This window comes from Cavia porcellus, unplaced genomic scaffold (genome assembly GCF_034190915.1).
Source record: "Cavia porcellus strain 051 isolate PalLab524CR breed Dunkin Hartley unplaced genomic scaffold, mCavPor4.1 scaffold_6, whole genome shotgun sequence".
Taxonomy (NCBI): Eukaryota; Metazoa; Chordata; class Mammalia; order Rodentia; family Caviidae; genus Cavia; species Cavia porcellus.
This window is the reverse complement of record NW_026947489.1, coordinates 76,871,964-77,015,581: the sequence shown is the minus strand read 5'-3', so window position 1 is coordinate 77,015,581 and position 143,618 is coordinate 76,871,964. Positions and strand designations below refer to the sequence as shown.

Here is a 143,618-nt window from a genome sequence, read left to right as displayed (position 1 = left end):
AAAGGCCACAATAATACAGGGTGATCGTATGCCCCAGGTTATGTCTATAGTTCTCGGTGAATTAATAGTACCTCTTTTGCTCTTAGAAGTGTCACTGGCTGCTCAGTTATATGTTACTGCTATCTGTTGGGCATCCATGTGGCTGGGGTAGGGATGGAACTGCTGAACTGAGGATTTTGGTTTACCTATCTTGACTGTTAAGCAGAAACTAGGGGGTATTTTGATCAGGGATAAAAATGTAAATTTCAGAACACAGAGATGTATATAAAGCTATGGAACTAGGGGCTGGGGAGCTTATGTTTAGTATATGAGGTTCTGGGTTTAATCTCTAGCATTAAAAAACCATGGAACTGGAGGAAGTCACTTAAGCAGGGGAATAAAGGGCAAAAATGTTCTAGGATCAAATCAGCAGAGAAGCAGGGAAGACACACTAGCTGAGGTGGGAGAAACCCGAAGAGTGTAGAGGGTAAATTTTTAAGGAGGAGTCGCACAGGCTGGAGTTGTAGTTCAGAGGCACAGTGCTTGCCCAGCATGAGTGAAGCACCCCTGGCCTAGTTCAGTGGATTTCTGCCATCTAATCTCACCAGTACTGGAACAGTGGGCCTGGGGCAATGAGGCTTCCTCACCCACCCAGTAGAGGGCGCACTCCCACCAGTGTCTCTGGTAGGCAGCTGCTTTCTTTTTTTTTTTTTTTTTTTGTCTTTTTCGTTTTTTTGTCTTTTTCGTTTTTATCGGTACCAGGGATCGAACTCACGACTGCCTACTTTCAAGGCAGGGGCTTATGCCGCTGAGCTAAATCCCCAGCCCCAGCAGCTGCTTTCTGAGTGTTTCACTGCCATTAATTTGAGCCCGGCTTGCTTACTGCTCTTCTCCTCTGGCCAGGCCCCCACGTGCAGCTGGTATTAGAGAGATGCTGTCTACAGCATTAGATTTTTTCAATCTAGTCTCCTGTCAGAAACTCAGGGGGCTTCCAATCTTTGGCCTGGCAAGCAATGGCGTTGTAACATTCTTGTACATCCTTCCAAATGCCCCACTTCTAATCCCAGGAGGCTCTTGGGGGACATCTAGCTATAAACCATAATGGGAAGGCTCCCCCACCACCCTGCCTGGAGCTGGGAATCAAACTCATGACCTCTATTATGCTAGAGCAAATATTCTATCACAAAGCTACGGCACCAAGAATCTTTTTAGCTTACATGTTTAGCAACTGCTAAATTGTAGTTTTGAATTTGCCCATCTTTGTTTTGTTTTGTTTTTGAGACAGTGTGTTACTATGCAGATCAAGGCTGGTTTTGAATGCATGATTCTCCTGCCTCAGCCTCCCAAGTGTTGGAATTATGTTTGTACACACCCACCACACCCAGTTTGAGTTTGTCTGTCTTTAACTTTCTGAGCTGCTACATAGGGTTATGCACAGTTTTGACACTGATTGACAGGTAGTTCTTTGAAGTGGCCCTGTTAACACACACAGGCAGAGAAGAGAGTCTAGTTGCCTACATAGTCATCAACATTTGATATTATCAGATGTGTAGATTTTGCCAGTCTAATGAGTGATGAGTGAAGTTCTTTGTGGCTGCCAATCAGTTCAGGGTTCTTTTCCTGGAGTCAGATGGAAATGGTGACTCAGCAACGTGCAGCTGTGCCAGCAGCCTGATTTCACGAGATGACCTCAGGTAATGCAGGATTCCAGCAGTCAGCAGGATGGGCTTAAGGTCAAGCCAGCCTGGCCAATTGAGTTATTTAGCAAGACCCTGCCTCAAAACATAAAATCCCCAGTACCAAAAATAAAAAATGAAAAGGCACATAAGCAACAGGGAAAATTTTAACTGCTTAATTTAACTGCTTAACAGGGTTTCACTATGTAGTTCAGGTTGGCCTTGAATTTACTATGTACCTCAGGCTGGCCTCAAACTTTTGTGGCGATCCTCCTGCCTCAGCCTCCTAGATGCTTCTGAGCTACACCATCACACTCAGCTAGTAGGTTTTCTTTTCTTTTTCTTTTTCTATTTTGTTTTTTGGAGACAGTGTTCTGCTGTGCAGTTCAGGCTGTCCTTGAACTCATTTTCTTTATTTTTTGTTTTTTTTCAAAACACAATAATTAGGAAGTAACAATGGTATATAGATTGCATATTGTTATATTCCAATCAGTTACTTGGAGTTTAAGATAGTTACATTTAATTGTCTGAACAATATTAGCACAATACTTCTCTTCAATGAACTCAGAGAAATCAACAGTAAACTATTTTAATTTGAACTCACTTTGTAGCCCAGGCTATCCACAAACTCAGTGATCCTTCTGCCTCAACCTCCCAAATGCAAGGATTACAGGCATGCACCACCACGCCTGGCTAGTTTTTCTTTTTTAACAAGACCAAAAGAAACACAAAGTAGAAAAGGTTGACAATTTTGTAACATGAAAATTAAACACACAGACGTGAAAACAGAAAACACACAGAAAAGATAAGCCTCTTGCTGGAAGAAAATATTCATAGCACAGATAAATGACAAAAAGATTATATACTACCTATAACATAAAAACTCTATAGTTCAATGAGAAAATAAAAAGCAATTTGACAGAAAAACAGGCCCAGGAAATTCACAGTAGGAGAATTCCAAGTGGCCAATAAGCTCATGGGAAGAAGTTTTAGCAGTCAGGTGGTGCACACCCAGCTACCCCAGAGGCTGAGACAGGAAGCTCACAGTTCAAGACCAGGCTGGGCAATTTAGAGACCTTAGCTTACAAAATGACAATGAAAAGGGTGGGTGGGGGCACACCACAGCTCAGGGATACAGCATTGTCCTCAGTTCAGTCCCCAGTACTGGACAAAAAAAGAAAATAAAGTCTTGCCCTCCTTGGTAACCAGGGGAATGCAAATTAAGCCCTAGTGCTGCCAGCCTAAGCTGAGGGTTCTTCTGCTTGACTCAGCTGGAAATCGTGAATCAGTAGAGTGCAGCTCTGCTAGCAGTCCTGTGTCACCAGATGACACCAGGTAATGCTGGATGTCACAGCTGACACAGCCAGCTGCCGCTCACTGCTGCTGCTGGCTGTCACCGTCCCATGCCAGCTTGTGCCGGACACCGCAGGCCAGCTAGGTGCTGGTCCTTATCAGCTGCTGGGGTCTGGAGCGCTTTGGGCTCACAGCTCTGAAAGTGTGCTTCTCTTTCTTTGGAAACCACTGCTCAAGGGCAGGCTACCTGGGATAAAAATCCCATCTAGATTTACAGGACTTCCGGAGCCCAGACTGCTGGAGAAATAGATCACAAGCAGGGTTACAGGAACAGCAAAGCGAGTCTTCATTGGAACAGGGCCTGGGCCACTGCACAGCAGGTCTATGTACAGTAAGTGGCTGAGGAGTGGGCTTCTGTAACAGTGAAAGGCCTGTTTCCATGGGGGCCAGGGTTAAGAGCTCACTAAGAACACTGGATGTGCAAGTAAGGGGCCTAGGTCTCTCTTCCTGATCTTAGCCACTCCAAGGTGTTCTCTCTTCTTCAAAAGGGCTCAGAACCAAACACTTTGGAGCTTGTAAAAGGTCCTGCACGCAGACCTGAGGCCCTGCCTTCCCCATCTGCTAAGCCACATGTGCCAGCACCTGGGCCCTGAGACATTCCACATGGCTGCCAGGATGTATCTGCAGAAAGGTAAGTGCTGCCAGCAGGAAACACCTACAGGGTGGTCTGTGGTGGACCAAGGGGGCAGGAGATGGGCTTGGCAGGTTTCTTACTTTGTAAATATCCTCATCCTGTGCAAATGAGGACAGGGAGATTTTGTGAGTGCTACACCTGCCCTGAAGGCAGCAGGTGGCCTGTGTATAGTATAAGGCAGGAGAAGAGGCTTGTTTTGCTTCCTGGCTATCCTTTTCTGCTCTAGCTGCTGCCTTGAAGTGTTGCCCCTGTGCTGTGCCACCCTGCCTTGGAGCCAGTTGATTATGGACTGAAACCTCCACAAACAGAGAGCTAAATAAGCCTTTCCTTCCTTCATTTTGGGTGTCTGGTATTTTGTCCCAGCAATGAGAGAAAAGTAAAAGTAACCAAACACTCTTTCATTTTTCCCCATATGAGCTGGAGGGGGTCAACTGGTTGGCTCCAATCCAAAGGTTTCTTTGGAGGTGAGTGGTAGAACTAAGGAACTCTGGGTGTGGTGGATTAGCTAGTGGTCAATTTGTGACACCCAATTGAACTGAATCAGTGTAAGAGGAGAACTGGAGGAGAAGAGGTGGTGCTGTTGATTCTCCTGAAAAAGCTTGTCATGCTGGTTTTCCTGATATAAACACAGCTGTTCTCATCATCAGAGGAGTTCAGGTTCTTGCTGTTGCTGAGGATGGCTGTGGTTCTTTAGGGGAGCTCTGGTTGATCTGGCAGCCTGCTGGCACAGATCCTTCATCCTGCCAGTGCAGACTTTCTAGCTTCCACCACTGACTTTTGGGTCTTCTCAGTGTAGATTCTTGATACAGACTAGCATGAGACATTGTTGTGGGCTCTTTTCCTCCATCTGGACTTGTGCAGGACATTGCCATAGGATCCGGGCCCTCAGCTGGACTCTTTGGGTCTCCAGTGTGGGGATAGATCTCCTCCACTCTTCTGCATTTGACTCTTCTGGTGAATATTATACAATGATCCTATAAATTATGTGTCCTGTGTTCAATCTATTCCACTGTAAACCCTGACTGCAACATAGGAAGTCTGAAGCTTTTGAGAATGTACATAGCAAGTAGGAACAGGCTGCAAGGTTGACTTCTTACTGCCCCAGGGAAGGATGGATTGCAGTCTCATGGAGCTTGATTCCTCTGTCTTTGGCTGCCAGACACAAATAGGGTGTGAGTGCATGCTGTGGGACAGAAGAGCTCCTTTCCTCAGCAGTAGGAAGGAGCTGCCAGCTCTCCTACAGGGGTGAAACTCTGTTTCGGGTGATGCCCTTGTACATATGCACATGATCACGTGTTATAGGTACTCATAATCTAGGACTAGAACTTCTGCCATCAGGATAAGGATAAGATCTTGTCCTGCTGCCATCAGTCAGGACTTGAAATAGAGCCTTGTCGAGAATTACAGTGGCTGCTCTTTCAAAGGCTGGCACCTGGTAGTGAACATTATACATTGTTCTCTATGCACAGCCAGCAGTCTGCTGGCCCCAGCTGTCCATTCATAAGCTCTGGGTTGTCCACAAAGCCCATTTCAGCTTTGACTTCTGTAGTTCCATAGACCTCGAGGGGGGAGTCAAATATTCTGTCCTCCTCTATCTCCCTCTGGTTCCCAGTTGTCACTTTTGGTGTGGAAGATGGTTTACAGCCAGGGAACAAATGGCACTGGCAGATAAGGAAGGTTTGATTCTGAGGTGCTCCTGCTCTGGACCTGCTAATGCACTGCAGGAAGGTGTCTAGACTGAATGTGTTTCCAAGCTTAAGCACAACTACTGTGGGTCCCATTTGCAAAGACAATAAAAATGGCTGTCAACTGTGTGGCTTCAATCCAAAGATCACTGGGGCTTAGAACTGCACTGGTGATTAATGGGTTGGGTAGGGCAGTCAAGAATCTCCACAATGGCTAGAGGGGTGATTTTTTTTTTTTTTTTTTTTTTTTTTTTTGGTACCTGGGATCGAGGTCTATGCTGCTGAGCTAAATCCCTGGCCCCTAGAGGGGCGATTTTTCTCTGGATAAAAAATCCCCTGGAGAATGGCCATAGTGGCATCTGAGGTTGAGTTTTTGCTCCCACAAAATATGAACCAGCTAAAGAGGATGGTGGTGAAAGATATCAATATATGGTAGATATTGGTAATAGTTTATTCTTGTGAAGAAGGCCAGAAGCAATTTTTTTAAAGCCAGGTATCAAACTCAGGACCTTGCACTTGACAGGCAGGAGTGGTGTGGCTGAGCTACATCCCCAGCCCCAGAAACAGTATTGAAGGCAGTTTCTAGACCAACAGCACTCAAGGTGACATTTGCTTTGCAGAGGTGAAGTTGTGGTGTACCAGCTGAAAGGACATTCCTCTGGTAACCTTCGGTATAGTGTAATTACACTGCCGGCATCTTTGAACTCTTGTAAAGTTCCTATCTTCCAGACTGAAGAAATTGTGCATCAAACTGATGATGATGCAAGGCTTCCAACCAAATTCCAGAGAAGGAACTGGAACCCCACATATGCCTGGGGCAATCAGCAAGAGAGTCTGGTAGGCAGGGTCAGCTGGCCCAGATTTATTTATCTTTCTTTCTTTCTTTCTTTCTTTCTTTCTTTCTTTCTTTCTTTCTTTCTTCCTTCCTTCCTTCCTTCCTTCCTTTCTTTCTTTCTCTCTCTCTCTCTCTCTCTCTCTCTCTCTCTCTCTCTCTCTTTTTTTTTTCTTTTGAGACAGGGTATCACTCCACAGTTCAGGCTGGCCTTGAACTCACTTTCTAGTCTGTGCTGGCCTAAGACTCACAGTGATCCCCCTGCCTCAGCCTCTCAAGGGCTGTGATTACAGGCGTGTGCACAATTACTGTTGTGAACATGCCCAGCTTTCCTAGATTACTTTCAAAGCAGTCAGAGAAGATGGACCTTTGATTTTCAGCTTCTTGTAAGATTAAAGAGCATAAAATCTCTCAGAGGGGGCCTGGAGATGTAGCTTAACAGCACAAGCACATGTCTGGCAACAGCAAGGAGGGGGCTGTGCTTTGCCCAGCAGCTGTCTGCCCCTCTTTGGCTTCCTCTTGCTCCCCATTGCACACCAATAGAGTGGGACAGTTTGCTCCAGTGTCCTCCCTGACTATCAGCAGGAAGGGTCCTCTGTGGCTCCCAAAGCACCATTCTCCATCCCAACAGGAGTGCAGCTGGACAGGCAATGCGGTGCCTCTCCCTCACTGCTGCCAAATGATCCTATGGCCTTTTTTTTTTTTGTCTTTCTCTTTTATCAGTGCCAGGGATCGAACTCAGGACCGCCTGCTTGCAAGGCAGGTGCTTATGCCGCTGAGCTAAATCCCCAGCCCTGGCCTTTTAAAAAAGTTTGTATTGGTACTATATATATATATATATATATATATAAAGATATTATATATAGGATTAGATATATGATATATATATGATATTATATATATGTGATATATATATGATATTATATATATATGATATATATATATGATATTATATATATATATGATATATATATAATGACCACAACCATCATAGGAAATTTGACCTGATATGTTCTGTTTCCTCTCTTTTCTTTTTCCTATTTCCTTTTTGAAGAAGGAAGAGGGCGCCGTGCAGAGGTTAAAATCAGGAAGGGCGGGATCTGGGCCCCTACTTGCATATCCTGTATCCATGGCAAGCTTTTAGCTCCTCCCCTCACTTGATCCAGTCTGCTGCTGCTATACAGCAGGCCTGCAGAGGAGCCCTGTTTCTTTTCTTTTCTTTATTTTTTTTTAGGAGCCCTGTTCCAATGAAGACTCACTTTGCTGTTCCTGTAACCCTGCTTGTGATCTATTTCTCCAGCAGTCTGGGCTCCGGAAGTCCTGTAAATCTAGATGGGATTTTTATCCCCAGTAGTCTGCCCTTGAGCAGTGGTTTCCAAAGAAAGAGCAGCACACATTCAGAGCTGTGAGCCCAAAGCGCTCCAGACCCCAGCAGCTGATAAGGACCAGCACCTAGCTGGCCTGCGGTGTCTGGCACAAGCTGGCATGGGACGGTGACAGCCAGCAGCAGCAGTGAGCGGCAGCTGGCTGTGTCAGCTGTGACATCCAGCATTACCTGGTGTCATCTGGTGACACAGGACTGCTAGCAGAGCTGCACTCTGCTGACTCACGATTTCCAGCTGAGTCAAGCAGAAGAACCCTCAGCTTAGGCTGGCAGCACTAGGGCTTAATTTGCATTCCCCTGGTTACCAAGGAGGGCAAGACTTTATTTTCTTTTTTTGTCCAGTACTGGGGACTGAACTGAGAACAATGCTGTATCCCTGAGCTGTGGTGTGCCCCCACCCACCCTTTTCATTGTCATTTTGTAAGCTAAGGTCTCTAAATTGCCCAGCCTGGTCTCGAACTGTGAGCTTCCTGTCTCAGCCTCTGGGGTAGCTGGGTGCGCACCACCTGACTTCGCTAAAACTTCTTCTCATGAGCTTATTGGCCACTTAGAATTCTCTACTGTGAATTTCCTGGGCCTGTTTTTCTGTCAAATTGCTTTTTATTTTCTCATTGAACTATAGAGTTTTTATGTTATAGGTAGTACATAATCTTTTTGTCATTTATCTGTGCTATGAATATTTTCTTCCAGCGAGAGGCTTGTCTTTTCTGTGTGTTTTCTGTTTTCGTGTCTGTGTGTTTAATTTTCGTGTTACAAAATTGTCAACCTTTTCTACTTTGTGTTTCTTTTGGTGCCTTGTTTAAAAAGAGAAAACAAAAAGCAAACCAACCTTCTTTCACAGAGATCACCTGTTTAACTATTTTATTTTATTTTTTGTCTTTTTCCTTTTTATTGGTACCAGGGATCGAACTCACGACTGCGTGCTTTTAAGGCAGGTGCTTATTCCGCTGAGCTAAATCCCCAGCCCTACCTTTATTTTTAAAATATTCAAAAGTTTGTTACAACAAAGTTTTGTTTATTTTTTATGTTTGATTTTGGATTCAACCCCAGGCCTTTACAATGAGACAATGACCTAGTTCTTCTGGTTTCTAGTTTGAGATAGGGCCTTGCTAAATTGTCTGGTTGCCTAGGCTGGTATAACTTTGAGCTCCTCCTGTCTCAGTGTCCCAGAGTGCTGGGGTGCTAGGTGTGTGCCACCAGGCCTGGCTTGTATTTGCTTTTTTAAACAAAATTGTTTTGCACTAATAGGGTCAGAGCCCAAGGCCATTTTTTACTCCACCTCTGAGTTGCATTTCCAGCCAACCCACCTGTTTTTTGTCTTTCGAGACAGGGTTTCACCGTGCAGTTTAAGCTGGCTGGAGCTCACTTTGAGCTTCCTGCCTCAGTCACCCAAGTGCTGGGATTGCAGGCGTGCATGACCATGCCTGGCTTATTTTTTGAGACAAAGTCCAGCTAAACTGACCAAAGTGGCCATGAATTTATGATCCTCCTGCCTCAGTTTTCTGGGTCATTGGGATTACAGGCATGTAGCACCTTTCTTCCATATTTGGTCTTAGAAAAGGGTCTAACTGAACTGCCCATGCTGGGTTTGCCATTGGATTCTTTTTTTTTTTTTTTAATGGGTACCAGGGATTGAACTCACGACCGCCTGCTTGCAAGGCAGGTGCTTATGCTGCTGAGCTAAATCCCCAGCCCCCCAGGCTGGGTTTGAATTCACAGTCCTCTTGCCTCAGCCACTGGAGTGCTCAAATTAAGCCATGAGCTACCATGCTCAACAGTATATGCTTTTTATTTACATGATATTATATTACTTGTTTCTTTTTCTTTTTTTAACTTTTTATTGGTACTGGGGATCGAACTCACGACCGCCTGCTTGCAAGGCAGGTGCTTATGCTGCTGAGCCCCAGCCCCCTTTGTTTATTTTTCTGAGACAGGTGCTACTATGTAGTTTAGGCTGGCCTTGAACTCACTATGTAGCATAGTCTAGCCTTGAACTCCTAGGAATTCTCCTGCCTCAGCCTCCGAGTGCTAGGTAGGATTATAGCTGAACCACACCCAGCCTACATTCTGTTTTTGTACCCAAGTATTCAAAATCTGATGTTCATTTTATACTTCCCAGTATGTGCTTTGTAGCCACACAAGGCTCATGGCGACCCTGGTGGACCATAGTCAATGGAGACAGTTATGGTGCCTCACTGTACTGGACTGATCCACCCTTATGCACCAGTAAGTTCCTGGAGGGTGACGCTGAATCTCGTTTCTATCCTGTGAGGACTCACACGACTTTTAGTTCAAAGGACCTGCACTCTGACTGATGCTCTTCTTTATTGAAAGCTGAACGTTCCTCCCTGTAAAGTTCCATCCAGGGACCCTAGTTCTGTTCCCCATGAGAAAACTTTTAGTTTCTTCCAAATTTCCTCTTTTTTGAGCTCAATATGGCAGGGCACTGCCCTTTTCTTCCCTGATCTTTTCTCTGAATGACTTTTGGGCTTTTTTCAGGCAGGACTCATACTTGCTTAGAAAAATTTCATTACACAGGTTGATTGGAAAAATCTGAAATGCTCCAAAATTTTAAACCTTTTTTTTTTTTTTTTGGTTTTTTTCCTTTTTATCGTTATTGGATTGGGGACTGAACTCACGACTGCCTGCTTGCAAGGCAGGCGCTTATGCCGCTGAGCTAAATCCCCAACCGCAAAATTTTAAACTTTTTGAGCACTGATATGATGCCACAAGTCTGATGGTTTAATGCAAAAAAAAAAAAAAAATCAACCCAAAACCAAACTCCCCCCCAAACCTTTGTTGCATGCACAAAATTAGTAAAAACATAGTATAAAATTGCTTTTAGGGGCCAGGTATGTAGCTCAGAGGCATGAGCACTTGTCTGGCAAATGCAGGGTCTTGAGTCTGATTCCTGGTACAAAAAAAAACTTGCTTTCAGACTATGTGTATCAGGTGTATTAAAAACATAAATGAAAGGAAAGAATGGTTGGGAAGTCATTTACAAATAAAGTAAAATATTTAATAATGTTTAAAAAGCGAATTTTGTGTTTAGATTTGAGTCTCATTCCCAACATCTCTCATTATATGGACACACATATTCCACATCTGAAAGAAGTCTAAAACCAGGTGTGATGGCGCATGCCTACAATGCCAGCATTGGAGAGGCTGAGACAGAAGCATCTCTGTGAGTTCGAGGCCAGCTTAGACTACATAGTGAGTTCAAGGTCACTCTGAACTATCCAGAACTTGTCTCAGGGGAAAAAAAGGTCTGAAATTTAAAATTGAGTCCTAAGCATTTTATATATATATATATATTTTTTTTTTGGTCTTTTTTTTTGTCGATACAGGGGATCAAACTCACGACTGCCTGCTTGCAAGGCAGGCGCTTATGCCACTGAACTAAATCCCCAGCCCGTCCTAAGCATTTTAAATAAAGAATATTTGTGTTTGCTTCGGCAGCACATATATTAAAACAAAGAATACTCAATCTTTAATTACTTCTTAGGTAATGTCTTCCTTCTCGTGTTTTTGAGGCAGGGTATCAGGATGCTGGCACTTAGGGCATCCTCGCGGGCTGGTTACAGGCGTGTGCCGCAGTGCGCGGCTGGTGTTCTTTCTACTTTCACAGTTATGCTGTAAGTTCCTGAACTTCCCAAGGAGAGCTGGGCCCAGGGTTTCCCTGCAGGTAACTTTGTCATAGGCCTCCTTTGGGCCCTGCTGCCCATTCTAGCCTTTGGAAATCACAGAATTTCAGAGCTGAAAAAGCATGTGGACAATTTCAGTTTATTTTTATTTTTCAGTCAAAGAAAGGGAACAGCCAGGAGGTTAACTTGCCCAAACCCCAGTTTGTGCCAGCGCCGGGGACCAAGAAGAACCCAAAGTCTGTCAGATATGATTGTGCATTGTGCATGCTTATAATCCCAGGATTCAGGAAGCTGAGGCAAGAGGACTGCTGCAAATTAAGGCCAGCTAGGACTACATAGGAGATAGTCTCAACAAATAAATAAAAATAAAAAAGAACCCAAAGTTTCCATATTGGGCTGATGTTTTCTCTACTTGCCTATCTCTCTAGCTCATCATGCAAGACACCAGGCTGGGCAAGGTACTTTCAGCTGACCATGTCGCAGAAGTCCACAAAGGCCTGGACCCCAGGACCTGGTGAAGGTGGAGGTCATGCAAACAGGTAGGGGTTGGGGCTTTGGGGTGGAAAGACCACAACAGGTTAAAGTTAATACCAGGCAATGATGCAACAGCAGAATCTAAATTGAATGCAGGTCGCTTTAAGAAAAGAATAGTTGTTTAAAAAGAAAAGGAAAAAAAAAAAAAAAAAAAAAGGAAAGAGTAGTTGTAATCTGAAGCCTGCTGGAGGCTGGTTGGGAAGCAGCTATAAAAGCCTTGGAGCTGGCTGCAGCCCCTCAGTGCAGACTGAGCAGGACCTGAACTGGAGTACGGCTGGGAGCAGAGCTGCAGGGAACCACAGGTAAAGCAGCCCGGGTCTGCTCCAGGAGTCAGGGGCACCCCGGAACCAGCAAAAAGGGAGTGTGGGGAAGAGGTGTGTGTGGGGGGAGTAGCCCTAGCAGTGTGGGCACTAGCATGAGTAGAAAGAGAGGTAGAAGGAGTGGGGGGCAAGTTCCAGGGATCCCCAAGCCCCACGGCAACAAAGGACACCCAAGGACTTTGAATGAAGGGGTTGGGAAACACAGGGCTGTGGGAGCAGGGAGCTAACTCTGGGTCAGGTCTGAGCAGCTACTTCAAAGGACTGCGGCCCCAAGAGGAGGGCCCTCTCAGAGGTGTCCCCAGGGGTGTCTGGAAGGTGGCCGGCCTGCAGCCCAGCCTGACCTTCTTCCACTCACTGCTGCTTTTTCAAAATCAACTGATGCAGATTTCAAAGGTTCTTTCCCAACACCACCCAGCAGCTGGCTGGCTGCTAAGCCCTGCCTGAGGGCCGAGCTGGACTGTAGTGGGGTCTTCTGTTCAGGACCCCCAGTGAGTAAAAGCTGGAAGACAGGGCAGGCTGGCCTACCCCTTGTGAATAATGACCATCCTTTATTTAGTTCAGTCGGTGTTTGGGGCTGGGGGCTTGGCAGCCTGGGCACCCTTTTACACCCTGAGGCAAGCCACCGGAGGGCATCTGAGGCAAAGAAAGTTGCTGGTTGGGAAACCCTCCAGTGTTTGGCCTGTGAACTTCCATACAGAGTTCAGTCCTTAATCTCAGGGGTGCTGGGTAGGGACCAGGGAGTTCCAGTCCCAGGGCTGGTGCATCTTGGGGAAGGGGATGTGAGATTCTGGAGTGTCTGGGTCTGACTCACTTAGATTCTAAGAATTCAGAAAAAATATTGCCTTGGGGTCAGTGGTGTCACCATGGGTGGGCCAGAGGGAACCCCTGGAAATGCTCTTCCAGAGCCCAGGGAGAGGGAGGTGCCCTTCCTTGCGCTGTCCACAGTTTCTGCTGCCATGTGGCTTGAAGGCTGTGTGATTCTGGGAGGAGGAGGAGCCATGGTGTTTGTCTCACAGCTGGGTTTAATCTGAAACACATGTTCTGGCTGCTCTTTCTCCCCCAGCTTGGATGCAAGCTCACAATAGCCCAGATCCTGCGCTTCCTGGTCAGTGGTAGAAAGGAAGGTTGACCTCAGCTCAGGTTATCCAGCACCACCCACGTCCTCCCCCACCTGGTAGGCCAGGAGTCTGGCTTGGATCCTGCCCTTTGGACAGGATGGCACCATTGTCCCTGTGCCCCTGGCCGCCAGTGGTTGCCCCAGCCTGCAGGATGGTCACATGGCACAGGTCCTTGCGTGTGTGCAGGGGACCCCACTACAGATCTTTCCTTTCTGCCTGGTAGGTAGGGAGTTTAGTTTCTCAGCTTCCCGCGTCCTTGTTGTTTGAAGTGGAAGATTTAAAGTCATGGCCTTTAGCACTTCTGCCTGCATCTAGCCCTGGGCCAGCTTTGGACCCTTGTCCCTTCCCCTGTCCGATTTTCTCACTTCATCTCCAGTCCTCAGTACATGTAATGACAATGATCAGTGACATCATCTGGAGTTGAGAGACGGGATTAAAGGAAGATGCCACTTTCAAATGCAGCCAAACTATTTCCTGAAGATTTTTTCCTCTTTTTTTGATAATGGGAATCTAACTCAGGACTTTGTGTTTGCCAGGCATGCACTTGTGCCACTGAGCTATATCCCAGGCCCCTGAAGTTGTTTCTTTAAATACTGTGCCAAGTTAACTGCATCTTTCCCTTTTCTCTCAATTCCCTACTCTGGTGCGAGGTCAGCTGGGGCGAGCCGACAGCTTTTCCGCTGGCCTCGCCTCCTGAGCATCACATTGGATTTTCAGTCTCCAATAAGCCAGTCCCTTGAGGCTCAGGCAAGAGAGGCTCCAGACAGCTCTGGGCAGGGCTGGCTGGGTGGAGTGCATCTGTGAGCCTGAGCGTTGAGGTCTCTATCTCTGTCCACTGGGACTGCTTTTCCTGTAGCCTGAATGGGTGTTCCCTCAGCACAGGCAGCATGTGGAAAAGCAGCTAGCGGAGAATATGGGGCCCTGGAACTCTTTGCTCAGTCAGCTCCAGGAGGGGTAGAAAGAAAGCCGGGCTGGCTTCTGCTCGCGGTACTGACTTAAGCTGAGCAAACTCAGAGGACTTTTCTTTGTTGCCTTCCCTGCACTACAATGTTGTCTGGTGGATTACTAGGTTTAAATTTAAGGACTTCAGCCAACCATCATACATTTCCCCCCTAACTTTTCTGATCCAATTTTTGGAGGAAATCAGAGCAGTTAGGGTGTTGTGTGTATAGGGGAGTGCTTTTGTGTATATAAGGGGATATGGTGGAACCCAGCAGACCCTCAGGGACACTGTGTTATGGGGCAGATGGAGAATATGGACCAGCTAAAGGTCTGGCTGCTAAGGCCTGGCCTGACTTTGTTACTGAGTGCTTGTTAGAAGATCATATCTGTAACACCCCAGCCGCCTTTGCCATTCCTCTGCTGACTCCAGACTGAACACAATGATGAGGTGAAATTTGAGTTTTTCTTCTGGTCCAGGTGCCAGACCACAAGCTAGGCAGAGGGGTCACTACTGGGCAGGTGAGGTGAAGGGAGGTAGAGACTTACAGCAGGCTGGCCAGGTGTGTCAGGTGACACAGGCCTGTAATCCAAGGAACTCCCAAGGCCAAGACTGAAGGATTGGAAGTTTGAGGCCAGCCTGAAGAATTTAGTAAGATACTGTCTAAGAATAAAAAGGGACAGAGGTATAGTTTGGTGCTTCCTGGGTTCAGTGCCCAGGAAAACAAACAAAAAAACCAAACAAACATAGTTTAAACTGAAGGAAAGAAGTCTCTAGAGGGTTCAGAGGTATTTATTTTCAGGCTGGGAGAAGGAAGAGGATGTGGCTCCACAAGGGAGGGGACTCTTGGGTTCTCCTTGATGAGAAGCATATTTGGCTGTGGGATCCTATGAGTTTACTATCAGTAAGTGCTGCTAGGATATTAGTTAATTTTTAAACCTTATCATAACAGATATTATTTTAACTACATTTTATAAGGAATTACATTTTATTTAGAGACTATTTAACACCAAGAATAAAGATGTGTTTTGGAGACATGTTTTGTTTTTTTTTTTTTTTTTTTGTACCAGGGATTGAACTCGTGACCTTGCACTTGCCAGGCAGGTGCTTACACCACTGAGCTAAATCCCCGGCCCTGGAGGCAGAGTCTTGCTATGTAGCCCAGGCTGGCCTCAAACTTACCGTGATCCTCCTGCCTCAGCTTCCCAAGTGTCCAAGTACTGGGATTACAGGTGTGTGCCACCATGCCTGGCTTTTTGAATTATTATTTTATTTTTATTTTTTGAGATAGGGTCTCGATGTGTAGTTCAGGGTGGCCTCAAACTTACTATGTACCCTAGGCTGGCCTCAAACTCATGGCTATCCTCCCGTTGCAGCCTATCAAGTGCTGGATAGGCGTGTGTGCCACCACACGCAGCCAGAATAGAGGTTTAAACTCAGAAGTAGGCCCTCCCACTAGAGGAAGAGCTCTTGAAAAGGAAATGAGAAAGGATGAGCCCCTGTATAGGCTATGGGCTTCAGGCAAAAAGAACCCAAGAAGCTGACAACCTGATGAGGATAGAGGTTTTGGGCTGGATGCTTCCTTCTTGGTATTTTTTGACTCTATGATGGGACCTGGGCTCTGTCCCCCTTCTCTTAGGAGCCAGGGCCCCAAGCCCTATCAGGTACTTCTGAGGAAAAGCGTCAGTGTGTGCTTGTGTTAGGGCATAGTCCATGCAGAGAAGCCCACTGCGGGGTCCTCACTGCTGTGGAGCTTTACGTTCCCAAATAGGTCCATGGACATGGGCCGTGGATGAAAGCACAGCCCGTGGTGTGACCGGATTGACAGGCAGGCACATGGCGGGAGCTGCTGGGAGTATGCAGCCTTTGTGCTCAGGGTCCACATCCAGGCTGGGCAGGTGGAGGAAGGTGCCATCTCCTGCTCAGTGGATGTGGCAGGGCTGGATGGGAGGGAACAGCCGGTACCTCTTGCTTCTCTCGCAGGTTCAGGATGCAGGTCCTTGTGCTACTCCTCTGGACCGGAGCCCTGCTAGGGCGTGGCAGCTGCCAGGACATCGCCAGCAACCCGGAGGTCAGTGCAGGCGGTGGCTGAGGGCATCACCCCTCAGCTGGTGGTGTAGGAGACGAGACTGGGAGAAGGTCCTGGGGTTCCAAGCTGGACCCTGGCCTTTATTCCTCCAGGGTCTTGGTGTCTCCCACGTACTTTTCAGAGGACAAAGTAGGGACTGCACTTACTTGGAAATAAGATCCAAAACCAGATATGGCGGTAAGTGCCTGTAATCCCAGGACCCAGGAGGGTGAGGCAGATGGGTCACAAGTTGCCAGTCAGCCTGGCTACGTGTGAGTTTAAGCCCACCTTGCATTACAGAGTGTGACTCTGTCTCAATCCATCCATCCATCCATCCATCCATGAAAAGCCAAAGTACTCAGACAAGTCTGCTGCTCTCCTTTCTGTGAGGACTTTCCCCACTTCCTGTACTACTTGTGGGGCTAAGTCTCTGACATTTACTCAGCTACTGACCAGTGTGCAGCAGAGGATGAATCAGTATGGAAAGAAAACTGTCCAGTGAGAGCACAGTTGGGTTGCAAAGGCAGATACAGACACTTGGAGAGAAGCCCCTGCTACGTGACAGTGTGTGTTAGGGGCCCTGGTCACAGGAGGGACACGGTGGTTGGGATATATTAGCAGGAGCCTTGGACTTGGTTGTGGGTTCTGAGTTTGAATTCTGACCCTATCTCTCACTGGCTTAGTGACCTTACACAAGTCCCTCTGAAATCACTCCCTGTGTCACTCAAGGGCACTGGGGTCATTCAGCTATTTCTCACCTCTACTGTGGAGGTGCTGGATGGATAGAAATGTAAAAGACTCAGTTCTTGCTTTAAGAAAGTTAATCCTTTTGAGATACTAATCTCTGGTGTATAGAATAAATCCATCAACAAGTATGGAGTGAAGGAAGTCAGAAAGAACTAGCAGGTACTGAGGGTGGCTCAGTGTAAAGTGCGAGGCCCAGCTGCCATGTAAAAAAAAAAGTCACAGGCCTGGGGATTTAGCTCAGTGGCTCACGTGCTTGCCTGGTTGTGAGTTCAATCCCCAGTACAAAAAAAAAAATAAAAATAAAAATAAAAAAGTCACAGGCTTGTGGCTTACAGGTCACAAGTAGTAGAATCTGGCCAGCTAATCTCTCTTCTAGGCTGCCTCTCCCCAGCAGGGACCTCATGCTAATCAGGGAGCACAAGCTCATTCTGACCTTCAGTCAAACACACCAAAATTAAGAAGGAGAGCTTCCAGGGGCCAGAACACAAGCCCACTCAGTGCCTTGAGAGGACACTTTACTCCTGTCTCTGATAGTCCCTGCAGTCTAAGCCAGATCTTCCTGTCTCCCTGCCAGGACTCCCCGTCCCCTGAAAGCACAGGGGAGCCAGTGGAGGAGGAGGACCCCTTCTTCAAGGTCCCTGTGAACAAGCTGGCTGCAGCCATCTCCAACTTTGGCTACGACCTATACCGGGTGAGATCCATCGAGAGCCCCACCACCAATGTGCTGCTGTCCCCCCTCAGCGTGGCCACCGCCCTCTCTGCCCTTTCGCTGGGTGAGTGTGGCCACAGGACCTGTGCGCATGTGGTTCTGGGAGGCAAAGAGGTGGTGGGAGCCGGATTGAGGTCCACACAGCTGGGAATCTGAGGGCAGCACACCAAGTCCTGCTAACTGACATAGTGATGTCAGGGTTCACTCTTTCCTCGAGTGAGCCCCTACTACGTGCCAGCCATGAGCCCAGGTTTAGGGATATAATCACCCACTGGCAGGTCTGGGCTCACTGTGAGTGAGGTCATGGCTGATCTCACAGGGGACACTGATAAGGGGGTAACTACACAACAGGTTAGGTGCTATAAGGAGCGGACATGGACCTGGACCCCAGCTTTGAAACCTTTATCCGACTATAGGGAAATTTCTAAGAATGAAAGCACTGTTCCTTCTGTTGCCCTTGACTTCCTTGTTGACCTAGAAGGTCTATAATATCCCTCCACTCAGGCTCCCAGCAGATAAAATGAGTGTGTCTGATTTGGTTCTAGAGGCTCCATCCTTGTCTCTCTGCAGGGGCGGAACAGCGAACAGAAGCCACCATTCATCGGGCTCTCTACTATGACATGATCAGCAACCCTGACATCCACAGCACCTACAAGGAGCTCCTGGCCACTGTCACCGCCCCGCAGAAGAACCTGAAGAGTGCTTCGAGGATTGTCTTTGAGAGGAGTCAGTCACCTTTCCAGCCCAGGCTCCCTGAGTGCCTGGGACTCCTTATATTGCACGCCTGGGGTTTCTTTTTAAACAACAGATGATGTGTGCTCAGGCCAGGCCTGGCACTGGTGGGCAGGAAGGGGCCTGTGTGCCCAAAGAGGAAGCAGGCTGTGGAGACAGCAGGAGGGTTTGGGGAGGGTAGTAACATGAAGAGGAACAGCAGTGGGCAAAATGAATTGTTCCCTGTTTGTGCCCAGGGAAGCCGGCAGATGTCCTGGTGAGTCACGGGAAGATGCTGGGCAAGAAGCGGGGGCCTGCTGAGCGGGGAACCAGCCCTAATCTGGCACATTCGCAAACACAGAGTGCTGCCTCAGCTCTCTGGCACTAACCTTGCCCCACCTCTTCACAGAGCTGCGCATAAAATCCAGCTTTGTCGCACTACTGGAAAAGTCATATTCGACCAGGCCCAGAATCCTGACTGGCAACCCTCGCATTGACCTTCAAGAGATTAGCAACTGGGTGCAGGCCCAGATGAAAGGGAAAATCACCAGGTCTACGAGGGAAGTGCCCAGTGGCATCAGCATTCTCCTTCTCGGTGTGGCTTACTTCAAGGGTGAGGGCTTCTCTACTTCCTGGGCCAATGGCAGATGACCAGCAGGTCTAGAGGGGCTGAGAAAGAGAAGTCACAGACCTTACCCCCCAGGAACCCAGGGCAAAGCGAGGTGGATCTGGGGCCTCCATGCGCTTCAGCCTTTGTGCTTATCATGTACCAAGTGTCTACAGAGTGTTTGATGAGTACCCACAAACTGTGAGCAGCTTGACTGGGGATGGGTATGGTGGTCAATTTCTGACTTTTGAGTCACACCAGGTTTTTTTTTTAACTCTGTCTTTATGAGCTGCTGGACCCTGCACAAGTTTCTTACCCTTTCTGGGCCTGTTTTCTCACCTTTAATGTGAGTCTCACTCTCCTTCATAGACACTTAGTTTTTTTTTTTTTTTTTGAGATAGGCATTCACATGCAGTTCAGGCTGGCCTTGAATTCACTATGTTGCCCGGGCTGGTCTCAAATTTACAGTGATCCTCCTGTCTCAGCCTCCTGAATGCTGGACTTACAGGTGTACACCACATACCTGGCTTGTATGTTTTCCCTTGTTTTTATAACAATCCTAGTACTGTATCTGGGATACAACAGAGCTTAGGAAGCTTTTTAGTTATATATCAACAGGCTTTTGGTAGGCAGTGGTAAGATGTCCCAGCAGTTCCACAGGCCTAACGTGAGGCCAGCCCCATTCAGATAAGGCGTTGGAATGGGGGTGGTTTGGACAACATCCCCTTTAAAATACCTTGTGACTGGGTGGGTACCCCATCATCATGAGTTCAAAGCCTGCCTGGGCTACAAAGTAAGTTCAAAGTAGCTTAAAAACTGCATAATGAGTTCTTGTCTCAAAACAAAACAAAACCTCCAAAATGAAAACAAATAAAGAATAACTCCAAAACCTCATGACATCTGTCATGTAGCAGCAATAAGGTGCCCCCTAAGCTCTGAAGAAGAAGTCACATAAATGGCTTTCTACTTCAAGACTGATGTCCAGGAGGTGAAAGAACAGTCACAGCTCTGGTGTATTAAAGCCCACATTACACCAAAAGAGCTTGATAAGCTAGAGTCAGATCAACATCATCAATGTGCTTCCTTCTGAGCTTGTTTGCAGAAGGCACGCAGGCTCCTGGGAATACTGTCCCCCGAGTCGCACACGCTGAGACAGCAGCTACTCCTCCTGTATCACAGGTTCTGAGGGCTAAGGTTTCCCTGGCTGGGTGATTTTCAACAACATGCTTTGTAGACACAGCACCATCCTCTGGGCTCTCTGGCATTTGGGCTCAGGACACTCTGTCATTTCATTCCAGGGCAGTGGGTCACAAAATTTGACTCCAGAAAGACTTCTCTCCAGGATTTCCACTTGGATGAGGAGAGGACTGTAAAAGTTCCCATGATGTCAGACCCCAAGGCCATCATACGCTATGGCCTGGATACTGATCTCAACTGCAAGGTCTGGAGGGGTGAGGTCGGCTAGGTTGGTGGGTGGTAGGAAGAGGTCAGAGGCAGGTAGAAAGGTATCCTGGCAATGCAATGACCTTTTGAGAGCTGACAGCTATGTGAATTTTGCCTACTGTGTAACTTCAAGCAAATTACTAACCTTTCTGAGCCTTTGCTTTTTTTTTTTTTAATGGGTTATGATGGAAACTTCTTAATTTTTAATTTTCTTTTTTTGGTACCAGGGATCAGACTCAGGACCTTGTGCTTGCTTAGACAGGTGCTTATGTCCCTGAGCGAACTCCCCAGCCCCTGAGCTTTTCTGCTTAAAATAGAGTGAGGGATATTATGAAAAATTATTCACACATGGTTTAAGATAATAAGAATGCATCCTCATGATTTGACACTCAGATACTGATGTCTTTTCTTAAGACTTAAGAATTGTGAGCCAAATTTTGAAAAATTGTCAGAAACTCTAATTTGCTGTTGGTGTTCTAGTCGAGAACTCTTATATGCTAGACAACTTGTAATTATTTTGCCACTGAGCTACATTCCAAGCCTGACTTCCTGTACTCTAAGGCAGTTATTTTTTTTCCTTTTTTCTTTTGGTATTGGGGATCAAACTCATGGCCTCAGCTTGCCAGGCAGGCGCTTATGCTGCTGAGGTAAATCCCCAATCCCATGCAGTTGTTCTCAACTGTCTTTGGGAATCTGATGAAAGTGCCTGAAACATTTGAGAGCACGCCACTTGTCTGTATGAACACACTCTTGCATATGATTTCAGGGGGCTCTGACAGCACTTGTTCCATGGGTCTTACACAAGGACATCTGTTCAAAGGACCCATTCTTTTGCTGCTTCTGTACTGTGCCTAACATTTCCAGTCCATCGCTCTGCACCAAAGGGATGACCCGCAGAGGTGGCCAGGTCATGGTGTGTGTCCATTCCCAGGCTCCAGGGCTCCGAAGGACTAACCCCCTTCTTCTTTGTCCATTTAGATTGCCCAGCTGCCCTTGACTGGAAGCATGAGTATCATCTTCTTCTTGCCCATGAGGGCAACCCAGAACTTGACCATGATAGAAGAGAGCCTCACCTCCGAGTTTGTTCATGACATAAACCGAGAACTGAAGGCTGTCCAAGCGGTTCTCAGCATCCCCAGGCTGAAGCTGAGTTTCGAAGGCGAACTTACCAAGTCCCTGCAGGAGATGAGTATGTCTGCAAGACTCTCTTGCTCTCTGGAGATGGGGTGGGTGGAGTCTTACAGCCTTCACCGTGCCAAGCAGAACTCAAGCTCCTGTGGCCTGGCGGGGGTTTCTGGCTGCTTGCTCCATTCTAGTAGTGCTAGAGGGAAGATGAAGTGTCTGGCTGTCAGGCTTGTGCTTAGCATCTCTGCACAGTCCTACAACGGGAGCTCAGGACAGTGCTTGCCTGGACAGGTCTGTGTCTCACTTGCTGCGTGCTCTTGGGCAGGTCACTCACCTCCCCGCCAGCTCTGGGTGCTGCCTCCTGGAAGGTTAAAAACAGTTCTTCTCTTCCAGCTTGTCCCCCACCACTTTTTCCTGTGGTACTAGGAATTGAACTCAGGCCTTTGCCCTGAGCTACATTCCCAGGCTTTTATTGTAATTATTATTTTTTATGTTGAGACAGTGTTTTGCTAAATTACCCAGGCTGAGCTTGAACTCACGATTTTCTTGCCTCGGCTTCCTCACAGTGCTGGGATTACAGGGATGCACTACCATATTTGGTTTGTTTGTCTTCTTGAGAATCAGGATTTAAGAATCAGGATTTTGTCACTGCCAGATGCCCTTTGCTGCTGCAAAGGCAGTGGGGCTGGTACTGTGTGGCAGCTCGTGGGCCAAGATCAGCCTGGGTGCTGGGCAGCTGCAGATAAAACAGATGTGGTGGCACATGCTTGTAATCTCAGAATTTAGGAAGTTGAAGCAGAGGGTTAGCACAAATTTGAGGTCATCCTGGGTCACATAGTGAGTTCGCCAGCCTGGAATATACTGAAAGACTTAAAAAACAAAAAAATTAAGAATCAGGACTGGAAGATTCTTTGTTGGGGTGTTAACAAGGCAGGGTTTCTATGAGGTTCTCGTTCAATCTTTGCAGAGCTGCATTCCTTGTTTGAGTCCCCCGACTTTAGCAAGATCACAGGCAAACCTATCAAGCTGACTCAAGTGGAACACCGGGCTGGTTTCGAGTGGAATGAGGAGGGGGCGCCAGGAACCAGCACCAACTCAGACCTCCAGCCTACTGGCTTCACATTCTCTCTGGACTATCACCTGAACCAGCCGTTCATCTTCGTCCTGAGAGACACGGACACGGGGGCCCTTCTCTTCATAGGCAAAATTCTGGACCCCAGAAGTACTTAATGCTCCAGTTTAATGTTCTACTACTCTAGAAAGAAACCCCAGAAGGATGGCAGTTTATACATTACAGGGGGGCAGCCCCCACAGTTTCAGTGTATACTTTGCAATAAAAGAGCTTTATCCTTAATTTTTGTTCCTTTTTTGAGCTTTGTTGTTACATGTGAAGATAAATAATCTTAGGAATTTGCTAATTCCATGCTTTTAGCCTTGCGTTTAAACTGCAGAAAGTCACCATTTATTAGTGTTTAGTTATCTGTGTTTATGTTGGGACTCCCATTTCTACTCTGAGGCAACTTAAGTGTTAGGATCACTGATTCCCCAGGAGGGCATCCCCGCCCCTGCTCTTGCTGCAGCAAGCTGTGGGCTTATGCTTTCTGTGCTTATAACAGGGATCTGAGATCACCAGGAGCACAATCTTGGCTCACAGTTTTAGAGGTGGTCCTATGACTGACCCCACTGCTTCGGGAAGTGTGTGGTGAGGCAGCGTACATCACTGTGGTGCTCATGGTGGAGAGCACGACTTGCCTGGTGGAGAAGAGGAGACCAGGGTCCCACTATGCCCTTAAGGGTATGGTACCCCCTCATGACTTAAAAAACCCCACCAAATAGGCCCCACCTCTTAAAGGTTCCACCACCTCATCAGAGTGCCATGCTGGGGACCAAGCATGGACCTTTAGAGGACACTTAAAATCCTAGCTCCAGAAGCTGGGCAAGGCGGCAATGCCTGTAATTGTAGCACCCAGGAGGCCAAGGTAAGAGGGAGGACTACCCTAAGCTTATGCTACAGAATGAGTTAAAGTCAGCCTGAACTATGTGTATCAAGACTGCTTCAAAACGAAACAAACAGGGGCTGGAGATTTAGCTCAACGGCATAAGCGCCTGCCTTGTAAGCAGGCAGTCGTGAGTTCGATCCCTGGTACCGATAAAAAAATGAAAAAGACAAAAAAAAAAAAAACCAAATAAACAAACAAACAAACAAACAAAACAAATAAGGAAAAAATCCTAACTACACCACATGCTCCAGATTAGACATTAGTGAAAACAGATAAGGAAAGTAATTTGTAACTTTAGGAAATAATTCCTTATAGAGTAGCATTTAAAAAAGCTTTCAAACCAAGTGTGGTGGCTCATGCCTGTAATCCCAGCATTTGGGAGGCTGAGGCAGGAGGATTGTTGCAAATTTGAGACCAGCCTGGTCTATAAAGTGAGCTCAAGGCCTGCCTGAACTGCATAGAGACCCTGTTTCAAGGGGAAAAAAACCCCAACTTTTAAGGGTCAGGGATTTAGCTCAGTGGTGTAAGCACCTGCCTGGCAAGTGACAGGTTATCAGTTCAATTCCCGGTAACAAAAACAAAAACAAAAACAAAAACAAAAACAAACAAACAAAAAAAGGCTTTTACTTATACATAAAGTGGGACCCAGTATACAAAATTCTAGTAAGATTCTTTTAAGACGTCATACTTACTTTTTTTTTGGTCTTTTTCCTTTTTATTGGTACCAGGGTGCAAGCAGGCAGTCGTGAGTTCGATCCCTGGTACCGATAAAAAGACGACCAAAAAAAAAAAAAAAAAAAAAAAAAAAAAAAAAAAAAAGAAATTGTTGTATTCCCCCCAAAAAAGGCCCCTTGAGATGAAAAATGGGGCAAGACGATGTCGTTTTTTAAAAGAAGCACTTTTGTGAGTTCGATCCCCGGTATTGATAAGAAAGAAAAAGACAAAAAAAAAAAAAAAAAGAAGCGCTTTTATTTTAGCTGGCCCAGTGACACAGTGCAGACGGAATCTGCAAAGCTGTGCAACTGAGTTAGAATTTTGACTGATTTTTATAGTTCATTTATGATTAGTTCATTGATCATTAAGTACATAGTGATGAGAAACAGAAACAAGGTGGGCCTTTGTTCCCTTTTGCTTGAGGAAGAGACATTTCCCAGTGGGTGGTGAGCCAATTCATAGCCCTTGGTCTGCCAATTCCAGGAACATTTGTCTCTCATAAAGGGAACAATGGTGGACACAGCATCATTTGTCTCTTACAAGGGGAACAAAAGTTGACACAGCAAACAGGTTTTTAAGATGATGACACATACAGAACAGTACAGCGATGCTTCAGTTAATTTATAACTAATTTATAACAATGTGGTCGGTGCTCTAGGTACATGGTTACTAGGGCGATAAGCATAGAGCATGACAGAAATCACACCTACTTTATAAAGGACAACAGAATCTTTGTTCAGGAACAGGAAACACACTAAGTGTTTGGAATGGAATAACCCTAAAACTGTCTGCAAGATTAATTTCTTTTTCCTTGAAAAAGCTCTACCAAAAAAAAATCTCCCTGGCCATTCCCTTGGGGATGAGTTGTTAGAGAACAGGAAAAATAAAATTCTGTCCACTTTCCATTTGATATATGTTTGATATACTGTATTCCAAATACTTCCTGAAAAACTGCTACCAGGCCTCTTCAGAACTATTCATTTCCTGATTATGTTGCCATGGCAACCAAGCAACTACTTCTTGGGCATGAGTGCTGGTGGGGATTCTCTAAAGCAGTGCAGATCTGGCCCTCTCTTCCACTGATTCATCTGAACCACTTGGTTACAGGGTGACGGAACAACATGGTTCCGAACTAGAGAATTCTACACCACTGTGATGAGGACGGCATCCACACTACTGCTACTGATCCTTGTGGAAGGGACAATCATCTCCACCTTCTGTATCTTCAGTTGAAAAACTCAAACAGCAACACTCACACCTTCACCTTGTTTTTCCGGTGGTGCTGGCTACAGAACCCAAAGCCTCACGCTTGCCACCACTGAGCTACATCACGAGCCCGTTCTCAGCAGTTTTTGAAGTTCTCTAACCCTATTCCCAGCCTGTACTACATTTGCCAGATTAGGGAGCTCGATCAGTAGCAGGTAATCTCTTTTCAGGTTTGCTAACAAACAGAACTGAAAAAGGAGGCACATGTGTTGTAAAATCCTTCCTGCAAGTTTTCTTTTCTTACTGTTGGGCCTGTGAGTCTACCAAAAAGACCCAACGAAAGCCAGACAGTAAGGACAAACAACAACAACAACAAAATTAGTGGAAAATAAATATAGAGTTGTTATCTCAGGAAGAAACTGTCCAACAGTAAAATGGTCCTACATTTATTTTTCTATTTACAATTTACACTCTACCCATTTTTGCTGTACTGTGGACTGAATTCATAGCCTTTGCTTTGAGGTATATTCGTAGCCTTTTTTATTTTGAGACAGGGTCTCACTAAATTGCCAGAATGTCCAGATTGGGTTGGAATCTGTGATCTTCCTGCTTCAGCCTCCATGAGTGCTGGGATTATAGGCATGTGCCATTATCCAGCAGTTTTAACAAAGGATCTGAAAAAGCTAGATACTCTAATAAGAACTGTTTCTCTAGGGGTAGGGAGTTGCACTGATTTCTTGCTTTATAATTATTTTTCAATTACAACACAACTACTAACTTCCCACTGGAGTGGTACAAACATTTTATCACTACTAGAAACTGTAGGACTGTTCTAGGGAGACCAACTCGCAGTACTTAGTGAGATGGAATCTGGCCAAACCTTAGCTAACAAACAGATGCCTACAGATCAGCTACAATCCCTTCAAAAGACCCGAACTCTCCAGATACTAGTTGTCAGGCTTTTCTGGGAACAGAATTTTTATTGGAGGGGAATTAACTAATTTGAGAAATATCCATCAAAACAGCTGTGTGTCTCTTCACAATTGCGATCTTTTCTGAGTCCTTCCTACCTAGAGCAGGGACCTTCAGATGAATATTCTTTCCCAATGTGAGCTCGGTAGCAACAGGACCTCTCTAATTCATCTGTTACAGCTCCTTTCCTAGGGGCCAGAATCCTTTTGGGAACCTCCGGGGATGGGTGGCAAGTCCAATAAACAGGACCTCATCTTCTGGAGCTCCTGGATTTCATCACTCTGAGGGTCACTGTGTATCAACAAGACGTCTTCTGCCTTCTGTATGGCATCCAGAGCTTCAGGTACTGCAAACCTGAACCAAGAGCGGGAAGAGGGGTCAGTTATTATTTTTTAAAGGAACAGAAGCTTGGGGCCAGGGATGTAACTCAGTGGCACAGCGCCCCCCTGGAAAGTATGAGTTTGAATCCTGGTACCAAAAAAAAAAAAAAAAAAAAAAAAAGAACAGATGCTTACTCTAAGAGAAAATGGATATTCACAAGCAGGAAGATCAGCAGCTGTCTGGTAACGAGTAACTGTGGGCCAGCAGAGGCAATAAGGGGACCAGCTCAGCAAGCCACATGAGGGAACCACATACAAAGTGTCTCCAATTCCAAAAACAAAATGGAATGTTTGTCTGGGTGTTGATGCTACCAGGAACTAAGGGTATCATATGAAAGGAAAAACTTAATAACTTTAGCTAGTTGGAAAATTAAATTTTTGGACAATACAACTGTGGGAAACTCCAGACTAGGATGTATCTGCCACCACACAAGAGACCACAACCATGGCTGCCAAAGGTCACTTATGATGCAAGCGTCACTGAAGTTCACTCACCAGGACAGGACACATGCTGGGAGGGTATCAGCTGCACCAGAGCCAGACCCATGAGAAGCAGAAAGGTACGAACACTGAGACAAGACCTCCCTTGAGAAGGCTGAGGTGTGGTGTGGCAGGCAGTTGGGCCCAGAGGATTCCCCTAGGCCCTGGAGTCCCTACCTGGAGCCATCTGCTGGGCAGCAGCACCAACCCAGGTGTCACTACAACAAAGTTTTGGTCAAGGTGAGAACAAGCTGCTTGTTCTCAGTGTGCTCATTGTGCAGCTGGAGACTGAGGAGGGAACCAGGGAAGAGCAAACAAGCTCCTGAGGCAGCAGATTCTGCAGGTGCACACTGACGCCCCACAGCTTGGAGGTTGAGCTCCTTGTCCACAGCAGGTCTGAAGCCCACTCCACCTGCCTCTCCTGGGAAGTCTCCTGGGAAGTTAAGAAGCATGAGCACCTCAGGCCAGAACCCTGCCTTCCTCTACAGCATGCACCAGTGTCTCAGCTCATTCTCACATCTTGGTGTCCAAATCAGGAAGGACTTACAAAGTCCCTAGAAATGAAGCTCAGGTGCACCCTGGAGTTACAGCCTGCCAGGAAACTGAAGTGGACCCAGTGTGGGCCAAGTCTAAGCCACTGGTCAGCCCTGTTCCTCCCAGTACAGAGCACAGAGGCGAGACATGGGCCCTCTCACACAGAATGGGGTTTGTGTCCTACAGAAGTCTGCTCGCATGGGGCAGGATGCACTCTCACTTCCCACTTCTTCCCAGAGATAGTTTCATCTTGCTGCATGACTGGGATGATGCTTTAGGGTGGATACCAGTGTGGGTCACAAAGTGCTTATTTGAGAGACATTCACTATCTGGTCCCAGCAGATGCTGTTGGTAAGTAAGGCCCACCCACAGCCTGCTGACTAGTGTTCTTCTTGCAGGACGAGGCTCTGGGGACAGTGCATGCTGGACAGTGGTTAGGGAAGAGCTACCCAAGCTGTTGTGGATGTTCAATACTCCTGAGAAGTTCCTGGCTTTGGTTAAACATTTTCCTGCAATGAGAACCCTAATGCTTAGCTACAGGGGTCTCAGATTTCCCCAAGGACACACCTCAGGTGTTCAGAAGGTTGTGAACACCAAGTGTTTTTCTTAACCACCTCTCTGGGCTGGGCTCACTGACTTCAGGAGCTAGTGCTGGGGGCTCCACAGCAGCAACAGCTGACAGGAAGGGAGAACTGCCACTTGGGAAATGTTGCTTTTGGCCTCCATGCACTCTTCCCGCTCTGCTGCCAAGCTGACCCGAGTGACAGCCCTTTTGAGTGCAGGTTCCTAGGAGCCTCTCTGTTGCATCTCTGCCCAAGGAGCTGCATGTAGCCACTGATTCTTTTTGCTTCTCCCTTAAATGTAGAAAAGGGGGGTGGGTGGCTGGATATGTCTTTCCTGTTGCTTTTGGGGTCCCTTCAAATGTGTGTTTCACCAGGACCTTCTTGCTGGGGTGATCTTCTCTAGCAGCCTGAGTGGAGGGCTACTGTGGGGCAGGGTCACTGCTGTGTCTGAACAGCACCCCGGGGGCAGGGTGTCTTCCATGGTGGCAGTACTCCAGCATCTATGGAGCCTGTGTCTGGTGGGACCATCCAGGTGAGTCAGTCTGCCCATCTGAGATGACAGCTAGGGCAGGGAGGACATACAATGTGGGTGACATCTTGGACAAGGCCTTGGCTAAGAACAGAAGCCAGAGAACAAACCACAGGACAATTACTGATGCCAGCTGTCCAGTGATGAGTGACAACTAGTGTCACCCACTGGGCACTTGGGTCTTTTGAGCTGGCCACAGAGTACTGTTAACCAGCTTCATAGGGTGAGGCTCAGAGACCCAGAGGGGCCACTGTCCACAGACTGAAGCCTTTAGAGGTGCCGATGGACGGGCCAAGGCAAAGCAGGAGGCACTGAGCGCTCACTACTCTTGCTGTGTCCCAGGGTTTGTGTCCATGTGTCTCAGGTCCTGAGCCTCAAGCAGCATCTCAGAAAATGATGGTAGCTGCAAGGAGCCTGGAAGCTTCTGTGCTATTTACTATGTTCTTGGGGCAGAGACTCCTGAGCCGGCTCAGGCATGCATGTGCCAGTCAGGTAGGTTTTCTTGGTGGTGACAGGTCGGGTAGCCAGAGGCACACCTAGCGCTTTGTACATGACCCTTGGGGGCTTCATGAATGAGGAAAGCTGTGGTGCACAAGAGCACCACAAGTCAGTTTCTCAGCACGTCTTCTGCAGGTGGAGCTTTGGCTGGCTGAGGAGACAGGAGCTGTGGGTGTCAATGTCCCTGCACTTCTTGCACTCATAGGGGCCCTCGTCCATGTATTTTCTGTTATTTTATGATGTTAGAGGTATAGTTAAAGGCCTTCCTGCACTCCTCCCATTGACACAGCTTCTGACTTGTGTAAATTCTCTGGTGTTCGGCAACATCAGAGTTGGGCCGAAAGGGCTTCTCTGCTGTGTGAACCCTGATGGCGAATGTATTTGCTCTTGTGCTTAGATTCATCTGCACTCAATGCACTCACAGGGCTTCTTCCTCTGAAAAGGAACAAATACAAGGACTCCCTTAAAGTCATTTTTAAATGGGACTTCAAAGGCATGGAAAAGATGTGCCTCCTTCTCAGGGCTTAGGGTCATCTCTTTGTCATACACATTCATTTGGCTTTTCCTTTCCTTTTAAGGTAGCCTCTTGCATATCAACTGCCTCCTTTGGGGCCAGGGTTATCTTTTTGCTGCCTGCAGGCTTTCCCATCACTGATTCTAGGAGGCAGGAAGCACCCTGAAAGCCAGGGAGGGCAAGCTGGAGGTCAGGGGCTTCCTGAACCCTTTGTGACTCTATTCCTGCAGAGGTGGCCTGCCAGGTCCACACGTGCAGTTGAAGCTCTGCTCCAGAAGATGGCACCTGTTCTTTTGCTAGAAGAGACCAGGGGTCAACACCTGGCCCAGCACACCCAGTACTCAGTACCACTGGGGACAGACAGGGAAGAGAAGGTTGCTGGTTGGCACAGCAGGAAGTAAGGAGTCAGCACACTCAGTTGATCATACAAATGTTTACTAAAAGCTTACTCAGACACTGTGAAGGACACAAATGTATCTAAAATAGTTTATGACTTCTAGGAACTTAAACACTTCAAGACGGAACTTGAGAACAAAATTATGAAAATAAAAAGACTCCATGATTTTGAGAAAAATAGGCAAATCTCAAAGCTTCAACGTGATATTTACGCAGGAATGTTCATCCTAGGGTAACTATGTCTTCTGTTGACCAAACTTTGAAACCTTTTGGGGTTAATTAAAAATCTACTTGTAACACCCAGCTGAACTGAATCAGTGTGGCCCTAGATTGCTGCCAATAGCATAAATGAAGAAATTGAGGAGAAGAGGTGGTGTCATTGATTCTCCTGGAGAAGACTGTCATATTGGCTTTCCTGATATGAACTCAGCTGTTTCCATGGTTGGTAGAATTTGGGTCCTCACTGTCACTGAGGATGGCTGCAGTTCTCTTTGGGAGAGCTCTAGTTCTTAACTTATGCATTACTTCCTGGCTCCAGTGTAGAATCTTCTGCCTGATGGCACAGAATCCTTTACCCTACTAGTGCACACTTTCTAGCTTCCATCACTGACCTTTGGGCCTTCCCAGTGCAGATTCTTGATACAGACTTTATGACATGTTGTGGGTTCGAGGTCTTCAGCTGGATTCGTGTAGGACATTGCTGTGGGATTCAGGCTGTCAGCTGGATTCTTTGGGTCTCTAATGTGTAGACAGCTCTATTGCACTCTTCTGCATTTGACTTTTTGGGTGAAAATTATAAAATAATCCTATAAATTATGTCATGTATTAAATCTATTCCCTTGCAAAGCCTGATCACAACATGTTTCTTCTTCCTCTGATCAAATGGTCCACTCGCTATTCAGCATCTTAGGTTTAAGAACCTTGGGACAACAAAATTGGTACCAGGAGTTAGGTCACTGCTATGATACTGCCTGGCCATGTGGCTTAAGGCTCTTGGGAACTTGGAAAGATTTTGAGATGGCCAAAGAGGCAGCCCCTGTATGTTTTTAATTATATTGGAGATTCTGGTTGAAACCTGGAAAATCAGAGTACTGATGGAAATGCTACTGATTAAGATGAATCTCTCCTGTGTTTGTTGAGCTTCTTTCCTGATACGAACTTGGCTGTTCCCATGATCAGAGGAGCATGGGACCTTGTTGTTGCTGAGGATGGCTGTAATAGCTTTCTGGGGAGCTCTGGTCCTTACTTTGAGCATTGCTTCCTGGCTCTGGAGAGGAAGATGGTATGCTGTTCAATCTCCTTTTAAAGCTTGTTGTGCTGGCTTCCTGATATGAACCTGACTGTCAGCGGGGCTCAGAATCTCATTGTCGCTGAGGATGACTGTGGTACCTTCCTGTGAGCTCTGGTCCTTACTTTGAACATTGCTTCCTTGCTCTACTACAGATCCCTCAGCCTGCTGACACAGAGTCTTCATTTCGCTGGCAGAGACTTTCTAGCTTCCACTGCTGACTTTTGGCCTTTCCAGTGTAGATCCATGAAAGATACTTTCATGAGACATTGTCATGGGCTCTAGGCCTCCAGTTGGACTTGTGGGGGGCACTGTCATAGACTCTAGCTGGATTCATGTAGATCACTGCCATGAGATCCAGGCCCTCAGCTAGATTTTTTGAGTGTTTAGTGTGTGGACAGATTTCCTGTACTTCTTTGTATTTGACTCTTGGGTGACTATTATAAAATAATCCTATAAATGTGTCTTGTACTAAATTGTTTCCCTTGCAAAGCCTGATTACAACAAATACTTTCTTATACCAATGTACACCATTAAGTTTTATCAAGACTGAGGTATTACATTTAGAAACACTAAAATTAGTCTCCCAAATGATCAACAGTGAAAGTAGGTTAGCCATAAGCTCATCAACCTACTGCTCTTTCCTTTCTTCATTTTTTATTTTTCCGAGTAGTGCTGGTGACTGAGTCCAGGGTCTCACGTATGTTAGGCAAGTCCCCAACTTCTAACTTTGTGTGTGTGTGTGTGTGTGTGTGTGTGTGTGTGTGTGTGTTGAGTCAGGGTCTCCATGTGTAGTTTAGGCTAGCCTCAAACTCATGGTGATCCTCCTGCCTCAGCTGGAATTACAGGCAAGTGCTGGAATCACAAGTGTGTACCACCACACCTGACAAGCTTCTATCCTTTAAGGAAGGATTTTTCAACTTTGACGCAATCGATGTCATGGGTCAGATACTGTGCTGCGTATTTTAGGAGGTTTAGCAGCACCTCTGGATGCTAGTAAAACCCCTGTCTCCAAGTTGTGGCTCATATAGTGCCAAATATCATCTGGGGCAAATATCATTCCTGGCTGAAAATGACTGCTTCAAGAGGAATAGGATGCAAATTGGGGAAAAGGCAGAGACCCTGGAGCTGAGGGTGCTGGGAATAAGTCACGTGAATGTGATTATCCAGTGAGGAATGAGGGAGGAAAAGGCTGTATTGCTTGGTAGGTGGGGCTGCCCGGCAAGTCTTGCCGGGGAAACTCACTTCTGATCTAAGAGCTTTCCCCAAATCTCTCAGAAGAAAATTCTAAAGCTTTAAGTTTGTCAGCAAAAACAAAAGGAAAGCATCACTCCTAAAGAGAAAATAGAAAAGCTTCAACAACCTTAAAAGCACCACAGGAAAAAAGTCATACATGAAGTGCCTAGTAAAAACAGAGCAGGACACAGCCTGGCAAAGCAGCTAGGATAAAGCAAAAACTCACCCGTTGAACAAGACTTGGGCTAGTTTGAAGAGCTCATGGCCCATTTCAACACTAGATGGCCCATGACGAGCCTCAACTACTTGGAGACTCCTCTGTAGATGGGAAGCTGATTTTTGCCAATCCCCTGTGAAGAAAGAAAAACCTTATTTCAGAAAAGAATCATAGTCCATTTTGGATGAATTGTCAGGATGACAAAAGGTGACTTGAAGGACCAGTAGCCTCAGTGTGAAGAGAGAGAACCAGAACAGGGAACAGACAAGGACGCCAACAAAACACACAAGGCAGGAGATGATGCACGTGCCATACCTAGGGCAGCGTAGGCCCGGGCCAGGTTATCCTCAATTTCCCCTACCACAGCATGCTCTGCCGACAGGAAGCTCTCAGCATCTTCCCGGCACCTCAGCAACAGCGGGATGGCTTGCTCTATTGAGTGCAAGGAAAAAAACGCCTCAGTATAGATACAAATCCAGTCCTGGAAATGAGAACCCAAGCCCCACATTCTGGGCTGATGCAGAAATTACCCACTATGTCCCTGGCTTTCATTAACCCACAGTGATCCAGGAAAGTTGTTCTCTCACAATTTTTCTTTCTACAGCAAAAGGTGCTGGGTGAGGCATTGTCACATTTACCATGGGTTCCCAACGTCCGCTTTCCCACACAACCAACTCCGTACAATCACTGTCTCTCTTGACTTGGAAATCTAAGTTAACGTTCATGAAGTTGACCAAATAAATTTCCACAGTCAAACTCTAATTTCCATGGGTAATGGGGAGTGTCATGATTTTTTAAAGACAAAATCTTGCTTTGCAGCAGCCCAGGCTGGCCTCAAACTCACGATGATCCTCCTGCTTCAGCTTCCTGAGAGCTGGGATTACAGGTATATGCCGTGCCTGGCTGACAATTTTTCTTTTTCTTTTCGGTACCAGGGATTGAACTCATGATTTTGGGCTTGCCAGGCAGGTGCTTAAGCCACTGAGCTAAATCCTCGACCCTGAAAACTTTTCTGAAAAGTAGTTTTTTGTTTTTGTTGTTTTATTTTTTGTTTTTGGTGGTATGGGGGATCAAAAGCAGGGATTCCCATCTCAACAGGGGAATTCTTTTTTTTTTTTTTTTTTTAAATGGGTACCGGGAATCGAACTCACAACCACACACTTGCAAGGCAGGTGCTTATGCCGCTGAGCTAAATCCCCAGCCCCAAGAGGGGAATTCTTAATTCGACTGTTCTGTAGCAAAAACTGGCTTTGATTAGGGGAGAACAACCTTTTCTACAAGATATGTCATTAGGCCCTGAAGTTAACCTAAATGATACAGAACTTCAGAAGTTACACAGAGCTCATGGAAGTCAAGAGACAACCCTTCAGTCACTAGGAATACTGTAACTTGGCTATCTGATGCGTATGATAACACTTTAACTTACCTGGCATTGTTTTCAAGGATATCAGATTCAGTGGTAAGGTGCATTCTTAACTGGCCTATATAGCCATCTTGTGGCAGGGATGGGGATAATTAAATTCAATTCTTCAATCATTGAATAGCTTTTTTTTCTCCTCCTTCTCTCTTTCTCCTTTTAGTGCTGGACATCAAACATAAGGTCTCACACATACTAGGCAAGTGCTCTACCACTGACCTATATACTTTCAACCTTTAATTATTGAGTGCAAGGTGATACCAGAGTATAAAAAGGGAAGGCGTGAGCAGATCAAAGTAGGGAGCCAATCTCACCGAGTTTGCCATTTCTGAGAAGCTTCCAAGCCACCCCAACCTGCTGCTGAAGCTGCTGCACTCGAGAGACCAGGTGGTTCCTGCTGATGGATTCTGGACAGGCTCTGTTCCCACAGCTCAGGACATCATCTCCCTGTAGAAGTTGGTTCTATCTTTATTTCTATACCAGAGTTGCTTATTAACATTGGCCATGCTTATGTTAAAGGATTACTGACCTGATGCTGGAAACATTTTTTCAGTAATACAGTATAACCAAAGCCTGGCTAAATTTGATTTGACAGCAGCAGTTCTAATGAAAGGGGTAGCTGAATCCATCCCAAGATTTAATTTTTGGGACAGAACTGCTAGAGATCACAGTTCTTCATTCCAACAGCTCCTCTCTATCTTTCTTTGGGGCCAGGCCTGGATAACAGACACATTTCTAGTGGTCATGAAACAAGCTCTAACAAAACCAATACAAACAGGCACCAGTGAGGCTGCCTCACAGCCGACCTTGGGCTGCAGCTTCAGCTTTCCCACACAAACAAATCCTCAGTCTTCGTAGGAGTGTCCCAAGAAAAGCACTGTGTGCCCTTATAGAGGAGAAAGTTTCTGAGGTGGCCATTTGCTTTGTTGTTGAAGATGCCAGTATCTATGTGACCATTTGACCACAGCAGCTCAATTCTTGAGGTCCCTTACCCTTCTACTGTTAGTGCTCTGTGGCTGAGCATGTAGACATGTAGTTCAAATGTGGCCTGTGCCTCTGGTCCAAATGGCTGAAGAAAATTCTGTGGCTCTGATACCCTCCAGCCATAGTCACTGGGTCAGTGCCACACAGTAAGACTTCTGCCTAGACTGTGGCTGGAGTGGCACATGTCTGCAGCCTCCTGGGCAGGGAAGACATGGGAGCTGAACTGTTGGTAGCCATCTTGGCATCATGACAGGGAAGTCTGCATGGAGATGGGGCTAACACAGAAAGAATGGAACTGATAGGTAGATGGAAAAGTGGGGTCCTGTGGCATTATCGGAGCCCCCAAGTTGTGTTTGAAATAGCCCTCACTTGGAACTTTTAATTACTTAGGCAAAAATTCCCAGTCTTTTTTTCCCCTTTTCTGTTATTTGAAAGAGAAATGTTACTAAATCCAATCCTTTCTCATGGTTTCTTCAGAGGGCCAACTGATGTGTGGGGAAGATTTTCTCAATGGAAGTGACATTACTGCTCTCGGTACCTATAAGCTCCTGATGGTGGATTCTCCTAAAGACTGATGACTTTGGGCTGGATAACTGACCTGTAGAAACAGCAGAGGGGTTAAGGGAGAGGAAACACTCACCTGCAAGAGTGTTCCGCAATTGTTACAATGGAATGCTTCCCACCTGGGCCCCACAGCTGTCCTGGGTTCCTCACAGTGACAAGCTGGACAGCAGCAGTCAAAGAAGTACTGAGACCTCAGCTTCTGCTGCCTTTCAGCAACACTCATGTGGCTCTCGTGAGGCCCTGAAGAGAGATCACCCTCAGCTAACACTGAAAGCAAGGGACAGTCAAACAGTACTTAAGAGCCCTTAGCTCAGGAGAGGTCTGGACAATTATTCATCATGACAGATAACCTTTCCTCAAATTAAACATTTGTGGAACTGGATGCTAAAATAAGCTTTCAAATTGCTGGGACAGGAAGATAAAGAAGCTGAGATGTTGCTCCTAGACCATTTTCAGAACAGAAGTTTATAGGGATTAGACAAGGACAAACATGATAGCTTAATCACAATAGGGTTTCTTACTACTGCAAGATCTTTTATTTCTCTGGCCTAGTAATGTACTGTGTTTTCCCAGTAACAAACACCAGGCAGGTCAAGGCCCAGGGGCTTGCTCTTAGCCATCCATTCTGTTCTTCGCCTGTAAAAAAAGTGAGCTAGGGAGAGGACAGCTGGCTCACCATAACAGTGGAGAATCTCTTGCCCTTTTCTAATTTGCTGTGCTGCCCGAATGGTGGCGATGGTGCCAGTGAAGGACACGCTGGTATTGGGGCTGCAGGAGTGATTCAGGAGGCTCACAACAGGGAAGATGCCTGTAGCAAGGCGTACCTGCCTGCTGTCAGTAATGATGCTCTCTTTAGATCCTGCAAATTCAACAAGCAAAAGGAAAAATATGTCAGGATGTTAGTCCTGGCTTTGCATCCATTTGTCAGAAGTGAAGCTGGGCAGCTGGGCCTGAAGCCCATCTGAGTCATGGCTCCACAGCCAGATCCAGTATAAATCAGATGGAACATGACTCACAGCAAACTCTGGTCCCTAGGAAGCAAAGTGAATGAACACAAGAAAAGTCCACCGGAATCCAGGAACCTAGCCATCATGTCTCGACACCACACACAATGCCCCAAGATCAGAATTTATAAAAAGGGGGTTATCAGTAGGGAGCTTTCCTGACAGTTTCATAATGTTCACGAGGATACAGAAACCAGAGTACCTGTTATTCCTGAGACTTTAATACTCCAAGTGATTTTGTTTAACTGGTCTCTGGGTAGTTAATAGAACAAGCAACCCAGTTATTATACCAAACTTTATATATTTAAGCAGGCTAAAGTGTACATATAAAAAAACAATACTCTTCATGCTTACTTCTTCATTACAACCTTTGTTCCACATTTATGGAAAACCACTAAGTAGTTTTCATGGAAATAAACTCTCTATAGTAACTTTACTCAAGACAATTTCCAAGCCCCCAAAGTCTCTTTGTAATACAACTTATCAGCAACTTAACTACATGACTGAACCTCAGAAAGGAAGAAAGAAGAAGGCCTCCAGGCAGCGAGGCAGGTCTGCACCAAAGCTCATACACTTATGTTCATATGTTGAGTTCTTTGTACTTATGCATAGGTCTGCATCTTAGATTTCCATCTCTGTGACAAAACGCCTGAGAAAATCAATTTAAAAAGAGCAAAAGAGAGGGAGGGGCCATGATCCCATTCCCTCAAGGGCTCCTCACCTCCTTCCACCAGGCCCTGCTTCCTAAAGATTACACCACTCCCAGTAATGCCATAGGCGGGTGACCAAGCCTTTAGCATACAGGTCTGAGAAAGACACTGAAAATCCAAATATAACAACCTATCTACTCTTATTTTAGACACAGCGCTACTGATTTGGTGAAGCAGGTTCTCAGGCCACAAACCTCCAGAAGCAGAGAACCATTATGGGGAGAATCTAAGAAGCAGGTTTTTCTAAAAATAGCAAAAGACAAGTGAAACACTGGAGGGACAGGTAAAAAGTCTTAAGGGTAACAATCTTACAGCAAACAAAACACTAAGGCTCCCTACTCAGCATTTTACCACCCTGGCAACATTTCACCCAAGCAAAAGGTCCCAGACAGACAGCATTCCCTCGTGAGTTTTGGTATGGTATGATAATCTCCTTCAACGTGTAGCAGCCTTGGTTTAAGTATTAGGAAAGTCATGTTTCCAACAAACTCACTAAATATGAAAGATATTAATACTTAAAGGGAAACATTTAGTTTTCTAGAAAGCTGGAAACTATTGGACAATTATTGTATCACTGTACATATGCCAGGAATCTCAACAGATCATTTACCAAAGAAATAAGTAGTCTACATACAAATGTAATGAATAAAGAAAATACCACGAACCATCATGTGAAAATGTTCTATAAATAAAAACATTAAATGTAGGAATTATGTTGCCTTTCTGCAGACAATTCTATTAACTGTTGCTATGGGCGACAAGAACAGAACAAGTAAATACAATTCACAAGGAATCCAAATGAATTGATTTTAGTCAATAATTCCATAAACTATATTAAACTCTTTCATCAGAGCTTTTCCTAAGTGCTTAGTTGATTTTGGTTTCCTTTCCTCCCCCTCCTCCTTTGGCCAATGGCTACCTTCTGGAGTATGTGCTAATGAGCAAAGAAAATGCTAAAAGGTAGGCAGGCGGAAGGAGCTGTGCAAGGCACGAACAATTTGTAGTCTGAATAATCAGCCTCTGCATAATTAAAAGTTGACTTGCATTCCCAACTACTGATAACTGGCAATCTATATTAGAACAGTTGCTAAAATTTTCTCAGAAAAAATGATTGCAATACGGTGAGTAATGTCAGCTTTGTGAATTATTTATAGATTATTCTCTGAGAGAAGCCGGGCTAGGAACTGACTGCAGTATTTGTGTCAAGAGTTGACTGTCTCTCTAATTACTTTAAAAAAATTAAGCATTGATTTTAAAAAATTACTCAATATTTTGCATTAATCATATATTAGCAGAGATAATAGCAAGAATATGTATGTACCTTATCAACTGAATGTAATATATGACATTTTATATTTTTAAAAAAGGAGGGGAAAGTTACGAGCTGTGGTACCACAAGCCTGCTACCCAACACTGGAGGCTGAGGTAGGAGGCTCACAAATTTGAATCCAGCCTGGGGAACTTAGTGAGACCTTATCTCAAAATAAAAAAATTAAAAAGGGCTGGGAATGTAGCTCAGTGCAAAGGCCCTGGGTTCAATCAGTACTGAGACAGAGATAGAAGACAGACAGACAGATAGACATAAGGGGAGAGACAAGAATCTTTACCAAAAGGTATTTTTTTTTTTTTTTTTGGTTCTGGAGATACCTTGTACTTGCCAGGCAGGTGCTTATGCCACTGAGCTAAATTCCTGAGCCCTATCAAAAGGTATTTTACTAATGTCTCTAGTACATTTAAAATGGGACTCATGTTTTAAAAAAAGGAAGGAAGGAAACAAGCAAGCAAGCTAGCTAGCTAGATGTGTTGCCACATGCCTGAAATCCGAACACTCAGGTGGCTGAGGCAGGATGGACGTGATTTCAAGGACAGCCTGGGCTACACAGTGAGTTCAAGGCTGGCCCAGAATACATAATGAAACCTTGTCTCAAAACAAAAAACAAAACACAAAACAAAATAAACAATAAACAAAAATAAACAAAAAACCCCATTCACATTATTTCCAGAATATACCTACCCTGATACGTATTCTGCAAACAAGAAACTCTTGTGTGTTAAACTGGAACATTGAAGAGTGAAACAGTGAGTTGACCTGAAGCTACACAGAATTTTTAAAAGACTCTTAGGACAAGAATCCAGATACAAACCAGATGCACCGTTCCCACTGAGACCAAAACACACATCTGCACCCAGGTGTAGAATGTCCCCAGTGGTTCTGTCCTTTGAGATGGACACCAGATAAGGGTTCCTGAGAATTTTGATTAAAAAGGATTTATGCAAACATAATAGCATACATTTTTACAGGTTTTGTCAAAGTCTACCCTAGTTAACACTTTAATCCTTCTGTGCTACTAATGAAACAGCTGCTAATGAAATTCAATGAGAACACTAAACTGGGAGGTGTTGGAACCCCAAAGAAATAATAAAAAGGGATATAACATGATTAGAAACATGAGTGGACTAAAGCAAAATTAGACTGAGTTAAAAAATGAAAGTGAATATTTCTGGTGGGCATCTAGCTGGTACAATTTACCTGGAGGGCAATTTTACAATATGCATCAAGCACCTTAAAAATACTCATATAAAAATGTTCTTAGCATCTGGATTTTATTATTATCAAAAAACCCCTAAAATTACAAAAGGAGAACACTATAGTCATAAAAAATTAAAAACCAAAAATTAGAGATAATGAAAGCATCTGTAATCCTACCATGTATAACATTTTGGTGTATTTTCTTGTGGTCTTCGCTTTAGGGTTATGTATGGAATCCCCCCATTTCCTTACTCCACCCTAGTACTGAGGAATGAATCCAGGGCCTCTTGGGTACTTGGCAAAAGCTCTATTAATGAGTTGCACCCTAGCCCTTTTAATTTCTTCCTGGGACAGTTGAGACAGGGTCTCACTGTGTAATACAGGGTGGCCTTGAACTTCCTATGTAGTCCAGGCTGGCCCTGAACTCATAGGAATTCTCCTGCCTCAGTCTTCCAATTGCTGGGATTCAGGTATGTGCCACCATGTCTGGCTGCTTGTAATTTTTAATTAATTAATGCAGTGCTGTGAATCAAACCCACAGCTTGCCAGTGTGAAAGTATTCTACCAGTGAGCCACCCCACCCCCCTTTTTGAGACAGGATCTTCCTAAATTGTCCAGGTTAGCCTTACATTTGGATACTTATTGGCATCCTAGGTAGCTGAGATTATGGGCATTTGCCACCATATTTGGTTTTATAGGGAACGTTTGACATAATTGGCAACAGAGTAGTCAAGATGATTTGTAATGGGGGCTGGGGATTTAGTTCAGCGGCATAAATGCCTGCCTTGCAAGCAGGCAGTCATGAGTTCAATCTCTGGTACCGATTTAAAAAAAAAAAGTTGAAAAAAAAAAAAGATGATTTTTAAGGTAGTTCCTTTCACATGATATGCTGCAGTTATTGTTTATATCCCAATTTAAATTGCATGGATTGGCATGTAATTCAGTGTTGCAGAACTTGCCTAGCACCTTCAAGGACCTGTCATTAATCTGAGCAGCACAAAAAACAAACAAAATGCATATTACAGTTTAAAAACAAATCAGTCAGGCATGGTGGGGCAGGCCTGTAATCCCAGCACTCTGGAAGACTGAGACAAGAGAAATGGAATTCAAGCCCAACAAAACAATTCTTCTAATGTCATAGACAAAAGATGGTATCTTGTTTTAAGTCCTACAATGTCAGAAACTGACCTTTTTTTGAGATAGGGTCTCACTTTGTAGTCAAGGCTGGCCTTGAACTCCTGGCAACCCCCTAGCCTCAGCCTCCCAAGTGCTGGGGTTACAGGCGTACATCACCACCCAGTTTAGAAATTGGACCATTTTTATCACCATATTATTACTCTTCCTGGAACCTGCTGCACCCTCCACCCTTTTTTGAGACAACATTTCACTGCGTCACTAAATTGGGTGGGGATCAAATTTGGATCTTTCTGCCTCAGCTTTCAGAGTAGGACCCAAACTATTTTTTATTACTACAGTACTTTGATAAAGTGCTTGATCGTGTGCATTTTTAAAAGCTTTCTTGAGATAGTCGCTATTATACAATTCAATCGTTTTGGAGGGAGAGATTTACATAGCAGTGTAACCATTACCGCAATCCAGTTTTAGAACATTTTCATCACTGTGCATATTTTACAAAGCTCATTTTAAGAATTGTATAGTTGCTAAAGATGTTTCTTCATTTTGTCATTCATATCTTAATTTTTGTTTATGGGTCTTTTTTTTGGCAGAGAGAGATTAAAATAACAATTTCATTTGTTCATAATTCTGTGCACCAGCAAACTTGGCTGAGCTTAGCTGAATGTTTATTTTCCCCCTCTGCTGGTTTTGCCCAGATTTAATCATGTGACCTCATTCATCTGGCATCTGGTCTTTTGTCCTTAGGAAAGCTGACCCAGGATTGCTCAGAGGACCCTACCATCCTTCTGGAAAGGTGACAGTAGAAGCTGCAAGGCTTCTTAGGGAATAGATTCAAGAGTTACATGATGTCACTTCTGCTACATCCCTTCGGTCAAGCAAGTCAGAGGCCAGCAGATTTAAAGGAGCTCCTCTTGGAAAGAAAATGAAACATAAAGTTGAAAATAAATGAATGTGGGGCTGGGGATTTAGCTCAGCGGCATAAGCGCCTGCCTTGCAAGCAGACAGTGATGAGTTCGATCCCCGGTACCAATAAAAAGGAAAAAGACAAAAAAAACAAAAACAAAAACAAAAACAAAAGAAATGAATGTAGCTGTGCATGGTGGCTCATGCCTGTAATCTTGGGAGGCTAAGGCAGGAGGATTGTTGGGAGTTCGAGACCAGCCTAGGCTGCGAAGTCAGCTCAAGGCCAGCCTGAACTGCATAGTGAGACCCTGTCTCAAAAAGACAATAAATAAATAAATAAATAAATAAATAAATAAATAAATAAATGTATTAGGGCTGGTAGATGTGTTCATCTGTGCATCTTCCCAAGAGACGCAGGCTTTCTCAGTCCTCTGTCTTATGAGTGTCACACAAAGGTTCTCAATAGGTCTTCGGCCCCCTCTTCCCCTGGTCCATTTTTTATTCCTACAAGGAGCTCTTGCATTTGGATCCTTTATTTTTTTTTCTTTTCTTCTAAAGGGCTCTTTTTTAAAAATGCTGGAGATTAGATCCAGGATTCCTACATGTTCAGCGCTTGTCCTTTCAGTGAGCTACATGCCCAGATCCCTAGTGTTATTATTGATAGAGCGACCAAACCCCACGCCAAGAACCAGAATAGGGCGAGGACCACACGAGGGCCTTTAATCAAAGGAAGCAGAAGTGGCACTTTACCCGGCAGACCAGGGCAAGGCGTGCTGGATGGGCTGAGTAGGGTTTTTATTGGCAGTTAAAAAGGGGGGTAGGTATCGTTTTGGTCATGGGCTGAGAGCTGTGGGTGGTCCCTGTACTATGTAAGGTGTCTTTCTCTGGAGGAGGTTGGAAGCGGAGCTCTGCATTACCGGGGCTATTTCCTTGCTCTTGTGGTTAGGCTCTTGTATCGTGGCACGGAACCTTTTGCCCCTGTTTGGGCTTTTTCAATGTTGGGGTGGGGGGCTGGCTGGTCACTGTTGGCCAGAGCTATCAATTATTATTGTTTCCTCTTTGTAGAACTGGGGATTGAACCCAGGGCCTTTATACCTAGCTACATCCCCAGTGGTTCATTTTGGGTTCTTTGAGACAGGGTCATGCTTTGTACCTCAGGTTGGCTTCAAACCTGTAGCAATCCTCCCGTCTCAGCCTTCTAATGCTGGGATTACAGGCTTGCATCACCTGCCCCTGCTATGCCTGGTGATTTTTATTAATATATATTTTTGAGACGAAATCTTGCTAAATTGCTTGAACTTGGGATGGCTCAAATTTGGGATCTTCAACCAGGTGTGCTGATACATGCTTGTAATCCCAGTATTCAAGAGGCTCAGGCAGATGGACTGCCACGAATTCAAATCCAGCCTGGGCTACACAGTGAATTCAAGACCAGTCTGAACATAGCAAGACCCTATCTCAAAAAACAAATGCAAAACAAAAAGAAATGAGATCTTTTGGTTTCAGCTTGCAAGGGTGCTGGGATTACAGGTGTGTGGATACCATACTTGATTCTATTATGGTGTTTTTGATACCCTATTTGCTGTTTAGAAAGTTAAAGCTGTCTTTTAATTGCCAAAAACTAATGTTACATACTTATAGAAGCTTGTCCCATCCTAAGACTGCATAAATGGTCACTTATCTTTTTCAAAATGTTACATAGTTTAATTTTTGTTTTTAAAACCTATGTTTTAAAATTTTAACATAATGGTGTTACACTCTGAATACTGCAAGTTGTTTTCTTTCCATTTAGAAATAGATGTAGTGTATTTTTCCCTATATAAAAAGCTACCTTGTTCTTTTTGGCATACATAGTACCTATTTATTGCTCTCCTAATTATTCAGGAGAGGCCTGTGTCCAGCGATGCCTATATCAAGTGGGCTTCTGGGGAAGAGGCCTAGAGGTGACCGAGGTACTCAGTTAAAGGGCATGTGACATTTTAGTTTTTCAGTATGGATCCTTTCAAATATGGTTACTGGTTTACTGCAAAGCATACAATAAAGGGTATATACATAGAGATGCACAGGCGTGTCGGAGGGTGGAGAACTCCATCCCCTCTCTGCATGTGCCACCTGCAAGAACCTCATGGGTTCAGCTATGCAGAGGCTCTTCATTTTTTCACCCACCCAAGTAATGGGAATTAAACCCATGGAGCACTAAGTTCCTTCTATTTTCTCATATGAATCAATGTCTTGCTAAATTGCCCAGCCTGGCCTCAAACTTGGAATCCCCCTGCTGTAGCTTCCCAAGTAACTAGAATTAAAGGTATGCACAACTATAGCTGGACAAATGGCTAGAAATCTCTAATTTTTTTTTTAACCAAGGATCAAACTCATGGCCTTGTCCTTGCTAGGCAGGCACTTGTGCAGCTGAGATACTAGAACCCCACATTTTTAATTCTTTCTTTTGTCTCCTTCTTTGCATGTGCAGTACTTGGGATTTAACCTAGAGTGCTCACACTGAGTACATTTTCAGTTGTTTTTTTGAGATAGGGTTTTACCAAATTGCTAAGTTGCCTAGGCTCTGAGATCCTCTTGCCTCAGTCTCCCAGAGTACTGGGATACCAGGTATGTGTCACCATGGCTGCCCAGAACAGCTGCCTTTTTGTGGAAGTATTTTAATAACTTGATTCCTCTACAATTATTGTTCTTTAAAAAAACTTTCCCTTTGGGGCTGGGGATTTAGCTCAGCAGCATAAGAACCTGCCTTGCAAGCAGGTGGTCGTGAGTTCGATCCCTGGTACCGATTAAAAGAAAAAAAAAAAAAAAACTTTCCCTTCTTTGGGACAATTTAGGAAATTTGTATTTCCTAAAAGTTGTCTACTTGGCACTTTCAAATTTGATAGTCTAAAACTGTGTTGCTATTTTTTAAAGGAGACAAAATCTTGCTATGTTACCAGGCTGGCCCTAAACTCCTGGCTCCAAGCAATTCTCTTGCCAAATAGCTGGGACAACAGGCTTGTACAAGAGTGCCTGGTATCACATTTTAAAAAATTTATTTATTTTAAAAAATTTTACTTAAAGAAAGACTAAACAAAACAGAAAATAGGTAGAAATGATACATAAGTTCAGAGAAAAAACAGAAATCCCTAGTTGATGTTTACATATTGTCGTTTCTCAAATAGTTGTTCAAGATACAAAAATGGAACATGTAAAGTGTGAATTCAAACAGCAAGACTGCAAATAGTTCTGTCCAACAAAAACTTAGTAACATGATTGTCAATCCTATACACCTAAACATACATGCAGTTATCAGTATCTTCATTTATGTTTAGATTAAACAAACTAAAGCAGGTTAAAATCATACAGAAAAAAGAATAGTATTGCTGGATTTCACATCATGACGCTCTGTGATCAGCACTGGGTACTGCAGTGTCTTTTTTTAAAAATTTAATTTAAAGAAAGACTAAACAAAACAGAAAATGGGTAGAAATAATACATAATTTCAAAGAGAAAATAAACAGTAAGAAATCACTAGTTGATGATTACAGATTGTCTTCTTACAAATAGTTATTCAAGATACTAAAGTGGAACATATAAAGTGAGGATTCAAACAGTGAGATTGCAACCAGTTCTGTTCAAGTATCCAACAAAAACTTAGAAATATGGTTATCAATCCTATACACTTAAATATACATGAAGTTATCCATATCTTCAACTATTGAACAAACCCAAGCAGGCTAATATCACTCTGAACAAAGAATAATACTATTGCTGGGTTTCACATTATGACACTCCAGGATCAGTACTAGGTATTTCAGTGTCTCTTTTTCTTCAGAGTATCTGTTCATTTCATCATGTGTCATAAGATCTGTTCTCATAAACTGTTCATAGATTCTACATATGCGTGAGTCTTAACATGCATTTTTATCCTTTCTATATTAGAGGGAGAAACAAATCAAAGCATGGCGAAACAAAACATATTTCTATAAACACATGAAACCAAAAAAACATATAGGACTGTTGTACAAAAAGAGTTCTACCATGGTTCCTGTGTTGTCTCTTGTTATCTCCAATAGAATTGGCTATATCATCAGACATAGTATAACTGAATATATCAGTACATAACAGTATTAATAAAAACACAACTTTGTATATAGAACTTCAAAAACCAGCAGTTATCAAACCAGAATGTGTATTGTAGAGTCTTTTCATCTTCAATGTTGTTGCCTATACTCTCAGGCTTGATACTATCAATCATATCAGTTTTGAATAAAACCAGTCTGTGTTATGTTGCATTCTAAATTGACTATCTCAGGGAGCCCCTGTAGCCAGTTGTTATCTATCCACCATCTTTGCTCCTCCTCCACATTTTTAAAATTTAAAAGTCAGTTTAATGGGTACAAAGGTGCAAGTGGCTAATCCTAACATTTAGGGGGTGAGAAGGGTTGTTTGAGGCCATGCTGGGGTATATATTGAGTTCATAGCTAGTGTAGACACTGTCTCAAAAAGCAAACAACCCCCACCCCAAACAAACAAAACTGTAAGAGATAAAAGGAAAGAAAAACTTACATAACATCCCCTTCATTGTTCTAACTATGTGGATCTCCTGATGGAAACAGGATTCCTAGACTGGCCAGGTCTCTGTCTACCTCAGAGTCTATAAACTGCAGCTACAGGCTGAAGCTTGTCTGTAAAGCCTATGGTCTAAGAATGGTTTGTTCATTTTTCCCTTAAGAATAATTCTGATGTGAAAAATTATGCATTTAAACTTTAGTGTCTATAACAAACTTCTGTGGAAACCCAGCCATGCCCGCTTGTCTGCGTACTGTCTGGTAGCTCTCATGCTAACAGCGGAAGTGAACAGCTGCTGCAGAGACCATACAGCTTGCAAACCCTAAAATATTTACTACTGGTCCTTCATACAAAAGTCTGTGATTTATGATCTGTGGGACACAAGCTTTGTCAGACCAGTATTCCTACAAATCCCCGGGTTTATTATGTTATCTTGGTTTCTAGATTCTTGTATGTTTGCTCCAAGACAGAATGCTACATTAAATTTTGTCACAACAATGGAGTTTTTGCCAAACTTCTCTTGCATATTTAACTGTTTTTGTTTTATAGATTCAATCTCTATGTTTCTGTGAGCTGAGGTTGATGATATATTTCTCCTTTACAAAAATGAATTATTTACTTTTTTTCAAACTAGATACCTTACTGAGTTCTACAGTTTCTTATTAATGCCAGAATCTTGATTTCCTAATGTAACTTGCCAAACATTTTGCTATAGGAGTCTCTTGTAATTGCAGAATAGTCGGATTTTAATTTACTATGCTAGTTAACTCTTTTTTTTGTCTTTTTCCTTTTTATCGGTACCAGGGATCGAACTCACGACTGCCTGCTTGCAAGGCAGGCGCTTAAATGCTAGTTAACTCTTCAAAAAGAGGAAACCAAATGTTAGCTAAACCTGAGATTCATAGGCAGAATAATGGAGTTTAAACCACACATGCTTAGCTCTTCTGATCTTTCACACTGGGTAATACAGAACTTTTCAAGCTTTTCATGTCTATATCTTTATGTTTAGCTTTAATGAAGGGGTATACAAGTATGTAGGTGTCAAATCTCATGAGGGATATTTTAGACATTAAGACTCTCTTCCTCATCCTAAAGCACACGGAGCATTAAGAAATAACACCAGCCTGGTCTTGTAGTACTACTAAATCACATTTCCATTTAGTCTCTGTTTGCTCTTTTACCTCTTTTTACTTCTTTGAGCCATGGCTACCAGCAGGTCTAAAAATATCAAAAACCTTTACAGTCATTAATGTTGAAATAGAAATATGAGTGAGTCCTTTCTTTTTTGGAGTTTTCTGTATTTTTTAAGTTAAGAACACTAATTATATAAAAATAACAATATTCCAGTAAATTTTAAGATGAATTATATACCTTTCCCAGCATTCTAGGGGGAAAGGGCTAGGAATATAGCTCAGTGGCACAGCACCTGCCTGGCAAGTACAAGGTCCTGAGTTCGATTCCTGATACCCCCCCAAAAAAAACTCTGGGGGGAAAAAACAGTAAAAGATAATAAAGAGTCTATAACAGTAAATATAAGTCAGTTAAACTCTCCTACTAAAGGAGTCTTTCAGAATGGATCAAAAATTATTTTATTTTATTGGACAAATCTTTCAGAATGGATCAAATTTTTAAATTTTATTTTATTGGGGGGAGTTTCTCACTATGCTGTGCAGGATGTCCTTGCATAATAATCCTCCTTGACTCAGCCTCCCGAGGGCTGAGTTTAAAAGCATGCTCCACCATACTTGGCTTCCTACCTAGTTTAAATAGTCCTGTTACAGAACCCCATTCAGAACCACGGTTAGCTAGGCTAACTGGTCTGTGTCTAGGGGTGGCCCTTTGATGGCTGCCCAGACCAAAGGACAGGCAATATGCAGAGTGGCCAGCAGCTCATGGTGTAGGTCAGTGTGAAAACCTGTACTGGGCCGACTTCTCTTTGAAATTTAGAAGAATGGGAAAAAAGTTGACTGGATAGAGAAGACAGCAAGTAGCTGATTTAAGCATTTGATGCCTTACTCAACTGCAGAACCTATTCTTTCTATAGTCTGTTTTGAGTATTTTCTGAGGTAAAAAAATATTTAGCTTTCTCTGGATTCCTGAACATATATATCCTTATGATGAACTTGCTATTATAACTTATTTGGAATTTTCCTTCATAATAAAAAAAACTGTATATACACTTTAACTTTTTATTTTTATTTTTTGCATTTTACCTTTTAAAATAATTTTTACCAACATATAATTCTGTAAAGTTATATGAAATGAAACTGTGTATTTCACAGGTGAGAAAACTAAGAAAGAATAGAGAAAAGAAAGAACAGCTTTTCACACTGCCCTACACCATAAGCTGCTGGCCCCTTTACATAACAATGATAATAGAACATAGCTTTTTCCTCATGCAGTCACTAATTTGTTTGAATGCTACTGTTTTCCATTATAGCTTTTTCTTCTTAAAACAGCAGCCACACCAAAAAGTGTTTAAGGCAAAAAAAAAAACAAAAACAAAAACAAAAAACAACAACAACAACAAAACAAAAACAAAAACAAAAAAACAGGTCTCCTGAGTTGGGCGCAGTGGCACATGCCTGTAATTCCATTCCTTGGGAGGCAGACGCAGAGGATCTCTGAGAGTTCTAAGGCTGACCCGGGCTACATAGTAAGTCAATACCAACCTGAACTACACAGCAAGACCCTATCTCAAAAAAACCCAAACCAAACCAAACCAGCTAAAAAACAAAAGTAGGTCTTCTTACCTGTGTGTTGTATGGCAGTTATTGCCTGAGCGTTACACTGCAGCTGTAACAGGTGCCGCAGCATGGCCACTGCCCATATGTTCCAGTCTGCATGCAGTTCAGGAGTCACTGCTGCCTTCAGACCTGTGGTAAGGGCAGGCAGGCTGGCTGCTTCAAGCTGCCTACACAGCGCAGAGATACTGAGAGCACACAGAAACTTATGCTCTGGGCTGTGGTTTTCAGTATGGGGCAGAAGGTTGAAGACAGCATTATAATTATTTTCATACTTCCCCTTAAGGTTACACCCAGGAATTTGGGTCTCAACTGTTTTGCCAATTTCTTCACTTTTTCCCTGGTTGTAGTTGAATGTCTTGACCAGAGTCTTGCTTTCAGATAAACGCATGTCCTTGTTATTAATCTCATCACAAATCCTCCTTAAAACTTTGTCCACATCTTCGAATCTAGCCAAAAGAGTCAACCTCAGGGCAACATGGCAAAATACCCCGAGTGTAAGCAGCAGCTCCCCCAGAGAACACTCTACGCTGTGGTACAGTTCCCAGGCCTGCTGAATGCACTCCTGGCTGCAATACTTGGCATAGCTACATCCATGGCAGGGAACCATGGCCAAAGTATGCTTCAAACATCTGTGACAGTAGAGATCCCCAAGGGTAACCCTGGTATCCCACCTACTCTCTAGGCCCTGATGCGGGGGTGGCATTTCTCCTGGGTTGAGGACACTCACAAAAGCATCCTCCTTTACTAGGAGTTCTCCTGGGATAATGTCTTTTGTGGCAATCAGGTAGCGGCCTTTTAAAGGATCTGTGCATAAGCGGACAGAGGACGATGCACTAGAAATATGTTCATTCTCTTCCCTTAGGTCCATATCCTCAGAGTCTTTGGCTAAAGCAGTAGGGAAGATTTCTGGGAGGTTCTCCTTTTCTTGTATCTTCATTTTCAGAATGCAGAGGTTTTTCTGTAGAATTTGAAAGGGGGAAGCTGTTGGAGTTGGTTTGACAGTGAAATTACTTTCAAGATCACTGACTGTTTGGCTTGCCTCTTTCAATCTCCCCAGGGTCACTAGGCATTCTGCCTTACGCAACATCAGCTTGGGTTGCAGTCTTTCTGGATATCCATGCATCAGTGCTCTGATGATATCATTGAGACAGGTCTGAAAACAGAAAGGAAGCCCCAAGATGATCCTTGGTCCTTAGTTTGCAATCTGTATTGAAAATCTATCCAAAACTCTACCGGAAAGTTAAGAGTTTATATGTGCTGATGCAGTGAGCACAGTTAAGAAGTTAAAAGCAGAACAAATACAACGAAGAGCTTATTTTTTTAAATTATATTCTACTGGCTTTTTTTTGAGGGCGGGGGTTTAGGCATTGAACTCCTCCTAAAATACAAATCTGATTTTGGTTACTTCCTGTTTTAAAAATTCCAGATACAATTCTGAAGGCTTTGCTAAGAGAGGCTAAGGATATGCTCTGCTACTGATTTACAACCTTATCTTCTGTGTAATCTTTTTTTTTTTTTTTTAATGCCCTTCAGTCCATTCCAAATTTGTGTAATCTTTTAATTGTTGAGGATATGAGGGCTCTTTTCATTGTTTTTAATTGTTTGTTTTTGAGACAAGGTCTCACTATGTAATTTAGCTGGCCTTGAACTCACTATATAGTCCAGGCTGGCCTCAAACTTGTAGCAATCTTTCTGCCTCAGTCTCCTGAGTGTTAGGAGACTGGTGTGAACCTCCATGCTTGGTGAGGATATTACGTTTAATTTTTCTTATTAAATACTTTTATTTTCATTTCTTTTGAAAGCAAAGAAGTTGTATTTATTGACGATAAAGGAAAAACATACTCAGGGCAGATCCATACTGGAAACAAGTATGTAGCACGTACAGAAAAGTGGTACAGCGCTGTCTGGAAAGGTGAAAAGCCCACAGATCCCTCTTTTCTTTTCTTTCTTTCTTTTTTTTTTTTGTTTCTTTTTTGAGACAGGGTCTTACTATGCAGTTCAGGCTGGCCTTGGGTTCACTTTGTAGCCCAGGCTGGTCTCTAACTTGCAAACAATTTTCTTGCCTCAGCCTCCTATGTGCTGGGATTACAGGAGTGTGCCACCATGCCTGGCTTATCTCTGTTTTCTTAAAAATAGGAAGGAAAAAAAAAAAAAGAAAGGAAAGAAAAAGAAAGAAAGAAGCTGTATAGAATTACAGAGTTTAAGAGGGCAGACTCTGAATCCAAACAAATCTGCATTCAAATGCAGATTTTCAAAGGGGTATTCAAAAAATACCCCTTTTACAGATGCATGACTTTATGCAAGAACTTTATTTCACAGTCTGTCTTTTCTCACTTGAAACACAAGGATAATTACACCTCACCAGGCTGTTTTGTTTTATTTTATTTTATTTTTTGGTACCAGGGGTTGAACTCATGACCTCGCACTTATCAGGGAGGCGCTTGTGCCACTGAGCTAAACCCCTGGTCTCCACCAGGCTGTTTTAAGGATGAAATAAATATCTATCTGAACTACTGAAAGGAGTACCTAGAATTACAGGAATCATTATTAGATGAAGGAAAACAGAGACAATCAATATAAGGAATTTATAAAGAGTTTGATGTTTTGCAAGTTCTAATTCCTGTGCTTAGTAGTAGCACAGGACTTTCTTGCTTACAACCTAGTTTGACTCTAACACTTCTTTTTTAGTTTGAAGGGCAGTAAGTATGAACTTGTGACTATTCCAATAGTTTTAAACTCTAAGGTATAATTTGAATTTCTATGGAATTTGGAAATGAATGTAGTCATACCCTGGTACTTGATTTCTTCACAACTTGTCAACTTTGCTACATAGGGGCCAGGGATTTAGCTCAGTGGCAAAAGTGTCTGCCTGGCGCTGCTGGTGAGCACACAGTCGTGAGTTTGATCCCTAGTACCATAAAAAAAAAAAAAAAAAAAAAAGACACATGAAGCTTTTTTGGGTATCAGGGATCGAACCCATGACCTTGTGCTTGCCAGGCAAGCACTTATGCCACTGAGCTAACTCTGTGGCCCTATATGCTGCATTTTGATTTGAAAATTTTGTCCTAGTATTTGTTGTTTGGTACTTGACAGACAAGGTAGAACTTGGGGATGTGATTTGGCTCATGACTCACTATCTTTCCTAGACAAGGTAATTAGTTTTGTGTTGATTATTTGAGTCTCTATCGTGCCTCCTCTAACCATTAGTGATGAATACTGAGGACCACTATACTAACTGCTATTAACAGCTTGCTCTTAGGCCCGAGAGTAAACTTCAGAGGCCTCACCTTTTGTGGCTTCCTAAACATAAATCTGATTTTGGTCATTTCCTCTTTTAAACTTCTACTGATACAGGGGCTGGGGATTTAGCTCAGCGGCATAAGCACCTGCCTTGCAAATGTGTGGTCGTGAGTTCGATCCCCAGTACCGATAAAAAAGAAAAAGACAAAAAAAAAAAAAAAATTCTACTGATACAAATCTCAAAATCCTTTTGCTACATTAAGAGATTAGAAGAAAACTATTCATAGAAAAGCCTACAATATGGCATTTCAAGGCAGCTTTTACTCTCCCAGACTCAATGCTTCTTGAGGGAAAGCTGTATTATTACAAGGATAATCTTAAACATGCTCTACTTGTTGGAACTAAATAAATGAACACATAAATATTATGGGCATCCTCAGAACCTAAAGTATTATTAGCAAAGTATCACACAGCTGACCCTGACTCTGAGAACTGGTGGTGTACTGCATCTATGTTACAGAGTGTAACGTAGCTTTTTCTTGTCAACCAGCACTTCTCTGCATGGCCACCTGTGACAGGCAAAACAAACCAAGGGAAAGAACAAGTCTGGCTGGGTATCAACATGCTTCCAATTCAACCAACAGCAGCACAACCTGAGAAAGGAGATAGTGGCCTTGTCCTCCAGTGAAGTCCCAGGCATGACACCCTCTCTCCTGATACTCACTTCATACTGACCCAGGTGGAAGAGTGCTGCAGAGCGATTAGCGTAGCACAGTGAAATGTCCTCAGTGTTAGGCCTCGAATGTGAAACTCCCTGCAAAACAATGAACTAGTTTACAGCTGTCAATGCGCACACCAGAAAAACAGTGAATAAACAATTCATTAGGGTTTATATCTAGATGTCCCCACAAAGCCTCCGGCACTCACAGGACAGGCTCGGGGAGGTGACTTGATCATGGGAGTAATCAGTGAATTGGCCTGCTGATGAATTTACAGTTAAATATAATGGTGAAAGGTGAAGTCTGGTCAGAGGAGGCTGGGTTACTATAGGAGAGGCTGGGAAGGGTCCATCCCAGGCTTCCCCTTTGCTGGCTCTCTGCTTCCCCTCAACATGCCGTGCCATCTGCCCTGGAGTCAGCCAGCTATGCACTGAAACTTTTATCAACTGTCAGCCAGAATAAAGCTCTCCTCTTTTAATTTGTGTCAAGTATTCTGACCTAGCAATAAGAAAGTAACTAAAATATAACCTAATGATGTATCTCAAGGTCCTAGAAAATGAAGAGTAACTCAAACTCAAAGCTACAACAAAGAAGGAAACTATAAAGATCAGAACAGAAATTAATGAAATTCAGACTAGAAAAACCATACTAAGAATCAATGAATCAAAGAGCTAGTTCTTAGAATAAACAAAAGAGAAGCCTCTAGTCAATATGAAAAAGGAAATGAAAGACCCAAATCAACACAATTAGAAATGAAAAATGCAAAGTCACTATGGACTCTTCCAGAATCTAGAAGATTATTAGTAGCTACTGTGAGAATCTGTAAAATGTAGAATTCAGAAGAAATGGATAGATTCCTAAATTCCATATGAACTACCAAAGCTGAACTAAGAAGACATAAAAAACCTAAATAACCCAATATCAGATGGGATTGAAGAAGTATTAAAAAAACTATTAAGAAACACTAAGGTCCTGATGGATTCATTGCTGAATTCTGAGAACATTAAGAAAGACTTAACAACAACATTCCTCAAACTCTTTAATAAAAGCAAACGAGGAGTATTCCTGAAGTCATAAGTGGAAGCTAGCATTCTTGATTCCAAAGCCAGAAAACGACAACCAAGAAAGATAAACTACAGCCCAATCTCTTTAATGAACACAGTTGCAAAAATCCTCACCAAGATACTGGTAAACAGGGTGAAATAAGTCATCAAAACTATCATATATCATGACCAAGCAGGCTTCATCCCAGGGACTTAGGGATGGCTCAACATACACATATCAATAAATATAATACATCACATAAACAGAAGCAAGGACAAAAATCACATGATCATCTCAACTGACACATAAATCATCTAAGCAAAATCAAACATCTGTTCATAAAAGTCCTGAAGAAAATACATAGAGAAGGACCTACCCTCAATCTGAAAAAGTCATTTATGACAACCAATGGCCAACATCATATTAAATGAGGAGAAGTTGAAAGCTTTCCCTCTTGAATAAGGAACTAAACTAAAAATAAAATCAGGAACAATTCAAGGACATTTACTACCACTACTACCGTTTATTGGTTTTTGAAATATTAGTAAAACAATCAGGCAAGAGAAAGAAATAAAAGGATGTATAGGAGAGGAAGAAATGAAATTACCAGTATTTACAGAAGATATGATCCTCTACATAAAAGGCCCCCAATATTTGGGAGACTGAGACAGGAAGATCACTGTGCGTTCAAGGCCCACTTGAGCTCAAGTGAGCTAAAGGCCAGCCTGAACTACATAGCAAGAGATCCTGTCTCAAACAAACAAACAAACAAACAAACTTCCAACACCAAGAGGCTCCTACAATTAATAATCAATTCAGTAGTAAACGAGGATTCAATATCAATACAGAAAAATCAACAGTATTCCTGTACATCAATAATAAACTCACCAAGAAAAAAGTTAGGGAAATAATATCTTTCATGATAGCATCAAGAAAAATTAAATTCTTGGAAATAACCTAACCAAAGAAATGAAAGAAGTCTATAATGAAAACTACAGTATTCTGCAAAAGATCAAACAGGACAGCAAAAAATGGAAAGATACCCTTACTACTGAATGGGCAGAACCAATACAGTCAAACCAGCCATATTTCCAAAATTGATATACAGTTTTAACACAACCCCAATCAAAATACCAATACCATTCCTCACAGAACTACAGGAAACAATACTAAAATTCATATGGAGCCAAAAGAGACCTAGAATAGCAAAAACAAGCAATCCTGGGAAACAAAAGCAGGCAGCAGGTACCACAATCCTAGACTTCAAGTAATATTACAAAGCTACAGTGATGAAGAGGCTGGCAATGGAAAAAGAAAGAAACAAACAAACAAAACAAAGACACAAAGACAATCAGACCTGTGGATTACTGGAACAGAAAAGAGGATGCAAAAACAACTCCAAGCACATTCAGCCACTTTATCTTTGACAAAAAAACCAAAAACACTGAAAGAAAGCTGCTTTAACAAATGGTTACCAAAAAGCAAAAGATTGCATCTAGACCCACATCTCTCATCATGTACTAAACTAAAATGAAAATGGACCAAAGATTTAAATATTTAAACAAACAAAAAATGAAAAACAACAAAACAAAACAAAAATATTGAAACAGCCTGGCCTGGTGAAGCACACTTATAATCCCAGCACTTTGGGAAGCTGAGGCAGGAGAACTGCCATAAATTCGAGGGCAGTATGGGATACACAGTGAGATCCTGTTTCAAAAACCAAAAAATAAAATAACATAAAATGCCTGGGTTACATAGTGAGTTAAAGGTCACTCCAAATTACACAGTGAAACTTTATCTCAAAACAAAAAACAGAAAAGAAAATCAGCAGCAATCTGTTGGAAGATAAAGGTAAAATTCTTTTGCTTAAGAAATTCTTAAGCAAAAAAATTCTTTTTCTTAAATCTTAGGTAAAATTCTTAAAGACATACGCATAGACAAGGATTTTCTGAACATAACACCAATTGCACAAGAAATAACACCACAAATTAACAAATGGGATCACATCAAATTAAAAAGCTTCTACACAGCAAAGAAACAACCAACAGAGTGAACAGACAATGTATAGAATGGGAAAGGTTTTTTTTTTGGTACTGGAAATCAAACTCACAAACATGCACTCGCAAAGCAGGCACTGTGCCACTGAGCCCAGAAAGAAAAAGTTAGGGAAATAATATCTCTAGCCCAGAAAGGAAAAGTTTTTGCCAGCTATTTCCCAGACAGAAGACTAATAGCTAGAATATAATAAAACATTAAACCTCCAAAATAAGACCCAAGTAAAAATGCACAAATGAAATGAACAATGCTTCTCTAAAGAAATACAAATGGCCACTAAATACAAGAAAAATGTTCGACATTTCTGCCTATTAGAAACATGCAAGTTAAAACAATGAGATTTCATCTTATACCAGAAAGAATGGCTATCATTAAGAATCCAGATAACAATAAAACCACAAATTATTCCCCCTGAATAAAAAGGAAAAGAAAAAGGGTAGATGTCTGTTTTAGTTTCTTTCTCATTGCTGGGATAAAATACCCAGCACCCATAAAGAAAGAAAGGTTTCTTTTGGCTTACAGTTTGCAGAGGTTTCAGTCCATAGTCAGCTGGCTCCCAGGCAGGGGAGAGTGGCAGAGGGCCTGCAGAGGAGGCTATCTCATGATGTGGCAGGCAGGAAGCAGGAAGAAATCAAGGGAAGAGAAGGAACACAACCCTCCAGATCATGCTCACACTGATCCACCACACTTCACCTCCTGATATCGCACCCAGCTATAAATCAACAATGGACAAACCTAGTGTCACATGTCCACAATCTAGTCACCTTCCTGACAGAAGTCACCTATGAGTGTTTAGACTTTGGGTGCTCATCTAGTATGCAAGGCCAATAAATCCATGAAAAAATGATTAATATCTCTGGCTACTAGAGACAAGCAAATTAAAGCAATGAGATTCCATCTTATTCCAGAAAGAATGGCTAGAATCATACCACAATAAAACCGAAAAAGAAAAAATAAGAAATAAGCGTGGATGTCACAGGTAGAAATTTACTGAAGAAACACAAATAGTTAATATATGGAAAGCAACTTATAAAAAGTCAAACATATGCAAATGAAAACAAAAAAGGTATTTTTTTCTCCCTTAAAACTGGTGAGAAAAGATGGGAATTAATCAACAAAACTACTGGAGCGAGTAGACAACCTCTGAGAAAAAGTAAGTTAGTTCAACACACGATACATCTTTTACTGGGTAACTGCAAATGGTTCAGACTTTTTCTGGGCCAGGACGGGTTAGGATGTGAACCCAAGGGCCTTATACATGCTAGGTTTTCCACCACTAAGGTTTATCTCCTTCCCACAAATGGCGCAGACTCTTAACATAAAAGATGAAGTCACAACAATACTGGAGGAAACTTTAGGAATAATCTAAAGTAATGTTAGAGAAATCACTTTCTAATTATGACACAACACCACAAGTCATAAAAAAGTTAATAAATTTGTTCACATAAAAATAAAAAATTTCATTGCAAAACCAATAAAGGCAACATTAAAATGCAAACAATGAAATGGAAAAAATACATGCAACTCACATTATAGGCAAAGAACTAATTTCTTTATCAAGAGCTTCTACAGATCAATAAGATGACAACCAATACTTCAGTAGGAAAATTGCAAATATATGTACAGTTCTTATGAGAATTACAAATGTTTCTTAAACATTTGCGAAAATGCTCAATATTTTTTATCATTAACCATGCAAATTAAAACTGTACCGAGATACCATTTTTCACCTATTTGGCAAAGGAAAAATAATTGATAGTACATTGAGTTGGCAAAGGACAGGACAAAGGGCATTCTTATTTATGCTGCTAGTAGGACTGTAAATTGGTCTAATGATTATGAAGGGCAACAGGACACTACACATCAAAGTTTTAGATTATATTTATATGTATATTCTCCATTGATAGAGCAATTCCTCTAGTAATTTATCCTATAAATATATGTGTAAAATGACATACATGAAAGTTTCTCATCTTAGAATTTTTTTTTTTGGCAGTACTAGGGATTGAATCCAGGTCTCACACTGACCTACCCCCATATACCTTTTAAATCTTTTTTAGTTTGAGACAGGGTCTTAGTCACTAAATTGGCCCATGCTGGGCTCAAGCCTGTGGTCCTCTTGCCTCAGCCTCCCCAAGTGCTGGGATTAAGAACATGCGTCACCATGACTAGCTAGAATATGGAATCTCTTTACGTATTGATGTAGAATGATCTTTTCTTTGTCTTTTTCCTTTTTATCGGTACCAGGGATCGAATTCATGACTGCCTGCTTGCAAGGCAGGCGCTTATGCCGCTGAGCTAAATCCCCAGCCCCGTAGAACTATTAGTTTGCAGTTCGAGACACTGTACCCAGAGCCTTATGTACTGCTCGGCAAATATTCTACTATTGAACTATGTTCTTAGTCCTCAAACTACTATTAAAAGTGAAAAATATGGTGCTGTACAATATATACAAAATGTTACTATTTATGTACAATGAAAGTGTACATGTAGGAGTAGAAAAAGCGTGGTTCTGGGAATGGAACTTAGAGCCTTGTACATGTTAGTCACATGCTCTAGCACAGCCCAACCTTATTTATTTATTCTTTTTTTTTTTTGTACCGGGAATTGATATTGTCTTTTTGAGACAGGGTCTTGCTATGCAGTTCAGGCTGGCCTTGTAACCCAGGCTGGCTCACTTTGTAACCCAGGCTGGTCTCAAACTTCCAACATTCTCCTGCCTCAGCCTCCCGAGGGCTGGGATTATAGGTATGTACCAGCATGTCTGGCCCAGCTCTATTTCTGTATTCTTTAAAATTTGTAAAGAATTAGGGGCTGGGGATTTAGCTCAGTGGCATAAGCGCCTGGCCTTGCAAGCAGGCAGTCGTGAGTTCGATCCCTGGTACTGATAAAAACGAAAAAAAAAAGAATGAGGTCTTGTCCAAACTAGTCTCAAATCCCTGGGCTCAAGTGATCCTCCTGCTTCAGACTCTGGGAGCATATGCCGCATTATACCTAGCTATTTTCATTCAATGAGATAGGCCTGAAATACAATATATATAACAGTACTAGCTTGTGAGAAATGAGGTGACCAGGGAAAGAGAAGTAGAATAGACAACATATGTTAACATATTTTCTACTGTAAGACAAATAGACCCAAGAGTAATAAAACTATAATAACTAGCATTATTTAAACTATGGGGAAATGAAGATTTCTACTCTGTCAGAAGGGATGTTAACTAGTTCTTTTGTGGAGAACAATTCAACATCAAATAGTAAAGGGTTTAAAAATTATATTCCCTTTCACCCAAGAATTTTCCTTCAATTAATTCATCCTAAGGAAACAATCAGTGTAACATAAATACTTTATGTGGAAAGATGCTCATTGTAGCAGTATGCTACCAAACACAGCAACATTAGATGTAAAGGTAAGTACATTTCTTCTCTGTAAGCTGTAAAAATCATGTTCTAGTGGAAAGTTTAACAACATGAAAACATAGGCACAATAAATTGTTGAGGGGAAAAAAGTAGGTTACAAAACATTAAGTGCGGCACTACCCCAATTTTGTACAAGAAAAACGTATTTTCATAGGAAAGACTGGCTGGACAGATATAAGCAAAAATGTTAGTGTGTCTGTGACTAGTTATAGGATTGTTTTTATTCCTTAAACTTCTCTGCATTTTCCAAAGTAACAAGTAGTACTTTTGCAGATGAAAGTGACAAATAGTACTTTAAAAAGGGAAGAAAATACCAGCTTTCAAGAAAATTGTAAAGTACCATAATCACCAAGTACTAGCTTCACAACGTAGGCAGCTCATCTCCCTCCATATCCAGAGAAAACCTGAAATTCTCTGACTTCACTTTTTACCTCGAACAGCTTTCCATGTGATCACATTAACGATACACATGCAAAAAGTTGGAGAGATTAGCTCTAAAAAAGAACTGTTAAGCCATTTATCACTGGATCATCACATCTAATGGATTTTAATCCTTCAACAGCCATTAAAGCTTACATTATTTAGCTGCATGCTAACAAAGCAGGCCTTTTATCAGCATTAGAAGCTATTTAAAGTTTGATAGCTTTTGGAAAATTAAATCCAAACTTTAAGCATAGCCCTGTTAAAGATTCAGAGTAGAGGAATACCCTTCAAATTTATATTTTAATTAATTAATCGATACAGTTATGATTTTTCCTCAAAATCTAGCTCACTGATGGTTAATATAATTAAAAATATTTGTAGACTGCTGATTTTTTTTTTTTTTTTTTTTTTTGCCTTTTGGAGTCAGGATCTCACTATGCAGTTCAGGCTGGCCTTGAACTCACTGTGTAGTTCAGGCTGTTCTGAACTCTCAGCAATCGTCTTGCCTCACGTCCCAAGTGCTGGGAATACACGCATGCACCACATATCCAGCAATTAACACTAGTATTAATACATTCCCCGACAACCTTCAAAATAAAATTCAGCTAGGCTATTGCAAAACACCCCATTTTCTTTTCTAACTTAAGTCATTCTGTTTGTAAGCTAACACTGTGGTTAGCTAAAACCCGGGTGTCCTCTAAATCAGGGCTATCAAGCTAACAGCCTCATCAATCAGACAAAAAAGGTGTATCATTCAATGAGAGCTGACAGATGCAGCAAGGCAGGGAAAGGGACTGCTCTAGTGTCTGAAGTTCCCTGATGAAATTCAGGACATAAAGTAATCTTTGTCTTAGAATATAACCAACAGCAGAATTCTGCCAATTTACTTTTTCAAATTCAACCCACAACATAAACAAAAATAACACTAGCTAGGAAATTTAGCAGTATGGCTCTATCTTTTGCAGAAATATGTTGAAATGCTGGGCTGGGAGCATTTTACCTTAGAGTACAGCACTGCAGCTCCACTGTAATTCTTCTCCTGGAATTTTTTGTTTCCTTCTTCTCTGTAGAAACAGGGAGCCTTGGGATCCTTTCCCACCGAATAACCTTGAGAAAGTCTTTTTAAAAACTTCTCATCCTCAGATCTTTGTGAAAAAGGGAAGAATATTAAAAAAGAAAGCAGAACTGCATTATTTTAAGGAAAGCTCCAATCACCGCCCTTGAAACAGGATGTGTGCCTGTGCCTGAGAACATATGGAGCACACAGGCTGCATGTGTTACGTAACACGACTGCAAGAAAACGTCTTCTCCTGGTCTTGGAGACATATGGAACTATATTTCTACTGAGAGAAGAGTGCCAATGTTTTATTCTTTACCTCATAATTACTGGCCAGTGAGCCATCCCTCGGGTCCTACACCATCAAGACGCTAGGAGGTAGAGAATGATATGATACACGGATTGTTCACACCAAGGAGGATTCGCCACCTAAACTGTGGTGAATGGAGGGAGCGGAGGGGGGGAAAAGGGGAGACAGACAACAGGAGGAGAAGGCAGAATAAGAAAAGGTGGCATAAGCACCTGCCTGGCAAGTGCGAGGTCGTGAGCTGGATTCCTGGTACCAAAAAAAAAAAAAGAATAGGAATAAGAAGAGGGAAAAAAGGAAGGAGGGCAGGAGAAATGAATCATCAAGTAACTGTAGTGAAATTTTAACATTTGGAGAATCTGAAGAAGGGTTATCAAAATAGCAATTCTGTGTACTATTTTTATAAATAAGTGAAATTATTAAATAAATGAAATTATTTAAAACTGAAGTTTTAAAATATAAGTCTACAACTACTATATAATAAGTTAATTTAATATATAAGTACATGAAGATATATATATATAACGTGACAATAGAGAATATACCTTTTTCCCAATAAGGAAAAACAGTATAGAGTAATCTGTACTATACTGTTTAGCTACCATGACATAAAGTAAAACATGAGTAACAAAAATAGAAATAAAAATGACATGAAGAACTGAGAGTTCTTTTGAGCAATCCTTGGGTCAAAGAAGAAATCACAATTAAAACTGCAGAATGTTGGTAAGTGTTTTCAAACTTTTTGTCTTAATAATAATGACCAACAATAAGAAACATCTTCTACATTATTACTTGGCAAGATGCTTCTGTGTGGGTACACACTGGATTTTCAAGTTAAAATCAAGTCATTAGGGGCTGGGGATTTAGCTCAGTGGCATAAGCGCCTGCCTTTCAAGCAGGTAGTCGTGATTCAATCCTTGGTACCGATAAAAAGGAAAAAGACAAAAAATAAATAAATAAATAAATAAAATAAAGTCATTGGCAGATTTAAATACAACACAGAAAAATCACAATACGATAAGAAAAATTTGTAAAGATTTAATTCAAAATGTATGCTTTCCTATTCTAAATTTACTCCAGTCTTGAACAGATGAAGACAATACTCTCTGCATATCTGGTATATCACAGAATATACTGTTTGTTTTGATTTTCAGTTAGATAAACTTGAAAATCCTATTTCTTTTTTTCTTTTCTTTCTTTCTTTCTTTTTTTTTTGGTACTCGGGATCAAACTCACGACCTCACACTTGCCAGGCAAGCACTTGCATGGTTGAGCTAAATCCTGGCCCTTAAAAAAAATCCCATTTCAAACAAAAAGGTTGTGGTGAGCAGTAAGAAAAAACAAACACTGAAATTCTTGTATAACAACAGATACTCTTTAATATATTAATACAAAATAATGATAAACTCAATGTTCTTTGATTACTCTTCAGTATAATTAAGATCTAAATTACAATAACTCATTCTCTTCTTCAGGTCCGGAGTTTAACTCACTGACTCAAGTGTTTTTCTTTTTTTGGCACAAGGAACTGAACTCAGGACCTTGGGCTTATCAGGCAGGCACTGTGCCACTGAGCTAAATTCCTGGCCACTGACTCAGTTTTGCAAAGCACATGGATGGTCTATCTTTTTTTTTCAAAAATTTCTACTGGAATGTTTGAGAAATACGTGACTTTGTGAGATGAAATAATGTCAGGTTTTTGCTTTGCTTTGCAATCCTGGGAACTGAACCAAGGGCCTTTGCACTAAGCCACAGACCCAGCCCTTCTCTTAAATTTTGGAACCGGGTCTCACTAAATTGCTAAGTCCCCCAGGCTGCACTAATATGTCTGGAGTGCCTCTAGCTTTTCATTGTAGTAAAACATACATAACATATAATTATTATTTTCACAATTTTTATGTGTACAGTTCAGTGACACCGTTAATTTAGTATAATGTGCAACTGCCACCATTATCCATTTCTAGAACTTTGCATCATGCAAAACTGAAATTCTCTTCCCATTAAATAATAGCTCTTCATTCTTTTTTCTGAGTCACTGGTAAATTCTATCCTGCTTTCTGCCTCTTAGGTTCTGCATACTAAGTGGAATCATTTGCTATTGTCCTTTTGTGTCTGGCTTATGCTACTTACCAAAAACTTTTTTTTTTTGGTTTTTTTGAGACATAGTCTTGCAATGCAGTTCAGGATGGCACTGAGGTCACTTTGTAGCCCCAGCTGATTTTGTATTTGCAATGATCCTCCTGCTTCAGCCTCCCAACTGTTAGGATTATAGGTATGTGCCACCACACCTAGCTAGCAAAAAACTTTTAAGGTTCAGGCATGTTCACCTCTAAATTTCACTCCTTTTTTTTTTGCTGAATAATATTCTGCATATGTACACATCATAATTTGTTATTCTATTCATCTGTTAGTGGACATTTGCTATATAGTGCACTTCTAGTTATTGTGAATAATGCTTTTTATGCACGGACTGCCTCAAGTCTCACTTTTAATTATTTTGGATTTAAACACAAAAATAGGAATACTGAATCAAATGGTAACCCTATAATTATTTACTTATTTATTTTTGTCTTTTTCCTTTTTATTGGTACCAGGGATCTAACTCATGACCGCCCGCTTGCAAGGCAGGCGCTTATGCTGCTGAGCTAAATTCCCAGCCCCTCTATAATTAATTTTTGAGCAATTGTCATATCATTTTCCATAGTGGCTACATCATTTTATATTTCTAGCAATGCATAACAATTACAGTTTCTCCACATCTCCAGCTGCTCTTTTTTATTATTATTATTATTATTTTGGGTTTTTTGGAGACAGTCTTGCAATGTAGTCCAGGCCAGCACTGACCTCAGTTACGTAACCCAGGCTGGCCTTAACTCCTGACAATGCTCCTGCTCAGCCTCCTGAATGCTGGGATTACAGGTGTGCACCATCATGCCCACCTCAGTTGCTCCGTTGTTGTTTTTTTTTTAATTTTTTTTTTTTTTTTGTCTTTTTCCTTTTTATTGGTACCGGGGATTGAACTCACGACTGCCTGCTTGCAAGGCAGGTGCTATGCCTGCCGCTGAGCTAAACCTCTAGCCCCTTTCTATCTTTTTTTAAATTTTTTTTTTTTTGTCTTTTTCCTAGTTGCTCCATTTTTAAAAAACCATAAACAGTAAGGCCATTTTAAATCATGAGGTTGTACCTTACTGTGGCTTGGATTTATATCGTCCTGTGGGCTAAAAACGTTCAGCATCTTTTCAAGTGCATATTGGGCATTTGTCCATCTTCTGTTTTGGAGAAACGTGGACTCAGAATCTTTGCCTATTTTTTAATTGGGTTTTCCTTTTTGAGTTGTAGGAATTCTATATCCCCAGCTCTGTTCAGTTTTATTGTTTTGGTTTTTTGAGACAAGGTCTAGCTATGTAGTCCAGGCTAGCCCCAAACTTGCAGTGATTCTTCCTGCCTCAGGAAGAATCCTGTTTATTTTTGAGACAGGTCTCACTAAATTGGCCAGGAACACTTGAACTTGCAATTGTGCTGCCTCAGGGTTCCAGGTGCTCAGGTTACAGGAGTGTGCCACCATGCCAAGTCCCGAAGATCTCTCCTCTAATAGCTGAGGCACCCCCTCATGATTACTGCCAGAAGCACACACTACAAAATGGCTGTTTTCTAATTCTACTGTCAGTTCTAAATTTATTAACTAGCACTGTTCTGTAAAGGGAATTTTTGCTCCTTTCCTTCTTTCATTCATTTTTGTATTTATCTTCAGTATTACCATGGACTTAAAAAATTCAATTTATAAACCATTGCCATCATTATACTTCTTCATGTTCAAATTGTCCTAATTGTGGCCAGTGTGAACTTCTTTAGGCTGGCTCCTGTGTTCTTTTTACATAAATCCTTCACTCTTTGAGCATTTCTTTGCGTACTGCCACAATAAAGTATTCTGGTTCAATACAAAATCAAAACAAACAGTAAGGGTAAAGAGGCTAGGGGTATAGCTCCAGCAGAACAGCACCTGCCTGGCGATCATGAGGCTGTGAGTTCAATTCCCAGTACAAAAAAAAAAAAAAAAAAAAACAACCACAATAAAAAACGTAAGGGAAAGAGGCCAGGAGTGTTGGTAAACAAACTGTTCCTTAGGGCACTCTTAAAGCATCAGTCACGGGCTAAGGAGGGCCTCTCAATGAAGGGTTTTCAAATATTGGTGAAAGGCAAGAAAGAAGTGTGTACCTAACTGTATTTTATTTTAGACTTTTTGAGACAGGGTCTCACTGTGCAGTTCAGGATGGACTTGGGCTCATTTTGTAGCCTAGGTTGGTTTAGAACTTGCAATGATCCTCCTGCCTCAGCCTCCCAAGTGCTGGGATTACAAGAGTGTGCCACCATACCTGGCTTGTATACCTAACTTTAAAGATCAAATTCATACTTTTCTTTCATAGGGATGCATACAGAGACTAGAAGTTTAAAATGCCTTTGGGCACTTTAAGTCATGATTGGTTAATCTTATAAATGTGAGACACACAGGGAAGCAAACAAAAATGGAATTAATTATTAATTCCATGGTAAACAAAAGTCGGAAATGTAATTCAATACTTCATGGCTCAGGTGAGTAATATTTACAAAGACATTAAGAATATACGCATCAAAAGAAAGAAGAATATATGTGTCAAATGTTGGTTTAACCAGCACAATAGTCTACTGATTATATTATACATTATAGTTAGGATGAGAGGAAAACAAAGTATATGGGTGGGTGTGAATTGAGGGTGAAAGAGCTAAATTCACGTCTAAAACTAAGTATCAGAAGAAATAATTGGAAATAGGAACTAGAAATGGGGAGAAGAGCTGTCTTGCTTTTCAACCTTTGAAATACTAATTTCTTAAGCTATTTATGCATATTATTCTGATACAAAATTAAAAAGGGAAATATTTCCATTTAATAAGGCACCAGATATATATAGACTCTCAGAGTTTTTTTTCTACTATACTATCAGTACCAAGAAATTCCTACTATATAAACTACTTCAGAGCATAGAAAGAGGAAGTCAGCTGGGCGTGGTGGCACACAGCATAACCCAGCAATTGGAAGGCTGAGGTAGGAGAATCATTGTGAGTTTGAGCTACAAACCTGGGCTACAAAGTGAGCTCAAGACCAGCTCGAACTGCATAGCAAGACTCTGTCTCAAAAAGACAAAAAAAGAGGACGTTCTCCAGGACATTCTGAGGCTATCACAACCCTGACACTGAGTTGAGAGAGAAAGCACAAATAACATGTAATCTAAAATCATTATGAATATAGATACAGAAGTCCAGAAAGTAGTATTAGGAACTGAATCTCACAGCATGTTAGTTAGGCATGGTAGTACATATTTGTAATCCTAGCACTTTGGGAAGCTGAAACAGGAAGGTTAAATTTCAAACCTAGCATGAGTTAGATTTTGCCTCAAAATAACAAATATTTTATTTTTTTCTCAGACCCTGGCCATCTTGGCAGCTGCTCTTGGTTGAGAGCAATTTGGGAAGATGGTGGCCACAAGGAAAATGAAAAATCGCTGGAGTCCATCAACTCTAGGTTTCAACTTGTTATGAAAAGTGGGAAGCAGACAGGGCAAAGCAAAACTGGTCATTCTTGCTAACAGCTGCCCATGAAACAGAGTACTATGCCATGTTGGCCAAAACTAGCATCACCACTACATTACTAGTTTTAGTAAATCTAGTAACATAACTCTTACATTTACAGACTAATGTAGAAAAATAAAACGATCATTCCTCAAATATCTCAAAACATATGCTTGCTGATTATGGTGGCACTTGGGAGGCTGAGGCAGGAGGATTTTGTGAGTTTGAGGTAGACTCAGGCTACAGAGATCAAGGCCAGTCTGAATTACCAAGTGAGACTATCTCAAAAACAAAACAAAACAAACAAATATCCCCATAGTGTTTTATAAAATTTACTACCTATTTATGATGAACCTGTAGGAGTTAAGACTACAGGAAGGTGTCTACTGCCACTGGGGAAGGCTTCGTGTAGTCATGAGGGTTGGGAGAAGCAGGACCCCCTCTCCTGCATGCCTGCCATCAATAGAGAAGCCTCTGTGTGAACACACAGGTCTGCAGAAGCCCACTGGAACCTCACTCCCTCCCTGGGAACCTATATTCAGAGAAACCCAGGTTCCTAATCTATTCCTCCACTGGATACAGAACCAATGCAGAAAGTGCTTAAGACCCCATAACTGGCTTGTCCAAAGGAACCCAGGAAAATGTCAAGATGAAGGAGCAAAATGTAATCTCAGATCTCTGGCCTACATAGAATAAGTCCAGGAGACATAGATATAGAAGAAATTGGAAGCTGCACACCTGAAATTTGTGAAATAATAGCAACTTAAGTAAAGAAACAACTTCAAGAGGCTGTAAATCAGATCATAAATAACAACTCAAGTAAAAGAAGAAATGACAACCATAACGAAAGAATTGTTGAGCATATCTAAAGACATACATAAAAAAAGAGTATAGGAAAATGATGGAAATCTTGAACAAACAATATAGTAAAGAATTAGAATGCATGAAACAGATTCAAAGAGGTATCTAGGAAATTAAAGTCAATCAAAAGCTGGCAAAACCACTTGAAAAAGACAGAAGAGAGTTTCAGACCTTGAAGACAGGATCTCAGCTAGCGATTGTGAAAGGAAAGATCTCTTACAAATAACAAGGAACCAGGAAATAACAATTTGACAGCTGCAAGATGATGCAAATAAATATAATATATGATTAATAGGTGTTAGTGAAAAAGCAGGAGTCAACACAGATGGCATAAAAAGAATATTTACAGAAGTAATAGTAGAAAATTTCCCAAGTGTAGAAAAGGACCTCACATACAAAGAAATGAGGCATACAGAAATCTAACTAGTCATAACCAAAATAAGTCTATACCCTGACACATAAAAATCAAGATCCCAGAAATTCGGCACAAGAACAGAATATTAAAAGCTGTTAGAGGAAAGAAACAGATCACCTATCAAGGAAAGCCCATCAGAATCATGGCAGACTTATCAACATAAATCATCAAGTCAAGAAGAGCTTGGAGTGAAGTGTTTCAAGTCCTGAAAGAAAACAACTTCCAACCCAGATTGATGTACCCTGAAAAAATTAACTTTGAAAATTTATGGAGAAATAAGATACTTCCATGACAAAGAACTGAAGAAATGCATCACCACCAAACCAACCCTACTGAAAGATATTCTAGAAACAAATAAAAATGACCACAATTCCAAGAACAACAATAGAAAGAAATCAAGCAGGGCAAGCAATTAAACAGAGGGGAAAAGCAGGAAACCAACAGCAGGAAAATAACATGACAAAGACAAGCCAATACATCAGTCATAGCCATTAATGTAAATGGCCTCAAGTCACCAATAAAAAGAAATAGGCAGAGTGGATCAAGAAACAAAATCCTTCAATATGCTGAACATAAGAAACACATTTAACTCAAATAGAAATTAGCATACTGGGGGCTGGGGATTTAGCTCAGCGGCATAAGCGCCTACCTTGCAAGCAGGCAGTCATGAATTCGATCCCTGGTACTGATAAAAAGGAAAAAGAAAAAAAAAAAAAAGAATTTAGCATACTGAAAGTCAAAGGAGAGAAAACAATATTCCATGCAATAGGAACCCAGAAAAAAAGGAGTAGCTTGCCCAATAACTGCAGCATGGATATGAAAGAGATGGTATTTTTTTTTTTTTTTTTTTTTGTCTTTTTCGTTTTTATCGGTACCAGGGATCGAACTCACGACTGCCTGCTTGCAAGGCAGGCGCTTATGCCGCTGAGCTAAATCCCCAGCCCCAAGAGATGGTATTTTTATACAACAGAGTGCTACTCAGCTATGAAGAAGGATAACCTCAAAGCTTCTGAAAGTAAATGGATGCAACCTGAGATCATGCTCCTGGGTAAAATGGTTTGGACTCACATGGGCAAACATCACGTTGTCTCTCTAGTATAAAAAACTCCCGGGGCTGGGGATTTAGCTCAGCAGCATAAGCACCTGCCTTGCAAGCAGGCGGTTGTGAGTTCGATACCCAGTACTGGAAAAAAACAAAAATTCCTCCTATCTCTAGTATAAAAAACTGAAGGAGTTAGTGGGATCCAAAACATACAACAGATAAACAGATATTGTGAAAGTGAAAGAGGAGGAAATGGTTAAAAAAGGAAGCAACAACTGGGATGCGGGAAAGGAGAAAAAAAGAAAGGGAAAAGATTATACATATCATAAATATATATGTATACATAATATAGATATATATGATAGATAGTTACACTATTAATCTGCTAGCCCAACAAAAAGAATGGTTTGTGCTTTCATTGTTTGATCATTTTTTTCATGCATATGTCTGATAATCTGAACAACTACTTTTTTTTTGGTACCAAGGATCGAACTTGTGACCTCACGCTTGCCAGGCAGGCACTTATGCCGTTGAGCTAAATCCCCACGTCTGAACAACTACTTTGAAGACAACAGCATGCAACATATTAACCATTGTTAATACCTATTATTCTGTTCTGAAGTTCTGTACCATTGTTTTTATTTTTTTCTGTTTTAAAATTAAAAAAAAAAATAGAATATAGGGAAATTTCCTGAATCTCAAACAGGTATATACCATAAACCTATGGTAAATGTCCTAAATGGTTTTTACTATTCAACAGTGTTTTAGAGGTCAAACTAACACTGTGAAAATTAAAAAGTAAAATAAAGGCATAAATACTGGAAAAGAGGTATACTATTTGCAGATGTGGTTATTTAACCTAAAAATTCCAAGTGGATTGGCAAACAACAGCGTAATTGAGAAGAAAAAAGCTTATACATAACAATAAAAATGTACAAGTAGGAATGAATTTAACAGGAAGTGTGCAAGACCTATACAAAGAAAACTATAAAACTTTATTTAAGGAAATAAACTAAGCCTTAAATAAATGGCCAGACAACCCTTTATTTGGATAAACAAATTTAATATTGTAAAGACGTCAGGTCTCCCTAAATGAATCTATGAATCCAACACAAGCCCAGTACAAATTCAACGACATTTTTTATGGAACTTGACAAGCCTACTCTAAAGTTGACACGGGGAAATGTACACAATATAGCCAAAATATTCTTGAAAAAGTACAATGACTATGTATATGTGTAGAAAAGTTGGCTTAATAAATAGCAAAACTCTCCATTTTTATGAGAGGATTCCTTGCTTTTGAGATCCCTTTCCTCATCCTGCTGATAAATTCTGGTGGGAACCTCCCTTGGGTTGAAGCAAGGAAACCTCCCGTGGGATGAAGCAGGTCTGACCTCAACATCTCAACAGGGCTGGGCATGTGATACAGAGGCGCCCACACCTCTGGGCATCCCTGAAGGGATGCACATGAGATTGCATGCAAGCAAGATCAGATTCATCCGAGTTCATTGCAGAAATTTTCACAGAAGTTTTCTGAAAAGATGCCCTCTTTCCCTTGGGTTATTCGGCTATCAGGGTATGTCCAGGGCAGTGAATGGTTAATGTCTGCCAGATGCACAGCCTGCAGAGAGATGAAGATATATGGAGTCTGATGACATCCTCTGAACCTCAGGATACCTGAAAGCAGATTTGCTTTTGGACACCCTAGTTTTACAGCTATGAATTTCATAATTTGAGCTGGGTTTCTGTTGCTTGAAACTGAAAGATTTCTAAAATGATATGATAAAGTCATGGTAATTAAAATCCTTTGGTTTGGGTACAGATATGAAACCTAGAAATTACTGGGCATAGTGGTACATGCCTGTAAACTCAGCACATGGGAGGCTGAAGCAGGACAGTGGGCTATAAGATCAAGGCCAGCATGGGCCACTTAGTGAGTTCAAGGCCAGCCTGAACTACATAGTAAGAACCTATCATAAAAAACAAAAAAACAAGTAAGCAACCAACCAACCAAACAAAAAGACCACCCCTCCAAAATACTCCATAAAAAATAAGTCTAGAAACGAATTTAGGGGATGTGGGAATTTAATTTTCAGTTAAGTGTGGCATTCTGAAGTTCTGGGAAAAGAATGGGCCAGTCATTAAATAATGTGGAAAAACTGTCCATCTGGAACAAAAGTTAGAATACTTCCTCATATCAAACAGCATTAACTGTAGATAAATTTATGTATTGTAACATCACATTGTATACCTTAAATATGTAAGTTTTAATTGTTAGGTATACCTTACAGCTGAAAAACTACAGATGGGTTACAGAGTTAAAAGTAAGGCACAAAACTACAAAAAAAAAAAAAAAAAAAAGTTGGAAGAACACTCAATTTTTTTTAAACTTTTCTTTTTTGCATGGGAGATTGAACCATGGGCCTTTTCACTGAGCTACATCACTAGGCCTTTATTTTGAGAAAGGATCAGATTAAGTTGCTGAATTGCCTAGGCTGGGCTCAAATTTGTGATCCTCCTGCCTCAGCCTCACAGTGTGCTAGGATTATAGGTGTGTGTCACTATACCTAGGTTATGTTCCACAGTTTTAGAGTCTTAGTGTAGAGATCATCCTAAACAATACACATAATCCACAAGATAAACATATATGCACATTATACACTATTTCCCTTGCTACCTGAGTAGGACTGGCTCCACGGCCCTCCAGATACCCAAAGATGCTTGAGACCTTTATTTTTTTGATATTGGGGATCAAACTCACGCCCTCATACTTGCCAGGCAGACGCTTGTGCTGTTGAGCTATATCCCTGGCCTCAAGACCCTTCTATAAAGTGGCCCATTATTTGCAGATAACCTGTAACATTCTCCCTTATTCTAAATCATCTCTTGACTACTTATAATAATTAGCTCAACAAAAATGCTACTCAGTTTTTGAACTGTATTATTTTGAGAATAATGACAAGGAAAGAAAAGCCTGCACATTTCAACACCTAATAGGCCAACAACATAAAACACAAACGAGACTCCAGAGGAGTCTGAAGCAGGAGGTGAAGCAGGGGCTTCCTATACATTGTGTCCTTCACAGGGACTCAGCATAAGGTTTACTGCAATTTAAGTTTTGCTTTTTGGAACTCACTGGGATTTTTTTCTTCATATTCTCCAACCAAGGTTAGGAGAATCTAGGGATGCAGAATCTATGAATAAGGAAAGCTGACTGTAAAATGAAAGACATGCTAAGTATGGCTTAAGAAAGATAAAAACAACAGATAAGGAAAAGGTAGTAACATTTATGACAAAGAATTATACATGTTAGACTTGTGAAAATCTATACCTAAGAAAAAGATGACTCACTAAAGAATAAGAAAAGGATATAAGAAATTCACAAGAGAAATACAAATGGGTTTCAGTATTAGAAAAAGAATATTATTTCACTAGTAATCAGAAGACTGAAAATTAAAGATTTTTTTTTGTCCTTAAGTTTGGGAAAGCCAAAGACTTCTACTTTGTAACATTGGTGAGGGTATGGTAAAGTAAGTTTTCACATTGTTCATGGTATATTGGTAAAATCTTTCCAGAAGGCAATTTGGTAACATCCAGTTTAAAATGCTTATAGCTACTGACACAGCACTGCCTTATTTAGAATCTATCTTAATTTCCAAATGATGTGCTAAAAAACACATATGCCAACTGTTTACTAAAGCATTGTTTATAATAGCAAAATAAAACAACAAAATATTTATTTGCCCATCGGTAGGGAAAGGATAACTAAATTGTTATGTAATTATATAGTACAAGGTTAAGAAGATGAAAGTGATGTTGAAAAATCTTAGAGAATAATGCATACAATATTATAGACAATAAAAAAAGATAAGCGTATTTATATACAAATGTATGAGAATACATAAAAAGGACTAGAAAACTTTATAACTAGACACTTCTGTGAAAGAGTGAGAAGCATAAGGGAGAAACCCATGCTTTACTTTACATTTAAGAGTTATAATAACCAACCCGAATTGTACCAAGTACGTGAAATGGCAAGTTTCAAACTGAAATCGTTATTTTATTCAAATAATATCTGAGTGCCTCCATAGTGCCAGCCACCATCCTGGTTCCTGGCACACAGACAAAAATGTCAGCCTTGAACCTGAAAGTTTGTGGATCTGCATATATATGGAGGGTTCTGATTTATACGTCATTTAGAGAATACAATCTCAGAACTTCATATCTGCTCCCAAACTACCATTTAATTTTTACTAAGTGTTTAATTTTGATATTACACTGTTCTTCATTTTTATACCGCTGATTTTTTTTTTTTTTTGTAATGGGAATAGAACTAATGCCCTTGCACTTGCCAGGCAGGTGCTGTGCCACTGAGCTATATCCCCAGCTATAATGTTATTGTTTATAGAAACACAAACAAATATACAGTCCCTGCCCTCAGAGATTGGAAGGAAATTAAGGATGAATACAAGAAAGAAAATGGTTAGGAAGCTACTGTAGTGGTCTACCTAGTGACACTAACTTGGATTAAAGAAGTAAAGAGTATTAGTGTCTTCTTGCCAATGTAAAAAACTGTCATAAATTTTGTAACTCTAACCAACAAAAATTTATTGCCTTATGGTTCTGAAAAGCAGAAGTCTGACCTGAGTCCCAGTGGCAAGTATTAGGGTTGGCAGGGATGGATTGTCATCTGGAGGTCTAGAGAACTCTTTCTTTTATCTTGGCTTTTCCAGTTTCTTGCGGCTGCCTGCAATTCTTGGTTTGTGCCTACTTTTCTTTGTTTTATTTTGTGACTTTACAGTTTAGGGTTTACTGAGCTTCTGGAATCTATAAATTGATATCTTTCAAAAGTTTAGAAAATTTGTGGTCATATATTTGAAATATTGTTTCTGTCCTGCTCTGTCTTCCTTCTATATGTTAAAACTAGTTGTGTTCCACATGTGTCATGTATTGTGTAAGTTTTTCCATTTGTCTCTTCCTGTATTTCGTTTTATTTTGCTTTTTGATTGGTCTGTACTAGTGTTATGTTTCACTGTGTTCAATTTGCACTCGGTCTTAAGACTTGAATTCCTAACTTATGAGTAGTATTTTTCAGATTGAAAATGTACGTCTGATCTTTTGTTTGGAGATCAAACTCTTAGGCCCAAGTAATCTTCCTGCCTCAGCCACCTCAGTAGTTAGCAGTATGAGCAGGTGACACTACTCTAGTTCTCAATTATTTTTTACAGATTCCAATTCACTAAAATCCATCATCTTTTTTTTTTTAATTTTTTAAAACAGTACTAGGGATTGAATTCAGGGCCATTGCACTAAGCCACATCCCCAGCCCAATTTCTAATTTTTTTTAAATTTTGCGTTATTTTGTCTTTCTGAATCAGGACTATTCTGTTTAACACGATAGTTTCCAAATCTATCCATTTTTTTTGCTAATGACAGAATTTCATTTTTCTTTGGGGTTAAAAAATACAGTATTGTGTATATCTTAGTTACTTTTCTAGTTGCTGAGACAAAATGCCTGACCCCTAAAGCTAAAGGAAGAAAGGTTTATTTAGCTCACAATTTGTAGAGGCTTCAGTTCACAGTTGGCTGGTTCCAAGGCTCGGTGGCTTGGCAGAGGGACATTGCAGAGGAGAAACAGTTCACAGATGGCAGAAGGCAGCAAGGCAGCAGTAGTGATCACAGCAGCCCACTTCCTGGCCCTTGTATTTTATCTAACATTCACAACCAATGAGGGCCTCCCCATTATCTACTCCCAGAACTATGCCAAACCATCAGATTGACTTAGTAATCACACATCCTTGACCCTCGAATCACACACTATATATCCAGCCACCTTTGAAAAGTCCCACCTATGATTGCATGAGGCTTTGGAGAAAATTGAGACACAAGCAGTGCACATCCCACATTTGTGTTACCCATTCATGTGCTGATGGGCATCTAGGCTAATTACATGTCCTGGATATTGTGAATTATGCTGCAATAGACATGGGTATGCAGGTATCCCTAAGGTATGTTGACTTTAGTGTTATAGCTAGGTCAAATGGTAGTTCTATATTTAGGGATTTTTTTTTTCTATTTTTAATTTTTTTTGAAATCTCCATACTGATTTCCATATTGGCTGTACTAATTTATATTCCCACCCTCCTCTCCTTGCCAACAATTTTTTTTTTAATTTTTATTTTGAAAGTATACAATAGAACAAGTCAGAATAAAGCCAACTAGGATCGTACAGTGAAATTGGTACAGAACTTCACAGCAGGTTACCAAGATAACAGTAATAGGTATCACAGTATATTTTGTTATCTTTATAATAGTTGTTCTTTCAATCCCGTATATCAAAATGAGATGAAATACAGAACACTATAGAACTTATCAAAACAGAACATTGAATAGAGCAGTACCATTAATCAGAAAAGAGCAAAACAATAATAAAAATATTTGCCTTCAAAGAAATGGTAGAAGGAAGTCCCCCTTATTTGCTATGGTCAACCTCCCAGGAGATGCTCAGATTTCTGGTTCCCATTTGCTAATGGGGGGGGGGGATAAGGGAAGTGGGATATTTGACTCTAGGCTATGTAGCAGTAGGTTCACTATTGCTAAGCAGGGAGGCAGAATGGTCATTTGTTTTCACAGCATCTTCAGTTCCAACATGGCGTGGATCTCAGGAGACACTGCTGGTTCTCCCCCTGGAAGGGCTGCAGTGGGCCACACTGCCGCCGCTTACCAGGGAGGGGAGGTGCTGGCTTGGCTTCGCAGAGTCCTAAGTTCCAACATGAAAGAGATTTTTTTTTTTGTCTTTTTTTTTATTGGTACCGGGGATCGAACTCATGACTGCCTGCTTGCAAGGCAGGTGCTTATGCCACTGAGCTAAATCCCCAGCCCCTTTGCCAACAATTTTTTAAAAAATTCCTGTGGAGAGTCATTTTGACTGAAGATGTTTATTTTTCAGTTTTTTGGGATAGTCTTACCGTGTAGTTGAGACTGGCCTTGAATTTACTATGTAGCCCAGGCTGCCTTTCAACTTCCAACAGTCTTCCTGCCTCAACCTCCCAGGTGCTAGAATTATAGGTGTGTGCCACCATGCTTAGTGCTTCAATAGGCTTTGATTTGCATTTTTTCAGTCCTTTTTTGTTGTTGTTTATTTTTTATCTGGAGACAAGGTCCCACTAAGTTACCCAGGCTAAGCTCCGAACCTGTGATCTTCCTGACTCAGGCTTCCACAGTGATGAGATTACAGTTGTGTGTCATCACACCCAGAACAACTGTCAGTGTGATACAACTTCAATAATGATTCTTGTTGATTTTCACATTTTTCTGTTAGTAAAGCATACTAATCTATCTTGGGGAAACTACCTATTATCCAAAATTTCATCAGCAGTTCCCTTGCCACTTTTGGAACTTTTGGAACTACATCTCCAGCCCTGCAGTTTTTTTGTGTAATACAGATGTATTAATGAGAAAAAATGAAATTATTTTTAAAGAAATGGATATTCTTTGCTTAATTAGGGTCAAAAGTCAGTGTTTTTTTTTATTGTCAAATCAACTACAAATGCTCACCTGTAAAAATCATTCTAAGGTGTAGGTCATACAAAAAACAAGCAGAGGGTGGGTTTATCTTCCAGGCTGTAGTTTGCTGAATTGTTTTACAATATAATCAGATCATATCACTCTTCTTTCAAAAACCTATTATTTAGTTTTCTATTGTTGGTCCATAAATTACTACAAATTTAACAGTTTAAAGCAATACCTAGGGCCAGGGGTTTAGCTTAGCAGCATAAGCGCCTGCCTGTCAAGCCCTAAGTTGTGAGTTCGACCTCCAGTAGCAAAAAACAAAACAAACAAACAACAACCACAAAAAAAAAAAAAAAAAACACATCGATTTATAATTCTCACAATTCTACGACTCACAAGTCCAAGTGGATTTGACTTAGGGTCTCACAAAGCCAAAGTCAAAGTGACTGCTTATGCAGGATCTGGGAAAGAATCTGCTTTGATTACAGGTCTGAGGTCCCTATTTCTTTGCTGCCATGATCTGTGCCAATTGCTTTCCTCCAGCTTCCATGCATACCCCATTACCTCTCTGACATTATCTCCTACTACTCTTCCTCTGGCTTACTGTTTATTCACACTAGCTTTCTTGCTGTTGCTTGAATCTGCCAGACACACTCCCACCTAGGATCTCTGCATGGAATATTTTTCTCTCATATATCTACTTTAACTACAGTAAGTCCAAGCCTTTGTTCCACATTCACTTTTTCAGTAAGACATAAGTGACTATACTATACTAATACCACAGCCTGTATTCTTACTCCCAGCACTAATTTTTCTAACCTGTTTTTTTTTCTACTGTACTTCTTACCTCTAACATATTATATACTTATTTGTTTTTATTGTCTATCTTTCCTTGCTAGAGTTAATTAAGCTCCTTAAAGGTAAGCATCTTTCCCTATTTTTTGTTCATGGATGTACTTTAAGCATCTAGCACAGTGGTTGACACAAAATAAGTGATCAAAAATTCACTGAATGGCTGGGCATGGTAGTGCATGTCTGTAATCCAACACTCAGAGGCTGAGGCAGAAGGATCACCACGAGTTTGAGATCAGCCTGGACTACATAGCAATACCAAAAACAAAAACAAAGGAAAGAAAAAAATTTCTGGGATTATACTAGATGACTTCTATAATCCTTCCTGAATTTGAACACTTACTTTTTTTTTTTTGTCTTTTTCCTTTTTATCGGTACCGGGGATTGAATTCACGACTTCCTGCTTGCAAGGCAGGCACTTATGCCGCTGAGCTAAATCCCCAGCCCCTTGAACACTTATTTTTTTTCCGCCTTGGTACTAGGGATTGAATCCAGGACCTCCGTACTAAGGCACACTGTAGGTCTTTTATGGGACAGTCTTGATATCGCCCCTGTTTTATAATTGAAGTTTTTATTTTTTTTGTCTTTTTTGAGACAGGGTCTCGCTATGCAGTTCAGGCTGGCCTTGAGCTCACTTTGTAGCCCACGCTGGTCTCGAATTTGCAATGATCCTCCCACCTCAGCCTCCCCAGTGCTGGGATTACAGGCGTGAGCCCCCACGACCGGCTATAATTGAAGTTTTTAAAAGTTAAAAAATCCTGTAAAAACAGCAAGAACTGATAAATGCCCCTGAATATAACCATGCCATCAAAAAGACATATTACATCAGCACAAATGACAAGAAAATGTTTTCCAAATCAAAATTTCTCTCGTTAAACCTTCCATTCACTTACCGAAGAAACAAAGAAGAATGAAGAAAGATTTCACTCAAAGTCTCTGCAGTAGAAATTGTGACCTGAGCTGACTTTGGGAGTAAAGACCATTTCTGAAGTAGGTATGATCTCCATTCATCTACAGGCAGATCCATGCTCCTTTCAACCTATGAAGTGAATAAGAAAACAGGAATTCAAATTTCTACAGAAGTATAATTCCAGAGAAAGAAATTCATCCAATCAATCATAAATAACAAAATCAGTTCCTGATGTGTTTTTCTACAGTTGTTCAAAGGTTGAAGGATGTTAGTTTAATTCATTCAACATCCTTTCATTTAGAAATACTTACTAAAAGCCTACTTTGTTCTCCAGACTATTTATGTGGTGATTATATGAAGATGAATTAGATTACTATACATAACTCCCTTAGGTCCTTCATGACCTCAATCTATTCTAGATGGTCAAGTCCTTCTGGATTTTTCCCCAGAAATTAAATTAAATATTTCTGTCTTACATAGTTCAATTTTCTGCTTCAGTACCTAACTCGTCCAGTTCAAGTCCTTATCATCTTGTCAGCGATTCTTTCCAGTGTTGTTATAACTACCCTCCCCTTCCAACCCACCTCCACACTGAGATAGACCTGTCTTCTGCCTTAAATTCATCAACGTTCCTTGCATACAAGAGAACCCAGCACAAGCTCAACTTTATTTGCTCACTTTTCTATCCTTCCTCTGCATCCCACGATAGGAAGGTATACTCATTGCTAACCCCAGCTTGTGAAATTTCATCTTTTCAGTGTTTTTGCACAGACCATTTGTCCCTCACTTGGAGTCCACCTACTAAATTCCCGCACATCTTTGACTCCGTGATTTTCCATCTGTGAGTCCACCACACGTGGGGCCCCCACGCATCTACCTTGATTTTGGGCTCCTCACGTGGAGACTCTCCGAAAGGCTGTGCTCTCCTCCGAGGGAGTAGCCCTTATTTACCGACAAGGGAAGGTGCTGGGTCAAACTCCCGGTCTCACATAGGCGGGAGGCTTGCACCGGGCTGCTGAGAGAACCAGGCCATTGCTTTGACTATATTTAGCAGCAGTGTTGTCAGGAAACACCTCTGTCCTCTGAGCTACCATTTTGTCCGGGTATGTACGCAGCAGGGAACGTTCCCGGAACTGGCCACCCGCACTCCCCGCAGCAGCTGCTCCCTACCCGGCGCGCAATTCCGCTCCGCGCCCCGCCCCAGAACCAGCCATCTCGCCACCAGGCCTCTAACCCTGACTCGAGCGAGTCACGTGAGCCGCTTGCCGCACCCTGGCCAATAGGGTGGCTCCTCGGCCCCTAGGCCCGCCTCCTCGCGGTGCGCACGTCGGGGGCGTCAGAGGAGCACACAACTCCTCCAGCCAATCACGGTACAGCCCGCTCCCCCATCTGCGCCTGTTAGTGAAGCTGGGTTTGTAGTGGAGCGAGAGCGCGGGAGTTAAGCGTTTCGGAGCCATGGCTGGCCAGCTGAGCGAAGGGGCCATTGCGGTAAGAAAACCGCAGTGGATCTGGGAGCGGCCTGGGTGGCGGTGCCCCGGGGTAGTGCAGAGTGGAGAATGGTGGGGGAGGGAGATCGCGGGGTTGTAGGGGAACAGCCAGGTTGTGGGGGTCACTCTCCCATCATCAACCCCTTTTGAGAGATACTTCTCGTCTTTTACACATACTCACATTTCTTCTACTTAAGAAAACAAAACGAAACAAACGTCCCTCCCTCTCCTGTGGCCATCTTTTTCCCTTTCCCCCGTCCACAAACTTTTCTAGTTGTCGGTTTTCAGTTATTTTCTTACCTGCATTTAGCTCTTTAGTTCTCGGCAATCAGAGTCTCCTGATCACCGTAGAAAAAAATATTGGTTGAAATTAACCAGTGGCCTTCAAGTCACTTGACAGACACTTCAGTTAGTAGCTTACCTGGATTCTCCGCAGTGTTTGACCCTGTTGATGATTGCTTTTGTTAACACTGATTTTAAGTTCTGTGGCTCAGCTTGGCGGGCCTTTCCTCTTTCTTATTTTCATACTCCTCTGTAAATTTTGTACTCTCAAAGGTTCTCCAGGCTCTGTCCCTGCAAAGCAGTTTTTGTTACCTTGTAGATGTCAGTTCACTGACTTCGTGCTGATTCGCTGCTTCTATCTACAAGATATCTTAAATGAATCCCAAAGCAAATCCGTTATTTTAAGTCTAGACTACTTGATGTCCTTAACGAATGGCCCCAGTATCTGTTTGTTACCATAGCCAGAAATTAAGGACTCATTCTTTCCACATTCTGGATGTCTGCTTCCTGACCAAGTGAAGTATAAATATCTCCGTATTGATGTTTTAAGTTCGTTTCCTTCTCTCCACGTGGGCGCCAATTCTTTTTTTTTCTAATTGTTTATTGGTACATTTTAGGTATATAGAATGGTCATATTCATCATAGGGAATTTATATCTGTACATGATATGTGTTGATTCTTTTCTTCTCCATTCCCTACCTTCCCTTTAACCTCTCGTCCCTCGTTGTTCACAAAAGCTTTGTTTCCATTTTTTCCTTCTTTTCTCATTGTTTTCCTGTTCTACCTTTCCTCCTTCCCACTCCCTAGTTCCTCTTCCCATTTGAATATTTTCTTTAACATATCTGTTAAACAGTTTGGTCCTTACTTTCACTTTCGATTTCTCATGGCAGAGAAACAATGCAGTGTTTATACATGTGTCCTATTTATTTCAGTAAGAGTATGTTCTCTAAGTGCATCCATTTACTTAAAAATGTCTCAAGTTTACCCTTCATTATGGCTGAGTGATACTCCATTGTATAAAAAACTCACATCTTTATCCATTCGTCAGTTGTGGGCATTTGGGTGGTTTCCAAGATGTAGCTATTACAAACTGCCACTGTTTCTTGCCTCACTCAATGTGCTCTCCTCCAGCCATTCCCATCACATCATATTTCCACTTGATCTCACCTTCTTCTGGCTTTTAAAAAAATTTAAATTTATAGTACAGATTCTTGCCTTCCAAAGGCCTTTTAATCTCTTGTTTTCTTCTGCCTGCTGCCTGGATTGTTCTTCATTCCTCCCTCCCTCCCTCCCTCCCTCACTGTGGCAGTGGTGGCGAGTTTTAGGTGCCTGATAAATTGCTGCTTGTATGAGTGAATAAGGCATTGGAAAGAGGAGGACAGATGAGTAGAAAAGAAAGACAACTTGAGAGAAAACCAGAAGAACAATTACCAGAGTCAAGTAAATATTTGAAGAAACTGGGAATGTATAAATGCTGAAACCTAAAAAGAGATGGCATTTTGTGGTGCTTGTTGACTTTATAGCTGTTGCCTTGTACCTTTAAGACAAATTAGGAGTGGTAACTTATTCTTTTTACAGTACTGAAAATTGAACCTAGAGTGGGCCTTCACACTTCACCTTTTTTTTTTTTTTTTTTGAGACACTCTCCCTAAGTTGGTAAATTGCCCAAATTTATGATCCTACTGCCTTAATCTTCCAGAATACTGGAATTACAAACATGCCCCACCATACCCAGCTGGTTTTCCACTTTTTTTAATGTCTACTTTTAATTTTATCAGTTATCATTACTAAAACAGAAATGACAAAAAACACTGTTCACTTTGTTTTTGCTTATAATTTTAAAATTTTTATTAGTACATATTTACAGTACATACTACATTCATGATGGGGAGATAGTACATGTACACAACATGGTCTGTATTTAAATTCCAAAACCATATTATAGTAAATGACATATTGGAAGATGTGATGAAAAAGTACCGTGAATGGTGCTGCCTAGTGCCATCTAACAGACTTGGCAGGCGAGTGAGAGCATCGCAGTGTGTCTTCAGTCACCGGAGTCACGGAGTCACAGAGTCTGGCACTGAGACTGCTGGCTCCTCCCCAAGTCAGAATGACCATGAAAGGTAAATGCTTTGAGTTGATTCAGGACAGATTCAGGACACTGAGGCAGCTAAGTCAGTGCAGCTAAAGACATTCATGAAAGGGAACTTCGCGAAGTGCTACAGCGGGTGGGAAGAGCAATGAGATAAATATGTTGGAAGTGAGGGGGATTAATTTTACTGTAAATATAAATATGTCTGAAGTGAGGGGAATTCATTTTTTAGTGTAATTTTTAAAATGTAAACACTTGCTGTATTTTGTAAATTATATTTTGGTTCCCCCCGTTCAGCATTGTCTTTAAAGTAATTGAGTTATAGAAAAGGGTAAGAAACTAAGATTTTTCAAATTTTATGTTTTATTTTACTTTTTGTGGTACTAGGGATTGAATTTAAGGCCTTGCACTCTCCCCAACCCTTTTTTGAGATCAGATCTAGCTACTAAATTGTTCAGCCTGGTCTTCAATTTGAGATCACCCTGTTACAGTTCCTAGAGCGCTGCTGGGATTACAGGCATGCACCACCATACCTGGCTAAACCTGTAGCTTTGCAGTAAGCCACAGGCCTGCCTTTTTAAATTTTTATTCTGAGACAGGTTTAAGTAAGTTGTCCAGGTGGGCTCAAACTTGTGATCCTCAAGCCTTGCCTTCCCAGAGTTCTGGGTTTACAGGTGTGTACCTCTATACTTTGGGCTTTTTTAAAATTTTGTTTTTATTTTTTGGTACCAGGAATTGAACTCACAATCTGGTGCTTCCCAAGCAGGCACTTATGCTGCTGAACTAAATCCCTGGCTTCTAATTTTATTTTTATTATTTATTTATTTTTTGTCTTTTTCGTTTTTATCAGTACCGGGGATCGAACTCATGACTGCCTGCTTGCAAGGCAGGCGCTTATGCCGCTGAGCTAAATCCCCAGCCCCCCTAATTTTATTTTTTGAGACAGGGTCTTCCTATATAATTCGGGGCTGGCCTTGAACTCAGTATGTAGGTTAGGCTGGCCTCAAACTCTCTGTGATCCTACGTCAGCTTCCCAAATGCTGCATTTATAGGCATGGGCCACCATGCTTGGCTCATAATAACATTTTAAATTAAAAAGTATAAAGTATATGCATGTGGTTTAAAAAACAAATAGAGCAGAAAGATGTTTAATGAAATTCCACCTTGCCCAGTTCTGTTCCACAGAAATAAATATTTTTTAAAAAAACATCTTCATCAAAGTTTTGTTTGTAGATGTTAAATGTACTCTATAAGTGTACAGGGAGATGAGTTTTGTAGTCATACTACCCCTATTAAGATACAGAACATCTTCATCAGCCCACATGATTTTCTCTTCATTCTTCCCTGTGCCCCACTCTTAATCCAAGGCAACCACTGTTATGGTTGTTCTGTCAGTATAGATCAGTGTTAAAACTTCATAGAAAAAGAATGAATATGGTCTTTTTTTTGGAGAAGGACTTGCTTTGTAGACCAGGCTGTCCTCAAACAGTAGGCTGGGCGCCACCAATTTTCCTGCATCAGCCTCACAAGTAGCTGGGACTACATGTGCACACCACCACCATGCTCAACTCTGATTTTTTTTCTTTTACCAGTACCGGGAATCAAACTCACGACCACACGCTTGCAAGGCAGGTGCTTATGCCGCTGAGCTAAATCCCCAGCCCCTCAGCTCTGATTTCTTTCAGGAAGACTTTTTTTTTTTTCTTTTTGAGATCTATCTATGTCATTACAGAAGTTATCACCTTTTTATTTCTGAGTAGTATTTCATTGTGTGTTATAATACAGTATGTTTATTCTTGTGAACCATTTGGACTGTTTTCAGTTTTGGCTACTGTAAATAAAGAGCTATAAACATTTCTATGTAGATCTTTACCATTAGAAATATTTGAGTATATTATATATAAACTTAATAAATAATATATCAATCAGTTACGTGTATGAAGTAACGTGGGTAATTATAAATTAGTATCTAGTGTATAAGTGCATATCCAGTGGTACAGTTGTTGGGTCATATGATAACTGAATGCTTTTTGTGTGTGTGCTGGGGATCAAACCCAAGGCCTGCACCACTGAACTATAATCCCTAGTCCATGGCTACATCTTTTGCTATATGTAAGTATTGCTTATATTTTCTCTCAGTCTGTGTCTTGCCTTTTTATTCTTTTAATATTTCTTAAAAACCAGGTGTGGTATACACTTGGGAGGCTGAGGCAGAAGATTGTTGTGAGTTAGAGGCTGGGCTACAAACTGAGCTCAAGGTCAGCCTGAACTGCATAGCAAGATCTGTCTCAGAAAGACAAAGTATATGTGTGTGTGTATATATGTATGTATATGTGCATATATATATATATATATATATATGTATATGTGTATATATATGGGGAGAAGGAGGGAGGGAGGGGGAGAGAGAGAGAGAGAGAGAGAGAACTTTAAAATTTCATCAAGAAGGGGTTGGGGATTTAACTCAGTGGCGTAAGTGCCTGCCTGGCAAGCGCAGGGTTGTGAGTTCGATCCCTGGTACCAAATAAATAAATAAATTTTGATGAGGTCTAGTTTATCAATTTTTTTTTCCTTTTTCTAAGTATGTTTTTGTATCCTAAGAGGTCTTTTTCTACTTTAAGATCACAGTCTTCTGCCCTGTGTTTTTCCAGAGGCTTTATAGTTTTAGCTTTGTTTTCAGGCTGTGAACTATTTCAGGTTTACTTTTTTATGTATGTGGTATATCTTTTTTTTCCAGTGTTCACATTCCCTCGTTCCTGCACTATTTGTGGAAGAGATTCTCTTGTTGCGTTGAGTTAGTTTTTCACCTTTGACAAAATCAGTTAAAATTACATGTGTATAGGATTTTTTCTGGAATGTCTGTTTTGTACTTTATAGATTCTAATTGTATCAGTAATACACTCTTAAAAACAGTAGTTTTATGGTAAGTCTTGAAATTTAGTAGCATAAACTCCCCAGCTTTCTTTCTTTTTCAGTATTATTTTACTGATTGTAGTGATCTGCATTTTTGTTTTCTTTTTTTAAGGTTCTCTATATTTTCATATATACATTTTAGAACCAGCTTATCCATTTCTAATAAAGCCTAAGAGGGTTTTAAAACTTTTTTATTAGTACATGTTTGCAGTATATAATGTTTATATTCCTTGTGGGGAATTGGTACATGTATATAACACATCTTAATTCCTTTTTCATCCCCTCCCCTTTTTCCCTCCCCCGTCTCTTAATCCCGTCCCCATTTGAGAAAGATCTGTTTCCCTACTTTTTATTATTTATTATTTTGCTCTTTATATTTTGGATTTCTCATGTAAGAGAAATCATGCAATATTTAAGCTTGTGTATCTGGTTTATTTCACTTATGTTCTCAAGGTACATCAATTTCCCATAAACGACTTAAATATATTTATTTATATATATTTTTTGTGCATGTGATACTGGGGATCAAACTTGCAACCTCATGCTTGCTGGGTAGGCACTTGTGCACTGAGTTAAATCCCCAGCCTGACTTATTTGTATGGCAGCATAGAACTCCATTGTGTAAATAACACATTTTCTTTATCCATTCACCTGTTGGTGGACATATAGACTGCTTCCAAGATTTAGCTATTGTGAATTGTGCTGTTATAAATGTAAGTATGCATGTATCATTGTAACGTGCAACTTTAAAAGTGTGGCCTTTCACTTTTGGGGGAAGATACAATAGCTGAGTCAAATGGAATTTCCAGTTTTAGTGTTTGGAGGAGTGTCCATACTGGTTTCCATAATGATTGTACTAGTTTATATTCCCACCAGCAATGTAGAAGGGTTCTTTTTTTCCTGCAGCCTCACCAGTTTTTGTGTTTTGATTTCTTAATGATGGTCATTCTTTCCTGGAATCTCACTGGAACACTGGAATCTCAGTGTTGTTTTAATTTGCATTTCTGTGATGGCCAGAGGTGTTGAGCATGTCTTCGTGGATTGGTCTTTTGCTCTTCCTCTGTGAAGTGTCTGTTAATTTCAGTTGTGCGTTTTTTGGAAGGTCTAATTCCTTGAATTTTTTATATATTCTAGACATTAGTTCTTTGAGGAACAATGGGCAAAAAAATTTTTCTATTCGTTAGGTTGTCTTTTTCGCTGTGCAGAAGCTTTTTAATTTAATATGATCCCATTTGTTGATTGTGTTACTTCCTGTGTAACTTGGGTTCTGTTCAAAAACTCTTGCCATACCTATGATTTCAAAAGTTTTACCAGTTTTACTTTCCAGCAGGTTATGTTTCTGTTTTACCGTTTAGTTCTTTGATTTATTTTGATTTTAATTTATTACATGATGAGAGATAAATGTCTAGATTCAGTCCTTTGCAAGTGGATAACAATTTTCTCAGCACTGTTCATTAAAGAGGCTCTTTCCTCCAGTATGTTTTTGGCTCCTTTGTTAAAGATCAAATAGTTGAATATATATGGCGTGTCTTTGTATCCTCTATCATGTTCCATTGTGTCTTATTTGTGTGTCAGTACCATGCTGTTTTTGTCACCATAGCTTCACAGTATAACTTTGAGTTCTGGGATTGTGATGCCCTCCTGCCTTGCTCTTGTTGCCCAAGATTGCTTTTGCTATTTGGAGTCTCTTCCAGTTCTGTATGAATTTTAGAATTGTTTTCTTCAGTCCACTGAAGAATGCTATTGGAATATTATTGGGATTGCATTAAATCTGTATATCAACTTTAAAAGTGTGGCCATTTTGACCATTTTGGTTCTGCCTAATCAGAAATGGGATATCTTACCATTTTCTGCTGTCTTCTTCAATTTCCTTTTTTCAGAATACTGAAGTTTTCATTGTAGAAGTCTTTCACTTCTGCCTAAAGGGTATTGATTGGTAGTGCATTTATTGATTAGTTGACATCTGACAAATATAAGGTCTTTCCAGCCATTAATGTGGCATATCTCTTAATTTGTTTAGATTTCCTTTATTTGTGTTTTGTTTTGTTTTTTGAGACAATGATCTTGCTATGTAGTTCAGGCTAGCCTTGAACTTGCTGTGTGGCTGATACTGGCCTCAAATTTGTGATAATCCTCTTGCCTCAGCTTCCTGATTGCTGGGATTACAGGCATGCACAACCATACCTGACACGCTTCCTTTAATTTCTCTCAAAAGTGTTACATAAGTTTTGTTTTGCTTTGTTTTTTCCTTTTTTGTGATACTGAGGATTGAACTCAGGGCTTCCTATCTGCAAACTGAGTGTGCTGAGATGCATCCTTGGCCCTTTTTATGTTTTATTTTGAAGCAAGGTCTTGCTGAATTGCCTAGGTTAGTTTTGAACTTGTAATCTTCCTGCCACAGCCTCCTGGGTAGCTGGGACTACAGATGTATGTTACCATGCCTGACTGGTATTTTACTTTTGATGGCATTTAAATGCCATTTTAAAAAGTTTCATTTTCCAGTTCTTACTACTGGTACATACAAACACAAGCAAATTTTGCCTGTCAACCTTGTATTCTGCTAACTCACTAAATTAACTTCCTAGTTTTTGTGCATTTCTTAGGATTTCCTCTGATGCAGCCACATCATTGGCATTTAAAGGCAGTTGCAAGTATTTCTTCCTTTTCAGGCTTGATGCTTTTGTCTTTTTCTTGCCCATTACATAGTTATGACACCTAACATCATGAATGAAAGTAGTGAGAACTAGTTTTGCCTTTTGTTCCTGATCTTAGGGGAAAATCACTGTCTTTTACCATTAAGTGCTAACTATAGATTTTTAAAAAGATGTCAGCTATCCATTTAGGCTTTCTTCCTTGCCTAGTTTGCTGAGCTTTTTATAATGAGTGCTGAATTTTGTCAAACGCTTTTTGTCTATCGATTGAGATTATAGTGTTTTTCATCTTTATTATGTTAATGTGACAGATTACATTGATTTTTGGATTTTGAGTAAACTGCTTTCTTGGTATAAATCCCACTTAGTCAGGATATTATTTTTTATGGTGCTAGACTTGTTTATTTGCTGATATTTCAATGAGGATTTTTGCACCTGGGTTCATTTATGATATAGCCTATGATTTTTCTTTTTTAGAATGCCTTGATTTTTTTTCCTCAGAGTAACCCTAACATCATAAAATGATTTGGGAAGGTTTCTCTTCTATTTTTTGAAATGATTTATGCAATAGTGAGGTGTGTGTTTCTTTAGAAGGTAGGTAGAAGTCACCAGTAAAGCCATCTCTTAAAATTACAAATTATTTCCTAATATATATGGAGCTGTCTAGATTTTCAGGCTTTTTTGTATTTGTTTTGATAGTTTATGTTTTTCTAAGGAGTTTTCCATTTTAAATTGTTTCTAATATGCCTGTATTATCTTTTTAACTTTTTTATAGGATTTACAGTGATGCTTTTGTTTTTATTCCACATACTGAAAATATGTTTTCTTGACTAGATAGGCTAAGTATTTATCAACTTGACTGATTTTTTTTAAAGAACAAGATTTTTTTTTCTATTGTTTACCCAGCTTCTATTTAATAATTGATTTTTTTTGTGTGTTCTTTTCATTTGTTTGGGTCTAATGCTTTTTCCCCCCTGGCTTTTTATAGTGGAAGTTTAGATTTTTTTGTTGTCGTTGAAGTTTAGACTATTCACATTGGATACTTTTTCTTTAATGCTAGTCATATAGCATGACTCTTGCTATATGCTGCAAATTTATGTGCTTTTGTTTTGAGATGGGATTTTGCTGTTACCCAGGATAGCCTTTTCTCCAAATACTTGTTATTACAGGTGTGTGCCACTACTACTGGCCCTTTACAATTCTATTTTATTTTAGTTTTAGTTTTTGGAGGGTTTTTTTTTTTTTTTGTCTTTTTCCTTTTTATCGGTACCGGGGATCGAACTCACAACTGCCTGCTTGGTTAGGCGCTTATGCTGCTGAACTAAATCCCCAGCCCCAGTTTTTGGAGTTTTTGAGACAGGGCCTTACTATGTAGTTCAGGCTGCCCTTGAACTCACTATGTAACCCAGCCTAGCCTAGTCCCTGTGATCTCCTGCCTCAACCTGCCTAGCATTGGTATTACAGGCCAGTGAAGCTGGACATTGTGGTGCGTGCCTGTAATCCCAACACTTGGGAAGCGGAGGTAGGAGGATTGCTGTGAGTTCAAGGCCAGCCTGTACTGCACATTGAGACCCTATCTCAAAAAATAAGCAAACAAGCAAACAAAATACAGACAGGTGCAATTATATATTTTTTTTTTTTGACAGGTGCAATTATATATTTAGCCATCCTGCAATTTTAGATAGATTCTATTTCCATTTTCATTCAGTTAATAATACTTTGGGGGAGGGCAGTTTAAGGTTCCTATAGTGTTCCTGGGATACGTATATTACTGTTCTCTCTTGGTGTATCATCCTCAAGTAGAGAGGAATGACGTTGAAACCACCATTTGTAATTAAGGATCTTTCTATTTTTCTTTTCTTTTTTTTTTTAAATTGTTATGTCCTGCATTATATTTTTATTTTCTTTTAATCCTGTCAGTTTTTTCTTCAAGTATTTTGAAAGTTTGTTGTTAGTTGCACACATTATATATATTTTCATTGGGTCCTGTTATTAAATGTCCATTTAGAACCCTGGTATTACTCTCTTTCCTGGAATCTACTTTGTCTGCTGTTAGTAATATCTTTTCCCAGTGTTTTACTTTTAACTTGTTCTTTATATTTGAGTTGTTTCTGTAGACAATAAATACTTGGCTCTCCTGACAATCTCTGCCTTATAATTAAAGTACTTAAACCAAGTTCATTTGATATGATTGGTTTTAAGTTTTTCATCTTGCTACTTTTTTCTGTTTGTTCCATTATTCTTTGTTGTTGTTTTAGGCTTACTGTCTACTTTTGAATTATTTATTTAGCTTTATGATTTGGATTATCAACACTATTAGCTGTACTCTGTGGTGATTGGTTTAGGTTAGTGCATCTTATCTTGGGCTACAATAAAAAATACTGATAACTGGGTGGCTTAAAGAGTAAACATTTACTGTTGCACATTTCTGGAGGAAAGGAAATCTAAAATTAAGGAGCCAATAGGTGTGGTTTCTGGTGTAGGTATTCTTCCTGGCTGTTAGACTGATGTCAGCGCACTGTGTGCTTAGGTGATCTCTTTGTGCTATTGGAAGGAGAGCTCTGATTTCTTCTGTGTGGACACAGATCTCATTGTGGGGTCTGCAGCTTTATGACTTTATCCTGAAGGCTCCACCTAATGCCATTACATTGGCAATTATAAAGTTTTAACTACAAATTTTGAGGGACATACACATTCAGTCCATGATTTTGGTCTTAGAATTGGGTTTGTATACTCTGAGGCATCCCCGAGGCCTACCTAAGACCTTTTGTTTTTGTGGGTTATATCTGGGATACCGTATCTATTTGAAATTATAACTAAGATTTTTAAAATATTTACTCATTTCAAATAACAGTTAGTAAGAATAGTATTTAATAGGTATGGCAGTACCTATTATGTAATCCCAGTACTTTATAGGGGCTAAGACAGGAGGATTACAAGTTTGAGCTCAACCAGGGCAACTAATGACTTAGATTTTGTCTCAAAATAAAAGAATTAAAAAGGGCTAGGGATATAGATCACTGTTCCCTGGATTCAAGCCCTTATAGTGAATAAGAAAAGCAAAAATACTGAGAAGAGTGGTATTTTGTATTTTTGTACATCTCTTTAATATGACAGCTAGATTTTCATATTGGCTCCTGCAGTCAGCTCATTGTTTTCTTTGAACTAAGTGAAGGAAATCTGGCGTCATACAGATAATTTGGTTGGAAAAAGGAGGAGTATTTTAATAGCCTTTGTCAAGCCTTTTTATTTGGCTATATGGAGGATTATATCCAGGACTTCACACATGCTGTGCAACTGTATCCTCAACCCTGACCTCTTTTTTTTTTTTTTTTTTTTTTGACACTATATCCAAATTTTATCCAGGTGTGATGGTGAACACCTGTAATCGCGGCATTCTGGGGCTGATGAAGGAAGATTGCAAATTCAAGTCTAGCCCAGGCAATTTAGCAACTTTTTCTTTCTTTAATTAATTTTTTGTACACTTTTTGATATATATAATGATCACATTTATTACAGGGAATTTGTACCTATACATAATATTTCTTTATTTTTGCCCATTTCTTTCCCCTCCCTTCAACCATTCTCCCCTTTCTTATTTACAAAAAAAGTTTCATTTTTTTCCTTCTATTCTGTTTTTGTTTTCCTTTTCCTTCACTTCTCCCTTCTCCTTGTTCCCCTACCCCTTTGAACATTTTCTTCCTACTTCCCAATATCTATGTCCATTTTGGCCCTTACTTACCTTTTTAGTTTCTCACATAACTGAAATAATCCAATATACAAACTGTGTCGGACATTGCACTTAAAAGTATGGTTGCCACGTTTGTACATGTACCAAGCTTACTCTTCATTGTGGCGTAGTAGCACTCGGTTGCATACAGAACCACATTTTCTTTATGCATTTATTGGTTAGTTGAGCATCTGTGCTGTTTCCAAGATATAGCTATTACAAGTTGTGCTGCTGTAAACATGGATATACAAATATTGCCATCGTATTTGTTTTTAACTCTTTTGGGAAGATACCTAGAAGGAATAGCTAGCTGGGTCCAATGGAACCCCTACTTTTAGTTTTTTGAGGAATCTCCATACTGACTTCCATGTTTATACTCTCACCAACAGTGGAGAATGGTTCTTTTATCCCCACAGCCTTGCCAGCATTTGTAGCTTAGCAACTTAGTAAGACTGCCTCAAAAAAAAAAAAAAAAGGACTGGGGATGTGACTCAGTGTGGCTCTGGGTTCAATCCTTAGTACAAAAAAAAAAGAAAAAGAAAAAAATGATCTTAAAGCTTCATTGGACTTATATATAGATTGATTGATTTGTGGGTCTTTTTTTTTAAACTGGGGATTAAACTCACAACTTCACCCTTGCCAGGCAAGCACTGTGCCACTGAGCTGTATGCCCAGCCTGTGTCTTGTATTTTGAGTGAATTTTTTTATCCTATGATTTGTTTTTAACATGCATTCATCATTTGGAAAATATTGGCTCATCGCATTATGCAAATTTGCCAAATGTCAATGTATTTTGTTATATCAAAAATTCATCTTTATTAATATCACCAGTGATTTAATGAGAAAAGTGTGGAAGTATTGTGATTCTGTGACGTTCAAAAGTTTTCATAAGAAAACACTATTGAAACCGGGGACATAGCTCAGTGGCATGGCACCTGTTTGGCAACCGTGAGGTCATGAGTTTGATCCTTGGTATCAAAGGAAAAAAGAAAACAATATTGACTACAAATGCTATTTATTTTCCTTGAAAACAGGCACTTTTGGGGGCTGGGGATTTAGCTCAGCGGCATAAGTACCTGCCTTGCAAGCAGGCGGTCGTGAGTTCAATCCCTGGTACCGATAAAAATGAAAAAGACAAAAAGAAAAGAAAACAGGCACTTTTATGATTCATCTAGAATGATAAATCAGGGCTTTCAAATGACTGACACTGAACCAGTTTATAACACTATTATCCTTACTTTATCCTTAATACCAAACTGTAATAGTCTACCAATTTCTAATTGTGATTTGAGTGAATGTCTTACAGGAATCTGCTTTTGTTCTTTCAGGCTATAATGCAGCAGGGGGATACATCCATAAAACCCATTCTCCAAGTCATTGTAAGTGCCTGTATATGATTTACGTCAATCAATTTTAGATGCATATAATTATAAATTATAGGTATGTCACATCAAAGCTTTTCCCTTTTTTTATTTTTAATTATGTTTAAAGTTAAACCTTTGGAGGTTCAGATTTAATATTTTGCCTCTCTGTTGTTCTCTGTAGTGAATAGATGACATATAATGCTGAACATTATTGTAACTGTCTCCTTACTTGTTTCCCTGTCCTTAGGTTTATCTTGTTCAAATATGTGTTACATATGACCTCTGGAGAGATACATTTACATGAATGCATCCATAAAATTCTCTGATTAGCTCATCATTTATTTAAGGGACTCTTGTGTTTAATAGGAATTGCAAACACCAGTAGAAGCAGAATCTAGGATCACACCTGCAGATTTTGAGACAGTAAACCTGCTGGTCTGTCTCCCACTGCTCCCAGTCATGACCTCAGGCTCTGTTTACATAGTTTGCTTCCCTCAGAATGCTGCCTCTGTGATCTTCCTCAAGTGGTGATAAATGTCTTGGCTCTGCCTCTGTAGCATTATGTACATATTTTGTTTATGTCACTTTGCTTGCCTCTTCATCCTAGTTGTATTCTCCTTCAGGGCCAAGATGTTTTTGGGTCTTGTTTTTGTTTTTTATTTTTTAAAATTTCTTTTTTTTCCCCTCCTTGAGCCAGTCTTACTGTGCCTCAGGCTAGCCTTGAAATCACTGTCCTTTGTCCTCAGGTTCCTGAGGAGCTGGGGTTGCAGGCTATACCACCACACCCAGCTTTCATCGTACCTTATGTGAGATGCCCTTTTCATATACATATATATGTATGCCATTGTTTGCAATTAATTTTAGCCAAATTTGAGTAAGGGAGAACACAGAAGATTAGCATTTTCATTTGAGTCTGGTCTGTATTGTATTTAATAATGTTATGTAGAGAGAGGTTGGTGGAAAGAATCACCAAATCCAACTTTCTTCCATTTGCGTTTATCTGGGCACACAGTTTATTGTGTCCTCAATTAATGGCAAACCTACTGTCCTGCCACTTTTGTTTACTTATCTCTGGGGGTTGGGCAGAAAACCTGGCTAATGAATCAAGTTTTCCATCCTAGAGCATCCGCCCCATTACCACAGGGAATAATCCACCCCGTTATCGACTGCTTATGAGTGACGGAATCAACACACTGTCCTGTGAGTATCTGTACTTGCTTAAATAACAGCACACACAACATTTTGATTGCCATAATATGGGGCATTCCTGAAGTCTACATCCAGACAAAATTGAAACTGGCAGAGAGCATGCTTAACAATAGAATGGATATGATGGACAGCTGCCATTTGGCGTAATTAATTTTCTCTGACTGGTGCTTTATGGTGTTTTGTCTTGATACTTATTTCCATAAGATGTTTAGTGAATGTGATGGGTTAGCTGTCCTGTATTTACTTTTTTTGAGATTTTATTTAGGTATTGGGAGCTTGAAAAGGAAGATAGGAAAAAGTTTATAGAATAGGTGTCTGCTATCTCAAGTATGAGGTGATAGATCCATAAAAGATTTCTTTGGTTTTTGTCATGAAAACTGAATAATGGAAAAAATGGTTTAGAGCCCTTTAGGAAATATATATTTTATATATATATATATATATATATATATATATATATATATATTTTTTTTTTTTTTTTTTTTTTTTTTTTTTTTTAAGATAGGCAGCACAAGTTTAACACAACACATGAAACCTTTTCATATCCAGAGTCTGATTAGTTTAAAAAGGAACATGTTTAAGTCACTATTTTTCTTTGTGATCATCTTTCATATTCTCTAAGCAGAAACACTGCAGGCTAAAGTAATCTCTGCTTTTCAGCTTTCATGTTAGCAACACAGATGAACTCTCTTGTTGAGCAAGAACAATTGGCTGCCAACTGTATTTGCCAGATTGACCGATTTATTGTTAACACTCTGAAAGATGGCAGGTATGTGTTTTGTTTTTTCTTGTATGGGTACTAATTTGTGAACAGAGAAATACATGAGATGCCAAGATTGAATTAGGAATTTTAAAAGACAGTGGTAAGTTTTCAGTTAAGAATTTTTAGCTGTTCGATTCTGAACTCAGGTAACTAAAGCATAATGCCAGAGGGAAGAAAAATACAGAAACAAATGGGAAATCTCAGGGCAGAAGATTAAAGGTGAATACATGACTCTATGTCTGGTCATTTTTAGAATCTTTTAATAGAAGCTACTTCTTATTGCAAGATGTATATTTAATTATATAATGTTGCTTTTTTTCGGAGTCTTGAATCTTCTTTAGTAAACATATTCTCGGGCAGTATACAATATGTTAAGTACCTACAAGGTAGTACACACTAGAAGAACAGTAGTCAGTAGAACTATTCTTTCCATTGCTAAATGACTTATTGTAGAGAAGAGGACTCTCCTGTGCCATTTTTCTGTTAACATTTTTTACTTTTAATTACAAAAGCAAGTATGTGAGGCATTTCTGTATTAGTAATGATCTATCAGTATGTTACATTATTAGTATATTTCCAGTTTTATATCCATTGGATATATCTTTATCTTTCTTTTAACTTTTATCCTGTTATTTATTGTTTATATTTTAAGTGTTAGATTACTTTATATTTTATGTTTATATTTTAAGTATTAGTTTATGTTGTAAGTATATATTTTATATGTTCGTATTTTAAGTATTAGATTACTTTTGTTTTATTTTCTTAGCTTTTTCAAACTCCCTCTGCTACCTTTAGTTTTAGCTCATCTGTTGGCTCTTACTTTATAAAATTCAGTCTTATTTATTTATTTTTTGAGTCACTTTCATTCCCTTTTACGTTTTATTCCAGGCTGGGTTCCTTGTGTCTTTTTCCTTTCCTTCTTTCTTTTATTTTCATACACCATTGTCTATTGCATTGTTGCTGTGTCCTTTGTTTTTATCTTGTTTGTGCTTAATATGGACAGTGCAGTCCAGACTACTTGCTCTGACCTAGTCTAGGCCAGGCACATCTGCACGCCAGTTTTCCCCTGTAGGCTCCATTTCTTCCATGCCAGACTACTGTAAGTGCCTTAAGCTGTGCTTTCCTGTGTCTGCTTTTGTGCTCTCTCGGGGATGGTTGTGGGAGAGGGTGGTGCGCTTTACTGGATTGTGGACAGACAGTCCTTGCCAGGAAACTCCAGTGTTCATTAGGAATGCAGTTCCACTCCTTTGGGCTCTGCGTTATTTCCACCCCTCAGCATGAAGACCTGCCTTGGATTCTTTGCTGCCCCTGTTGAGAGCCTGTATGTGTGTGCATCCGAGTTTACTGCTTTTCACCTTCTTAACAGTCACTTAGATTTATTCACAACAGGGCTTTAACAGTCACCTTTGTTCAGTTTTCTTTCTGTGTTCATGCTTTTATTTCTAGACTTTTAGATTGCTAGAACCAGTATTGTGGGGTCAGAGAGCAAAATACACCCACTGCCTTGCTCATGAGTATTGTATAAGAGTGTGTGTTTCTGAAAAAGCAAATCCATAAAGAAAGCAGATGAGTGGTTCCTAGGAGTGGGGGAAAGTGCAGTGACCACCACCATAAAGGGCTTCTTTATGGCATAATAAAAATGTTGTAACATTAGGCAGTGGTGATGCTTATGCAATTCTGAATGTATTCCAGTCCACCAAATCATACAGTTCCACAGGGCGGATTTTATGGTATGTAAATTATAGCTCAGTAAAACTGTTACTCTTTTAATTAATTAATTAATTAATTTTTATTTGTTTTTTTGAGACAGCATTTTGCTCTGTAGCCCAGTCTGCCTCAGCCTTCTAAGTGAGTGCTAGAATTATAGGTGTGCACCACAACTCCCAGCAATCTCTTTTTTATTTTTATTTTTTTGGTGTTTTTTGAGACAGAGTGTCATTATGCAGTTCAGGCTAGCTTTGAGCTCACTTTGCAGCCCAGGCTGATCTTGAACTTGCAAGGATCCTTTTGCCTCAGCTTCCTGAGTGCTGAGATTACAGGGGTGTAGCACCACACTTGGCTATTATTTTTTTTAAAAACACTGTCAACATACCAGACTTTTATTATTATTATTAATTAAATAATTTATTTATTTTTTGGTACCAGAGATTAAACTCGCAACCTTGCACTTGCCAGGCAGGCACTTGTGCCACTGAGCTAAATCCCCAGCCCTCCCATCTTAGACTTTATTAATTTTTAAAAATAATCACTAATCATCAGTATTTAATTTACATTTTTGTGTCAGTGAGATACTGTCTTTTCCTGTTTTTATTGACTGTTTGTAGTTTCCCTTTTTCTCCTGTGGTGCTGGGAATTGGAGCCAGTGCCTCACATGTGCTGAACTAATGCTGTCACTGAGCTGTGTCCTCAGCCCTTTTTATTTTTGAAACGGGGAGGGCTCTAGTAAGAAGTTGAGATTTTATTCTGAGTGTGTTGGGAAGCTACTGGGTTTTGATCTGGGAGCTGAGATACGATCTAAATTGTTAAAAGTTCTAGAAGACTCTTCAGACAGTCATGCAGAAAATTGATGCCTGTGGACTTAGCAGATGCAGAAGGAATGTTGTCTGTTCTGAATTTGCCATGTTTTCCACTGACTTGTCTGTTTCTATCACAGAGTATTTTTGTTTAGGGGGAAGATTTTAGGCAGGTGTGCTTAGTAAAATTGCCAGATCAAATACTACCTTTATGATTAACTTTTTGAGGAATTACCAGACTTTTCCAAAGCAGCTATGTCAGTTTACCTTCTTGGATGCAACACATACATGTGGAGCTTCTGTACGTTCTTCCCAACACTGAGAATTACGCATCATAGAGTTTAGCTAAACTATCACCTAGAGAGTGTTTCTGTTAACTTTTGGCAAAGTATTCTTTTACTTTTGTACTGCCTAAAATTTTCTTGATAGCTCTCATGTTTGTTCTTGCATGTGAGTTTTATATTGTCAAGTTTTAGAAAATAAGCAAAGTCTTGTTGGAATACAATTGTATTAAATTTATGTAATTGATAACTAGGTTTTTTTGTCTACATAGTGTGGGTGCCTTTAAAATCTCTTGGATTTTTTAGCATACACAATTATCTTATCTCTTTTTATAAAATTTATGCCATTTATTTTGCTTCTTTCAGTCTTACTGAATTAGTTAGTACCATCAACACAAAAACACTGTTACAAGAGTTGGGGATATAGGTCAGTGGCATGGTGCTGAGTTCAATTCCTAGTTCAAAAAAAAAAAAAAAAAACGACAATAGTGATGTCAGCAAATACGTTCTTTGTTCACCGATTTTAATGGAAATACTGTTAGTTCACTGCTCAGCCAGCATCACAAAAATACCTTTACTTTGTCATGTTCAGAACTTTCTTTTAGGTCTTTCCATTCAAGGTTTTTTCAACTATGTATGACCCAAATTTTTAAAAACGTTAACTGTATTCATATGATCATTGTTTTGAATCCTTATATAATATTGAACTAGTCTTTTATTCCTACAAAATAAGTCCTGCCTTAAAAATAATCCTCTTAGTTTCCCTTTTTCTCTTTGGGGATGGAACCCAGGACCTACCCACTGAGCTACATCCCCACTCCAGCCCCTACTTTTTTGTACTGAGATGGGGGCTGGGCTGGAACTTACCATCTTCCTGTGTTAGGGTTACAGATGTGCCCACCATGCTTGCCCTTTCTGAAATCTGTTTTATCCTGAATAATTTTAAACATCCATGAAAATAGAATACACAGTGGTGGTAAGAGTCCCCATATATTGACCTGCAGATTATCACCTGATGTCGAGTCTTCTCTTGTCTATATCCTTTCTATGTCTACTTTTTTTTTTTTTTTAAGACAGGATCTTGCTATGTAGTTCAGGCTAACTTTGAACTCACTGTGTAACCCAGGCTGGAACTCAGAGCAATCTTCCTCCCTCAGCCTCCTGAGTGCTGGGATTATAGGCATCTGCCACCACACCTGGCTCTACGTCTACTTTCCTCTATAATTTTGAAATAATTATCAGACATCACATAGCTAGATAGGTCTCTATGAAGGTAAGTGTTTGTGTATCTATATAAGTATATAAAGTGTATATGTACATAAAGAATCTTAACTGAATCAGGGTCCAAAGTAAAGTTCACACTACAGTAGACTGATAGTCTGTAAGTCTTCTGATGTGTATAAATTCCTTCTCCAAATCTTTTTCTTTCTTAGTGTTTGTCAGATAAGTCAGATCATTTGTCCCGACCACCCTTACAGTCTCCTTCAGTCTGGATTTCATAGATTGCCTCTCTCTGTGTAAAGATGTTTAACATGTCTGATATCTGTAGTCTTTGTAAGGTGATATTTGTTTATTCTTTTAATATGCTTTTGTATTCATCTTGTTAATATTTAATGCAGGATATATTTCAAGATGAAATTTTGTGAGTGTGCTTTCAGGTTTTGATATTAGGATAATGTTAAATAATTGATAAGCCTTCTATTTTTATATGTTATAGAGTGATTTGGATAATTTGAGAAGGTAGTTAAATATTCACTGCTAAATATCAGATAGTTTTATAGGGTCTCTGCCTCCATTTTCAGGAACAGATCATTTCAGGCTTATTTTGTTGAAAGAGCATAACCCTGCTAGGATAACCTAATAAAAAGTGAAGTTAGTTAATTATATGTAGAAGTCCAAAAGTTAGCAGCCATGCCATTTAAGGAATAGAATGTGAACTTGAGTTGATTATTGCCTTCCTTTTGCTCTGGTTCATCTACTCTTTTCATCTCGACTGCACTACTTCAGGCCTCCGTCATTTCTTCTCTGTTAATCTACTTGTTCTACTTAGTTCTCCACGAAGTCATTCTCCCTGTTGCAGACATGACCACAATATTTTCGTTCAAGCATACCTAACAGCTGGGGACCTATTATTACATCAAGCAGTAGAGCCAACCTGCCTTGATTGAAAGTGCGTCTAGAAGGAGAAACAGATAAAATAAGCAGTAATAAATGTATACTTGAAAGCTAAGGGGCTGGGGATTTAGTTCAGTGGCATAAGTACCTGCCTTGCAAGCAGGTGGTCATGAGTCAATCCCTGGTACCAATAAAAAAAAAAAAAAAAAAAAAGAAAGCTAAGAGGTGTCTAAAGGAAAGAAATCATGGTCATGGCAGAGTAGAGCAAAGAAAGCTGATCTACACGAGAGAAAGGCAATGTGTCTTGGAGAGATGATGCTTGAGACAAAAACTAGAAAGAATGCTAGATAAGGGCAGAATGAGAATATAATCTGAGGGCAGTGTGTATGTAGGTCTTGTGGCTGGAAGAAGTGTGGCATGTGCTAGGATCTAAAAGAAAACTAGGCCCAGGAGTGAGGAGATTGATGGAGGGAAATTAGCACGATCAGCTTGAAAGCTGTGTCAAAAGTTTTACTTTAATTAATTTTTGCAGTGTTGGGGATCTTCAAATGCAGGGCCTCAGACATGCCAGACAGAGGCTGTACCACCAAACGCCATGTCGAAGGTCTTTGTTTTGGGGCTGGGGATTTAGCTCAGGGGCATAAGCGCCTGCCTTGCAAGTGTCTGGTCGTGAGTTCGATCCCCAGTACCGATAAAAAAGAAAGACGGAAAAAAAAAGTCTTTGTTTTGAGTCTAAGGTCTTTCGGGAGTTATTGAAATGTTTTAATTAGAGTTAAACATGAGTCTTTAAGACCTGTAACTTTTGTTTATATCAGATTTTATTGGTACATTTTAGATACACATAATGATTACATTCGTCATAGAGAATTTGTACCTGTATATGATATAACTTGTTTTTTTTTCCCATTCCTCTACCCTCCCTTCAACTCTCCATCCCTCATTTATAAAACCTGTGTTTCCATGTTTTCCTTATCATTTTTTTTTAACTTTTCCTTCTTTCCCTTTCCCACTCTCCTTTGTACCCCTCCCCATTTGAACATTTTCTTCCTATTTCACAACACCTGTTGTACATTTTGGTCCTTATTTATACTTTGGGTTTTTTACACCAGAGAAAGAGTGTACACATGTCTGGTTTATTTCACTTAAAAATATAGTCTCAAGGTACATCCATTTTCCTAGAAATGTATTTATTGTATAGAAAAAACCCACATCTTCTTTATCCATTCACCAGTTGATGAGCTTTTGGGTTGTTTCCAAGATTTGACTGTTATAGACTGTGCCATTGTAAACATAGGTGTGCATATATCACTGTGGTATGATGCTTTTAATTCTATTGGAATGATACCTAGGAGGGGAATGGCTGAGTTCAAAGAAACCTCTAGTCCTGGGGTTTTTGGGGTTTTGTGTATTTGTTTGCTTTTGTTGGTGGTGATAATGGTGGGGTTTTTTTGGGGGGGGGGTACTTGGAATCGAACTTAGGACCTTGTGGTTGACAAGCAGGCTCTGTGCCTCTGAGCTGGTCCTAGTTTTCTAGGAATCTCCACACACTGATTTCCACAATGGTTGCACCTGTCTGCACCCCCATCAACAGTGAGGGGTTCCTTTTTCCCACAGCTGCTCCACCATTTGTATTGATTGACTTCTTGTTAATAACAATTTTTTTCTGAGGTGAAATGAAATTTCAGGATTATTTTAATTTACATTTTTCAGATAACCAGTGATGTTGAACCCTTTTTCATATATTTACTTGCTGTTTGTAGTTTTTCATCTGAGATGTGTGTTCATCTCAAATACCCGTTTTTCGATTGGGTCTTTAAATTTTAGGGCTAAGACCTGTAACTTCTTACAGGTAAGTAATAAAAATTTCTCAAAACAAACCTTGCTATTCTGTATTACTAACAAGCATTAAAAAAAAGAAAGATAATTGGCTTTTATAGGGAAATCATTGTTTAGCTAAGTATACATTTCTGAAAACAGATCATCTCTTTGGGCCACACAGTCGTGTTTCATATCTAAATTTTTTTTTTTTTTTTTTTTTTTTTTTGGTCTTTTTCATTTTTATCAGTACCGGGGATCGAACTCATGACCGCCTGCTTGCAAGGCAGGTGCTTATGCCGCTGAGCTAAATCCCTGTGGCTCCTTGAAGTTATGTTATATAGCAAATATGCGGCACTGTAAGGGACTAGTTGGGAAATGAATACTTTATAATCATAAAAAGCTTTGATAGTGATGCTATGAAAGATTAAGGGAAATACATAGGAATTGATACCATATATTTCTCAAGTTATTTAGTAATGAAAAATCATTGACTTTTATCAAAATTATTATTCAGAGCTGAGCGTGGTGGCTCACACCTGTAATTCCAGCACTCAAGGCTCAGGCGAGGGAATCGTTGCAAGTTCAAGCCCAGCCCGGACTATAAAGTGAGCTCAAGACCAGCCTGAACTGCATAGTGAGACCCTCAAAAAGATATAAAATAAAATAAAATTCAGGGAGAGCTTTTTAAGTTGCGTGTCATTTGAAAGGCTTCTGAATTTATTTACTCTAACCTGTTTCTATTTGTTTGCCTTTGTAGGAGAGTAGTTATTTTGATGGAGTTAAAAGTTTTGAAATCAGCTGACATGGTGGGAGTGAAGATTGGCAATCCATTGCCCTATAATGAAGGTAAAATGCTTTTTACAAGTTGTAGCACTTAAACTGAGTACTACTTTATAGATCCAGAATTTTATCTTTTGGGATCAGTTTGAGTTTTTAGCCTTAATAAAACAGTGATTTAGGGGTGTAAGAGTCAGAATATTTTGTCAGGCTTTTTTCAGTATTCAAGAAATGATATATGAAGTAAAGGGGCAAAATGTAAGCCAGGGAAAAAAGGTAATGGATATTGACTGTAAGATCCAGTTAGAGGTTTAAAAAAAAGTATGGCAACTACTAATATAGGGTATTATAATTAAAAGATGTCTGTAATAATCATGAGAGGTTTTTTGGTTTTTTTTGAGTCAGGGTCTCACTGTGTAGTTCAACTGGCCTTGAATTCACTATGCGACCTAGGTTGGCCTTTAACTCCTGGCAGCCCTCCCTCAGCCTTCTGAGTGCTGGGATTATAGGTTTGCACTACCACACCTGGCAAGAAAGGTGTTTTCTTTTTTTGGTAGTGGGGACAAACTCACAACCTTGCGCTTGCCAGGCAGGTGCTTGTGCTGTGAGCTAAATCCCTGGCCCCAAAAGGTGTTTTCTTAAGAGTTGCCTTAGTCACCTTTTGGAAGTATGATGGATATAATGTGTACTCCTTTGTTAAGTACTCAACACACTGGTAGCTGATAGTATTATCTCTGTTACTAAGCTGTGAGTAAACACTGAAGGTAGAGACCATATTTGCTTCTTTGTTCTGTTGTAACCCTAGTCTCTGGCTTATAGTTGGCCCTAGCAAGGATTTGTTGGCTTGTACAGTGTTAAACAGTGATTATTATCTCTTGATGGCAAAGTATTTTCTTATGGAATATACAGAACAACACAATGAATTTAGAGTCATTATTAGATAAAGTTAGAAAGTAAAGATCAAAATAAAGATAAAGCTGGGCTTGGTGGCACATGCCTATAATCCCAGCTCTCTGAAGCTGAGGCAGGGAGATTGCTGTGGGTTTGAGGCCAGCCTGGGCTATATAGCAAGACCCTGTCTCAAAAAAGACAAATAAATAAATAAATAGACTGCATAAATGAATTGGAATAATTCATAATGATATTTGATTACATTGACAAATAATGTTAAAAATAGAAAAGTCTATACCTTTAAACTAAGATAAAATATTTACAACAAATAGAATTGGCAGAGGGTTAATATATTTAATATTTACTGAATTTCTTACACATCAAGGGAATAGAATGCTGTATTCCAACAGCAAGCAGGTATTGGATAAGAACAGACTGTTCGCTATAGGAGGAAGACAGCTGGCCAGTATGTAAGAAAAATGCCCAGTCTCACGGGTCACCTCACCTTTGTCCTGTTACTCTGTTAGGGAGAGAAGCTCCAGAAGCTTACACTGTTAACTATAGATTCTTTTTTTTTTTTTTGTAACTATAGTGTCTTGTAGATTCTTTCTACCAGTTGAGAAAGTCTACTTTTATTTCTTGTCGACTGAGAAGTGTTTATCAGGAATGTATGGTGAATTTTGTCACATACTTTTTCTGTGTCTATTGATATTCATAGTTTTTCTCTCTGAGTTGGTTAGGATGGTGAATTATAATGGTTTTTGAGAGCTAAACCTACCTGGGATTTCTAGGCTAAGTGTGTCATTATGATGTGTTATCCTTTTTACAATATTGCTGGATTTCCTTCTCTAGGTACACTCAAGTTGCTTTTGGTTAGATTTTTTACATTTGTATCCATTAGAGATATTCATCTGTGGCTTCCTTTTTCTCATCATGTCTGTTTGATGTGAGTGTCAGAGTAATCCTGTCCTCCTAGGATGAATTGGAGACTGTTCCTTTTTAAATTATCTGGAAGAGTTCATATAGAATTAGTATTACTTTTTCCTCAGAAAGTGGTAGAATTCACTGGTGATACCATCTGGGCCTCCTGCTTTTTTTTTTTTAATGGAAAATTTTAAATTGAGTTTAACAAGTCATCAATTTCTTCTGTGGGTTTTAATAGATTATATCCATTTCATTTAAGTTCTTGAATTTATTGGTCTATATAAACATAAGTATTATAAATTTCCATATGAAAAAGTAGAAATGATTCTTTTAAGGGTGGTACTTCTTGATAATGGGAATCTATGATCTCTTTTTTTGCTTCTGGTCTTACATTTTCTATTATATTGACTTATGCTTTTGATCTTTATATTTCCTTTCTTTTGCTTGCTTTGTAGTTAGATGTTCTTTTTTTTAATTTGTTCTTGTTTTTGGTTTTGTTTGTTTGGTTTTTGGTACTAGGGATTGAATCCCGGTGTTTCACATGCTGGGATTTCTTGCTTCTTAAGGTGGAAGCTATGTACATTGATTAAGACCTTTCTTCTTTGCTAATGTAGGTACATAGTGTTACAAATTTACCCCTACATACTGCTCTAACCATACCCTGTAAATGCTGCTATGTACTCATTTTTATTCCATTCAAAATACTTTGTGATTTCTCTTTTAATTTCTTCCTCTATATTTGTGTTTTTTATAAATGTATTTGATTTCTGTATGTAGAGATTTTCTAGTGATCTTTTTGTTACGGCTATGTAATTTAATTCCATTGTAGTTAAATAAGCTACTCTTGAGTCCTGTTAAATTGATTCTTATTTTTATGCCTCAGATTATGATCTCTCAACAAATTATGTATTATGTACTTTGAAAGTGTATATTTGATTGTTGGGCAGTGTTCTGTAAATGTCAGTTACATCAAGTAGTGTAGTTAAAGTATTCTATATCCTTACTGATTATTTTCTGTTTACTTGTTTTGTCATTTTCAAGAGGGAACTATTGGAATCTCTGACAGTAATTGTAGGTTTCTTTCTCCTTGCAGTTCTGTTAGCTTTTGCTTCCTATTTTTGAAGCTGTGCTGTAAATCTGTGCACATTTAGAATTGTATCCTTTTGGTGAATTGATACTTTTGTTACGAAATGACTTTCTTTGTTCCCTGATAAAATTCTGTTTTTGAAATGTTTTGATATTAATATGGCCATTTCTAGTTTGGTGTATATTTTTATATACTTTTATTTTTAATCTATTTGTCTTTAGTACATATATCTTTATAGTAAAGCTTTTTTATGGACAATATATAGGTGGTCTTAATTTTTTTTGTCCAATTTGGTAATTTCTGCCTTTTAGTGGGGTGGGATTAGACTGTTTACATTTAATATAGTTTAATACAGGTTCAAGTCTATTCTTGCTATTTGGCTTTTATTTATCCTATCTGATTTTCTTTCTTTTTTTTTTCTTTTTGGTTAGGATAAAACCAAAAAATAAAACAGAATAAAACTAACCAGTGTAAGTGATACAGGGCTTCAAAACAATACAAAATCAACAATAGTTACTATAATGCCTCTTGTCTTCAAAATAGCTGCAGATATCCTCAGATATAGTAAAAATTAAACAGAACAGAATAGATAGAATCAATAAAGACAAAACAATGAATGCAATAAAGGACATCAAAACCAGCCAATAGTAAATCCAAAATGGCTAACATAACATATCTTGCTATCTTTGAAATAGCTGCTCATGCCATCAGATATAATAAAATCAAACAGAACAAAAACCAACCCAACAAAATAATGGTAATGATACAGGACTTCAAAAGAAGAGAATAGAAAATTAACAGTGGCAACCACCCTCAGGAGATCCCCCACCCCGCACAGATGCCACACAGTACCGCCATCCTCTGAATAGATGATCAGATCCCTGGCCCTAGATCTGCAAGGTCAGTGAAACACTAAACACCACACGCATCAAAATAGCATTTCACCTCAATAACTGTCTCGCAGTCTATGTGTCTCTGGACCAGCTGGGACCAGCTGCTTACTGGGAGGGTGGGATTGTTGTTCTTTGTTTATCAGCCCATGTGCCATAAGGGGCTGGGGTCTGGCTGTCTCCATTCTGGGCAGTGGCCCATGCAGGGCACTGGTTCTCAGGGATGGCTTGCTTCCTGGTAAATGCTTGTTCTTTTCTCCCTGAAGCCCACAAATGGCCCAGCTTTCTTTTCAAAGAGATTTAAATAATTTTTAAGAGCATATTTAAGGGATTTAGCTCAGCAGCATAAGCGCCTGCCTTGCAAGTATGTGGTCCTGAGTTTGATTCCCGGTACCGCTAAAAACAAAAAAATTAAAAAAAAAAAAAAACAACTTTTAGGGGCTAGGGATTTAGCTCAGCGGCATAAGCACCTGCCTTGCAAGCAGGCGGTCGTGAGTTCGATCCCTGGTACCGATAAAAATGAAAAAGACAAAAAAAAAAAAAAAAGAGCATATTTAATCATGTTGTTGCCATTTCTGGTTCTGATCAATCTTTTGTCTAGGCCAACTGGTCACTTCTTGTAGTAAAGATTCGCTGGTAATGGGTTCTTTCAGTTTTGAAGGTCTAAAGAATGTTTCCCCTTTTGTTTCAGAGATATTTTTGCTGAGTGTAGAAATCTGTATCACCCATTTGTTTTGTTTGTTGTCAACTTGACTTGCATTGTTACCCTCAACAGGTTTCTTTACTGTCCTTATTTTGTTCTTCAGCTTCCTTGCTTAGGGTCAAATTCAGGGCCTTGTATTATTTGCTGGGCCAGTACTCCAGCACTGAGTTACACCCTCCGTCTGCCATGATTAGTCTGTGCCTCTCTCTCTGTCTTTCTCCTCCCCTCTTCCTATTTTCCTTTCTTCCTCCCTGTCCTCTCTCCCTCCTCCTCTCCTTATCCCTCTCTCCATCACCCACCTCTGATGTTTTGAGACAGGGTCTCACTCACTGCCTCAGCCACTTGAGTGCTGGAATTATAGGTACAAGCCACTGTGCTCAGCTCCTCCATGGTCTTTCTTTTTTTTTTTTTTTTTTTTTTTTGGTCTTTTTCGTTTTTACCGGTACCAGGGATTGAACTCATGACTGCCTGCTTGCAAGGCAGGCACTTATGCCGCTGAGCTAAATCCCCAGCCCCTCCATGGTCTTTCTTGATTAAGGTTAAATGAAGTTGAACCCATTAATTTTCGTAGGCGAACTGTCTTCATTTTCCTGTATGGAATTCAGCCTAGCGTTTACTTTCTAGACTGGGGGTGTGTGGGGGGAAAGGGGGAGAAAGCTCAGAGACATTCATCCTGAATCTTAGCAGTGTATTCACACAATCCCAGAAGGAATTTAAGATCAGTTGCTTTCACTTGTTTTGGCAGTGCAACCAAGTTCACGTGGTAAATTGCTTCAAGAAATGAGAATCACCATTTGTTTGTTTTTGCCCCCCACCACTGCTTTTATTTTCTTAAAATTTTAAGACTTTTATTATTGCATGTTTATAGTACATAATGTTACATTCATCCTGGGGAGGTTGTACATGAAAATAACACACAATAGAGAATTGATATTGTGATTTCCAAGTGAGGCTGCTTTCTGTTGTATTCATACCAAAACTTTTGCCCACAGCAGAAATTATATTTATTTATTTTTTAAAGATAGTAAAATACAGCAAAACAAGACAAAACAAAGTCAATCAAGACAATGCAATGAAACTGGTACAGAACTTCAGAGCAGGATACCGGGATAACAGTTATAGATTCCACAGTATATCTCGTTATCTTCGCAATAGTTGTCTATTCAATCAGGTATAGCAAAATCAAACCAAAAACAGAACACTATAAAATCAACCAAAACAGAATATTGAATAGAGCAAAACAGTAAATCAGAACAAAGCAAAACAGTGAAAACAATATTGACCTTCAAAGACAAGATAGAAGAAGGAAATCCCCCATATTTGCTATATTGCATACTTTCAAAACAATACAAGCATTTAGTTGCTTTGTGTACCTTAGTTGCTGTCCACCGGCTGACCTCAAAACCATCCAGTTGCTAAGGAGGGGCGGGACACAGGACGTTTGATTCTCAGTCGCACAGAATTGTATTTAAATATATAGATTATGTAACTATTGTAGGAATGTTATATACATAATTAGGAGTGATCTTTATTTTATATTGCTATATTTGTCTGTTAAAATGTGTAATTTTTAAAGTTGATACATAAGATGATCACGCATTTATTTTCTTTAAACATTTTCATTTTTAAAAAAAATTTTTGTAGGTCCTGTGAATCAAACTCAGGACCTCACGCTTACCAGGCAGAGATACTGTGCCACTGTGCCCCTCATTTTCATTTTTGGATGGATAATACAGTTACATGATATGAAGTCAGTCAGAGAAATCTTACTCCTCCTGCCTCCCCTGCTCACTGCTCACTTTTGTGATTTCTTTTTATCCTTCATGTGTTTCCCTACACAAATACAAGGAAATATGAATATTTTATAGTTGAATTCCATTCCCCACCTTGCTCACACTGAAGATGGTGTATTATGTGTACTGTCTTGTCTCTTAAAATCTTTTTTAGCTTAGATAGATTTCCTCTTTTTATCTGTTCTTAGAGATCTTCCTCTTTTTATTTTTATGTTTATTTTTTGGTCTTTTTGAGATAGAGTCTTGCTATGTAGTTCAGGCTAGCCTTGAGCTCACTTTGTAGCCCAGGCTGGTTTCAAACTTGCAACAATCCTCCTGCCTCAGCCTCCCAAGTGCAGGGATTACAAGTGTGAGCCAGCATACCTGGCTGAGATCTTCCTCTTGTTTCTTTATCTGAACTGAGTGTTCTCAGAGTGGTTCTTTCATAGTTTATCTAACCAGCCCTTTATTGATGGGTCTTCTGGCTATTTCCAAGGCCCTTCCCAGCTTATCATTCTAGGAATGTATCACTTGCTTGTGAATGAAATGGGATGGATATTTTTATTGAGTTTCTCTCACACTCTTAATTTCTGTGGTTTAGAAGAAAAATTAGCCAACAAAATAAGTGACTGTGAAAAATGATTAAATACATTATTCTTAAAACCATGCTACAGTTGTGTGAGGCCCTGGGTTCATTTGCCAGCACTCTAAGTGAAAAATACAACAAAAACAAAACAATCTGCAGTGAGTAACTTTATACCTATGAGGCAGATGGGCAATTTGTTTGCCAGAAATAAGATTGCAAAGGTCAGTTGGTAAATGTGTCTATGGTTAGCAGATACAGTTAATCTCAATATCAAACAGTATCATCTTACAGGCTTGCTAGTGGTGCATGCAAATACTATCTTCACAGTCATGCCAACAGAATATATTATTAATCTTTTGAATTTTTGTGAATTTGATAAATGAAAAATGGTATCTTGGTATAGTTTTTAATTTTTATTCTGAGTGAGGTCCACATCCTTTTCAGTATTTAAAGACCCCATGTTAGTTACTTTTTCCATTGCTGAGACACCCAAGAGTCAAAGGGGGAAAGGTTTATTTAGCTCACAGTTTGTAGAAGTTTCAGTCCATAGTCTGTTGGCTCCGAGGCAGGGTGGCACGTGGCAGAAGGACAGCAATTCATTGTGGGGGGAAGTACCAAAAGCAACAAGAGAGAGCAGACAAACTTCTTTCTCTCCCTTATATTGTATCCACTCGACCGGGATTAGGGCAGTGCCAATCCAATTGGATTGAAGGAACAATTACCCACCCTTAATCTAGCATCACGCGATGAATCAGTCACACACTACACAGTGCAATAGTGACATGCAAATCATAGCAGACCCTTTTTAGTTCTGTTTTTGGTCTCTGTGGAGTGACTGTTCTTGTATTGCCTATTTTTCTTTTGGGTGGTTTGTCTTTTCCCTTGTTTCTAATAGTTCCTTAAAAGTAATGAGATTAGTCCTGTGTTTCTGATATGAATTGTGGTCATTTTGACACACAGTATTTTTGTTTCGTTGTGCCACAGTTTTTTAAGCTTTTATATGTTTGACTTTAGGATTCTGAGATAGAAAGATTTTCATTACTCCAAAATTAATGCAGTCTTCACTCCTGTATTCTAGTAATTGCAGTTTCAGTTTTCACATTTAAATCAGCCACGTTACGTTCGTCTTACTGTTGTGATTTGTTGATTGCTGTTTTTGACTTCAGTTTCACAAAATTTGGAATTTGTTTTTCTCTGTCCCTTAGTTTCACTAAATTAAAGATATAGTTTTTATGTGGGGTATGTGTATATGTATGCAAGTTTACACTGGTGTGTGGATTTGAGATGGGTATGTATTCTTGTTACTCTATGATTTTTTAAAATTTTATTTAAATTTTTTTCAGACAGGATCTCATGATGTACTTCATGTTGGCCTTGGACTCACTGTGTAGCCCAGGCTAACCTCAAACTCTTGTCACTCCTAATTACAGGTGTGCACTACTACCCCCAGCCCTGCATGGTTTTAGAAATGGAAAGATTGGTCGGGATTACCGCCCAGTGGCACAAGTGCCTGCCTGGGAAGTACAAGGTCCTGAGTTCAATTGCTGGTACCCCCAAGAAAGGGCGGGGCGGGGGGAGAAAGAAAAACAGAGAGAGAGATTGATTTGGGATTAGGTCATCTGCTAGAAAGAGAGAGAGAGACAGAGAGAGATTTGGGACTAGATCATCTGCTCTTTCCAGAACCTTTTAGATAAAGTTGAATTGTACTAACTTGATGCTTTGAATTAGAAAGGAAAAGCTAGAGCCTACCAGGTAAAGTTCTGCATTAGTAAGACTCATGCATGTGTAGAATCTATAAACAATTTATGAGAACTCATCTTATGACACATGCTGAAATGAACGGATACTTTGAAGACAAAGAGACACTAAAGTACCCAGTGCTGATCCTGGAGTGTGATAATACGGCACCCAGCAATAGTATTATTCTTTGTTCAGAGTGATATTAGATTCTTGGATTTGTTCAATCTGAACATAATTGAAGATATGGATAACTGCATATATGTTTAAGTGTATAGGATTGATAACCATATTTCTAAGTTTTTGTTGGATAGTTGAACAGAACTGGTTACAATCTCACTGTTTAAATCCCCACTTTATATGCTCCACTTCAGGATCTTGAATAACTATTTGTAAGAAGACAATCTGTAATCATCAACATTTCTTACTGTTTATTTTTTTCTTTGAAAGTACATATTATTTTTACCCGTTTTCTGTTTTGTTTAGTCTTTCTTTAAACAAAAATTTTTTAAAAAGACACTACAGTACCCAACTGATCCCGTAGTATCATATTGTGAAATCCAGCAATACTATTATTCTTTGTTCAGAATTATTTTAGCCTGTTTTAGTTTGTTTAATCTCAACATAAATGAAGATATGGATAACTGCATGTATGTTTAAGTGTATAGGATTGACAACCATATTATTAAGTTTTTGTTGGATAGTTGAACAAAAGTGTTTGCAATCTCGCTGTTTGAATTCCCATTTTATATATTCCACTTTTGTATCTTGAGCAACTATTTGTAAAAGGACAGTATGTAAACATTAACTAGTGATTTCTTACTGTTTATTTTTTCTCTGAACATATGTATTATTTCTACCTATTTTCTGTTTTGTTTAGTCTTTCTTTAAATAAATTTTTAAAAAAACAAAAAAGTTCTGTATTAGTAACATCGTATTTTGTATACAGTAGGAAAGTTTTAAGATACGCATGTTGGTTATTATACTCCCAGCCCTTAGGAGCGCTAAGGCATAGCATTGTTAGCAGTTCTCAAATCCCTGGATGCAGTAGATGCAAAGGGCCAATGCTTGTGACCCACTTTATCACTTTGGACCAGGAGTTTTAATTTTTTTATGTTGTATTTAATTGAGTGGCTGTTTTGGACATTTTGTGTTTCAGGGAAAAGGTGTTTGTGATAAAAATGAAGATGAAAGGCTTGGAAGATAATTATTGCTTGGGGTCAGAACTCTATAGAGTTATGGGGAAAAAAAAAACAAACTCGATTCTCTTAGTTTTACTGGCCTTTCTCTCCAGGGTACAGAAGGATGAGAAAAGATTTGACCATTCAAGATTATTTACTGTTGAATTTCATTGTTGCCAGATCCATAACACATTGTTACTTGGGCCATGATGGAAATATAATCTACAGTGTCTATGGCTTTACAGTGTATTTTATTGCAATGGTTTCTAATTCTTTATTGTCAAAGTAAGGCAGCTCTGTTGTTAGTAGGCAGAGAACTAAATTCAGATTCCTTTCCTCCCAGTACCCAATCCAAAACTTGAAATGTAACAGGTGACTGGTAAAACTAGTTGACTTAATCTAGCTCAAAAAAAGGCAGACATTTGTAAAATGTGTACTGTATTAGGATGCAACATATATATTATAGTACTACTACCATTTAAGTAAAGAGTCGAATTTACAAAGTGTGAGGAATAGAACTTCATTCAGATACAACTCCCACTTCATATAATTCTGTGGTTTTTTTTGTTGCGGGGGAGTTGATACCAGGAATTGAACTTAGGACCTTGCGCTTGCCAGGCATGCACTGTGCCACTGAGCTATCTTCTGGCCCAATTTTGCATTGAATGACTTTAGTAAATCTCATACCACTACTGTACATGTACTGTTGCTAAATATATTTTACTGGGCCTGGAATATAGTTTAGTGGCACAGCACCTATCTGGCAAATGCAGGGTCATGAGTTTGATTCCTAGTACCAAAAATAAAAACAGTTTACCTAAAATTAAATATATTGCACAATACAATACTTAATATTGTTGTTAATAATTGTGAGAATGCTTTTCAGTCTGGTATTGTCCATTTTTTATCAACAGGAAGTTGTAAATATTGTATTGATTCTTCTATACATTCTTTATAGTACAGAAAGTACTGCCAGTGGGAGTTGAGTGGGCTTTATTTTGGTTTGGTTTATTTTGTTGTCTGTAAGCTAGTTTTTCTCTATCTGCAGCTCACTTACATTATAATATAATAAACATGTTAAGTGTGATTACCAGTAATTTGGAAGCAAGAGTCAACTTTTAAATCTCCTGTTTCTCTCCTGGTTCAGAGCCAAGGATATGAAGCCAGCACAAAGCAAAAGAGTCTGTGAATGATGATGTTGATCCATCTTATTGGAATGGTTTGATTTGCAGGTGGCACAAAACAGATGATCAGTCTCTGCATTACTGCTTTACAGTCTAATTTTAATTTTTCGGAAGATTCTCGTTAGCTATAGACTGATACATTTCAGGTCTTATGGGCAGCTGCTGTGTTGTAGCACATTAATTAAAGGGCAATTACTGCTGTTTAGAAGGCACCAGGATTCCTGCCACCCATTTGATTCTGGGCTGTCTCATCTCTTGTGCCAGGTCTGCAAATGTGGTCCAAATCAGGAGTTAAGGATTGCTCTATTAAATGGATTAGTAGCTTTTCCTTATTACCAGATATTATGGTTATTAGGTATGCTCTATATAAGTAGAGCTATTGCTGCCAAGATTGATTGTTCACAATTTAAAACTACATAACGGTGAACTGCATGGATCTGATGAGACAAACCTGGGTTTAAGACTAGATTCCCACTGTCAGCTCTGTGATTTTGAGCTACGTAGTTGGCCTTTCTGATCCAGTTTCTTATCTCTTTAAGACTACTGATACTGTGCATCATGGTGCCGATAACCATGTACTTAGTGCATAGTAAGTACTCAGAAAATAGTAGCTGTTTGAGACTTACTAGATATGTTGTACTAAGTTATCTAAAAATACAGGAATTGTGAGATATCCATTACATTATACACTACTAAAAATTACATAGTGTGTTAATTTATACGTTAAAATGGGAGAAATGTAGAGAATAGGTAGGGCAAGTAAGTTACACTTTTAAAATATGTATAACATGAAGTTGAGCTGATGATGTAAGTGCAGCACAGGGAAAGCGAGTCGCATTGCCAGCCCTGCTCCCAGTGTCCATCTCCAGAGCTATTTCACTTGCCCACAACACTGCTCCTGTTGCCACTCCTGCCCCTCCCTGGTGGCTGTTCTCCTTAACGTCATCTCCATGGATTTGACTGCTTCAGACTCCTCCTGAGGGCCACTTAGATTTTTATAGGCATTGCAAGTGTGTGATTGGCAAGCTGCAGTGACTGTGTCCTGTTCAGCCACACTGAGAGCAGCAGGGTGACTCTGAGAGGGGCCTTTCCAGCTATGAGGTGCTGAGATGGAAGACAGCAGGGATTTGTATGTTTTATGGTTTCAGTTTTGAATTTCTAAGTCTTGCTTGTTCTTTTGAATATATTTTATAAAGCAGATAAAGGTAGTTTTATTTTTTCCATCTACTTGGCTTTAATACTATTTACTGAGCAACTCGTCTTCTCCCTACTGATCTTTAAAAAAGATTCACTTAAGAATTTAAACTGCTCTTCACAAGACATATTGTCAGAACAGTTCTCCCATGAGCTGCCTGTGACACTTTGTAAATTCAGAGATAATGGAAAAGCTAAAAAGTAAACACAAAAATTTCATTGTCAATAATCTAGACTGCTGGTCTATGTAAAATAAAGTCTCGTTTTTTTCTCTCCATAGGAGAAACAAAAGAATAAACAATTTCATTCAGCCTTCTAAACTTTTTTTTTTGGGTCTTTTTGAGATACTATGGTCTCATGATGCAGTTCCAGGCAGGCCTTGAACCTACTTTGTAGCCCAAGCTGGCCTTAAACTTGCAATGATCCTTGTGCCTCAGCCTTCCAAGTGCTGGGATTGCCGGCATGCGCTACCACATCCAGCTCCGAAGCCTTTTAAACTCTATGCAAAGTCTGTCTGACCCCATAGCACAGTCCTGTCTCCTCAAGCAGTGCCACTCAAGAGTAATAATGGCCGAAGAAAATTAAATCAGAGTATGACTTGACTCTTTGGGGTATGGTTTGAGAAGCCAGCAGAAGCTTGTGCTTGGCAGCTGGAGAAGGCAGAGGCAGGCCAGCAGGTGAGGGGCTCCCTGACCTCTGCTCCTTGCTTTTGTTGTGGGTACTCTGTGACATTGTTTTGAGCTGTCCTTGTAGGCTTCAGATACCCTTGAGGAGTGGCCCAGATGAGTTTGGCTTCTGCCTTGAGAGCCAGTAACAAAGACCAGATCACATTTGATGAATCTATTGTTTTAAAACATGGGGTGTGTTCACACTTTTAACATGCTTCAGTTCATAAACATATGTATAAAAGGTGAAGGGGCAAATAAATACCCTGATGGTATAGCTTTTTTTATTTTCTGCTTGAAAGATGTATTCATTTCCATTCCTCTCCTTTTAATCTTTCTATTTCCTTGACACAACTGCTTCTGAACTCCAATTCTTGTCTCTCCCTGCTGTGACAGTTCACTAGCACTTCACGATACCTAAGATTCTTTCAACTTTTATTTTCCGCCAACTGTCAGTTGGAAAATGAGGTTGCTTTGTTTGGGAAGGAAAGGGTAGAATCCTTTCTGAATGTCTCCTTTTCCTTTGAAGTATGAGCACTTGAGAGACAATTGAACTGCTTTTAGATTTTCCTTACCACCCAGCCTTTTCTTCTGATAAATCCTGCCATGAACACACAGTTCTGTTGATGACATCGATTTGTTGCTATGGAAATAGTAGTAATGTCACAGATTCAGCCCAGTGACTTTAGTGCAGGTTCTTACAGGAGAAATGGGCAAGGCTTTAGGGGAAAACCTCATTAAACCTGAAAGCTATCAATTATAAGAAGGTGAAACATAAATGGAACCAACCTTTTCTATCATGAAAACAAAAAGTGAACCCTCGAAAAATTCATTGCATGCAATCCAATGCCCCAGTGTAAATTCTGATCTGCAAGAAATAAAAAATTTACATTTTCCCAGTCTTTCTTCCATGTAAGTTCAACTCTCTTCGCTCTAATTATTTGCATTAAGACAGCCTTTCCCTTTTAATCCCCAGGACAGGGGCAGCCACAGGCAGTTCCTTCTCCAGTCACAGCATCCAGTCCGCTGACCGGCAGGCCCCAGCAACAGAACGGGAGCTCAGGAGTGGGTAAGGTGGCCGCACAGGACCTGTGTGGGTTCTGTGTGTCAGGATTCAAATAATAATGTTTTCAATTTCATCTGGAACTAAAGGGAGCTTTCAGAATGCTGTACATGACAAAAGTTGTCTTACAAAGAATAATTCCAATCCTTGTTGTAGGCCACATGATTGAAAAAATGATAGTCTTTTGTTATGGTGTACAGTGCTTTATTTTTCTGAGACAGGCTCTCCCTTGGACAGGCTGGCCATGAACTCATTATGTAGTCCAGGCTGACCTTAAATTCCAGCAATCCTCCTGCCACAATCTCCCAAGTACTGGGATTACAGGCATCTACCACTACACCTGATGATAGTCTTTTAAAGATACTGAATAACATCTCCTTTGAAAACCACAGCGATGATAGTTTTCTCAGTTAATAGCTTACCTAGTCCTGTAGTGTTTTACACTGTCTTCCTTTCTCTGAGTTTGCATATCTTTTAAATTCTCGCCTTTTAACTATCTAAGATCCACTTGCTAAAGGTTGTCTGTCTCCAGTTTTCCCATTTTGGATTCTCATGGGCATGTGTCATTTGCTTTAGGACAGAATCATTTATATTGGTCCTGGGGTCTGCTTCTCAGTCTCCTGGAGGAGAAATAGTTTCTTCTTTCAGCTTTCTCTGTAGCAGGTCCTGAGAGACCCTGATAGAATCATTTTATTTACTCTTGGACCTTTGTTTTAGGAGTGTCTTGATCTGGGAAGTTACCAGCAAAAGTTAAAATTTGTAAAGTGTGGTTTGATGTATTTTTAGAGGTCTGTATTTTCTGTCACAATATCTCATATGCCTCCTTTTCTTCTCTTCCTCAACTGTTTCTATTTTTTAATATAGAGTTCTAAGAAAAGCAGGTTAACACGTCACTAATGTTTCTGTGAAACTTTGAAGACTTACGACTTTTTCCCATTGGTCTTTGTTGTTTTATCTAGTAATATCTGTGAATCTGCACAGCATGGTAGCACATGCCTGTAAACCCAGTACTTCAGAGGATGAGACAGGAAGATCACCTTCAGTTTGAAACCAGCTTGGGCTATATAGTGAGTGCAAGACCAATCTGAACTACATAGTGATACCCTGTTTTAAAACACACACACACACACACACACACACACACACACACACAAATATTGAATCTGTCATCTATACGTCTTCCTTTATGTTTGGATCTTTGTAAACACAGCTCTCAAATTATATACTGTTGAAGGGCATAGTAGAATAGATTATCAGAAATGCTGAGTAATCTAAAAGCATCTTTCTTAGAAGCTGAAATATGAGTAGTACATTATTTATTCTTCCCTCTCCCATCACAGATTATCTTTCTATTTTTCTATCTGTGCTTCACAGTGTATTGAAATTTATTGTTAATGATTAATGATTCCAAATCTGGGTTGTGAAAGAAAAAGGCTAGATATGTAACAAGGATGGTTGCCTGGCACCAAAAAAACCCCCAAAACCAGGATGAAGGCTGAGCACAGGTGTGTGCCTGCCAGCTCAGAGCTCCAGCAACTGCACCAGGAGGATCAGGTGTTCGAGGCCAGCCTGAGCCACACAGTGAAAACATGTACTCACAAACATGTTGGAAGAATGTGAGTGTGTGTGTTTAATAAAGTTGTATATTCTCTTCTCACTGCTACACTACTTGGAATAATGTGTACATGCAATAAAAACTCAATAAATAACGATAGGTTTATATTTTTAGCCAAGTTTTATTCAGAAGTAATGCTTTTGTATAGGGTGTACAAAATCATAAAACTAAATTAGGTTTTCTGAACTGGAGTTTGAAGCCTTATAGACACTGTATGGATAAAGGGATTCTTCTTCTAACAGGCTTCAGTATCTTGTCCTTTCCTGTGGAGGGCAGGTACTTACCTTGGGTAAAGGAGACAGAGAGTCATGGTGGCTCCCGTGTCTCTGTGTCTTGCATAAAAACTGATTCCCACCCTGCGCTCCCAACTAAATACCATTTTACAGACTTTCCGCCCCGTGATGGTGTTTTTTTTAGATGATACTGGGGATGGTTGTTCCTTCACTGCCAGTGTCTGTCCTACAGTTCCATTATATCCTGGCCTTTTTCTTTTTACTTTGATGCTGAGAATCAAAACCATGGACTTGTGTATGATAAGCTGGTAACTAATGAGACTAATGGCACATCATCAGTTTCCCTGTCAGGAAAGTTGGTTTTCTTTCTCTTACTCATTGTCTTGCCCAACAATGGGAGAGAAGTTTTAGAGGGTAGCCCTCAGAAAAGGGGGTGTGTAAATTCGTGACTGTTGTATGGACCTCAGGGCTTAAGTGAGCCAATAGTCATGAGCTCCGTTGTGCCAGCCTTCTAGGCTGCCTTTCTGGCCTCCTGCTTTAGTCTGTATCTAACTGCGTATTTCTTAGGGACTTAAAAGGAAAAACTCTGCTTCTGATTTTGTGTGATTTCACCAGTGGCACATCAGTGATAAGAATTATTGTAAAACTTATCAAAGTTAAGTAGAATAACGATTGTCTTTTTGTGTGTATGTGTTTGTAAAGGTTCCTCTGTACCCAAGGCTTACGGTGCCTCAAAGACATTTGGAAAACCCGGAGGGTCGGGCCTATTGCATCCTTCCGGGGGAACGCAGTCCAAAGTGGTACCCATTGTCAGCCTCACGCCGTACCAGTCCAAGTGAGTTGCTGCCCAGGGCAAGAGCAGAGTGAACTTAGAAGTGGTATAAGAAGTTACTGTGGGCTGTGTGTGGCCGATACATGGACTGTGTAGTCGGCACCATGTAACTTGTCTGTTTTTTTTCTTTTTTCTTTTCTCCTGAGTTGGAGGAAGATATAAACTGCAGCAGTCTTTAACTCTTGTCAAAAAGAATGACAAAAATAGCAGCCTGCCATTGTGGAGTTTCACTATTTTCACAGAATTTGAAATTAAAGATATTTACTGCTTAAAGATCCAGTGACTAGGCTTGTGAATAAAAATAAGTATTTGTGTTAACACAGAAGGCATTTCTTCTTATAAATGGGTGACTTTTGGTCTAAAAATTGTTAGTGTGATTTATTTTGGTGAAGATAATCTGTACTATTTATATTAACTACATTAATATACACCAAACATATATTTCTTCTATGACTTTTTTCTCATTAAAAATTAATTTAAGTGTTGAGAATTAGAGTTCTTTTCGCAGAATTCTTTCAGATGGGTTTTAATTTATTCCTCAATACTTGGTATCGAGGAGACTTTATCCCCTCTGAAATTACAAGGTGTGTACCCACCATGTCTGTTCAGGGTGGGCTCCAGACCTGGGTCTCTGACCTTATACCTCCTTGTGCAGTGTCCTGTGTCTAAGGTTACACTGCTTCAGTGTGTTTTTCTTTAGTAGCCCAGGAACACCACGTTTGGTAGCCTTGTGTTTACACTCAGTGTGCACTGGAGACAAGAATTGAACACCTGTGTTAACCAGCTTTCCCTTGCCGTGGCAGCATACATGGGGATGACAATTGACAAGAGCAGACAGTTTATTTTGGCTCACATTTCCAAGGCTTCAGTCCATGTTTAGTGGCTCTTGGTGGAAGGTTTGCTCACCTCATGGCAGCTTAGAAGCAGAGTGAGAGCCAGAGGGGAAGGGGCTGGGGACAAGATACAGCCCCTAAGGTCACATCCCTGCAGCTCACTCCCTCCAATTCAGTCCTGCCTCCTTAGTTTCCATCACTTTTTTTAGTACCAGGGATCGAACTCATAACCTTGCACTTGTCAGTCAGGTGCCATACCGCTGAGCCATGTCCCTGGCACTCCATCGCCTCTTAATGCCATCAAATTAGGAATTCATCAGTGGGTTAATTCACTGATGAAATCAGAGCCCTCATAAGCTGGTCACCATTGAGAAGCCCCACTTCTGAACATATGTACGTCTTACAGGGTATTGTTTGTTGTATGGGAGATTGAACTTAGGACCATAGCACTAAAGTAAATCCCCAGCTCTTTTTAAAGACAGGATCTTGCTAAGTTTTCCAGGTTAACTTAAATTGGCAGTCCTGCCTCAGCTTCCAGGGTGCTGGGGTTACAGACATGCACCACCATGCTGAACTCTGAGGAATATTTTAGATCCAAACAACACCATCAATTCTATCAGTTCCCATAACTGCAAATAGTGACAAAATATAATTGCTGGTATTACTATATTTTTTAGCTTAAAACCTTTCATTAAAGAGATACTGTTGCCTTGGTGATGGATTTTGGAGAAGGGAGAGAGTTTTTAAATTTACTTATTTGACAGGAGAATGAGTTAGTGTTAAGCCACCTTGTGTGTTTTTTACTATTTGCTTAGCCTGTACATTGTCAAGCTTGTATGTCATCTTGGGGTTTTAATTAGCTGGGTTAAAATTCATCTAATGTTGATAAATGGAATATGAGTAAGATTGGAAAGGCCATAGAAAGATGATTGTTTATTTGATCTTTAGTCCAAATAAGATACCAGACACTAATGTAACCTGTGTGTTTTTTAGGTGGACTATTCGTGCTCGTGTTACCAACAAAAGTCAGATCCGTACGTGGAGCAATTCTCGAGGAGAAGGGAAGCTTTTCTCTCTAGAACTAGTAGATGAAAGTGTGAGTACATAACTTGTGGGACGTTGGAGTGGGGGACACTGTACACAGGGCTCACCCAGCAGGCGTGTGGGCAGGCCCGAGAGAAGCATGGTAGCTGTTCTCGTTGCTTTCCCTTTGCTGTACCTCTTTGATGCCTACCAGGCAGAGGGCTAAAAGTCATCCATCAAATCCTTGGTCTTAAAGAATTTGCAGCAGAAATTAGAAACTGTAAGTAGTTTCCAGAGCAAGAGAAGCTGGAGACACTGTGTCTGACTTACAGGAGGCACTGTGGCCAGGATGTGATGTCTGCTGCTGAGCAGAGTAGAGCTTTGGGCCCCATCAGAAGATGGGTGACAGCCACCTTTGCCCAGTGAATGGCTTCTGGGAAATGAAATCTGACCTCACAGACTCTATACGCTTTATTTACACAAAGCAAAACCCTGTGGTGGACAAAAAAATCTCCAAGCTGTGGAATTTTGAAGACTTTATTTGTTCGTCAGTTTTGTTTGTAATTCCTACATGTACTTTCAGCATTCTTTTCAAATGGCTGTGTGTTTCTGATTTGTTCATGTCCCTGAGAAAGTAGGGAAAAATTTTTTCCTGGAAGATGGTATAACATCCCACATTTGACTTGTAGCAGAGTCAGTGTCAGAATGAAGTTCTCTGCAAACTTTGGTCAATCTAAAGTTGGCTAAGATTTCAGCGATTTCAGATTCCCATCCATCTGTAACAGTTTAACTGACAGGAAAATAAACACGATAATCGAGTCACAAGCAGCTCGAAACATGACTTGTGATGCCATTTTTGGCAACAGCTCCTGAATATGGAGTAATCTGTTGTTCAGGTTGCAAGCATGAGGAAAACTGGTGAGTCACCCTGGTTCTGCATGCTTCCCTGTGGGCTGCAGTCGTGTCGTTCGGTACTGAAAATGTTTTTATTTTTATTGTCAGAATATTAAACGTCATTTTGTTTCAAATTTCTAAGTTGAGGTTTATAAAGCTCAGATCCAGGATCAGCTAGTTGAACTTCATGGTTCATCCAAGCCAACAGCTTGACTATATGCCAACACCTTGACTATATGACCATGAGATGTGGCTTCCTGTGGAGGCTGTGGTCCTCTCATGGGTCACCTTTGTGCTTATCCTGCTGCTTCAGTGATTCCATCTTGATGTCAAAGTGGCCTGCTTTTTACTGGCCAGGTTGAGTTTGTTTTGTGTTTTTGTTTGAGGAGAGGCTTGTTTGCTTTTACTTTGTTTTTTTGTTTGTAGAATTTAGCTTCTTTTTAAATAATTTTTTTATTTTATGAAAAAAATTTCTTTTTTCTTTTTTTGTACTGGGGATCAAACTCATGACCTTGTACTTGCCAGGCAGGCACTTGTGCTGCTGAGCTAATTCCCTTGCCCTGAAAAGCTTTCATAACAGAATAATAAGAGTATACCAATAGTTGATACTCTTATCATTATCTTCAGAGTAGTTACTTAAAACAGGACATGGACAGGAAAATTTGTCTTAAAGAAGAAATGGGTAATAGCACAAAACTTCCTTTTCAGCGAGCTAAGAGAAATTAGTAGTATAAATAAAACAAATTAGCATATATATTAAGATATTTTTGAAACAATAGAATGGGTAATTTTTTTTCTTAAATCTATTTTATCTTAAAAACACAAAATTTCAAAACACAATAATTGGGGCTAACAATGGTATATAGTATATTTTATGTATATGTATATACATACCTATGCATATATTGTTTCTTATTTTATAATATAATGTGTGCACATGCATGTCTGATTAATGTCACTTACGAGTAAAGTCTCAGGTTGCATCCATTTACCCAGAATAGGTAATTTGGGAAGGGTTTTTTTTTTTTAATGTTTTTGTTTTGGTTGGGTTTGGGTTTTTTTGAGACAGGGTTTCACTATATAATTCAGCCTGACCTTGAACTTATTATGAAGCCCAGGCTAGTCTGTAACTTACAGCAATCCTCCTACCTCAGCTTTAGGAGTACAGGGTTTGTAGATGTATACTGCCATGGCCAGACTATTTGGGAAATTATTTGAACTTTTCACTACTCAAATTGACTTTGAACATCACAAATATAGCTGCTTTCACTTGCTTTTACAGGGTGAAATCAGAGCTGCTGCTTTCAATGAACAAGTAGACAAGTTCTTCCCCCTCATTGAAGTGAACAAGGTACAGTAATGCCAATCTAGAACTGACAAGTTGAGTTGGGTAGCAGAATAAGGATTTGTAGACTTCTGTCCATTGGAGGGTTTGTTTGATTTGTTGTGTTGTCTTGTATTGTGTGGCTTGGCTTCCTTTGCAGGTGTACTATTTCTCAAAAGGCAGCCTGAAGATTGCTAACAAACAGTTCTCAGCTGTTAAAAATGACTATGAGATGACCTTCAATAGTGAGACTTCTGTGGTTCCCTGTGAAGATGATCATCATTTACCTACAGTTCAGTTTGACTTCACAGGAATTGATGATCTAGAGAACAAGTCTAAAGACTCACTTGTAGGTAAGTCCAGACTTGAGGACAAAGAATGGTGACGATTTGCAGTGCATGGCGGGTGTGACACTTGGGTGCTTGTCATTCAGCCTTTGGTCCATATTATACAAGGAGACTTGATCTCTTCTGCTAAGACCTTGTACCTGTATTTTAGACATAATTGGAATCTGCAAGAGCTATGAGGATGCCACTAAAATCACAGTAAAGTCTAACAACAGAGAAGTTGCTAAAAGAAATATCTACTTGATGGACACATCAGGGAAAGTGGTGACTGCTACTCTGTGGGGAGAAGATGTAAGTACTTGCACTGAACAAAAACAGCTCCACGGGTAGGTTATTTGTCCTGTGGGGCTTTGGCTGTGTAGGCAGAAAAGCATTGTGCTGTCTAGTGATTTTTTTTTTTTTCTTTTAGTGATCATTTGAAGTTCTTTCTTCTACTTCTGTGAGGTGTGCTGTGATTTCAGCTTTCTGTAGTGAATTTTTCTTTCCTCTAAGGAAGTACCAATAGATTAGTTTTGATGTATTTCTCAGGGTTCTTATATATGAGGTCTGTCTATAAAGATTCTACATACATTGATTATATTCACTATACTACTGACTGTTTCCTTTGTTTTCTCTCAAAATATTCTGTGTATTCTTCCTGCCAGTGACACTTGTGTGTTTGGTGTTTGTTTTTCAGGCTGACAAATTTGATGGTTCTAGACAGCCTGTGATTGCCGTAAAAGGAGCCAGAGTTTCTGATTTTGGTGGACGGAGCCTCTCTGTGCTGTCTTCAAGCACTATCATCATGAATCCTGACATCCCTGAGGCCTATAAGCTTCGCGGATGGTAGGTTTTATGGAGCTAAACCAAGGGGTTATTTGAGCCCAGGCTTTGAGTATATGAGCCCTCCAGCAAGCAGACGGCTTTGTGACTGAATGGGATAGTTTCTCTATTTCTTGGAGGCACATGCCTTCTAAGAGAATGGCTTTAAAGCCCTTAAACTGACGGGCCCTAATCCCATGACAAACCTGGTGAGTTGGAAGGAGGCAATTAGAATGTAAGGGCTGCGTGCTGACCTCAACCCTGACAAAGCAGAAATGGTCAAGCTTTAGCAGTGTCTGCTGAAGGATTTTATACTTAGGGCATCTTTTGCTCCCAGGCTTGAGCAGTAGGATCTGTGGCAGGAAGGAGAGAATGTGCTGTCTTAACTCCTTGGAGTCTGGTTCTGGGCACATCTTCTGGTGCATATTCACTGAACACTGCTAAAGCATGCTGGGAACAATGGGCTTTGGTTGGCATTGTATTGTTATTCCCAAAGCACTCAAGGGATGAAGGAGAGCTTATTAAAATCTCACTATATCTAGCTTTTTTTTTTTTAATCTTGTTGGCTTTTTTTTTTTTTTTTTTTAAACTGGTACCAGGGATTGAATTCACAAGCACGCGCTTGCAAGGCAGGCACTTATGCTGCTGAGCTAAATCCCCAGCCCTTATATCTAGCTTTTTAAAACATTAAAACTCAGGAACACTTCAGCCTGAAACATGGTAGGCAAAAATTGATGTAGTCAGGGGAAATACTTTAGCCCAAGCCTAATAATTTGTATAGCTATAATTGCAGGATTAGGGAGTATGTGTCAGTTTCTAACTATGTCTTAGGATTTAAGTGACTCAACAATTAATCTGTATTTCATACTCCTCCACGAGTTTTTGAGTCTAATGCAAACCAGTAGCACTAGTATTTCATAAAACATCTGCTGGATATTCACATGACTTAAGCCATCCTGATGAGTATGACCCACCTGTATCTATTTAACTATCCTGATAGTTTGCACTGCATTATCAGGCAAGGCCTGTTAAATAGTCTGACCACAGATAACCATGATTTTGGTTTGCTCGTCTTGCTTGATAAACTTACAAGCTCTGGAGCATGACCCCAGGTTAATTGCGTGTCAGCAGTGAGGTGTTTGTATTTCAGTTGTCAATATTGGTGACCCCAGGCTACATAAAAACACATGACAAACTAACTAACTTGACATTGATCAAGGAGAAGTTCATGCAGTGCACACTTCATCTGGGTTTAGGGTTTAGATCTTGCTTCTACTAAAAAGAGGAACTTTTATTGTAAGATAATCTGCCTCTCTCCTTGCTCTGTTGACTCTTCATGAGTTGTCTTTGATGGCAAATGTTTCCTTGGAGTTTTTGAAACTTGTTTTTGTTGTTGTTTTCACCATTTTGTTTTTGCATACATATGTGGTTAAAAATCAATGAATTGGGGCTGGGGATTTAGCTCAGCAGCATAAGTGCCTGCCTTGCAAGCAGGCAGTCATGAGTTCGATCCCTAGTACCGATAAAAACAAAAAAAGACCAAAAAAAAAAAACAAAAAAAAAAAAAACAATGAATTTCTAGGTCCAATTCAGGTGACTGAAGAGGTTTATGTTATCCAGACCAGTGATGGCAGACCTTTTAGAACTTTCAAATGATAACAAGTAGCTCATTGTGGCACGTGTGCCATAGGTTCACCACCCCTGGTCTAGACCCAGAGTATGCTGCAAACAGAGTCTGAAGTAAAAGAGGAAATAACATTTTTCTAAAGATAGACTTAGAAATTCTAATCCAGGCTGGGGATTTAGCTCAGTGGTAAGCATAAGGTCATGAGTTCGCTTCCCAGTACCAAAAAAAAAAAAATTCTAATCCAGTATGTTAAGATGTTCCCTATCTCTGGCAGCAGAGGTGACTCATTCCTGACTGCTAGCACTGTTCACAGGTATGGCCAAGAAAGCAGGGTACAGACCACCAACAATTAAACCAATGTGTCATGATACTGGCTTTACATTTGGAATTTCCAGTGCTCAGGGGTAGACTTGTAAAACTTCTGTATGAGGCATGTGCTGACAAAAGTAGGGTCCCTGCCATTGGTAAGCCAGCAGCTGTCCCAGCCCGTGTCACACACAAGGTACTCCAGAAAAGACCGTTTGCTGTTAGCCCGTAGGAAGCAGCATTAAGTCCACAATATACATTGATCCATGTTCAGGTAGACTCCCATCTGTTTCTGAAAATTGGTTAATTTTTCTGGTTATGATACCAGTATCGATTGCATCTTCCTCGATAGTATCTTGGCAGTGTGTGATTTTCCATCTGAAGTTGCATGCTCGCCTCCCAGCAACCAGCGCCTCCCACATTCTTCCTCCACCACACCAGGGCTGGCTGCAGCCTTTATGCCTCTCGCCAGGGCGTGGCCTTCTCTGCCTGACACACAGCTCAGCCCCAGCTGCCCTGAAACTGTAAACTTGTGTAGCAGGTGGTGAATCAGATTGATGGACCTCGTTGTGCCTCTGTGACAGAATTTACCTGTTGGCCTGACAGAAGAAGGCAGCTGTCTGCAGCTTAGGGCAGAATCCATTCAGCTGGAGAGCTCTTTTTAGAGGGCCTGTTCTGTATGAGGTTAGCATTTTACTTACCCACCTTTTGGATCACGTTTGGTGTTTTTAATCTCAGGCTTATTGCTCTCTGCTACAAGTATTGTCCTCTGCCACCTTCTCTCTTCATGTCAACTGATAGGTAGTCAAGAAGTATCATTTTTAATAATAATTCAATGCACATTGGTTTAACTTTAATGTTGGCAGAAGTAGTATCTTACTAAATGGATAAACCTGAGTATTGGCACCCATCTATAATCTCAGCACTTTGGGAGGCTGAGGCAGAAGGATTAAAAGTTCAAGCCCAGCCCGGGTACCTTGATCATTTAGTGGTGATATCCTATCTCAAAATTTTAAAAAGTTCAGTGTGAAGGCCCCAGCTTCAAATTCCTGAATCAATCAGTCAATCAATAAGTGGTAAAATCGCTGAGAAAACAGTGTCTTCTGACAGATGGTTTTAGGTTATATAATCTTGTAGAGTAGCCCATTGGGCTTAAAAGATTTTCTACCATGGGAACATCTTTGCCTGATCTACTACAATATGTTACCTGTCTCTTTCGATTCCAGTGATGATAAAATGCAGCTGTTACTGAGGTGGCATTAGTTGCCCAGAAAGCTCTACGAGGGCTCCATAGTGTTGCTTTTTGTTGTTGACTTTCCCAGTTACCTTGAGGTCCTAACCTCTTACAACATTCATGGCCAGGTTAGGACCAAGGTCTGTGGTATTTTGGCACTGTTGACCACTGGAGGGCATCAAAGCAAATGAGATGAAAGAGGTGACACTTGCTCTTTAGTAGATTCACTCATGGTACAATGAAGAAACAGTACCAGCTTCACCCGCCTGCCATGACTGATGTGACAATAAGGGACGGGAGCTTGAATGTAGTCTGTAGAAACAAGTAGCATATGTGAGAAGTATGTCACGTGCCTGATGTTTGTTTTTCAGGTTTGATACAGAAGGACAAACCTTAGATGGTGTTTCCATTTCTGATCTAAAGGGCGGGGCCCTAGGAACTAGCAACACCAACTGGAAAACTCTATACGAGGTGAAATCCGAGAACCTGGGCCAAGGCGACAAGGTAGTGTATGTCCCTTGCTGCTTTACAAAAGTGTGGAAAGCCTACAGGAGAGGATGAGCTTGAAATCTGGTTTCTGATACCAGCTAGTGGGGGTTGATTCAGAGCTGTGGTTCTTACCTGAGGCAGCTGAGGGTCACTGGCAGAGCCAAGAAGCCCAGCTTCCTAATGGGAAGAGTGGGGCCTGCTGGTAGGTTGAGGCAGAAAAATGTGAAGAACTGTTTCTTCAAAGAACTTGAAGAAGGAGTAATGACCAATCTTTTGTGATAGTATGAACAGATTTCAGGTCCATATTTCTGTTGGGCTTGTTCCTGCAAATTGAAGCACTTGTTGTATATTGCAAAGACGTTTTTCGAGTGGAGCATATTAGTCAGACTTGGCATCAGGCATCACATGATTGCCAAGTGCTTTCATCCTGTAGGCCAGACTTTGCCACTGTGCCCTGCAAGGATTGATGCTGGGGTCTGACCTCAGCTGGAGCTTCCCTTCTAATGTTTGTTGAATGACCCTCGCTCCATCTTGGTTTAACCTGTGCTCTGTCAGCAGTTCAGTATTTAAATTGTTTATTTTTCTTCTGCACTCCCCCAAATAACAATCCCTGCTCCCTTGTCATCATATCCAGGTCATATATAGTATATCGTCATATACAGTAGATTTGTTCCTGTCTGATTTTATTGTACACCCCTGTTCATCACTGTCATTGGCAGAGACTTAACAATGCTATTACATAATGTCTTGAGAGTTAGACTTTGAGCAGATCTGTGTTGTTCTGTCATAGAAACAGCCTCTATTTCAGTTTTCTTGTACCAAATTTAGAAGGTAGACTGTGTAGTAAGAAATGAAGTGTTCAGCCCAGTGTGGGGGCACATGCCTATAATCCCAGCACTCTGGGAAGTTGAGGGAAAAGGATTATAAGCAGGGACTGGCACAGTCACTAAATTGCCCTGGCTGGGCGCATACTTGCAGTCCTCCTGCCTCAGCCACAGCGTGCTAGGATTGTAGGCATATGCCACCAACTTGGTCCCTTCCTTCTCTCAACTTCCTCTGTTTTCCAGCTCATTTTGTATTTTGAACTAGAGTCTTGCTAAATTGCCCATGTGGGCCTCTACATTTGCAATTTCTTGGCCTCAAATGTAACTGTGATCAGCTGGGGATTTAGCTCTGCAGTATAAACACCTGCTGGGCAAGCACGAGGTCGTGAGTTTAATCCCTGGTACCCAAAAAAACCGAGTAGCTGGGATTATAGGAATGTACCTTGGTCCCCAGCTTTTCCATAGTTTCTTGCTTTCTTTTTTTTTAATCTTTTTTCTTTTTGAGGACTAAACGCAGGACTTCCTGCATGCTAGGCAAGCTAAGCACTCTGCTGCTGAACTATACCCTCTGCCCTTCTCTAGAGCTAATTTTTTTAATTTTATTGTTACTTTTCAGGTTCTTGACAAGGTCTTGCTATATAGTTCAGGCAGGACTTGAACTCTTGGTAATCCTGCTGCCTCAGTCTCCCAAGTGCTAGGATGACAGGTGTGAAGCACCACCCCCAGTTTAAAATGTTTTTTATGGTGCTGGGGATTGCATACAGAACCTCATGCATGCTAGCCAATCGCTCTTTCATTGGGATATGTCCCCAGCCCTCTGGCCTTCCAAGCTAGTTACTCTGCTAAGTTCTAAACAGCCATTGTTTTACCTTTTTTAGTCTGAGACATCAGGAAGCCCCAGCAGTTGGTGACCCAGCTCTGTATTTGGGTTGCACCCAGAGGGAACTGCTCCCTGGCAGTGCTAAACACAAAACAAAAATAATTCATCTGAGGACCTGTCTGTGAATATTAAAAGTAAAAACAGACATCAACCACACACACACAAAAAAACCCCAAAATATAGCTCAGCCCTTGCTACATACACTTCTCTAATTTCTCTACTTGGAAGGCACGGATCTTATTTAGAGGTGTTTTTGCATTCTGCTAACTTTGATGACTCAGACCTATGTTGGCAAACAAGGCCATAGATCACGTCCACCTTGCTGCCCACCTGTTGTAAATAAAGTTTTATTGGAGCACTGCCATATACCTCCATCTGGACACTGTCTGTGGGCACTCTTGCCAGCAAGACTGAGCATTTGCAGCAGAGACTGTGTAACCAAATGGCCCATCAGGCCTAAAATATTTACTGTGTAACTATTTACAGGAAAAGCTTGCTAGCTCCTCACCTAGACAAACAGAGGAGAACTTACACCCTAAAAATCACTGTCCTGAGTTTTATTTAATGTGGGAGGGATGGTTGATCAGAGCTATGCTAGATTTTTGTGGTCTCCATTATTTTGCATTTCCTAAACCTGTGGCCTTTGAAGTTCAGAGGACCGAGAGGAACAAGTTTTTTTCTCTTTCATATATTCTTCAAGCAAAGAGAAAAACTATTTGTTTTAATTAATTAAATCTAACTTAAAAATAACTTACTGAAAAGGAATTATATATTTTAGAGCTTGGTTTATTGCCTTGGCGGCTTTTGTACACAGCACATGTGATCTCTAAAATTATGGAAGGAATGGTTGCCTGTAATCACTTGGTGAGCTTGAGAATTAGGATGCCTGTGTTGTACTTACCACATACAGTAAGGGCAGAATGGTTGCCTGTAATCACTTGGTGAGCTTGAGAATTAGGATGCCTGTGTTGTACTTACCACATACAGTAAGGGCAGGCTTTGAGTTGCCTGCATCCTGTCCCAAAAGTAGGCACGGCACCGTGTCTCAAGTCATTGTTTTCTTCTGAAGGCGGACTATTTCAGCTCTGTGGCAACAGTGGTGTATCTTCGCAAAGAGAACTGTATGTACCAGGCCTGCCCAACTCAGGAGTGCAATAAAAAAGTGATTGACCAGCAAAATGGATTATACCGCTGTGAAAAATGCGACCGTGAATTTCCTAATTTCAAATACCGCATGATCTTGTCGGTAAGAAGAATGGGTGCGTGAGAGTTGATTGAATCCCTGCCAGGAGCCACATGCTGTGGTTACAACAGCAGAACCAAGATGGTTCATGGTAGAAAGTTTGCATGATAGGAAGGTGCTGAAGAGCTTATTACTGTCCTATAAATAAGCAAATAAGGACCTTTCAGGCAACTGAATAGCAGTCTGTTTTCTGCTACTAAAAGCTTTTTTAAATGCCAGAAAGTTGAATTGAAATGCCTCAAATGATTTTAGTCTTCTGTGGATATCGTACAATTACAGTATTGGCACACTCGCTTGCTAACTGTTATGAAGATAAATTAATTTGAAATGACATTTCTGGAGAGCAGTAATTGTACTTATACAGCCATTGCCTATATTTAGTTATTTTTCTTATGGATGATCTGTTCCTCCAGTCTTAGTAGAACTGACTTCAGAGGAACGTGACTGTGCTGATGTGGAATTGCTGCTTTTTTTGCATTGTAAAAATTGCTTTTCCAGAAACCTTTAAAATGCAAGTTGTAAAATAACTAAACGATAAAGATGTTAAAAAAATAGATTCTCACATTTTTCTAGGTGATTTGGCAGCTATGTATCAGAAGCCTTAAAATTTGTTTGTATTTCCTAACATAGCAAACACACGGAAGGAATTTATTCTAAAGAAATAATCAGGGGCTGGGGATTTAGCTCAGCGGCATAAGCACCTGCCTTGCAAGCAGGCAGTCGTGAGTTCGATTCCTGGTACTGATAAAAAGGAAAAAAAGACAAAAAAAAAGAAATAATCAGAGATATTACAGCCACCTAAAGTTGGCCTGTTATTTATTTTAGAAAGTTGGATACAATTTGAATGTCCTTAATACTCTATTGGTAAATTCTACTGGGGTGCTACGGAAACCCTAAAAACAGTCATTTATTATTTGGCTTTTAATAGTTAACATGTTTGCAATCCTTTGCTAATAAGAACTATTAAATAATTTTAAGTAAGTAATCAAGATTTGTTAGTTGAAAATAGCAAATTTTAAATGATGTGTCTTACGTGGTCTTGAAATATGCAGACAGACAGAAAACACACTACACACTGGGAAGACGAACACCCCAAGACTGTTGGAAGTGGTTACTTCCAGCTGATTTTTATTTTCCTTATACCCTCCTGCACTATGCAGTTTTGTGTGTGTGTGTGTGCCATGAATACTCATAATAAGAAATTTTAAAGAAATCTTTTTTAGACTGTAGAAGAGAGAAAGAATTCTACCTATTCTTTCTACATTCTAATAGCCCCTTAAAGTTATGACTCAGCAGGAAAGTTCTGCTCTTCTCATTTTTGTAAACTAAGCTTTTCAGTGAACAAGATGAAGGAAATTGCTTTAGATAGTTAATTCCATCAACCTTTCTGTTAAACTGCTAAGTCGTGGGTTCTCCTGCACACTTGTTTCATTTGACATTTTCCTGTGTCTGCATCATTGCCGTTCTCGCCTACAGAGCGTGAGGCTCCATGCCTCTTACGAGAATTGCACAGAGTAAATAAAGCAGATGTGAGCCCCAGCATGTGATGCCACTGGCAGCTTCTCATGATCAATCTTATAAAGTCCCCATGCATAAGAAAAATCAATATGTAAAATCATCACAATGATATGTTTTTAAACTTTACTATTATTTCTATGAAGCCTTACATCCGCAGCTAGATTCTTTAGCACCCACTTGTTTCTTTGACACTCCCCAAATTAATTTTATACCGTACATCCAGTTGGAGATACTTGACTACCCCTCTCTGTTGCTATGTAGATTTGGTTGCCGAAGGGCTTTAGCCTGGGTGCTTCAATGGTGACTTAGGTCCATCTCACACAGCGTCTCCTATCAGCTGAAGATATAGGTGCAATTTTAATTGCAGAGGTCCTGTCCTTCCAGAGGAGGTTTGTACTGACCTTTAGTCCAAAGGCCAGTATATCTGGAGGGGAACTGGGTCTCACGTACATAGATTCTGTACCTACAGTTTACTTGGGCACTGTCTTTAATTGAGATCTGAAATCACATATCCAGGTGTATCCAGACTACACTTGAAACTTGTTTCTGTCATATCTGCCATAGTTTTTGCAAACACTGTCGTACAGATGTCCCTCAATTTACAATGAGGTTACATCCCAGTAAACACATTGTAAGTTGCCACTGATATTAAGCCGAAAACTCATTTAATAAACTACAGAACATCATAGCTTAGCGCTTTCTACCTTAGATTGCTCAGAACACTTGCATTAGTTTGTGTTTTGAGCAAAATAATCTTAACACAAAACATACGTTGTAGTAGCATTGAGCATATTATAGTTTATAGAGTATACTATTGAAAGTGAAAACAGGGTGGGTGAATAGATGTGCTTTTGCATATAGAGTGAAAAATTGTTGATTCGGACCATCATGAATTGAAAACTGTATATTTATGTAATGGTATTGTTTTTCCCCTTGGAAATTTTGATGTGTGGGAAAAGTTAACCTCCCAGTCCCCTTAGTCTGTCTTCCTTTTGTTATTTCTTTGCTGAGTAACAGAAAGTTGTGTTTTTTTAGGCAAATATCGCAGATTTTCAAGAGAATCAGTGGGTGACTTGTTTCCAGGAATCTGCTGAAGCTATCCTTGGACAAAACACTGCTTATCTTGGGGAACTGAAAGATAAGGTTAGCCATGTAACTTATTATAATTGTACTGGTTCTCATGCTGTAACACAGAGCCTTTTTTTTTTGCTGTTTAATGTTTTTGATGTGCTTCTTTGGGATGTTGTATCTTGTTTCTCAGTCTGATGATTATTTGAGAGCTCACCTGAATTTTTTTATTTTTATTTATTTTTTTGTTCTTTGTCCATTTTAGACACACTCAACAATGAGGTAACGAAACAAGGTGCATAAAAAGCCTTAGTACGTGTTATAGGTATCAACCAAACCACTTGTTTCTCCTAGTCCTGTTACCTCATCAGAGTTAGGGGCCCTGTGGTCCCTCAAAACTAGAAGGTGTCTTCTGAAATAACCCAAGGTCTGTGTGTGCCTTTTTTAACATAATAAACACTTTTCCCCAAAGTTGAGTCATATCCTGGTTTAAATGCACATATAAATTGATTGTATCTATCTGCAGACCTCAAATGCAGTTCTTACGGAGTGCCTTTCTGGTATAACTTTACCTATTTCTTTCTTTTTTTTTTTTTTTTACCTATTTCAATTTTGTAAACTTGTATTTTACTTGGATTATTTATTTATTTTTTCTTACTAGGTTTATTTAACACAGAAAATAGGTTACTAATTATGTTGAACTTAGAAAGTTAGTTCCTCAAGTAAAACTTATAAGGAAGACTAATGAAAACACATATATATCTTTATCTCCACTCTCCATTTCCTCCAAATTGGTCCAAATACTTGTAAATGGCCCAGGAAAGAAGAAATTGCGTGTGTTCCAGGGTGTTTTTCAGGTTCTTTCTGTCCTTAGCTCTATTTGGTTCTGCTCCACCTATCTTTAAAACTGTCCGTGAAATCTCTGAAAACAGTCCAAAGAAGTTCTCTCACAGAAATAAATGGAATTCACTTTGAAGTGTGCTAGTATCTTTTATCTGTTTTGCCTGGTCCTCTATTTTCATATCAGATTTTAAGGCTCAAGACAGCCTTTCAGGACTTTTTATGAGCTTATGATTATTTGACTGTTTTTACTGCTGGTGAAGGAGAATGTGTGGAAACTCTCCTCACAGAAACCATGGCGTTTGTGGAGTGTGTGTCCAGGCTTCCCTAATCTGGAATAATAATGATAACTAACTGCTGGTATGATTTTCTAAATTATTTATGTATTGAAAGTCCAGTAAGGGGCTGGGGATTTAGCTCAGCGGCATAAGTGCCTGCCGTGCAACCAAACAGTCGTGAGTTCAATCCCTGGTTGAATGCTGGGCCTCAGATCTGTTGTATTACTATTGAAGTCTTCGAAATGTATTTACTGGGGGCTGGGGATTTAGCTCAGCGGCATAAGCGCCTGCCTTGCAAGCAGGCAGTTGTGAGTTCGATCCCTGGTACCGATAAAAAGGAAAAAGACAAAAAAAAAAAAAAGAAAGTCCAGTAAATAAACTTCGTTTTTTTAAACAGTACTGGGAATTGAACCTAGGGCTTTCACGCTGAGCTCTATCACCAGCCCCACCACCTTTTTCTTTCTGCCTGCCTGCCTGTTTGTGTCTGTCTGTCTTATTTTTTTTTTTAAGACAGGGTCTCACTCTGTGATCCAGGCTGGCTGGCCTCAAACTCATAGAGACCTTCCTGCCTCAACCTCCCGAGTGCTGGGATTACAGAAGTGCACCACCACACCCAGTGTACATGTTGAAACCATTGTACTAAATTGCTCAAACTGGATTTGAATCTGTGACATTATGTTCCTAAGCAGTGTCAGTGTTCTGTCTCAAGTACTTTGGAACGTAGACATGCTGCAAAACCAGCTAAGCCTTTTTTACTTAATAATCCACATCAAGATTGAAGTAGCCTTCAGGGTGTTAGCAGAGTATTCTCAGAGCATCCTGACCTTTGCCCACTTCACCTGTTCTCTTCACTCGCTCACCGCACCAGCGACTATACACATAGAGGCTGAAATAATGAAATACATGACAGCTTGTAGTTGTTTTGAGTATTTTCTCACCCAGTTCTTAATTCATCAGAATGCTGGGCCTCAGATCTGTTGTATTACTACTGAGGTCTTCGAAATGTATTTACTGGGGGCTGGGGATTTAGCTCAGCGGCATAAGCGCCTGCCTTGCAAGCAGGCAGTTGTGAGTTCGATCCCTGGTACCGATAAAAAGGAAAAAGACAAAAAGAAAGAAATGTATTTACTAAGAGTGATTTTTATATTTTTGTAGTAAACATAAAATTTATAAATGTAGGGGGCTGGGGGTTTAGCTCAGCGGCATAAGCACCTGCCATGCAAGCAGGCGGTCATGAGTTCGATCCCTGGTACTGATAAAAATGAAAAAGACAAAAAAAAATCCAATTAAAAAAATTTATAAATGTATCCTTTTTCTTTCTGTCCCTATTTTGATTTGGGGATTAAATCTAGGATCCTTGCACTGAACTATACCTCGACTCTTTTGTATTTTTTATTTTCAGATAGGGTGACACTAAGTTGCCCAGGCTGGATTTGAACTTGTGATCCTCCTACCCCAACATCCCAAAATACTGTGTGATATCACAGCCAGTTTTCATAATGATTTTGAGCGTACAATTAAGTGGCATTAATTACACTCACATTGTTGTACGGTTATTGCCAAGATCTGTCTCCCCAAACTGGAACTCTGTATTAAGTAAACAGTTCCCCAGGCCTTCCTTTCCCCAGGCCTTGGCAACCACCATTCTGCTTCTGTGAATTTGGTTGCTGTTGGCTCTCATCATCTGCCAACTCAGACAGCTGTGAATTTAAAATATTGGGGGGAGGACTGTGTCTGTGCTAAACATGTACCGATTTTGTTTCTATTTCTTTTTTTTTTTAAATTTTATTTAAGGAGAAAAAGAAAAAAAAAACAGAAAAAGGGTACAAGTTATACAGAATTTCAGAAAAAATAAACAGGAAATCACTAGTTAATAGATTACATATTGTCATTTTAGAAATAATTGTTCAAGTTACAAAATTAAAGCATATAAAGTGGACAAACAGTGAGACTGCAAACAGTTCTGTTCAATGATCCGACAAAACTCAGGAATATGGTTATCTATCATATACACTTAAATATACATACAGTTATATCCTTTAGAGAACTTTCTTTTCCTCTCTTTTTTACAATGACAATTATACATTTTGGGTTTTATTACTCCCACAGTTCTTATTACTTTTTTTGAAGAGAATAAAACCAAATTTGACATAATAAAATAGTCAAGTCAAAAGAATGGACATAATACATAATGTAAAAACAGAATACAAGGTGATTAACAATTGTTACAATAATGCCTCTTGGTATCTTAAGAAGAATTGCCTATATCATCAGTTATAATAAAATTGAACAAAACAATAAAGAACAAAACCAATAAAACCAAAACATTGGAGACATTACATGACTTCAAAAGAAGAAAATAGTCAAACCAGAATGGGCGTCATAGTGAATCTTACTGTCTTCACAGTTGTTGCCTATACTCTCGAACTTGGTGCTATCAAGCAAAAGAGAATAGAGAAAAATCAATCAAAACAAGGTAGTGAGAGCAATACAGGGTTTCAAATCAAGTTAATAGGAAATCAAAGTGGGTTACTATAATATATCCTGCTATTTTTTATTTTTCCCTTAATTAAAAAAGTAAATAATTTAAAAAAGGGAGATTGAGATAAAAGAGGACATAACAACAAAACAGCACAGGTCAAAACATAACCATTTAAGCAAAATAGTGTTTCACCACAAGATATCCCGACATAAAAGTAGTTACCATAGTGTCTCTTTCCTTGAAATCTTTGAGTATATCTTCATATACTGTAGCATTAACATATAAAAACAATGTAAAACCATTTAAGAGAATGACAATGTTACAGGGTATTTAGAACCAACTTACAAAATGAACAATGGTTTCTGTATAATCTCCTTGTCTATAAAAGTTGTTTATATTATCACATATAATAAAATCCAATAAGATACAGCATGTTAAGACCGATGGAGACAGAAGAACAAAAGCTTGATGGGACTTCAAAATAAGATGATATAAAATCAGCACTAGCTATTATGATGTCTTGTTTTCTCCAAAATAGCTGTTCCTACCATCCAACCTTCTCTGCCTTATTGCTGTTGCTCTTTTTCTGTCATTAGTTGTCAGTTTGTCTTCTTCATTTTGCTTTCTGCTCCATTCATTGTGGCCTCTCTGCCACTGTTTCTGGAATCTTGGTATTTTTCTTTTTTAGAATGTCCTGCAGTATTCTCTGTAGAGTTGAATTGGTGGTTGCAAATTCCCCTAGTTCCTCTTTATCCTGGAAGCACCTTATTTCTCCATCAATTTCTAGGGACAGTTGTGCAGGATATATCAATCTTGGCTGGAGGTTATTATCTTTCAAAGCTTGAATTATTTCCCCCCACGCTCTTCATGATTTGATGGTTTGTGCTGAGAAGTCTGCTGTAATTCTGATGGGTGTTCCCTTGTAAGTGATCTGTTTCTTGTCTCTGACGACTTTAATATTCTATTCTTATATTGGATTTCTGGAATTTTGTTTATTATATGCCTGGGTGTAGTTCTGTTTGGATTGTAGGTGGCTGGGGTCTTATATGCCTCATACATCTGAGTATCTTTACCTTTTGCTAAATTAAGGAAATTCTCCTGGATTATTTATGTGAATAGCCTTTGTAGTTCATTTGTTTGTGTCCCTACTTCTTTCTTTATGTTCTTAATTCTTAAGTTATAGATCCTCTTAACTTCTAGCCTTTGTATTATTGCTATTTGTTTCCTTGTTATTTTTAAGAAGTTTTTCATTTCATGCTCCCACATTACAAATCTGTCCTCCAGTTCAGATAATCTATCCTTAGTTTCTTTCAAGCTGTTATGCTAGCTTTCAATAGAGTTTTTAGTTTCCTGGTAATCTCTTTGAACCTGCTTCACATATTCTATGTTTTCTCTATTTTCTCCATCAAACAATTCTCCCCTTTTTTTCTGTTCTTCCATTCCACCATCTGTTTTTTCCTTGGGCGGTACTTAGCATTTCTCTAACTATTCTACTTATATCTTGCTTTACTTCGTTAAATACTTCACTTTTGAACTCATCTATGAGGCTCCTGAGATACCGCTTTATGTCTGTTGGTGCCGTGTCTGATATTGCATGTTTTCTGTCCTCATTCTCCTTTGCATTTACCTTTCCTGGATCAGTGTTATCAGGATTGGGGGCCGAGGACCCTTTCTTGTTGCCCCCTCTTCTCATATTCTTTGTTCCTTCCGTACAGGCGTATATAGAAGGCCCAGTTTCTTGCTTTGTGGGTTAGTTTGTTTGAATCCACCAGCTAGGTGTTCCTGCCCACTGCAGTGTCCTAGGGAGACACAGACCTGGGCAGCCTCTGCTGGGCCTGCCCCTCCAGGTCAAACTGCTGAAAGCTTCACTGCTAGGGTGCACTGCCAGGCGCTGGGACCTGGCTTGGGCTAGCCTACTGGGTCTTAGTCACCCAGGCCAAGCGCTCCCCACCAATCCTGCTTGAGAGGGGAATATGCAACTAAAGTCACTGCAGTGTCCTGTTCCGACTAGTCTGCCCGTTCCCAGAATGTCCTCTGTTGGAGTCTCCTCGTCTATGAAAGGGTTCCTGTTCCTCTCACTCACCGCAGGTCAATGCAGAGCTCCCCACCAGTCCCGCTCTCAACTCTGTTCGCCAATTCCTGTTCTCAGAGCTTTCACGTCTCTGCCCCTGCTGTGCCGATTCAGACGCAGCAGCGGTGGAAATTCAAATTGTGGATTCCAGAGGCACGGGTTCCAGCCTTGGTGCTGAGATTTTATCTGTTCCGGTCACAGCATCGGGATTGCATTTCCAGTTGGTTTCTCTCAGCTTAGTTTGTTCCTGGGTCAGCAGGGTGTGTTTCCTCTTGCTTAGAACTCCTCACACCACATCATTCCTGGATTCTAAGCTGGCTATCTCAGAGAGCTTCCATACCTGCTGTTATCTATCCACCACGTTCTCCTGGAAGTCCTCTATTTCTTTTTTGTTTTGTTTGTTTGTTAGTTTTTGTTTTCCTTTTATTTTGGTACCAGGGATCAAACTCATGACCTTGAGTTTGCCAGGCAGGTGCTTATGTCACTGAGCTAACTCCCCGGTCCCCGATTTTGTTTCTGGTCGTCATTGCCTAGCAGTACAGGGTAGAGTAACAGTCATCGTCATACCTTTCACACTGTATTAGGTCTGCCAAGTATGTGAGAGATGATGTAATATGTGGGAAGATGCGTGCACTGTGGGCAGGTCCTACGGGACTGAATGTAAGGGACTTGAGCACCCTTGGATGCTGGTGCCCTCAGGGGCTGGACGAGTCCTGGGACTGTGCCCCTGTGGACACTGAGGGAGAGCTTTTGAGCCTTTTTTATATTTGTTTTTATAGAACGAGCAGGCCTTTGAAGAAGTTTTCCAGAATGCCAACTTTCGATCTTTCACATTCAAAATCAGAGTCAAACTGGAGACCTACAATGTGAGTAAGGGGCCCCAGGACCAAAAGCGAGGTGGGAACTCCCATGTTAGTGCTGCAGGTCATCGTCCAGGAGCTACCTGTCAAGGGTCAGCCCCAGTGCCACGTGCCTTGTGCTCATGACTCACCAAAACTTCCCTGCCCTGCAATACAGTTATTAACTCCATTTTTAGATGGCTTAAACTCAGTGTCTTATCTAAACATCTAGGGAGGAACTGCTCTGTGGCCTTGTCAGTTAAAACCTGGGTCTTTTTTGTCTGTATTCTGACAAAAATAATAGTGTGCGGAGTGTGCTCACACCTCCTGTAAATATAGGCTCTAAAAACACCCGTGTGTGAAAGAAAGACCACATGTCACAAAACTACTTTGAAAATTCCTTAAATTAGCCACATCATACGCTGTGGAGCATCACAAAGCACTGCCACGTCCTCCATCCTCGCTTGATCCTTAGAGCACCTTCAACATTAGAATTGTTGTTTCTCCCATTCACTAAGGAACAGTCGTCAGCATTCAGGGAATGGGTTTATATGCTGGCCAGTGCAGGGCTAAGATTCCAATCCCGGCAGTCCAACTTGTAAACTTTCCTCTTCCCTGCGCTTATAACCTTTAGTTATCTATTAATTTCTCAGCATACAAAAGCATCCAAGCCCTTGGCCAGACCATGCAGCTTCTGGATATCACCCTACTTTGCCTCTAAAGGCTCAGTTTCACCCTTAGGGCTGAACATACAAATAGTTTTGCCAGCACCCTGGCCAGCTGCACAGTTCACTCGTTTTGGGGAAAGAGCCCATGCTCAGAGGGCCTCTGGCCGCTGTCCCAGCCCTGGAAGTTCTGAGCTAGGCTCTCACTCCGCATGTTTTCTTTGTGGGAATTACTGAACTCTGAATCCAGCATGTCCGTTTGCTCTGCTGGGCTCCTTGAACCAATGGGAACAAAGAGGGTTATTGCCACTGCTCCATGCCAGGGCTTCAACCACTCACAAACCGCTCTTCTCTTCAAAGGATGAGTCTCGAGTCAAGGCCACAGTGATGGATGTGAAGCCTGTGGACTACAGAGACTACGGCAGAAGGCTGATCATGAACATCAGAAGAAATGCAGGGATGTGAGGAGAGTAGCACTGATTGGGCAGAAGTTTGAAAACAGAGCTGAAATGGAGCCGATTTCTTATAGTCCCACCTCCCCCACCATCACAGAACCTCAGTGTGGACCTCAGTTTTCCCCTCTGCGTGCACCGTGGGCCAGTTGGTAGAGAGAGGATGGTGCGCTCAGAAAGTGGTGTGTGAAAGCATCAGCCCTGGGAGTCCACAGCGGGTCGCAGAGACCCAGTCCCTCCCTCTGTCTTCAGGCTTCTGTCAATTTTAGTAAGATTTCATTATCTTCAAGTAGGAATTATGTCACAAGTAATTGACCCTAACTCTGCAAACAGTGAAAAAAATTATGTCGCCAGGGCTTTGCTCCTCCAGCGGTGACACCTTTACAACTGGAGGCACTGGGAAGTGGTGGTGGGGAACCCGTTCTGAGTGTCTCTTCAATTCAAAGGCGCTCTCTTTCTAGAGGTGCTGCAGAGTTGTTAATGCTTGGAATGGCAATAGGGTAGAATTATTAATCAAAGGCATATCTTCATATCTGAAGACTATCCTTCCTTCAGGGTTTAATAGATTTAATAGACTGAGTCAGATGGGTCTGATATTAATCAAAATTGTCTCTTCTGAGGATGGCTGATAAGCATTGACTTGCTGTCCCCTGGGGACATCAGACAACTACAAAGCATTGCTTGAGTTTTCCCTTCAATTAGTGTTGCATTTTGTTTGGTGAATGTACATTTTTCCTGCCTATACATATTTCTTGCATTTATGTTTTATTTCTTGATTAACGGTATGTTAAAATGGAAAGGATTTTGAAAGGACGAGCCCTTTGTTTCCTGTGCTTTGTTTAATAAACAGTATATCCTTTGCTTGTGAATCCCACTTTCTCGATGCAAAGGGTTCTCGTAACTGGAAAGCAATTAATTAGCCTTCATTATAAATGTTCACTTGGGAGAGGTGTTAACTCATTATGGACTCAGATTAGTCCAAGGCCTGAAGATCACTCTTCGTAATGTCTGCAATCCTGAAATGCATCTTTAAAAGAATGAAAACACAAAAGAAAAAGCCATTGTGCCCAAGAATGTTGATGATCTGGCACTTTGGGATTTTTATTGATGTTTACACAGCAGTCTAACAGCAACCAGGCTTTGAAATGTATACAGACAGTGAGTGAGGAAGAAAACAGTAATTATGCGACTGGGCTTTTCAGTCAGCAAGAGCATGCCTACTCGGTGTGTTCATAATCATATTAATTATCTATCTGGTTGCTGCAGCGGCTGCTTGACATGTGCTGCACATCTCTCCAAGTAGCCAGGCAGTGTTGCAGTCCCCCTGCAGCTTCAGGTCCTGGTTTTTAATTCGTGCAAGGGCACCATGCTGGAGCTATTGGGAGCCAAAGAGCGATGGTAGCTGGTCTGTTTGGTCCCTTGCTGTCTGCTTTGGAGGCAGGGAGGGACCAGTCAGCCCTGGACAGGATGGCTCCCCTAGTTGAGAAGAGACAGAAGAGTCCTTCTGTGGACCAGTGATGGTTGGAACACCTCCCTCCTTACCCTTCCCTAGTCTCGGGATGGGAACTGGGTTGCCCTTGATTCTCTGGCTAGACCACAGTTTTTAATGGAAGCTCTTCTCTGTCTGACCTTATAAAGCATTGACTAGAAAATTACAGTCTTCAACACTTCTGGATTGACAAATTGTGGGTTGGAAATGGTAATCTAGCTTTCAGTCTGGTAACTGGCCTTTTATATCTACTACTCCCTGCGCTCCCTCCTCCCCTGTTATGCCTGTGGCTGCCCAGTGAGGACTGACCACAGCTACCCCAGGATGCATCCCGAGGATGCGAGGCCACTCCCACGCTTTCACGGTGGCAGTGTGACAGAACCAGCACGTCTACATGGATGTGATTAGAACTCCAGGGGGGTTGGGAGAGAGGAGGGACTCTCTTGAGGGAGGATGTTTAACAGATTTCCCTACTAAAAAATCACATCA

The 143,618-nt window shown here is 40.4% G+C and overlaps 3 protein-coding genes across 12 annotated transcripts; 2 read left to right on the top strand and 1 right to left on the bottom strand.

The window, feature by feature from the left end:
• Positions 1–11,961: 11,961 nt before the first annotated feature.
• Positions 11,962–22,863, top strand: Serpinf1 (serpin family F member 1). 2 transcript variants are annotated; one of them, NM_001173060.1, is given in 8 exon segments: positions 11,962–12,023; positions 16,083–16,170; positions 17,489–17,687; positions 18,194–18,349; positions 18,744–18,947; positions 20,240–20,382; positions 21,363–21,573; positions 22,477–22,863. In NM_001173060.1, coding segments are annotated over 7 exon segments (1,257 nt in total). In that variant the 5' UTR covers positions 11,962–12,023; positions 16,083–16,089; the 3' UTR covers positions 22,740–22,863.
• A 1,595-nt stretch (positions 22,864–24,458) lies between these two features.
• On the bottom strand, positions 24,459–80,290 carry Smyd4 (SET and MYND domain containing 4). Of its 7 annotated transcripts, none has more exons than XM_013152236.3 (11): positions 80,218–80,290; positions 79,031–79,176; positions 61,488–61,632; positions 53,551–53,640; positions 49,593–50,739; positions 36,678–36,860; positions 36,078–36,241; positions 34,768–34,900; positions 33,352–33,468; positions 33,046–33,169; positions 24,459–26,755 (listed from the first exon to the last, which is right to left on the bottom strand). In XM_013152236.3, the coding sequence occupies exons 2-11, from the start codon at positions 79,162–79,164 to the stop codon at positions 26,590–26,592; spliced, it is 2,403 nt and encodes an 800-aa protein (XP_013007690.2). In that variant the 5' UTR covers positions 79,165–79,176; positions 80,218–80,290; the 3' UTR covers positions 24,459–26,589. The 7 variants fall into 7 exon arrangements, with proteins under 7 accessions (XP_013007690.2, XP_003469586.2, XP_063107124.1 ...); XM_003469538.5 differs by lacking the exon at positions 80,218–80,290 and adding an exon at positions 79,925–80,211; XM_063251054.1 differs by lacking the exons at positions 61,488–61,632; positions 80,218–80,290 and adding an exon at positions 79,925–80,211 and having other exon boundaries at positions 53,562–53,640.
• An 81-nt stretch (positions 80,291–80,371) lies between these two features.
• Positions 80,372–142,509, top strand: Rpa1 (replication protein A1). Of its 3 annotated transcripts, XM_063251059.1 has the most exons (18): positions 80,372–80,535; positions 93,534–93,584; positions 94,316–94,375; positions 94,691–94,769; positions 95,439–95,547; positions 103,026–103,114; positions 116,836–116,928; positions 119,473–119,605; positions 121,429–121,531; positions 123,635–123,703; positions 123,837–124,029; positions 124,175–124,314; positions 124,700–124,848; positions 128,363–128,495; positions 131,254–131,430; positions 133,981–134,088; positions 140,464–140,550; positions 141,549–142,509. In XM_063251059.1, exons 1-18 carry the CDS (start codon positions 80,503–80,505, stop codon positions 141,651–141,653), a joined length of 1,911 nt encoding a protein of 636 aa, XP_063107129.1. In that variant the 5' UTR covers positions 80,372–80,502; the 3' UTR covers positions 141,654–142,509. The 3 variants fall into 3 exon arrangements, with proteins under 3 accessions (XP_063107129.1, XP_003469585.3, XP_063107130.1); XM_003469537.5 differs by lacking the exon at positions 94,316–94,375; XM_063251060.1 differs by lacking the exon at positions 116,836–116,928.
• The last annotated feature ends 1,109 nt before the right edge of the window (positions 142,510–143,618 follow it).

What these genes read in the sequence shown, in the direction of transcription:
- Serpinf1 (XM_013151993.2), top strand. Translation starts at nt 16,090, where the DNA reads ATGCAGGTCCTTGTGCTACTCCTCTGGACCGGAGCCCTGCTAGGGCGT. An exon ending in GAGGATTGTCTTTGAGAGGA is followed by an intron (nt 18,350 to 18,743) that starts GTCAGTCACCTT and finishes ACCTCTTCACAG; the next exon opens with AGCTGCGCATAAAATCCAGC. An exon ending in CAAGTCCCTGCAGGAGATGA is followed by an intron (nt 21,574 to 22,476) that starts GTATGTCTGCAA and finishes CAATCTTTGCAG; the next exon opens with AGCTGCATTCCTTGTTTGAG.
- Smyd4 (XM_013152236.3), bottom strand. Translation starts at nt 79,164, where the DNA reads ATGGATCTGCCTGTAGATGAATGGAGATCATACCTACTTCAGAAATGG. An exon ending in CATTCTTCTTTGTTTCTTCG is followed by an intron (nt 61,633 to 79,030) that starts GTAAGTGAATGG and finishes TTTTTCACAAAG; the next exon opens with ATCTGAGGATGAGAAGTTTT. An exon ending in AACTGCCATACAACACACAG is followed by an intron (nt 36,861 to 49,592) that starts GTAAGAAGACCT and finishes TTGAATTTGCAG; the next exon opens with GATCTAAAGAGAGCATCATT.
- Rpa1 (XM_063251059.1), top strand. Translation starts at nt 80,503, where the DNA reads ATGGCTGGCCAGCTGAGCGAAGGGGCCATTGCG. An exon ending in CCCTCATTGAAGTGAACAAG is followed by an intron (nt 123,704 to 123,836) that starts GTACAGTAATGC and finishes CTTCCTTTGCAG; the next exon opens with GTGTACTATTTCTCAAAAGG. An exon ending in GTCTAAAGACTCACTTGTAG is followed by an intron (nt 124,030 to 124,174) that starts GTAAGTCCAGAC and finishes CCTGTATTTTAG; the next exon opens with ACATAATTGGAATCTGCAAG.